This window comes from Carex rostrata, chromosome 11 (genome assembly GCF_964058835.1).
Source record: "Carex rostrata chromosome 11, lpCarRost1.2, whole genome shotgun sequence".
In the NCBI taxonomy this organism is placed as follows: Eukaryota; Viridiplantae; Streptophyta; class Magnoliopsida; order Poales; family Cyperaceae; genus Carex; species Carex rostrata.
Genome location: NC_135928.1, coordinates 4,215,705 through 4,346,531, shown reverse-complemented (window position 1 = coordinate 4,346,531; position 130,827 = coordinate 4,215,705). Strand labels below are relative to the sequence as shown.

At 33.0% G+C, this 130,827-nt stretch overlaps 4 protein-coding genes and 2 long non-coding RNA genes across 9 annotated transcripts; all 6 read left to right on the top strand.

Moving 5' to 3' along the window:
* Window positions 1-5,088: 5,088 nt before the first annotated feature.
* Window positions 5,089-12,132, top strand: LOC144561502 (protein PAT1 homolog). Its single transcript, XM_078310466.1, has 5 exons — window positions 5,089-5,434; window positions 5,961-6,124; window positions 7,209-7,271; window positions 7,623-7,692; window positions 9,601-12,132. Exons 1-5 carry the CDS (start codon window positions 5,407-5,409, stop codon window positions 11,466-11,468), a joined length of 2,193 nt encoding a protein of 730 aa, XP_078166592.1. The 5' UTR covers window positions 5,089-5,406; the 3' UTR covers window positions 11,469-12,132.
* Window positions 12,133-34,058: 21,926 nt separating this feature from the next.
* Window positions 34,059-114,957, top strand: LOC144562268 (putative UDP-arabinose 4-epimerase 2). 4 transcript variants are annotated; one of them, XR_013514031.1, is made up of 12 exons: window positions 34,060-34,207; window positions 35,185-35,341; window positions 35,978-36,102; window positions 36,530-36,643; window positions 36,783-36,890; window positions 37,046-37,137; window positions 37,419-37,560; window positions 37,892-37,986; window positions 38,363-38,492; window positions 39,010-39,154; window positions 39,252-39,723; window positions 75,704-75,801. XR_013514031.1 is itself a non-coding variant. In XM_078311460.1 (12 exons), exons 2-12 carry the CDS (start codon window positions 35,302-35,304, stop codon window positions 114,661-114,663), a joined length of 1,233 nt encoding a protein of 410 aa, XP_078167586.1. In that variant the 5' UTR covers window positions 34,060-34,207; window positions 35,185-35,301; the 3' UTR covers window positions 114,664-114,957. The 4 variants fall into 4 exon arrangements, 3 of the variants coding, with proteins under 3 accessions (XP_078167588.1, XP_078167586.1, XP_078167587.1); XM_078311460.1 differs by lacking the exon at window positions 75,704-75,801 and adding an exon at window positions 114,641-114,957 and having other exon boundaries at window positions 39,252-39,470; XM_078311462.1 differs by lacking the exons at window positions 39,010-39,154; window positions 39,252-39,723 and adding an exon at window positions 74,990-75,119 and having other exon boundaries at window positions 34,059-34,207; window positions 75,217-75,801.
* On the top strand, window positions 83,684-85,340 carry LOC144561861 (uncharacterized). The gene is made up of 4 exons (XR_013513934.1): window positions 83,684-83,821; window positions 84,279-84,377; window positions 84,967-85,065; window positions 85,287-85,340. It is a non-coding gene; the product is annotated as an uncharacterized LOC144561861 (long non-coding RNA).
* LOC144562269 (uncharacterized) lies at window positions 85,477-87,735 on the top strand. The gene is made up of 3 exons (XM_078311463.1): window positions 85,477-85,580; window positions 86,027-86,926; window positions 87,465-87,735. Exons 2-3 carry the CDS (start codon window positions 86,117-86,119, stop codon window positions 87,723-87,725), a joined length of 1,071 nt encoding a protein of 356 aa, XP_078167589.1. The 5' UTR covers window positions 85,477-85,580; window positions 86,027-86,116; the 3' UTR covers window positions 87,726-87,735.
* LOC144562270 (uncharacterized) lies at window positions 96,145-96,739 on the top strand. Its single transcript, XR_013514032.1, has 3 exons — window positions 96,145-96,286; window positions 96,323-96,367; window positions 96,651-96,739. It is a non-coding gene; the product is annotated as an uncharacterized LOC144562270 (long non-coding RNA).
* Window positions 114,958-119,313: 4,356 nt separating the features above from the next.
* On the top strand, window positions 119,314-123,189 carry LOC144561947 (uncharacterized). Its single transcript, XM_078311055.1, has 4 exons — window positions 119,314-119,346; window positions 119,830-120,738; window positions 121,241-121,516; window positions 122,055-123,189. Exons 1-3 carry the CDS (start codon window positions 119,314-119,316, stop codon window positions 121,499-121,501), a joined length of 1,203 nt encoding a protein of 400 aa, XP_078167181.1. The 3' UTR covers window positions 121,502-121,516; window positions 122,055-123,189.
* Window positions 123,190-130,827: the final 7,638 nt, after the last annotated feature.

Below are 130,827 nucleotides of genomic sequence, written 5' to 3'. Positions count from 1 at the left end.
TTTGTTTAGGTGACAGGTCATTGAGAGCGACAGAGTGTCTAAGTGCACTTTCATATTAAGACTTAAATTTCGTTTTTCTAATTATTATACTATTTATATTACTATTTATATTACTATTTATAGTAACATTAACTTTGTGGTGGTGCTATGTGATTCCACTTTGTCTGCATTAACTCAAAAGAGTTTTTCTATCACCTATAAAGTAGAGGTTTTATAGTATTAGTGTGGATCTAGTTAGTCTGTATGAATTTTAAAATAGATCGTGCAGTTCATATGCATTAACTCAAAAGATTCATTTTTGAGTTAATGCAGAGGATACAATTCGTGCTGTATAAGGGTATATTTGGTTGCTACTTAAATTTAAGAATTGGTAACTTATATTATTTTATCTTATTCTTTATGTTTCATACTTCATTTGACATCTTAAGTCACGACTTAAATTAATTCGCATAGGAGAGAGAAATTGAAATATAAATTTTTATTTATGATAATGGACCCTAATAAATGTAAAATAGGTTCATTCATCTAAAATAGAGATTTAATTACTCCTCCGTAATCCAATCTTACTCATCGTGTTTTACACCTCGTTTGTCAACTTAAGATTCCATCTCTTAAAATATTCAATTAATAAGTAGAAGAGCTTTAAGAATTCACATAAGGCGCCCAAGGAAGGAGCCAAAAAAAGTTGGTCTTAATCGGCATTAAAAAATTAGTGTAAAAAAAAAGATGGTTAGGGAGGTTAATGAAAGCTTAAAAAAATTGAGGGATTGTCAAATAACTAAATGATACTTTACATGACAGTGATCGAACTGTTTAAAAAAAAAATCTTCAGCCTAAATTTAGTTAGATTCAACAAATCGTTTTGTTAAGTATTGATTTAGTCAATGATTACTCTATTAGGTCATGTTTGGTTGTGGAGTAAAGTTAAACCGGATTAAATTTCTTACTCCAAGCTAAACCGGAGTAAGTTAATCATGTTTGGTGAAGTAAGCTAAACCATCTCTCTAGGTGATGTAAGTTACTCCGGTTTAGCTCAAATCTTACTTCATCTTAAACCGCCTATGTTACTCCTCGTTTGACTCCTTAAACGTGGAGTAAGGGATTTACTCCACCTCTTACTCCACAACTAAACATGGCCTAAAGTCACTTACTAGACATCACTAGTTTGACAGTACAAAAGAAGAGTATGATCTCTTCTTCTTTAATTATTCTGAAAATGATCTTTCGGTAAAAGGGGAATAGATATATTAATTATCACTCACCCTTTTTTATCTTTTTGTTTCAAATTTGGTGGCCTAATGCAGTAATGCTCCTTGATTCTTAGTCAAGAAGAAAACAAATGATTGCACCAGCCTTGTTGTCATTGAGTAGTAGTCTCTGTGACTACAAAAATACAAATATAGGAAGCTACATCTACTGTTATTCCTTTGAAATCCTCTAAAATATATAACAGTAACCTGTTATTTTGATTTCAACAGTTGATTTGTTACGAATTTACACTAATGGATCGAACTTACTCCAGTTTGAGTTTGAGTTTGAATAAGATTCGAATCAAACTAGTTTAATTTATTTTAAATCGAACTAATTTCGAATCGATTAATTGTGAACTACAAATTTTTCGAATTGAAGTGAATCGAATTACGAACTACAATTTTTTTTGGCAGCCCTAGTTATACCGGTAATTTATGCATTAGTTTTCTTCTCGCAGAACAAAATTCACACGGTTTTCTTTTACCTTCCACGAATTTATGCTAATGAATTATGGGCCAGTTTAAGATTTCCTTACTTTTTACGTTGCTGGATTGATTAAAATCACAGCATGGACCTAGTCAAATGTAACTTATTTCATTGTTAATTTGTTACGCTGCTGAAATATTTTCCTATTATAAGTTATCATTATATTAACAATTTTGAGCTGTGATATAAGTTTGGTTCTTGCATTATTAAAGATTAATGGTTGAATCTATTAGTTATATTATTTGAGATTTGAATCTAAATAGTTTACGAATCAATTTCAAACGAATTATACTCAGTTTGAGTTTGATTTGAATATAATTCGAACCGAACTGATTTGATTTGTTTCAGAACGAACTAATTTCAAATCAAACTCAAATCAAATCACAAACTACGAATTTTTTTGCCACTCCTGGTAACAGTTTCAACTATTAAATAATTTAAATTGCCAGTTTCGAACAAGTCATTTTTATCTGCGTTTGATCCAACCCGTTCTAAATTTTCATCCTTTGCACTTTATTAAATTTTGAGTTACTGCAAAAAGATTCCAAACCGTCTAATTTCTACTAACATAAATATCAAAGAGGTTTTGTGAATTTTCATTTTGAACCGCTTTGGCCTGAATTCTGATTGAATAGTCAGAGTTTCAAACTTAAAATTTGAGGTAATGTAGAGGAAATGAACTTGTCCGTTAACCTCCCCTTGCACAACGCTACAAATTTAGCTCAATTATTCTTAGAGCATGTAGATAAACAGATCTATGTACCTAATCTAATAGAATGAGATCTGAACCATTTATTTTAATTCAACATGAATCTTAAAAGCTTCAGTATAGCCTGTATAGCGTGGTCATTAACAACGGGTACGGTAAAGATTGGATGGAAGCATTTTCATACTCGTATATGTACTCTACCCTTACCGTTACAAATTACCTTATCCGTACTCTATCCTTATTTGTTATGATTGTCGAATAACAAAACGGTAGCGGATAAATAACAGATAATGCTAATATAATAATTTTTTTTACTAAATAATACATTTATTTCACAAATATACATACATATTTTAAATTTCTTTTTTTTTTTAGATTTGCCAAAATTTACTTACGTATTTTACTGGTTAATTAAACGTAACACAACTATGAAAAATAGTTGGAGAATTACTATTAATTGTTCATTAATATATAAAAATACATAATTTTTTTATATAATTAACCGATCGGGTAATAAATACGGAATTGGCTTTATCTGTACTCTTATCCGTTTAGATAATGAGTCCGGATCTGTACCCAATAAGTTTACGAAAAAATAAATCTTATCCGTACCCATCTTATCGAATATAGTTCAGATAGGATAAACAGATAAAATAATACCATTAACACCCCTACTTCCGTAAATCTAAAGCGGAGACAAAAAAAATTGCTGGACTGAAATTAAATTTATCCGTACCCATCTTATTGAATATAGTTCAGATAGGATAAACAGATAAAAAAAATACCATTAACACCCCTACTTCCGTAAATCTAAAGCGGAGACAAAAAATAATTTCTGGACTGAAATTAAATTTATCCCTATGGTATCTCAGGAAATAATCGCTCGTGCATAGTATTACGCTGCATGAGCTCCTAAAGATAATCACTCGTAGAGAACTTCTGTTCACGAGTCTGTTTTAAAGATAACCGATGAAGAACAGGAGAAGCTGGAAACTAAATTCAATCTCAGCGCTTCCTATCAGCCACATATATACAATGATACAGATGGCAAAAAAATGAGATCCAACCAATGCTTAGAACAGCATTAGAGATGTATCTAGGGAATAAGAGAAATGATTTTATTTAACAGAATGATGATGTAAAACAAAATTCCAAGTAGCTCTCAAAATGTCACTTTTTAGACAATAATTGTACTCAAATTAAATAATTAATTTTGAGATCTATATTCAAGTGGATATATAATACACCACTACGCTACTGTTCATAGTATACTTTTTAGGTTAAATTCTTCAAAGAAAGATATAATTGCTGTCAATGTAAATTTATTATATAATTATAAATCTATTCGGCGCATTCTTCTTAGACTTTTTTAGTGTCTTAAAAAATTTTAAGTTTGCCAAATACATGGTACTTTATAAAATTTAAATACTTTATTAATTCATCTTTTTTCTCATATATTTTAAGCTTGTTCAAATTCTTAAATTATATTTCTTTAGATTATGTTCCAAAACTATATGTATAAAGGTAAGGAAGGAAAAAAGAACAAAGAAAACATGCAAAAGTTTACCTCAAATGATTTCTGATCCAAGATGATAAAAATAAAAAACGTTACACACAATCTTCACCTTTGTTTCCCTCCTCTCTACTTAGTCTTTACGTTCCTCGATCAAGTAAACTTCACAGTCATATTCGATAATGATGCCACTTTTCTTCTCGCTATTTTTTTTTCTTAATTGCTGAATTTTGGAATACTCCCTTATAGATCAAATATTCTGTGTAGTTTAAAGATTTTTTCAGGTGGTTAAACTTTTATTTTGAATCTTATTGTCAAACACAATCTTTTTAACTAAACTTAAATTCAAACACATTTTTTTAAACGGAACAAGCTATATGTAATTAATTATTTTAAAAAAAATTACATATAATTCATATTGAACCAATATCAAATAAGATTTGAAGTAAGAAATTGGACATTTTTACGCCTATATCAACAAAGTTTTGGAGCTCTTTTTATCTAGGAAGCAGCTAACAGTCCCCCAAAAATCTCCGGAGATTTTCAACTAATTCTGTAAATATCAATACTAAATCCTGTAAACATCAATACAAAATCCTGTAAATTAATTCAACAAATCCTGTAAACATAAAAACGCGTGAAAGCTGTTAAAAACGCATGACAACTGTTGAAAACGCGTGACAGCTGTTTGGAACCACCTTCTGTGAACATACACATAATATCCTGTAAACATACACATATTATCCTGTAAACATACACATATTATCCTATAAACATACACATATAATTCTGTAAACATACATAGTGTACTTGAAATTATAGCAGTTGAAATTATGACAGTTGTGACAGTTAAAAATGCGTCAGAACTAACCTAAAAAGAGAAGACTTTTATACACAGAAATTTTTGGAAGACTGTAGGCCGGGACATTACCTTCTCTCTTTTATCTATACTCTCGTTATCGAATTCTATACAGATCGAACGAATTTGATAATGAATAAATGAATTTCATATGGTCCCATGTCATTTTTTTAGTCTAGATTTTTCGAAGTTGGTTATTTTTAATTAAACTCCTACCATAAAAAGTTAAAACAAAAAATATAAAACATAAAGCAAAATAAAATAAAATTTATCAGAAACCGAAGCTAAAACCAAATTCTCCTTCCGCTGCTCTCTCTCCACTTTGTATCCGCGCTTGCGCAGTTGCGCCTCCTCTCTCTCTCATTTGCAAACAAAAATATGAGAGAACTATTTTTAGTTTTATCGACCAAATTAGGAAATTTTTTATAAGGAGATTGAAAGTAATCGAACCGACCTCTCTCTTTCACCTTGAATTCTTGTACACGAGATGAACAAAATCGGAAACCCTAACCCTGGTTTCGGATAAGGGTTTTTCCGACTCGAACTTCCTCTCTCTCCTTTTAGAGTTCTTTTGTTAAGGATTCGATCATGGCGGCGCTCGGCGGAGATGGACTAGGTTTGTATATACCATCATTTTTTTTTTCATTTGGTTTGGTAGATCTGATTTATTAGGTTCTTAGGTTAATTTTCGTTTATCTGAAAGTTATTTTCCCGTTTGATTTGGCCGTGGTAGACAAGTCCTTTATTGTTAGTTTATATATGGATTCAAGAGGATAAAATTGCTTGAACGTACTTTGCTGGGTGAATAATTTGTGAAGAATTTAGCTACAGTATTCTTCCCAAATGCCATTTCCTGAACTATGAACTTCTTTGTTCTATTTGATGTTACATTTGTGGTTTGAATTTGGTACTTTAACCTCACTAAGATGGTTTCTGGAATATTGAATAACTTGCAGTCTGTAAAAGTTCCTGTTGTCAGCAAATTTTCTCTGAAAGCATCACTTTATTGATTTCTTTTCTAGATAGTAGCATTTATAAATTGTATTCGCAAATTTACTTCATATCTGTTTGAACACTTGCTTTTTGCAACATCTTACTCTTATCTAAATTATAAAAATTCCCTCTTCTTTTTCTGTGTTTAGGCGGGACCAAATTTGATGCGTCGCAATATGCATTTTTTGGGAATGATGTTGTGGAAGAAGTAGAATTAGGCGGCTTAGAAGACGGGGAAGATAAACGTAGCAATATTGGGTTTTCAGGAATAGACGAAGAATTCCAGCCATCTTATTCTGGGGATAAATTTGAGGTATGTTATGTTTTTCTTTTTCTTTTTTAATTTGCAGTATGTGTCTTTTACAAGTTTCCATTGATAAGGACAAAAAAGCGCTGAAGTAAGAATAGCCACTTTTAAACATGCCAAAGATGCCCTGCACAAATTGATGGCAGGCCTGACATCTTTTCCGTGAGAATTGTGTGTGTGTGGGGGGGGGGGGGGGGGGGGGGGGGGGGGGGGGGGGTGTGTTAATCCTCTTAGATTCATCAAAAGAGGGAAAGAAAAAAGACGGTGGAAGAGAAGCAGCTGTAATTGTAGTATTGACTTGAGTATTTGGAATGATGTGACAATGTTTCAAAATTTGAAGTTGATAAAAATTACTTGAGGCAGTTGTAACTGTAGTAACAAGTTCGGTATTCTGGGATACTATGGTTATGGTGGAGAGCTTGAAGTTGGAAAATTATATTCAGCAAAGAAATGTATATCATGTGTATATATCAACTTGTGGCTGTAGATGTCAATGTTTGAACATACTTGATTAATGTGTGAGAGACAGGAAGGCACATGAAATGTGTTAGGGAAGTTCCCATTGAAAGACGTAAATGAGTGGGGATTGATTTGTCTCTTGTGAATAATTGCAAATATTTCCATTATTCACCTTATGTTGTTACTTTGGTTGTAACTAGTACACTAATGTATAGTTGAATGTGTCCTGGTACATGCATGGCTGGAGCCAAACCAATTAGTGGTGTCTAATTGAACAGATATTGGTGATACATATAAGAATTACATTGTCATTTACATCTTCTTGCCGGCATTAGTTTACACAAACATTATCTTCTGTCCATGGGTTCTTTAGGTTATCTTACTAAAATGAGCACTGGTAAGTTCTTTACATGATGGGTAGCATATGATTTTCACACTGACAGTGCTATGTTTTTTATTTTTATCTTTCTTTTTAAAATTTTAATTTTATAAGTTAGAACTTGTGTTGTCGTCACTTGGTAAAACTGAGGGAGGTACAGTCAAGTGTGTGCTGATATTGCAAGCTGAAATCTTATTAGGTGTTTTAATGAAATACGTACTTGTCTTAATTAATTTATTTTTTTATAATCAGGCTGAAGGGGAAGGCCTAGGGTCCTTCTCTGATGTTGACGATCTTGCAAGCACGTTCTCCAAGGTAAATTTTCAGAAGTTATTTGTTTAGAAATTGCATTTACTATACATAATCTATATGTTATGTATTCCTTGGGGCTTTTTTTGATGCTTAATCTGTTTATCAGATTAGCATCATGTTTTGTTGAATGCTATAGAAAGAATGGAAAGTAGGCAAAAGAAAAAAAATATTAGTTTCTTTCCCCCTTCATTCCAACATCTCATCTCTCAATTAAATTTTTGAATCCAACAGTGTTAGTAGGAAATGAGAATATCTTTATTTACAAAAGATGTGTATTTTTCGGTAGTAACTTTCCTTAAATAATAGTATTTCTTTCAACAATTAATTGTTTCTCCATTTGGTTTTTTGTTGCAGCTGAACAGGGTAGTCAGTGAACCAATGCACTCTGCAATGGATACTCGTGCTAAATCATTTCCTCATGAAAGTGAGCTCCTTTGTTTTTGCAAAATTTGCCCTTCCGATATTCAAATAAATAATAAATAAACAAAATTTTGCACAAAGATGAGATACGAATTTAGTAGAATTTCATATACCTGTCTAAACTTCCAAAATTGCATATTTTCACTTTAATTCAGAAAGTGAAAATAATCATGTATACTTTTCCTAAACTGAAAATCTATCAACTTTGCTCATCAGTTAATTTTTCCATTAAGCTAACAACTTATAAAATTACTTTTCTTCCCTCAAAATGAATAATAACATTCCAATTCCAATTCCTTCCCTAGTGCCTCTTTTATCTTTCTCCCCCTCCCTTGAACCATCAGCTCACCTGTGCCCATGTTGAATCCGTACCATTCTGGTACTACATCCATACCATTCTTGAACTCTGCACGAATCTCAAGATGGCCCCCCTATATCTACAATAGACACCGAGTTCCTTTTGGCCCGTCTGGTACTAATTCCAGACCATTTTTTCCTAATTGTGTACCCTTAGGTACCTGAGGGGATACGGATCCGCCCATGTCCGTACCCCTACTGAAAAAATGGTGCACACTTATATGAAATAAAACTATTTAATTTATGGTTTAAAGTCTTATTATGAAAGCTTGAATAATTAAATACCCGTTATCTAAATAGTGATTCAAAAGGATTTGCAAGACATGATGTTTTCATCGTGTTTAGCTGATGTCATCAAAACCTGACAGGATATCATCTCGGTCTATGCTTGGGTCACTTGTTCACTAGTTGGACCGGTGATAAACCGGTCTGATAGCTTGTTTATATAATAAGTATATATTTATTTAATAGAACTGCTGGCTTAGCGCAGTGTGCGCAAGCCCTGTCTCTCCGTAGAGAGATGCGTGTTCGACTCCCGTGAAAGGCATCTAAAAGATGCCGTGGTATTGGGGCCCTTGAATAAAAAAAGTATAATATAATAAAAACTACGTGTTGAAAAACAAAAACAAAATAAACTCCTAATTTTTAACATGTACAGTGTTGTTAAAATCAATTTGTCCATATGTATTGTGGCAAGCTTGTGAAAAGCCTCATAAAAGTATCCTAAATTCCTAATAAGTGTACAACATGATCGTGATATTTAAGCTACCAATTGGAAAAATCTTTCTCTAGAAAGGAAAATATAATATTTTGCACTGTCTAAAATTTTTTATATGTTTTAGAAATGTCTCAACACTATATGATACACTTAATAGCGAGAGACTGAAATTTTCTTTAAGTTTGAAGAATTCCTTTTTGTAATTATTCTACCCCATAGGCTTTTATGTTTTTTATTTGAATCTTTGTAATGCATGTTTTCTTCATAATTACGGTATGTGCCAATTAATAAAAAAGCCAGCTGGCTCAACCAAACCAAAAAGGAATTCTGGTCCATGCTTTATGGTTTACACCAGCAGGTTCAGACTGTGTGTAATAACACTTTTTTTAATGTAAATGAGACTTTAGAGTAGTTAGTGAGATGATATAAGAATAAGGATATTTTGGTCAAATGTGATTTTGATTGAACAAATCATTTGAGTTTTCTTTTTAAGTCTTAACCCCAAAGTTAATGGTGTGGCAAACATTTTTTCTTTCTAAGTTTTGGTTTGGTATTTGTGAGAGGTTATGAATCTTGAAAGGATGGCAAGTTTTTGTTTTCTGAAGGGTAAATGCCTAAGGGTATAAATGAAATTCTTACTTGTTAATTTCTGGAAATTTTTATAGAAAAAAAATCATATTATCCATTCAACCATGCTGTATTTGGTCACAAGTGAAAATATTTGGTGAAATCTGGAAAGGTTGGATTAATGTATGAAGGATTGATTGTTGCAATGCCAAGGCATGCATTTTGGATTATTCATTCTTAATCTTGTATAATTGTTTTTTTGTATTGCAGATTCTATCCCTGCTGAGTGGGCCCGTGAGACATACAACATGCCGTGGCCGGATCAGCATTTATTTGACACTGATCAAGCTCTTATAGAAGCCAACAACGACGCCCAGCACCGGTGGTCCCAGCCCCATCACGCCTCATCTCCTACCATATCTCGCCTTGGGGATTCAAAACCTCTCCAGCGCACTGCTTCCTATCCCCAAAAAGAGCCCCAACATTTTCTCACTGAGCCTATACCCATCCCAAATCGCCATCCTGCTTTCAACCCTGTACCATCGGCACCTCCCTTTTCTCTATCTGGGTTGATGCCGCATGGGCCAGTGCCGGTACAATACCATGGAAGTCCCAACTTCACTCCACCAGGCCCCACAATTCACCCTAATTTTATCCAGCACCGCGGGCCCTCCTCACCTGTAATGAATTCTAATGTTGTTATACCCCAGATGCAACATTTAATGCAATCTCAGATGTACATGCGGCCCCACCATTCCCCACCACACCAGTTCCCGAACAGGGTTGACATGTCCCCATCTCATGACCTGGCAGATCCACGGTTTAGACCGGGTTACCATGTCAGGCCAAACCTCCATACTCGGTTTGAAAACAACATGGGGTGGCAACAACCACGGTTTTGTTCCCGTTACATGACCATTAATGAAATAGAGCATATCTCCCGCATGCAACATGCTCTGGCTCATGGATCTGATCCTTATGTAGATGACTACTACCATCAGGCTTGTTTATTCAAGAAATCTGCTGGACCAGGTCTGAGGAATCATTTTTGCCCCAACTCGATACGAGACCCATCAGCACGCACTCGTTCGAGAGATGAGCCACATGCATTTCTTCAGGTAGAAGCTCTTGGGCGGCTACCTTTCTCCTCTATTAGACGGCCAAGGCCGTTATTGGATGTGGACCCAGCATCTTCGTCTCCAGACTCAAAACCTGTTAAGCCTCTTGACCAGGAGCCAATGTTAGCTGCACGTATTACCATTGAAGATGGCCTTTGTCTTGTTCTTGATGTAGATGATATAGACCGTGTGTTCCAATTCAATCAATTACCTGATGGCGGGTCCCACCTCAGGAGAAAGAGACAAGCCTTGTTGGATGAGATTGCCAGTTCATTACATTTGGTTGATCCGCTTGCACCAGGTACCGGTGCTGGCACCAGTACCAGCCATGGTGATTTTGTTTTCTTACGCATTCTCTCTCTCCCCAAAGGAAGAAAGCTTCTCTCAAGGTACCTAAATCTCCTGCATACTGGTTCCAGTGAGGTAGCACGAGTTGTCTGCATGGCAGTGTTTCGCCACCTCCGGTTCCTCTTTGGGTCTATGCCAGCTGACCCTCCATCTGCAGCATCCATTAAAACCCTAGCAGTTTCTCTATGCAATTGTTTACGTGGCATGGATTTATCTTCTCTGAGTGCCTGTCTTGCGGCTGTTGTCTGTTCTGATGAACAGCCTCCTCTAAGGCCGATTGGCAACCTAGCTGGAGATGGGGCCTCCCTTGCTTTGAGAACTGTGCTGGAGAGAGCTGCGGATTTGCTGAAGAGTAACTCGGCTGACTTGGCATCCCCAAATCGGGCCCTATGGCAGGCCTCATTTGACGAATTTTTCATTCTCCTGACAAAGTATTGCACAGGTAAATACGATAGTATAGTGCGGCATGCTGCTGGTATCAGTTTAGAGGAAGTCGCCCGTGCTATTAGTCGGGAAATGCCAGTGGAGTTACTGAGGGCTAGTTTGCCCCATACAAATGAGGCTCAGAGACGATTCTTGGTCGATTTTGCCCAGAGGTCCCTCCCTGTTTCTGGACATGCTCATGGCGGGTCAGACACTGGACCTGTCTCGTCTGATTCGGTCCCTAGTTGAAATTTGTATTTTTTAGCTGTACGAGTTGGTTTTGCTCTGCCCATGGCTTATATCATAAATTTTTTCCAATGGGGGTTGAAGGTGATGTTCGTATTTAGGTAATGATAAAAAAAGCAAAATATATATCATGGTCTGAGGGCTGAGGGGTTCCTGAAAGTGTTAATCTGGTGTCCTTATAGTTAGTCCGGTTTGGTCTCAAGTAGGTATTTTTTTTTAGGTAATTAGATCCCGAGAAATGAAGTGTTTGTTGATTAAGTGCTTGATGAAATATGAGGTCGAGGTTCAATTAAGAAAATAAGTCTTCATCTCGGATGAGCTTAGTTTTGTTGCTATGAGGTGAAAACATTAAAGAGAAGAACTTAGGGCTAGCAAAAGTTCAGAGGTGTGCAATGTACAGCGAGATTGGGACTTCATGAAGTGAAGTTGTGATCAAGGGTGCTTCAAGGTGGGAATTCTCAGAAGCTTCTTTCATAGTTTCTTTCTTTCTTTTTTTCTGTTTTTTTTTTTGTACCGTATGGATGTCAGTTAGCAATGGACTTGTGTCAAGCATCTGTTGCATCAATCCCACCTTTTGAATTGGGGTTAAAATTTGGTTTAATGTCTTTGGTTCTGTCCATGTATAACAATATGGTTTTGTTTATTCTCTCAAATTTCCTTTTTGAAACTTTTCTATCCATATCAAAATCTGATTGAAGATGTTTGTAATGGACCTTCTGCATTTCAATATATTGAATTTAAAAGAACAAGTTCTTTTTGTGGGGCTGGATGGATGAAACAACTGTATCATTTTGTGCCTTGTCTGCTTCTAAATTAGTTTTATTTCCTGGTTATCTAAGACCAGTAGTCCTTTTAAATGCACTCCTTTCCATTGGGGTTATAGATGGTATTTTCAAACTTAAAACCCAAAAAGTTTGCATGAAAGGTCAGTAGTGTTGTAAAATGCAAACGCATGACTTGTATATGCGGTCGCATATGCTTATGCAGTGGTCTTTTGCATATGAAAATAACATGCAGTTTTGAATATACGGACACATATACGGTTCATGTGAACTTTAAAAATGTCTAAAAATTATTTTGCGTTGAAAGATATTAAAATCTATAAGTTTTATAACATAATAAAGAATACAAACTATTAGACTAAATAATTTTTTAGATATAAATTAGTTTTATTTTATCTATATTTCTTTAACAAAGCATAATAAAACTGTAAATATACTTTCACACACAAATCTGCATATGCAGTATGCAGTGGTCTTCCACATGCATGAACAAAACTGTATTTTACAACACTGAAGGTCATACACTAATTTGATCCTAGTAAAATTTATCACCAAATTATTAAATTGTGAAAATTTCGAACAAATATCTGAGTTTTTTGTTTTCTGAATTATTTTTGTTTGTTTGTTTGCAAAGTTTGACGTTGTTATTAACTATGCAGTAGGCGTTTGTAACTCAACACAGTTACTGGATTGTGCTGATATTCTTGTTTACATCGTTAGCAGCAGGTTTAATTAAAAGTAAAATGATATGGATTTGAGACTACATACATCAAATATATTAAACCGACAGGATTATCCATTGCTCATCAGTCCAATTTTGCAGGGGATTTGGGGACGAACAGCCAGAGATTGTTAGAGTCATTTATGATATTTTAATGATAAGGCAGATGAATTCTTACAAAAGGTGGAGGTCACGACGATCTGTTTTGTTTTTGTCATACATTTAGGCCTATACTCAACTGGGTATTCTTTAGGCCCATTAAAGAATAATAACCGGTCTTAAATGTATAGTCAACTTGAGCCTATTCCGGCCCATTTAACTAACCTTGTATTGTTTGAATATGGAGCAAAGCCGACTTGTGTTGTGCTTAAGAAGAAAGTTTGGTGAGCACTGACACAATTTTAAAAATTTATTAAATTAATTTTAAATAACGAATTCAAAACTTTAAAATCTATCTACTCACGAGTGATGTATACATACAAATTTTAAAAAAAATTAAACTCATTTAATACATAGTCGAGTGATAAAAAAAATAATAAAAAATAAATGTATAAAATAATTTATAAAAACTTTATATTTTTTTACTGCTTGATTGTCTACTAAATAAATTTATATGTATACGTATCACTTATGAAATAAATAAATGATACCTATACATATAAATTTAAAAATAAATAAATTTAGTTTTGCTCGTGCAAATAAAAATAGTGGTTAATTAGAGTCCGACGGTTTGCATCACATCTTGTCGACATATGAATTGGTTGGTTGTGCAGTGGGGCTCCATCAGACAGTTCTGTAAAGGAGTTGCACGTCATCAAAATGAAAGCAATTGGAACTGGACCGACAGTGACTTTAAAGTTTGTTGTTTCATAGGAATGGTTTCAAGGAGAAACCGTTGACTTTATAAGCCAAATCCCAAAAAAAGGATCCATCATTGCATTTTTTTTTTTTTGAGTGGTTGAATTGAAACTCACAAGTTTAAAATATTTAAAATCCTTCGGTTCCTCTATCCATTATGCAGATGCCGAAAAAGTTTTAGTTACAATCTCAATATTTCACTATTCTGATCATATCATTAATTTATGTAACATTCAAAACTTATCACGGTGCTGCGCATGGGAAGCGTATCCTTTGCGGAGTATTCTCTGCGAAGGTGTGCGGAGCTTTTAATCTGGTCCGTTCGTTTTGAATCGAGCGGGTAGGGCAAATTTTGAGAATTTTTTCAATTCGGGTAAGATCTGATCTAGTCCGCTCGATTCAAAACGAACTGACCAGATTAAAAGCTCTGCACAGCTCTGCAGAGGATACAATTCCGCTGCGCATGACCACGGCTTGGTGTTGCTCATGAATTTTCTATGTTTCACCATCAATTTAAAACCCACACCATCATACGTAGCATTATGGTGTGCGTATATGATAATATATTAATTTTGCATAAATCAATAATAATATCAGAATTTGAAATTTGGGGTGACAACTAATAAAATTTCGGGTGCAAATGCGAAACAAAAGGGTTACTAAAAAAAACAAAAAAAAAATTTAGCAACAAAGAAAGTGTTATAATAAATTCTAAAACAGAATTTTACTGTTATCCATTATTCAAGTATGTTTCCGAATTAATTCAAACCGTGCAATTCATTCAATTTTCCCTAAATCAAAAGGTTAATATTTTATCTTTAAAAAATTCGGATACAATAATATTGTTTTTCCCAACCTGGCAACAGGTCATGGCAATAAAATTGTCATAGTTATACACTTTATATAAAAGACTATCTGGTAAAACAGTCGGCTAGAAAAAAAAAAAAATCCATAACTGTTCGTTATCCAAAGGTTTTGGATCGAGAGTTCGATTCTCCCTCATAACTTCACAGGCTTTGCGAAAAGTTCTCAAATATATATATATATATAGAGAGAGAGAGAGATGGGCTATGGTACAATTAATTTTTGAAAAATGTTGATCCGATGGTCTAGAAATTTTTACTGTTCACAGTAAAATAATAATTTTCAAAATTGCTTAATAAATAGTAAAAAAATTCCAAAAAATATAAAATTTGGTCTCCGAGTACATTTCAATATGGAGATCACATCTAACGGTTCGGATCGGTCGTTTGGACTTCCAAAATGAAAATATGGCGTGGAGTACAAACGCGTTTTACTCCATGGAGTAGCGTAGCTCATCTTTATATATATATATATATATATATATATAGAGAGAGAGCCGAAATTTTTAAATATACCATGGTTCAAAAAAAGATAAACCCAAACACCATTTTTTTGAAAATTTTCGAATTTTGACACGGCCGCATCCCGAGGAAGCGGCCACCTTATTTCGGGCCGCTTCTAGGCGATGCGCCAGGGCCGCATCCCGAGGGAGCGGCCACCCTGTTTTCACTTCAAAGTCACATGAGAAAAAAGCAAAAAAAAAAAAAAAAAAATGGGCCGCTGCCCCTAGATGCGGCCCGCAGAAAAGTGGCCGCATCTGGGCGATGCGGTCATGTCAAAATTAGAAAATTTTTAAAACCGGGGTGTTTGGGTTTATTTTTTTTGGAATGATGGTATATTTAAAAATTTCAGGAGAGAGAGAGAGGGGAGGGTTCAAATGCCTCCATCTCTCTCCATCATTTTCAAAGTTCAAACAGTTGATCCGAACCGCTCAATCTAACCTCTATACTAAAATATGTTTGGAGACCAAATTTTATATTTTTAGGAATTTTTTTACTATTCTTTTAGATAGGTACAAAATTAGTAAATCTGAACCATCTAAAAACAGTATTTTTGTATCTATCTAAAATAATAGTAAACAAATTCCTAAAAATATAAAATTTGGTCTCCAAACATATTTTAGTATTGAGATTAGGTTGAGCGGTTCGGATCGACTGTTTGAACTTTGAAAATGATGGAGAGAGATGGAGGCATGATGGAGGAACAAAAACATGGAGGCATTTGAACCCTCCTTATATATATATATATATATATATATAGAGGTTGGCTAAGATCAAAGTGGTAGTTCCTGAGCTTTGGTGCTACCAATTCTTTTTTCAATTTTTAAAGTTCAAAACGTCGATCCGAACCGTTTAAGTTGTTCTCCATATTAAATTGTGCTTGGAGACCAAATTTTACATTTTTCTGAATTTTTTTACTATTTATTAAGCCACTTTGAAAACAGCTGATCCAACGGTGGCTTCTGATTTTACTGTTTTGTTAACCCACCGTTGGATCAGTGATTTTCATAGTGGCATAATAAATAGTAAAAAAATTCAGAAAAATATAAAATTTGGTCTCCAAGCACAATTTAATATGGAGAACAAATTGAATGGTTCGGATCGACGTTTTGAACTTTGAAAATTGAAAAACGAATTGGTAGCACCAAAGCTCAGGAACTACCACTTTGATCTTAGCCAACCTCTATATATATATATATATATATAGAGTTAGGCTGGGGTGCTATGGATAGCATAGTGGCCTCTATGCTACGGCTCATTATTCGAGTTTTCAAAATCCAAACGGTCGATCCGAACCGTTCATCTTATTCTCCATATTAATATCTGCTTGGAGACCAAATTTTATAATTTTCTGAATTTTTTTACTATTTATTAAGCCACTTTGAAAATCGCTAATCCAACGGTTTTACTGTTTTGTGCAGCCACCGTTGGATCAATAATTTTGTAAAATACTTAATAAATAGTAAAAAAATTCAGAAAAATGTAAAATTTGGTCTCCAAGCAGATATTAATATGGAGAATAAGATGAACGGTTCGGATCGACCGTTTGGATTTTGAAAACTCGAATATTGAGCCGTAGCATAGAGGCCACTATGCTATCCATAGCACCCCAGCCTAACTCTATATATATATATATATATATAGTGACTAATGTGCATTCGTATGCATACAGTCAAAATTTGAAATTTTAAAATCTAAAACGTCGATCCGAACCGTTCATCTTGTTCTCCATATTAATATGTGCTTGGAGACCAAATTTTAAATTTTTCTGAATTTTTTTAATATTTATTAAGCCACTTTAAAAATTGTTGATCCAACGGTGGCTTAACAAAACAGTAAAATCAGCAGCCACCGTTGAATCAGCAATTTTCAAAGTGGCTTAATAAATAGTAAAAGAATTTAGAAAAATGTGAAATTTGGTGTCCAAGCACATATTGATATGGAGAACAAGATGAACGGTTCGAATCGACATTTTCAATTTTAAAATTTCAAATTTGGACTGTATACATACGAATGCACATTAGTCACTCTCTCTCTCTCTCTCTCTATATATATATAATATATGAGGAGGGTTCAAATGCACCCAAATTTTTGTGCACCCAAATGCACCCTATTTTTCAAATCTTTTTTCTCCGTTTTCAAAGTCCGAATAGTCAATCCGAATAGTTAGATGCGATCTATATATTAAGATGTGCTTGGAGACCAAATTTTATATTTTTTGAAATTTTTTTACTATTTATTAAGCCACTTTGAAAATTGCTGATTTTAAATTTTCTGGACCATTGGATCAGCGATTTTCAAAGTGGCTTAATAAATAGTAAACAAATTCCAAAAAATTATAAAATTTGATCTCTAAGCACATCTTAATATATAGATCGCATCTAACGGTTCGGATTGACTATTCGGACTTTGAAAACGGAGAAAAAGAATAGGGTGCATTTGGGTGCACACAAATTTGCGTGCATTTGAACCCTCCTCATAATATATATATATATAGAGAGAGAGGCTAATAAACAATCGATAGTTCCTAGCCTCCCGTGCAACCAAGTCGTTTTCCAATTTTTAAAGTCCAAATGATCGATCCAAACGTTAGATGTGATCTCCATATTAAAATGTGCTAGGAGACCAAATTTTACATTTTTTGGAATTTTTTTACTTTTTTTTTTAGATTTATTGAAAATCGATGTTTTTTTATGGTCCAGATTTGCTAAAAACAACGATTTTCAATAAATCTAAAAAAATAGTAAAAAATCTCCAAAAAATGTAAAATTTGGTCTCCAAACACATATTAATATGGAGAACAAAATGAACGGTTCAGATCGACCATTAAGATTTTGAAAAGTCGAATATTGAATCGTTACACGGAGGGGAGCTATGCTACGCGTATCATGCTAGCATATTCCTATATATATATATATATATATATATATATATATGAGTAGAACTAGGATGTTCTTAAGCTCACCAAAGTGTTTGGTGAGCTTAACTCCAAAACCCATCAAATCGGTTCCAAATGACGAATCCGAACCGTTGAAATCCGCCTATCTTACGTGTGATGTGTCTACATGTGAAATTTTTAAACATTCGAATTAGTTTAGTATAAAGTCAATCGGTCAAAATTAGAAGGTTAATAAATTAATTTTAGTGCATTCATTTTTGAACGTTTTTTGACCGCTTGACTTTATACTAAACTAATTCGAATGTTTAAAAATTTCACATGTAGACGCATCACACGTAAGATAGGCGGGTTTCAACGGTTCGGATTCGTCATTTGAAACCGATTTGATGGATTTTGGAGTTAAGCTCACCAAACACTTTGGTGAGCTTAAGAACACCCTGGCTCTACTATATATATATATATATATATATATAAATAAGACTCTCCTCTGTATTTCAAAATTTCCAAAAAAAATATATAAAAAAACAATTGCTTTTTCCAATAATCCATGATTGTCTCGAATTTATTTGATTTGATTTTTTCAGATTTTTTTTTTCAGAATTATAAAAGGCCCTCATTAAATGGAAATTATCCAAATGATTTGCAACAGAAAATCAACAGTGGGATAAGACCGGAGCTTATGGACATAAACAGCAACAGTAACAGAGTTTCTTCAAAAAAAAAAAAAAAAAAACAGTAACAGAGCTATATATAGCCTTACCAGAAAGCCACTGTAACAGTACGTATGTAACAGTACATATCTCGTACCATTCAGCATGTACAGCTGCCACTGAAACAAAAATAGCGTTTACACAGAAGGAAAGGCCAAGTTTTAGAAGCAAAGAGAAGCATCTTTGGTTGGTGCAGTCCATGTGATCCAACCTGGTACGTAATCAGATATTCTTAAATAATTTTTCCCTCTCCAAGTTTAGAAACAGGCGCTAATTAATTACATGTATGTCAGAACCTATAGCTTTGTTTGGAGTTTGAAGTCCAGTTTTGTTCGTAAAATCAAAGTTAGACGCATTCCCATTTCTCCTTGTTAGTATCAACAATTAAACCATTGAAATAAATTTGAAAATTTCATCTTTTATTTGATATTGTTTATCCTAACAATGACCATGCATGAAATTTACTATGGAAAAAGAATAACAAATTAACTTTCTACTTTATTTTAAAGGTCACCCCATATATGTCATAGTGTTGATAGATTATCAACTCCATTCAAGAATAAATTTATTGTTTCTATTTATTGAATATTGTTAATCAGAGGTGGAGGCAAGAAGGACGAATGGGGTCAATTGACCCCATAATATTTCAAAAAAATTGCATTTATGTGTGATTTTTTATATAACTTAAAAAGTAAAATGTCATGGATACTGTAATTAAAATGTCATGGATACTGCATTTATGTGTGATTTTCTATATTTAAGAGTAAAATTGACTCATATTCTCAGGATTAAAATTTTATATGATTGATTCTCATTGCTTGAAAGTCTGACGCCCTGCTGCTTATAAAAAATGGACCTCTCCATCCATCAAATTAAACAGAAGATAATATCATGGATGCATTGGATACGTCAGGTTTGAATCTATTTTATTATTATTGTGCAAGTTGTTTTTGTACATCATGTTAGTCCATTCCCTTCATTCGAGATAAAAATTTATCTTGAAGCAGAGAGAAAGTGTTGCTTGTAAGTTATAAAGCAAATATGAAGTAGAAAAATAACAGGACCATATATGCACCAACCCAGGCTTTTACTAATTTTACACTCTACTTTCAATTTATGATTTTTAGTTCTCTGACCTTGTTGTATGATTTATACTGTTAATTATATCATAATATTATCGAGATTAATCAACAGAGCAATTTAAACAAGAGGAGGGTTCCAATGCCTCATGCCTTTTATACCTCATCATACCTTGTATTTTATATCTTCATTTTTAAATTCTAAATTGTCGATCTGAACCATTCAACATGATATCTATATATACTAAAATATGGTTGAGGATGAAATTTTATACTATTTTTTAAGATGGGTAGAAAATCACTGTTTTTTTAACAGTCCAAAAATAGTGATTTTGTACACATCTTAAAAATTAGTAAAAAAATTCAAAAATTATAAAATTTCATCCGCAGGCATATTTTAGTATAAATATAATATTGAGCGGTTTGGATCAATAATTTGGAGTGTGAAAACAAAGATATATTTTGAGGTATGATGAGGTATAAAAAAAATGAGGTATTGAATCCCTCCTCTTTAAACAATTACATGTAACAATATTGTAATGAATTGTAATTACAGAAGCTATATATGTTTATCAGTATATAACAATATATAAGATTAATTCCAACTACTCTTTAATCAAAAACATATTTAATCTTAACTAATTAATAATGGTTTCTCCAAAATATTATTCTCTCTCTATATTTTTCTCAACAAAATGTAAAACTATACTTAATGTTATAAAATTCTGACTCACTCTGAAATTTTGGTCCACTCTATTAAAATTTCTGACTCCTGACTAATTGTTAATTGTATGTTGGTACTGCATGGTTAGTCTTTACTCTTTACACATTAAGAGAGGAAAACAGAACTTATAAATAATTTACTGCTCAGATCCAAGATGCAATTTTATCTTAAAAAATACTCAGCTTAACCAGGTAGGGAATCACAACGACCTACAGAAAAATAAATTAATAGATAAAAACAATATAGTATCACCTCTATAAAGACGCCTCTTATTAACTGATACAATCCATGTATTTTTTTTTTGGTTTCTACAATCCATGTATTGACTATTGAAAATTATTTCAAATCATCTTAATTGGGTTATCTCCATCTCCAAGGCCGGAGCTTCACTGGCATGAGAGAGGTCTGGAACAATGATTTAAATAGCGTTTATCGCGTTATAGCGGTCAGGTTAAAAAAATTGCGCTATATCCAAATAGTGGCGCTATAGCTCGAAATAGCGCGCTATAGCGGCGCTATTTGGACATAGCGCCATAGCTTTTATGGGAGAAAAACGCTATAGCGCGCTATTTAGAACATTGGTCTGGAATTAATTCGCTAATGAATTAGAGAAAGATGGAGGGTTAAGTTATTCAAATATTAATATTTTTGAAAAAAAATTTATTCGTATTTTGAACCTGCGATCTTTTACGTAAAATTTATGCAGAAACATTTCAGATTCATATTATTTTAGGTTAATGGAAAAATTGGTAAATGATTATTGATCAATTGTGCAACAGTTTTATGTGTTGTTGATGAAATTTTTGGGCAATTGGTGATGCTCAGATGTATTCACAGTTGGCTCACTTACGTAGACAGCTGTAAGTTGTAGGGAAATTTTTTATCCGTAGAAATTAAAAAAATGAAAGAGAGAGAAACAGAAATAGTACATTATGTTTTTTATTAGTAGAAAGATCGGTAAATTTTTTATCAATTTTAAAAATTAAAAAGTTTGGATCGGTAGGAATTCTACCAATCTAAACTTAATTTTTTTTAATCTAATGTATAGATAGAAAGAATTTTTATATTATATTTCTAGTAAAGTATAAAAAGTGTTTCAAAATAGATATAATGTTTCTATTATATTTAAATTTTATGATACTATATCTATTTTCATAAAATCTATTTATATTTTACAAAAAAAATAAAAAAAGACAAACTAATTTGGGGATGATGGAAAGGGATAAGTACTCATACTTTCTAATAATTGGAAGTCAATTACTCAATTTACATACATATTTAGAATTTCCCTATTTTAAGTTTCTTTTAAAATTTTGGTGGATGACAATTATATCTCAACATAATAGATGTGTGTATGATATAACATCAATTACCCTATATGAATGTTTCAAAAGGAAACTTTCAATAATAATAAAATGGAAAAGACTTAGGCTTCCTTCTAAAAAAAAAGAATATCTTGACTCAGTGCGCCTTGTTTAAATTGTCAATGTTTTTTGACACAATTTTTTTTTCTAATATTGTTTTGTTTGACATTATTATTTTTACTATTGTTTTGTTGAATGTTTTTTTTGGTGATGACAAGTATATCTCAACATACTAGGATGTGTGGATAATAAAGCATCAACGACCTATATTAATAAAAGTGAATAGGACTTGAGGCTACTCACAAAGAGAAGTTCTCCCTTGATTGAGTGTACCTTGTTTAAATTGTCAATATTTTTTGGCACAATTTTTCTAATATTTGTTTTGCTTGACATTATTATCCTTGACAATTATCAATTATGATTATTTAGGAAGTATAATTAATTATAATAATTTATGGTGTTTCTGAGGTTGTATTTGCAACTTTATGTTGGCTTTTGGAGCCTCCGACTTACTCGTTTAACTGAATTTGCAAAACATACATAATTGCATTTTACAGTTTTTTTTAGACATGTGCAGGTTCATGACAACTGGAGATACAATAAATACACATCAATAATGAATTAATGAACTGCAATATAACATCAAGGATGTGGTCATGAATCACAAAAGTATGGATGGTAAAAGCATAACTCAAGACTAAGGACAATTAATATGTAAAATTAATAAAATAAGCTTGAGACTGAACAAAGTGAGACCTACCGTTGCAACGGTCCATGAACCGTTGCAACGGAATAAATCAAGTCACAAAAATGACTGCACCGCATTAAATCAATTAACGCGGTCCCAACCGGAAAACAAGTCAGAGAATTTCCGTTGTGGGACCGTTACAACGGTCCTCTACCATTGCATAGCCAAACCTGTTCGAACTACCCTACCGTTGTAGCGGTCCATGAACTTACTTCTTTTTTAGCAGCTCTCTCTAAATAGAAGCTATTATAAGGTTTGGTTTGACACTCTAGCTGCCCCCAACTTCAATATTTCGTACTTTCAGATCTAAAGAAAGCCATTGTTGCTTGTGTGCTTAAACTTCAATACTCACAATCAATCTCAAGCTTATTCAATCAATTACACAACTTCTAGAGTGATCCTGTGTGATCAACCCATTCACTACTTTGAGCTGTAGTGCTCACCCCGGCAATCCTTGAGTCCTCGTGAATCTGATTGACCAACCTGAGACTTTAGTGCTCCTTGTTCAGGCCGTGTGACTTCCCAAAAGATTGTAAGAGTTCACCGGTTCTACTTTGTAATTATTTCTCATTGGGTAAATAAATGCGCGCTATCTCGAAGGTCGCGGGCTCCGGAGACATATGCGTTAATGCTAAATTTCATAAACAACTCTCGTGTTAAGTGTCTCTAAACTCTACTCTACTATTTACTTTACTTATTTTATACTGTTAGTTTAGAACAAAGTTATTCTAAATTTCCGTCAAAAATAGTTTTAGAACACTCTCAAACTTTATAACTTATATTAAAATTTAAAAGTGACCTATTTACCTCTTTCTGGGTGGCTTTGGAACCAACACTTTCAACTAAATAGATTATGTGTACTATAGGAATTGGGAACTACTACTGATATTAATATATCAATATCATATATTCCTATCATCCTATGTCAAGATGTGGGGTTTATGACTTGTTAATATTGTAGTACCAACCACATGGACTTCCGCTACAAACCAAAACAAAGTAACAAACCCAGGAACTCTGGATCCTCTGTGACACGTATTTTACAACACTGTGTTGCAAGTCTTGATGATTTACTACCCAGTCCGAGAATCGAGAATAATTCTGCAAGCTGTAAAATTCGTAATTTGAGTATAATGTGATTATAATTTGGAATAATTTTATTCTTATTTTGCATATAAATATGTCAAAATATGAAGTTTTAATAAAAAAAATTACATAAATAATTAAAGAGTAGATCATAAATTTCTTAAATTCGCAAATAATTTGGAATAAAAAAAGTTTAATTTGTCTATTAATACGGAAAATTGATGAAATGAAAACTTGTAAATTATTTGTTAATTTTGTTACTATGCTACAGCGTACCTACTACCTATCAATATTTGTACTTTAATATAATATTTATAAGATGATATGACACCTACCAATATTTGTACTTTAATATAACATTTATAAGATGATATGACTAAAATAAATTATTTTTTGTGTTATATTAGTTTTTTTAATCTAAATTTTATTTTGATAATATTTTTTTTCCTTGGACCACATAATCTGGAGGTGGGCTTATACGGTGGCAAATTATCTTTACTTTTAGTAGTTTGTTTATGACAACTTCAATTCTTGTCTAGATTCATGTCAGTGATATACCACACCGAATGATGCACCTGTTCCACGCCGCAGGAAAGAAATGGGGTGTCTAAGATGCATTTCGTGCTTACCATTATTCTCGCTAGACGTTAATAGCACCCCTACCAACCTATAATTTTGAGGTTTAATTGTTTGGAGCTTTCCTCAATGATAGCTATGTGGCATATTAATATTAACAGTAATAATTGACTTGAAAGGACTTGTGAATGTGATAGGTATATATATTTGAGAATGTTTTGCTTATTAAAAATTTAGGCATTTTTATGAAACAAATTTTTGTGGATATGTGAATATAGGTGACATGCCAAATGAAAGAGCACCGTACGTACGTGTCGGTGTCTCAAGTCTTTATTTTCAACATGTGTCATATTAAGTTGAAGGTGCATTTAGAAGCCTTGATGCAAATTAATTAGTCATTTTGCTATTCTCATTTCTCGCGATTTGAGACAGGAGAAAAAATAATGAGATGATCAAATTGAGGAAATTTTATATATTATTCTTCTTTTTCAAAACTTAGTTCAAAATACCATTTTCTTAAAATTCTTAACAAGTAGGTTCCACTTTTTTCCTCTCTTTCTCTCCCTCCTCCCACTTTTCCCTATTTGCTCCCCTTTATTTTTTTTTAATCTTTTTAATAAACATAATTTTTTAACTTACCTATTCTATCTAATTAATTCGGTTTAAAATTTCATATTCCTAATTTTAACAATTATAAAAAATTATCACATTGCAAGAACAATTTAAATTAGAATTAGTCAATTGAAACGATAATGTGAATTGGATTCTTTAGTAAAATACTAAAATTATAATGTGGTCAATTAAAAATTAATGTAACTGAATATCCTGTACTTTCTATTCTTTACTGTATTTTATTTTTATTTTTATAGACTATTTAATTTGATTTCTGCTTACATGAAATTAATTAGTTCTGCTTACAAGTCTTTTTTTTTCCTTCTAAAATTCTAAAATTCTGACTACAATTATAAATATCTAATTGGTAAGACTACAAGTTCAACCGGAATGAAAAAAAAAAATGAAATGGTGAATTGCGAACAACTCCTTTAACTAATAATGTTTGAGAATAACTAATTTCAAAATACTTATACATGTTTGCTTGATCCGTTTCACTAGCACTCACGTAATTGGTGAGATTGCTTGGTCTTTTGATATTGTTTTGTTATCCTCTTGATGATAATTTTGTAAAATGAGCAACGAGAAAAAAATGATAATGGTTTTTCTTTCTTATTTTTAAGATTATATCATATACATAATTAGTATATTTTTATTAAAGCATAATTATTTCACTAAATTGGTCTTAATCTGTGATGTGATAAAATTGTTATAATTGTAAAAATTAAAAATATAAATTTTTAAACCGAATAAATTAGATAGAATGTGTATGTTAACAAAATATATGTTACTTAAATTTTTTTTATAAAATAATTATAATACTTTATAAAATGACTCATGTGTTGGAAAGATTCTATATGTAAGCTAATATTATACTTTTTGATTTAAGCAAATAAAATTTTACACTATAATTTTTAATTTTAATTCATTATATACAAAAAGTAAAACATAATTCAAAATGTGAATGAGATAATAAATGTATTTTTTACTTAAACAAAGAATAAAAGGGAGTAAATAAGGGGAGTGTGAGGGAGGGGAACAAAGGAGAAAAAGTGGGGTTTACAGGGGCATTTTGTTAAGAATTTTAGAAGGATGGTATTTTGTTATGTGTTTTGAAAAATAAGGATGTTATGTAAAATTTCCTGATCAAATTGTTCAATATATACATATTTATTTAATATACCATTTTTTTTAAGAAGGAACCGAAATAATTATAGGTGAGAGAAGGAGAATTAAGACATAAAACAATACAATAATCATTTTTAATTTGTACCCTCTATTTAAAGATGAGAGAATTAAGGACGAGTTGAATATTTAGATACACATATTTCTTGTTCTCAATTTTGAACTGAATAATATTTTTGTTATAATGCTCGTTTTTTTTAATGAACAAAATGAATTCCACATTAAATATATTTTACAAACATTTTTGACAACCTTATTGTCCTTTTCCGAATTGAATTCTGTAAATAACTAACTATACTTAATTACTTATTAAAGATTATATATGTTTCATAATTAATTATATATCCTCCCAGATATAGTGCACTTCGATTCATTAAAGAGACCGGAAGTAGATAATATATATATATCTTTCTTTGCAAAAATAAATATTCTTCCCATCACCTAAGCATAAGAGAAAAATTTTATGCAAGTAATAAACTACACCGTTTTAGGAAAGGAACTAAATATTCTGCCTCCTTTGTGGACAAGAAATTTCTGCACACAGTGTCAATCCATCCATTTATTTTATATCTGTTTTGATCTGGATGGCTATAATTAAAAAATGGAAAGCATTTGAGTTTTAAAAAAAATACAATTAATATTTAAATATGATTATTCAGGTGAAAACAAATATAAAAAAAAATGAATAAATTGAACCTATGTGCAGAAATTTCTTAATTCCTACCCACAGAGAGCAAGTGATTTGATTCCAGAAAGAAAACATTGCTTACCAGACTACCACGTATATATAATTAATCAATACAAAAATACCATTTAAGGCACGAGCTATATACGACTAAAGCAAGCAACGATTTATGATAGAAATGGCAATATTTAACCAAGTAGCAGCCGAGTTCTATACAGACGATTTTTATTTTTTTTTATCAAGATGCACTTAATTAATCTAATAAAATAATATAAAAGATTTTAGTTTATTATTTTAATATATAGATGGTTTACAAGTTCTATACAATATTTTATATAATGTGTACTATATTGCATACTAGAATTATAAAAATAACATATGCGTTTTTTTATTTCAAATTTGAAAGTCTATATTGCATTAGTGATTGAATTACAAAGACGGTTATAGTGTGTGTTTTTTATCCTAGTAATCGATGCATGACCGAGGCTTATCATAATTTTCTGAATATTTGATTATAAAAAAATAATTATGCATAAAAAATGATTACAATATATTGCCAAGAATTAATAAGAACCATAAATGAATATTATATCTGTATAAGAGGTTTGAATATTTAAAATTCCATTTCACATTAGTTGAAAATGAATGAATTCATGAAGCCAATTCCAAGGGGATGGTGTGCCTCTATTTTACAGATCTGTTTTAACTTCCTGCAGCGCACGAACCACATAAAACACTGTTTTGATTCTCTACTCCACGCGCTGCACGAAGCAAAAACTACTCTGTTAAAATCTTTACCCTCTAATTTGGCGTGCAAGTTTAAAGATAAATTTTAAATATTTTCGGGATCAAGTTGTAAACTTCGCAACATCACCATCGTGAATTATTAATCAGAGTGGAATTTATAAGCTCGACGTGACTATTTCACACCTAACAAAATAGGATTCTATTTATTAGGTTTATGTTAATTTCAATGACTTTTTCACATCAACGAGGCCAGAGGCGGAGGGAGTTAGGGTCAATGGGGGTCAATTGACTTTCATTTTTTTTAATTTTTTTTGTATTTATACACAGTTTTCTATATAATTTAGAGTAAATTGTTATGATTACGGTAAATTGATCTCCATTCGCAGCATAAAATTTTTATATGATTGACCCTCATTCACGATTGACTCCCATAGTCGGAAAGTCTAGCTCCGCTATTAAACGAGGCCCATCTTTTCATATTTAAAATCAAGATAAGATAATGATAAATGAAATTGTAAGGGTCAAAACATTATAAAAACAATAAGGACCAATTATCCTCCGATTTTTATTCCGTAACTTACAAAAAAAATTCATGACATTACAATCTTTAAATTCATCAAAAAAAAAAAAAAAAAAAACACAGCCGCTGCAGTCTGCAGCGGTAAAAATGAAAATTTCGATATCATGAGTTTAGTTTTTTTTTTGCTACATAAAAAAAAATCGGCCATTGTATTTTAATTTTTTTAATTGTTACAATAATCACAATAAACATGACAACAGATGTCTTATTATAAGGCCAACATGTCTAGGTGCGATGGCCATTTTTCTTATTTCTTTGTACATATATAAATGCCATATAATGCTATTGGTTGCTACATCTTAAATATCCGAAATTTTTAAATATATCATTTCATAAAAAAAAAAATAATAATTTCTCGTTTATGAAAAATTTCATTTCTATCATAACCGCACTATACAAATACAGTCTCATTTACAAAAGTCTGCACTATACGTTTGAAATCCGCATCAGTGTTCTGCGGCCCTATTTCTTTTTTTCCTACTGCTTTGAATTCACGTCCTTGAGATATCTCAAAAGATTTTGTCTTTTTTACTTGGAATTCGAACCCTTTGAGATATCTCAAAGTTTTGTCTAATATTAATTCGATCTCTCTGAGATATTTCAATATTCTAATATTAATTTTTGTTGAAAATTCGAACCTTTGAGATATCTCAAAGTTTAGAAAATCTCAACCGTTAACTTAAATTCTGCACGAATCTCAAGGCACATATAATACATGCCCATGCGCTAAATAGGCATCCTTCGTGTCGGTAAACTTAAGACATCTCAGTAGAAAAAAAAAATGAAAAATATGGGACCACATTGCTATAGTGCGAATCTATATCTGGAGCAGTGCAGTCTCTAGTAAAAAAGTCTGCGTCTCTATAGCACAGCTATGGTAGAATTATAATTTTTTTTTTTTACGCCTAAGGGCTTTCACCTCAAAAAAAAAAGAATTATAATTTTTTAGAAACGAGAATTTTTTAATTTATTATTTTTCAGAAAATATTATATTTAAATTTTTTGGCTTAAATACAATCATACAACATGCGTTCTTAGTGCATAGCTAAAATGAACTAATTGTGTATGTCTATTTTTCAGACTACTTTTTTATTTCTTTAAAATAAAATAACTCCTATCTTTTCACACCACATGATAAACAATATATATATATATTAGTAATATGTCTCAGAGGCCAATTATATGGATCTAAATTAGAAGTGAATTGAGCTATTATGAATAACATGTAATTTTTTGGACATACGAATATGTAGTCAAATATAAATGTAATTTTATCTATTTTGAGAATCTATTTTCTTTATTTTTTTCTATTATTTATGGAAACTGCGGTTTTAGAAAACTACCGGGAGTCTTTATAAGGGGATGAGATATGCGCTCCATAAATTGTGAGAGAGAATTTCCGAAATCTAGCTAGAAGGGGATGCCAGCTTGTGGTGCTAGCAAATAAATTGACTTGTTAAGTTTCAACATTTCTTTTGAATATTGGTAGAGACGCAACCATCATTGTTGTTCAATTCCGACTATCTTCTCAAGTGAGACAGACATAAAAGAAAGTCATATGCGAGTTTCCAATAGATGTGAGACAATATTTTGCAGTGTTGCTTCTCTACACTTACAGTGGTAAATTCTACCATAACTAAGTTATTTTTTTTTTTTTTAGAATATACATCTCCATTTCATACGCATGTTAGAAATATATCCTGAAAGGTCAATTGTATGAATCAAAATTAATTATATATGAATTAGGTTATATGGATTAAAATGTTTTTTTCGGACCATATAAATATTTGAGCTAAATTGAGATATAATTTGATCTATTTTTTTTTTTTTTTGGAGAAACTGATAGTTGCTAAAAAAAAAAATAGATCAAATTATATCAATTATGAAAACTGATATAATTTGATCTATTTTTTAAAATCCACTCCCTTCATTTTCTCTTTATCAATTATGAAATTAAATTGTAATTTTTAGAAAAATCTCCTGAAAGTCTTTAATTCTAAAAATGCAAAATTGCATCTCTTTTTCATAAATCGTGAGAGAGATGAATCTTGAAACTTAGAAGGTACCACCAATTCGTAGTGCTAACCGACTTGTAAAACCAACAAGTGATTGAGACAGGTGGAAAAGAAACCTATATTGATAAATTCTAGTGAGGTACTCTTTTGCTGCGCTACTTGTCTACAATTCTGGGGATGAATTCTATTTTAGATTTAATTAATTTACACATTAATTTTAGTTATGATAAGAATTATTTTTTTGTGAAATTTAAGATTCTAAAATCTACTCATTTTCCAACAATTAATGAATATTATATCGCTTGTACGCTATATATCTAATAGCCAACTGTATGCATATTGAAACACTTATTTTAATACATTGCTACCATCACATTCTTTTCATAAAAAAGTTAGACTTGATTTTAGCATTTTTTTAGAAAACATGATTATAGGTTGACACGAATAAAATTATAATATACGTACGACTATACGAGACCCTACAATTTGATCATAATATATATTAACTTTTACAAATAAGACGAGTTATTCATTTTTCTAATCAAAGAAAAAACTTCAATCTGTTGAAAAATTTGAATGTATAAAGGATTGATTCAGATTTCTTTTGCTTTTACAACCTTAGCAGAAATTATATTTCAGATAAAAAGCGATATTTAAAACTATTAGTTGTAAACATATGTGGTCTTCGTGAAATCAAAATTAAATAATTTTAGGCTCTATTTGCAGACAAAACAACACTGCTTTGATTTTATGCAGCGTACGAAAAATATACAATTCATACTACATAAAGTCAAAACAATACTGTTAATATTTTATCTCTATTTTCTTCAAAACAACATATAATTAATTCATTGACATGAAAAATATATATAACCCTATATTAAGGCCAACTTAAACATGAATCGCACAATATAGATATCACCTACCTGCAGATTAAACAACATAATGGCGACTAAATTCCATTTAAGTAAAAAAATAATTGAGCAGCGACAAAACCTGAATTTAGGGATCATGCATACCACATTACCACTTCAACAAAATTTCTCATGAAGTCCAGAGGGACTAAACTTGACATATTTTCCCGGGAATTTTATTATTGGTCGGTGGAATATAGACTCGTTCAAATTAATTTTCACTTGTCGTGTCCATGTCGAATTCGTTTCTTCTGCATTAACGCACCGTGCGTTAATAGATCTGGACCGTTTGATTGAGATCCGCACTAATATTAAAGGGCTCTGTGCATCACAGGCAGGGACCGGATTGATTCCGATCTTATCAGACGGCTGAGATGCATTAAATTCAAAAGATTCCTTTTTGAGTTGATGCAGAGGATACGCGTTCGTCGATTTTTTTTTTAAAATAGAATTGCATTGAAATAATTTAATAGAACAAGCCCAGCCTGTTGGAATTTTCGAAAACTAGCCTCCACCGATCCCTAGGATCGGTGGAGCAAAAAAAACACATCCTACACCGATCCCTAGGATCAGTGCAGCCCATTTATCATTCCACCATTTCCTTGCCGCAGAATGTCACAGAATGTCACAGAAAATCAGAAAATCAAAACAAAATAGCCCTCCACCGATCCTGTGGATCGGTGTAGGTTTTTTTTTTTTTTTTTTTTTTTTTAAAACAAAAATTTCTAATTTTTTTATTAAAATATTAGAAATGTTGAATATATTTCTTTGAAAATAGATGAAATACAATATAATTTGATTTATTAGAAAGACTGCAACAAATAACCCGGATCAATATTTTTCAGGCCGGATTTTTCGCGGCTGTAAGAAAAATTAATATATTTCTTTATGTGTTATTGGAAAAAAATAAAAATGCTTAGATTCTGAGTTATTGATCCCGGTTCAAAAGTCACTTCTAGGTAATCTAGAAAATATTGTGATCCATCTAGTACATTTAATTAATAAAAAATTGTTTCTATTTTGAGAATTCTTTTTGAAAAACAATCATTAAATAAATTAAAGTTTTTGTTTTTTTTCAAAAATAGATACAACTTTTTATAAATTAAATGTCCTAGAAAGATCACAATATTTTCTGAATTACATAGAAGTGACTTTTGAACCGGGATCAATAACTCAGAATCTAAGCATTTTTATTTTTTTTCCAATAACACATAAAGAAATATATTAATTTTTCTTACAGCCGCGAAAAATCCGGCCTGAAAAATATTGATCCGGGTTATTTGTTGCAGTCTTTCTAATAAATCAAATTATATTGTATTTCATCTATTTTCAAAGAAATATATTCAACATTTCTAATATTTTAATAAAAAAATTAGAAATTTCTGTTTAAAAAAAAAAAAAAAAAAAAAACTACACCGATCCACAGGATCGGTGGAGGGCTATTTTGTTTTGATTTTCTGATTTTCTGTGACATTCTGTGACATTCTGCGGCATTCTATGACATTCTGCGGCAAGAAAATGGTGGAGTGATAAATGGGCTGCACTGATCCTAGGGATCGGTGTAGGATGTGTTTTTTTTGCTCCACCGATCCTAGGGATCGGTGGAGGCTAGTTTTCGAAAATTCCAACAGTCTGGGCTTGTTCTATTAAATTATTTCAATGCAATTCTATTTAAAAAAAAAATCGCGTTCGTCTATGCCACTGTTGCATGTAAGACAAATACTTAGGCCGCCATTATTGATCCAAAGCTAATGTGTCGCGTACTTGCGTTGAATAGTCAGCATGTGGGACAGTGGGAGGAAGCATCAGCGTATATCATCATGTAATAAATTAATATATTAATTAATGCAATTATTTTAAAACTTGAAAACAAAATATTTTTTTAAGAAAATGATGATGCAAAGTCGTCGAGTTGGTGGGTTATTGATGTAATGTTTATATTTTTAATTTCATCAGTTGCAGTCAGGTTAAATTATCACAACTCAAAAATATATATTTGTCGAAGGCCGGATTATGTGAATTCTTGTAATTTTTCTGACAAGAATTAAATGTAAAACAATAATGAATTTTTTTATTAATTAAAAAAAAATATAAATCAAGTTCTTAGTAAAAATAAAAAAAGTAACATAATTTTTGCAATAACATTATAATGTTTTAAGCATGCAATGAGAATTAACTCTCTCAAATCAATTTTACTGGATTCTCACACAAAGGTGCAGTAACATTACTGATATAATTTAACTGACAATAACAACTTTATTCATATTATTTTGATCATATTATTTAGGTAGAACGAGTTTATCCAGACATAATATATCTTCTTAAGTTATCCAATAAATTTATCTTAATTTTTAATTAAATAGTAATAGTATGAATAATTCTCTTTTCCAACTTCTACTATTTCTACTTTCATGGCAAATATCTCTACTCTTTAGTCATGGGAGAAGAGATCTCCAGTAATGTTTGAAATGGAGAGGAAGTATAGAAGACCGGTTCTCTTTTCCTTTCCGCGTGCTTCTGATACTTTGAACGATTAGTTGGTGATATTTTAAAAATTTCTCTGACGTGGCACATATGCCTATAGGATGTCCAATGATATTGCCATGTCAATGTTAGTAGTTAACTATGGTTTATACAATTTTTCATTTCATAAAGAACCGATTCCGTATCAACCCAGGTACCTGAGGTGCAAGTGGTAAATTTAGACCATTCTTTTAATTTGGCACGAATTTCAAAGCAGACTCCCTATAATTTGGGCCGAAGGAGATTCATTTAGACCGTTCATTTTTTAAAACTACATCTCAGGTACATCGGGGGAAACGGACTCGAAGAAACGATAGGTTTCAAAATTCGACAAAAGAAAAGTAAAGGCATCATTAAGTTTATTTAACTGAAATAAAAAAAATGAAGGAATAAATGAGCGTAGAAGAGTCAAACAGCTCATGACAATTACATAATTCCTAAAATAATTCTCTACTTACAAATTGCAAGTTTGTGCATCCCCTCTTCCTTCGCTCAAAGTCGCAACGGTTCTTAAAAGCCATTGCTTCCTCTATCTCTTTCTTCCTCTCTCTAGCTCTCTCCATAGAACAGGTAATTTTTAATTTTACCATTTCCCACTGAAAATTTTCCTTCTTCTCCTGCTGTAACTGAACTTTTTTCTTTCAGATTCTCCTGATTTTAATCAACTTTTTTGCAATAATGTTTGGTTTTTTTCTCTCTCTCTCTCTCTCTTGTTTGATCTGTTTTCTACGCATCGAACTATTTCGACTGGTGGGGTTGATTCTGAGCTGAAATTCGTGCTGAGTTAGGATTGTTTGTATTAGTCGTATCGTCTCATCTTTTCTCAACACGGATTGATCGGGGTGCGCCGATATTAGCTTAAATTCGTGATTTGTAAGGAATGAGTGAAATGCTTTTTGTACGATTACTTCCTTGCATTAACTACTTAGTCGATCTAATTTTGTGCTAAATTTTAGAAATTTTAGGAGCCGATCCAATTAAGAATATTTTCTCGGGTAGGGTTACAGCAGTTACGATTTTGGGACATCTGAAATTTGCATTAATGTTCGTGTTTTATCAGTTTTAAATTTCTAATGGTCCCTTCTGCACCTCCATTGTATTGTTGTCTGTGTCCATTCATCAGTATTAAATTCCTCTGAATTCGTATATTGTAATCAATGCTATTAATTTTGGGTTATTGGTATCAGAAACCTTAACCTTGGTTGCCAACATCTGGTTTCGTTGACTTCCATATTTCAGTTTTCCAATAGTTCTTGAGGTACGACTTGTCTTTATTTTCAATCAGCCTCCCAAATGGTTGACTTGTTATGGCTTTAATTCTTTTTCTTCTTATACAGATGTGAATTTTTTTATTAGTTGATTGATCTGGGATCTATTGTTCTGTTTTTTCATACACATAAAACTGAAGGTTTCATGACATTAGCTCAAAATATCTGTTTTTATCATGAGGTCTTTAGCTATCGAATTTCCTGTTTTGGTTTTTGTTTGTAATTTGATTAGCATATTACAGTTTCTTATATTGACCTGTATCAATTGTGATTTTCCAGGCATTTTAGTTACTGGTCTGAAGTTTGATCGAAGGAAGTGAACATTGCATTAAATTTGGAGGAGGAAAAAAGAAATATCATAAAAATAGAGCACTTTGTCTGGAGATTTGCTCTCACATGCTACCGGTGAATAGAGGAAGAGCACCACAGCGAGCCGGTATGACTATAACAAAGCCTCTTAAATTTTCCTTATATTAATTCCTATATAATTACATGAACATCTAATTAAGACTTATTTGTATGGTTTTTGTATGTCTGATAAATGAAAAATATAAGAGGCAGTATTTGACCAATGTAAATTGTAACTTTCATGCCAACTGTGAACCATTTGATTCTCAAAATTATCCTTTCTTGTCTTCTTTTTGCTATTTTATTTTATTATTTCTTAAATCAATTAATTAGGGAGAAATTGCTGCCAAGTCAGTAAGCTGGAACCATCATTGTTCTTTTAAATAGTCAATGTTTGTTATCAAACATAATTTAATACTAAAGCTTATTAACAGTTGTTCAATAAATTGCTTAGTTGGAATATTTCTATAAACAGTGTATACTTTGTGAGGCCACTTGGAACATTTTAACCATTTATTTAAGCTATCGTGTAAATAAAATGGCTCTGGTTCAAACTAATTTTTTTTTGTACTGCATCAGATTTGCCTTACATATTTCATCATTATTATAAGAGTGAAATGAAATGCTAAAATTTTACAAAATTGGCAGAAAGTTCTGAGTCAATATGAGTGATTCCTTGTCATTGTCAGTTCTATTATATTGATCTCTCTCTCTCTCTCTCTAGGAATGGATTTCACTGATGCAAAGAGGAAGCCAAATGTTCTCGGAAAAGTTATATTGGCTGTTGTGCTGACAGTATTTTGTGTATTTATTTTGAAGCAATCTCCTGGTATATCTGGCACCAATATGGTATGGAACATTTTTTATATATTTCCCACAGTAAAACTTTCTTCTTCTTCAAAGCCATTATTCCCAAACAAGTTGGGGTAGGCTAGAAATGAAACCCAACCGGAATCAACAACACAGGGACTTCCGAGTAGGTCACCCATCCTAGTACTACACCTGCCCAATTCGTAAGGGTTTCATTTCCATAAAGAGGCTGTTTTTTTACCACTGGCTCGCCGAGCCTATCATTTCCATAAAGTTCCCACAGTAGAACTTTAGTTCTGAATTTTGCTAGGCCCTGCTATCAGCTGGTTCTTATTTAGGGAAACAAAAATGAATTGACAAAAAAATAGACTGGATATGTAGCAGACCTGATCAGTTGACTGATACATTGCTCTGGGTTTCCATTATTTTTATTATTTCTGAAATATTTATGTCTCTTCCATTGCAGTTTTCAGTGCATGAATTAGGTGTGACTCATGTGCTAGTAACAGGCGGGGCTGGCTTTATTGGGTCACATGCTGCACTTCGTCTCTTAAAGGATAATTACCGTGTTACTATTGTGGTAATTTCATATACTTTATTTACCTTGTTCTCTTCTTTATTGTAACTGTTTAGAATTTCTTAACCTATGACATGAATATCATTCTTGATTGATTTTTTTTTTTTTTTTTCATTTTATGACAATATGCTTTTTGTTGCAGGATAATCTCTCTAGGGGTAATATGGGGGCTGTAAAGATTCTTCAGGGGTTGTACCCAGAGCCCGGAAGGCTCCAATTTATATATGGCGATTTAGGCGATGCAAAATTTGTATGCTTTTTATCAAACTCTCCCGTCTCTCTTCCCCCCCCCCCCCCCCCCCCCCCCCCCCCCCACACACACACACACGCACACTCCTCCTGCTTTCTCTACTTATTTTCTTGAGCTATCATTTCTTCTGAATTTAATCTATAAAAATTATTCAGGTAAATAAAATGTTCTCAGAGAATGCATTTGATGCGGTAATGCATTTTGCAGCGGTCGCTTATGTAGGAGAGAGTACACTCGAACCACTTAGGTATCACTTCTTTCTTTTTATTGAACTACAGTTAAGAAAAGGATGGTGGTTTTTCTGTTTCATCATATTTACTATTTTGCCCTCTATTTAAACTTGGTGCCTACTGGCGCTGAGTTGCATATTAGTGTGACCAAGTCTCCTGTGTATTGCCGTTGTGAGGATTGTGTTACCAGTTGTGTACATAATGATTCAAGGCACTTAGCAACACATGCATGGAGCCATGTACAATTATATAATCATTGTTTTAATTATTTTTTTTCTTTGTGATTTTGTATGAATAGGTATTATCATAACATAACTGCCAATACACTAACTGTATTGGAGGCAATGGCTGCTCATGGTATAAAAACTTTAATTTATTCAAGCACATGTGCTACTTATGGGGAGCCTGAGAAAATGCCTATTATTGAAGATACACCTCAGGTTAACATTTATTTTGCCTAGAGTATGTTATACAAATGCCACACTTTACTTTCTTTTCCATATCTCTTGCCAATTATTGCATTTAGCTTTGGTGCGATTTCAGTTTTCTTCTTTTGTTGGGGGTCTTCCTTTTTCAATTGGAGAATTGGGGTTTAATTGAGGCAAAATTGTGTCAAGATTAAGTTGCAATTGCATGATCAAGCCTCACCTTATGCATAATCGAATTGAATGGTTTATTTATTGCACATATGAAGTTTAAAGGTGGCCATTATAGGCAAATATAAAACATTATATTCGGTTTTCATATATAGTATTTATCTTGCTTTTGCAGGTTCCGATAAATCCCTATGGAAAAGCAAAGAAAATGGCTGAAGATATTATCTTGGATTTCTCGAAGAACTCTGATATGGCTGTCATGATATTAAGGTTTGTGATTGTATATATGGTAAATTTGGTCAAGATCTGCAATTGGGGGTTGAGAACTTGAGATGCATATGTAACAAATCTTAGTTAAACCATTGCAAATTTAGGTCATCTAAGGCTTTCTATTGCTCAATTATATCTTAGAGCTACTTCAGGTATTGGCTCTCATGAAACCTTTACTGAGAGTTCAATTAGAGATTGCCTCTCATTAAAAATTTCATGCCAAGGATAAGAACTGATACTGAATTAAGTCCTGATTGAGCCATAATTGCACAGTTTGTGTTGACAGAACATATTTTTTATTCGAGAACTAATGGAAGGCCTAATACTTGGTTGTCTATATATATGTGATGATATATCTCTAATTATTTTTATTTAGATACTTTAATGTTATTGGGTCGGATCCCGAGGGGAGGTTGGGTGAGGCCCCAAGACCTGAATTAAGAGAGCACGGTCGCATCTCTGCTGCATGCTTCGAAGCAGCTTTAGGAACTATTCCTGGACTAAAGGTAATATTTTATTTGGTCCGTGTCTCATATTTTATTGAACTTTCAATAACACTTAACATTTCCGATATTTGCAATTATAACCGAATACCATCAACAATAAGGTTTAGGTCAAACCGAATACTATCAAACAATAAGGTTTAGGTCAACCTACACTTTATTAAATTGTACTACTTTCAATATTAGCTCAACCGGATCTCTTCATAACTTGTTCTGTTGAAGTATGAACCCAATCTCTCTTTTTGAATTATTTTTGCTTCCTTTTGAAATTTGTCACGTTATATATTTTGATCGCACTGGGCCTTATAGTATGGAATTTCATGATATCTCATAACATGGGGTGCAAAAATGATAAATGTTGGATCTATTTGAAATATGAAAGTAAATGTCATTCTTTGCAAAAGTACCTTTTATATACGCCTCTCTACATGACTCTCTACATGACATCCTTTTATTATTATTATTATTATTTTTTGTAATTTAGAAATGCTAATGAGTCGATTTAATGTTGAATATATAGGTTCGTGGAATTGATTATCCAACTCCAGATGGTACCGGTATCAGAGATTACATTGATGTTACAGATCTGGTAGATGCTCATGTCAAGGCACTTGGCAAGGCTCAGTCAGGAAAAGTTGGTATATATAATGTTGGTACTGGCAAAGGTTCGTCTGTACAAGATCCCCTTCAGCTCTTACATACTTCCTTATTGAAGGTCATCTAACTTAAATAATAATAATTTTCTCATTATATATTCATCAGGGAGGTCAGTGAAGGAGTTTGTGGAAGCGTGCAAGAAGGCAACAGGTGTAGAAATAAAGGTAGATTTACTAAGCCGTCGACCTGGTGACTACGCAGAAGTTTACAGTGATCCATCCAAAATATATCGTGAGTTGAATTGGACTGCCAAGTACATTGATCTCACGCAAAGCCTTTCAGTTGCATGGAGATGGCAAAAGTCGCACAGAAATGGCTATGGAAGTCCATAGATATCAAATAACATCATATTTATGAATCTTAATTCATAAATTATGGTCATTGGTGGAAGCCTTTTCCACTGTCAGCTTATTTTTGTTCAAGTTTATAGGGGAGGAAAATATGCGTTTATTTATTTTACTGGTTATAGGGAAATTTTAGCAAGGCATAGTGGATTAATCAATCACATATATGGTTATCTTTGATTTGATTGGTTGTAGAAATCATGCTTATAATTCAGTAATGCAGCATTAAAACAGTCAAGAGTCTTATTTCTTTTTATAAATTTGGACATCTCTGTTGTATTATTTGTGCAGCTTCTATAGAATAAATAAATAACATGTTGTTTTTATGCATATACTTGTGCGATTGTATTGTTTACTATCTAACAATATGTTGTATAAACAATGTTTTTAGGTTCATCTATTTATAAAACCAATCTATCTTGAGCTTATTTTATTCAGCTTGGAGCTATACTAGTAACTCAGAATCCTGTTATAGTGACTTTTAACTTTTGAAGTGTTTCGGACTTTTATTGAATATATTCCATTACACCAATCTACTTTTGCTGAGGCTTCATTCCATTTTGTTTGAGCTAAATTTTAAATCAAGAATATTGGTCCATCTTAGCGTTGAATTGGAACATTGCCTTACAGTGCACCAATAGAGAACAACCAAAACGAACAAAAAAGCTAAAAGAATATAAAATTGTGATCAAGTATGAAACCCTGATTTGAAACTGTGCGAGCCCTTCCACTTGTTGCAATGAAATAATTGTTTGCTCAAAAAACGATGGTCAGTTGATATAATTTTGTTAACATTATTTTTAGTAGATATGAAATGAGCTTATAGAAGAATTTTAGCAGAAAGGACTAATTCTGATTTTCAAATGCTTTTACTTGAAAAACTCAAGTAACAGGTTTCCTTTTCTTTTGTCAAAAAATATACAAATCGTTTCTAGTGGCGTGAAAATTCAACAATGCAGGTAAAATTTTAGGTCTGGTGATTTTTTTTTTTTGATCTAACAGTCTTACCAATCAAGTGGGCTTTAATTAATTAGATATATGCTGAACTATTGTATCCCCAAAAGTTGTTTGTATGAACCAACTTTCAATCAAACCACATATATGCATGTACCATTTTTGTTGGGCTACAGTATAAGCTCATACAAGAAAATTTTATTCACCTACTTTTAATTTCTCAAATATGATCTGCAGAAAAGTTATTTGTATGATTGGTACAGCTCTACGGTGTTGGAATCCAGAATGCTGATGTTGGTTTATTGTAAAATTTCCGACGATAAATTTTATTTTTTTCATGGTACCTCTCTGCAACTTCTACCAGTGTATTCGGTTTAGAATATATTATTCTTGAATTAGGGTATTCGGAATAGGCTAATTGATTTTTAATTGGGTTAGAATAGCTAGAATAGGAAATTCAAACTTTTTGTCTTATGAGAAGAACTATTCTTAATAATTTTGAAATTTGATTATTCCTAAAAGGAAACTAAAGCGTAAAAAATTATAAATTGTTTATCAACATGTTTGATTATGAGAATCCCTTGCAATCTTAAATTTTGTTACAACTTTTGTTTTCACCTCTTAATAGTTATATCACTGTTTAATTTTATTTCTATATTTTGAAAGAAAGAAAGAATGTGTAGTCAATATAGCATTTTCTTTTTAGCACGAGGGTAGAGTTCTTCAACCAATTCAACATGGATGCTGAAATTTAAAATTTGCAACTTTTCATACGGAGGACGATTACTAAAGTCTTAGTTACTAGACTAGTCATGATTTTGTAGTAATGCACTCTTATAAATTATATGCAAATATATTGAAATGTAGAAAATGGTTTAAGGGCCCTCTCTCACTTTTGGCAACTACTTGTAACGAATCTGCAGAAAATGAAAAAAACTGTGTACATATTTTGTAATGCAAAAAAGGTGATATATTAAAGTTATTCCACATAATTAGTTTTTTGGGAAAATGTCTGGTGTGCCAATACAAACTTCTTAAATAGCCAATTTACCCATAAAACAACTATAATATCCAATATCTCCATAAAAAAACATTTTTTTTTTCTTCTTTCCCCTTTTATTTAATTAATTATTTATAAAGTTATTTAAAATAAAATTGATAAATATACCCTTCATTCATACCTTTCTCTCTCTATTTTGCTTGTGTTGCCTTGCTGTCCTCCATCTCTGATTGTTAGAGAGGTGAGAGCAATTAAAGCTGAGGCCTACGCGCGCTCCTACCCGGCCTCCTGCTCTCATGATTTTTCACCTCTCTACTTCCCTGGCGATTCTCCTAGGCTGAGAGCTCAGCTCTTCGAGTATTCTCGTTCTTTCTGGCAAGAATAGAGGACTGTGCTGCTTTGCATCCATGATTCTCCTTAAATGATTTGCTTTTCAATCGTTAACGTTGGAAATGATTTTGACTTCTAAAAGTTCATATTACCAAACTGCTCCTAAGGCCTAATGTTAATTTTTTTTCCTGTAATTTTAATATCTTTTATTCCTTGCAATATACTTTTTATGTCATTAATTGTATCATATGCTAAAGTCTAGTTTTTTACCAGCGAGTAATATTATTATTTCTTCAGGTTGTTATCATCTTTCTTTTATGCTTATTTGTTTTATTGTACCATATGTTTATTGTTATTAACTTGTATATGTTATCTCACCCCACTAGCATAGCTGTAACAACTGAGCAATCTTGATATTTACTAGCACAAGAAGTTATCAGACTAACAGTTCCAAGCTTTAAGGTTCATGATCGATACCTCTTTCGTTGTAATGCAGGACAATAATTGAGATTATTGGGAACTTAAATAAGAAGACATTCCAGTTAGATTGTACAAAATCTTGTAAAATAATTTTATTTACTTCCTATGTACAACTTGAAGCAATAAGTGCTGGTAACCAGCTTCATAATGTGTCGTCTTGTTATATATAAGCTCACTTGGTGTATCAACTTGTTAATGGTTTAAATGTATGCTCTTGTTATTTTAGTGTTTGCTAAAGCTCAAATTAGCTCAACATGTTATTGTATCACATTGCTCAGTTTTTATCCGCACCACTGAACTGGTGCAGCACAACTATTAGTACAATCATGCATCAATTGTTAAAGGACCTGTCACACTGCTTTTTCATTTTTGCATCAATAAATCTTGTCTAGGTTGTCATGGAGCAAGTATAAAATGTAAAATTATACCACCCAACAAAATGAGAAAAGTTCAAACAAAAGGAATCAAACTGAGCATGTTTCAAAAACCATAACATGCTCAGCTCTTTTAAAAATTAAAAGTACTGCTTATAGTCTTACATGATGCAAAATCCATGTTTCAACTAATGTAAACTTTACATCCACATGTAGCATACTGGTACAAGATCAAATACTAAATTACATTTTTTCAAGCATATTACAAGTGAAATACATCTAATTAGATTTAGCATTATTCGAGACTGGCCGATGACTAATTTCATATTCATGCTGCAAAAATAAAAATGATCAAATTAAATATCAAGATGTCTATCTCAAAGAGTTACATATTAAAATGCTAGTATCATTCAAAGCGGCAGTATATGATGGTCACAACTTAACAATTTTGGAGACCATTTCAATAAAAAATGAGTTGCCGAGTTAAATTACTACCCTAGTCACAACAAGAAACACAATTCAAGGAGAATAATAAAGGAAATAGGATCAACAACTCATTAGATTGATGATTTCTAAATTTTGTGCAGAATAAAAAGAATTGGTATGTAATCCTAAGAAACTGATTAAGAGACAAAAAAAAGTTCCAGTTGGGCAATCAAGAGGTTTCAGCAAATCAATCAAGGAGAATTGTGGATGCATAGCAGTACAATCATCAATTTTTTTTTTAAAGAATTGGCAGCGGCTGCCAATTAAATTTAACAATCATCTATTATTGCCAGCAAGAGAGAGAATACTCTGAGAGCTGAGTTCTCAGCATAGGAGAATCGCGAGAGAAGAAGAGGTACAAAATCATGAGAGCAGGAGGGTAGGGCTCAGATTTTCTCTCACCTCTCCAACAATCGGAGATGGAGGACAACAAGGCAACATAAGTTGAAAAGAGAGAAAAGAATGAAATTGGGGCATATTTGTCAATTTAAAATGAGTAATGATTTCATCCCCAGCTTTCTAGTTCTCTATTTGTCCCCCTAACTAATTAGTCTCACTAACTGTCAAAGTCAAAGTCAAAGTCAAATGACTTTAAAAAAAAAAAAACCAGCTTTCTCTCCAATTGGATCTAACCCCTCTTCAAAAAAAAAACCTTCATATCCCGATCAATCTCAACAGCCTCTGCCACCCGAACCCAGTCCCTGCCTCAATGATCTCCACCTGAGAGCTTTATTAGCGCTCGTAGAGTATTCCTTGGATCCCCTTTTGCTACCCCTGCTCACTTCTTCTCCAGCCATTCTTCTCAAATCGACAACCTGGCACCGAAGGTGGATCCGAGTTCCAAACTCAGAAGTTCCTCATTGACGGCAAGGGTGCGATCAATTGACTTGATTGTGGGGTTACCTACGAGAGAGAGAAGAGATGGCAAGGGTGGCAACAGTTGGGGCAATGGAACCCATCGTCACCACCCCACCGCTTCAGCTTTCACCATCGATGCCTCTCTCTGAGCACCACTACCTCACCTACATCACTTCTTCAACCTTTGATTTGCAACACTGTGACGACAAAATCCTGAAATTTTGAGGCAATTTAGAGAAAAATTGAATGATTCTTTTGTGACTGAGGTGGTTAAGTGTCAAAAATCCCAAATTATGTATCAAGTTTTTCATCTGGGTTGGCCGGCAAATCGGGTATGCCCACATGGGATCCACATACGATGCCCTAATTGAGATTCTAGTGCTTGATGAAAGAACCAGGGTTTCTTGTCAGTTCCTTAAGGAGATCAAAGATAATGACCACGAGGTGCTTGATAAAATGCTCAATGTATTAATTTGCAAGTGTTGCCATAATGGGTTATGAAATGGGACACTAGAAGAACTAGTCCAGTAAAGAGTTTGCCTTAGGCTAACAAAAGTCACTTATTATTCATTAATTTATGTTCTCTCTACTGTTGATCAATTAGATATGGCTTTTTTGCCTATGCTAAGATGTCTAATTTGTGATTTTTCTTGAATAAATCCACCATAGGACTATAACTATACTAATAAGTTAACGAAGAGGATGACTTTTTATGGGTATAAAACCGCTTATGACATATTTATATTTATTGTTAGTATTTGTGGGTATTCATACATAAATTCACAACTATGAATACAAATGTTAATATGGTTTCTATTATTTATAAATATAAAAAGAAAATAAAAGAAAATATTGTTTCATAACAATACACATTTTCACACATAACTATGAATACTAAATGTTTTAGATATCAATAATTCAGATAAAGTATGTATATAAATATAATAACATAAACAAGTAGATATTAATACTTCATGTATTGACTATTGGTAAAACATATGCATCACAGTAACATCAAATTTGACTAAGTAGATATGAATACTTCACGTCTTTAAAAACAAAGCTATTTTGTTTTTAAATGTCATGCTTGCTTTCATTCTTAAATTCGATAATATTTCAAGTGTTATAGATTTTAATTTTAGCATTTCAAATTGTTCTAAATTTTATATGTACTTTATGTACTTTACTTTGGTTATAGCATTGAATTATTCATGTATGGGTTTTAACTAAAAATAAAATAAGTATCAGGAGCATCCAGGTGCTTATTACGAGCATGTACAAATTTGTTGATAAATATCGGAGATGGTTGAGGTTTATTAAAATTTCTTTTCAACATTAATATTTGTGCATAAATTCATAGGTATGAATACAAATGTTAATATAGTTGCTATTATCTATAAATATCAAAAAAAAAAAAATCAAATATTATTTCATAACCATACACATCTTCACGCTTAAGTATGAATACTAAGTGTTTTAGATATCAATAAATTAGATAAAGTATGTATGAAAAGAATAATAACAAAAATGAGTAGATATGAATACTTTATGTCTTAACTATTGGTAAAACATATGCACCACAGTAACACTAAAATTTGACCAAGTAGATATGAATACTTCATATCTTAAAAATTGGTAAAACATATGCATCACAGTAACAACAAAATTTGACCAAGTAGATATGAATACTTATTGTCTTAACTATTATTACTTACCGTTTCATATATTAATTGTTTGAATATTATTAATTTAAAAAAATATTAAATTAAGATACTTTACTGTTAGTGTAATAATCTAGAAGTCAATAATACGATAATGTATCATAAAGCTTTGTTCATGAATTGGATGATTAATATCATTTTGTTGCCTTGAGTATTATTGCATTTATGGATCATTTCGAGTTCATGACTGAAATTGTGAAACTCCATAATATAGATGATATATACTCTTAAAAGGTCACTGATCAAGGTAATTAGCAGGAACACTAATTACCGCTATAAGGTTAGTATGTGGATTAAATGATGGTTAAGTTTTACAGACCATAGACAAGGAGTTGTCATTTTAATCACATAGATATATGTTCCAGGAACATGATATCTGACAGACCCCGAATGAAACATTATACAGAATTGTGTTCGTGTCATTAATGCTTTCATTCAGTGTTAAGTTCTAAAGTATGAGGTATTCATCTTTCCTACTAAGAAATGTATATGTGTGATTGTTATCAAACGCTGTCGGTAAAATGCAGTTATAACGGTAGCTCTTCGGTATACATGGCTTAGCCGAGGTAGTGATGGTTTACCAAAAGTACTATTGTCCCTCGTATCTCTATACGAGCTATAGCATCACTGGGCCCCTTGATAGAGTAAGATTATCAGCGCGCGGTATGATTACAAGAGTAATCATATTTGATAATCTGCTCAAGATCAAGAAAAGATTAAGTTTACAGGGATGACACACACCTACCTTGAAACTAATCTGATAGCTATGTGACAAAAGAACTGACACAAGTAAATTGTTTACTGGATCGTGATATTGTACTGTACAACATCATCTGTGTAATTGGATGGTCATGATGTGTTGCCAGATGCCGCTCATGATTATAGAAGTTAAAACAGTTTTAACTCTATTTACCAACATAACACAGATCCTATTGGATCACACCATATAGGAGTTAATCGGAGAATCTTATTGTGATTGATTATAAATTGGTTATGATCAATAGTAAGATGGTTATAATTAATTATACGTGTTATAATTAAATTATAAATGTTATGTAAAAATAACAAGCAAAAACATTGGTTAATTTATAAACGTGTGTGACACGTTGTATAAAAGTTAACCGGTTAATTTATAAATGTGCAGGACACGTTGTATAAATTACCGAAACAAACAACCGCAAAAAATATATATAATTGTTCAGAATAATTATACGAATATTATTTGTGTTCGGGCCGAGGACATTCGGGTATTTTCAGATTCGTCTTATCCGCATGACATGTCATCGATCCTATCCAGATGACACGTCATCGATACCGAAACAAACAACCGCAGAAAAATATATATAATTGTTCAGAATAATTATACAAACATTATTTGTGTTCGGGCCGAGGGCATTCGGGTCTTTTTAGATTCGTGCTTATTCGCATGACGTGTCATCGATCCTATCCAGATGACACGTCATCGATCTTATCCACATGTCATCATCCTTATCCATTCGATGGCATATCTTGTAAATAGACCGAACTTGGAGGGCATTTTGGTCTTTTGGCAACCGACCCTAAACCCTATAAATAGGGGTGGAGGGGTAGAGAGAAAAATCACTAATTCACTTGTATCGTTTCGTGCAGAATCGAATCGGTATTTTCTCTCTTTCTCGGTTTCTCTCCCAAATAGTGTTTTGGTTGAGAAAAGAAAGTCATACGTAGTTGACGTATAATCTTGCGGGTTGTTGTGGAGTATATTTACGGGATCGATGAATAGTGTTTTATCGAATTTAGCGGTATGTCAGTTTTGCATATTGATGAAACTGAGCAACCGAAAATTCGTATTTACGGGTTTTCGTCTTTTTCTCGTGAATAGTGTTTTTGCAGAATTTCGCGGTTTACGGTATTTCTGGTAGAAGAAATAAACCGCTCTCCGGTTAAGCCTGGTGGATAACCGATAGAGGCATCAGACGTCTGATGCTCCGTTCCGAGTCGATTCCTTCCCTGGTGAGGCTCTAGTCGCTCGGTCTGCATTCCAACTGTGATTTGGAAACAATGTATAAATATGTTATATTAATCTATTTAATTGGTAAGTAGATTAAAGTTTTAGAAATCAATCATGGAGTAGATTTGTAAAAGGATTAAATTGGGTTTTGATGCCAAAGGAATACTGAAGGTGGACCGCCTTGGAAAGTTTCCTGACATACCCCGTTTAATCCTGAGCTTAAGTTGGCTGTAGAAATTTTTGTTCTATGGTCATTCCGCACCTTAAGCCTAAACGAGTTTTGGTTACAACACCGCCGAAACCCCAACATTTACAACGTAACAATTCATACTTCAGTTACTAGTATGAATACTTTTCTCGGTACCTATCAATATATTCAAGTACCAAACAAATTAATTGATTTAAGTTACTTTACAACATAACAATTCACACTTCAATATGTAAGTATGAATGCTTGATATGTTATATATATTTTTTATAAATATAAATGTCATATGTAAATAATTAATACTTCACTTATAAGTATGAATACTTTATTCAGTACCCATCAATACATTCAAGTACCAAATAAATTAATTGATTTAAGTTACTTTACACCATAGCAGTTCACACTTCAATGCGTAAGTGTGAATACTTGAAATTTTAGATATTAATATTTTTACAAAAACTATCGGTAATGATCCTCCGGGTAGTTAATGCCAAAGACACTTCTGTGGATTTCTCGAAAATACTTTACAAATAAATATTCACACTTTACTAAGTAAATATTCACACTTTACTAAGTAAATATAGATACTCGGCATTTTAGAGAAGAATACTTGACAAGGTATGAATACTTGCACACCGAGTTATGAATACTTGAACGACGAATGACCCGAAAGTACTTCATTATGGATCTCATTTGAAAGAAGAAATTACGTAGAAGATATTTGTAGTTTTAGATTCGTAAAATTTCTCACATATTGTAGGAAATATCGACGAGATTAAATAGACAAAAAAAAAACACCACTTCTAAAAATGTATAAAAGATGAGTGTGTAAAAGAAAGTTGATGTCCAGTTTTTTTTTAATACTTAATGTCTTAAGTATGAATACTTAATATATCATATGATAATACTTGCGCATATAAGTATTCGTACATGACCGTGCCAGTTGTTAATTTTTTCAAATATAAGTGGTTCCCAAAGTAGTTAGTAGTTTCCCATGTAATTAGTGCTCCCCATTGTACTTTATACATCAGTTAGTTAGGGGGACATTTAGGGAACTGAAGTAGGAGGACTGTTAGTCGATCCCATTTAAAATTTCAAATAACTTTATAATAGTTAATTAAATAAAAGGGGAAGAAGGAAAAAAGTAATGTTTTTATGGGGTATTAGATATATGGTGGTTTTATAGGTAAATTGATTATTTCAGGAGTTTGTATGGATACATCAGAATTATTTTATTTTTTTGTACATAATCATGTACCAGTAATTCACTCTTAAACAAGATTTTTTTTTATAAAACCATAATTAGAAAAAATATTTTTATGAAATCAATATGATTAATTTTTTTTTACAAAAACTATAAGAACTGAAATGACATTTTGGTCCCAACCGTTTTCACAGATTTCGAGAAAAAAATAAGTTTAAAAATTGTAAAAATACCTAAGACTGAATTGTCATTTCGGTCCCAAAAAATAAAATCCAGGACCGAAATGGTATTCATTTCGGTTCTTATGTTTTTCGTAAAAAAAAAAAGTAATCATGTTGGTTTCATAAAAATCTTTTTTCTAATTGTGGTTTATTAAAAAAATTTCTTAAACAAGTGACACGAATTCAAGATTAAGCAAATTAAGTGAGGCTTTTCACTAGAAATCAAATGATTATATGATTGATTATTTCAAACTCTTGTTTTTCATGAAAGAGTCATGAAATGCATATAGAAGTTGATACATAGAATGTAACTGTATTACAATCTGGGGTGAAAATGAATTAGATATTAGATGGATACAAATACAAATTGGATATTTAACTAGCTAGGAACGGATATGTGTTTTTTCAATACTATTATTTATTAAAATCATATTATTATTAGAAATACGAAAGTTCATAATATTTATATAATTATAATTATGAATAACATATTTTTTTTATAACATTTATTTATATAGAGGAGGGTTCCGACCGTCAAAAAAAATATAGAGGAGGGTTCCAAACTTCCAATACCTCATACTTTTCATATCTCTGTTACACTTAGTGCAACTCTAATTGCTCAAAAATTGAAATTAAATTGCAATTGGAAGTAAATAGATGAGTTTAGAGAAATTTGACATACGGAATGTTAACAGAGTTTGGCAAAACAAAGGCCTACGTCTCTGGGGCTTCGCAACCTCAAGTGGTGCGCCTTTCTATTACACAATACGAAATGATTACAACTTGTGAACGATTAAGCCCTTACACAACAAGCAGAAGTCAAACGGTCAACTCAAAGAGATGAGAACAATGTCTCTTAGTTCAAGCTACTCAAGAGAAACACAATATATCACTCTAATCTAATATAACTCAAGATTAGTGAAGTGAGTTTGAGGTAGTTTGAGGGATTTTGAAGTTTTAAGCTCTCACAATAATGGAGTAAGCTAAGCTCTCAGAAAATCGCTTTTTAGAAGTTTAGGATCGGCTGAGATGATTTGGGAAGAAAGTCCCATGCCCTATTTATAAAGTCAGCTCAAAAATGAGCTGTTTGACCTAAAACGTTACAACGTTTTAGTTCAAAATGCGATTTAGGATTTTAATTTTCTGATAGCTCAGTAAAAACGTTACAATGTTTGTAAAACGTTGTGTAACATTTTGTACTGTGAAAACTTTGATCAAGAACAAGAATTTATGAAGCTCAGATTTAATTAAAAATGTTACAACGCTTGTAATCTAAATTTTGAGTTTGATACAGCTGTACTTAACATTCTAACATTCCTAAAATGTTACAACATTTATGAAACGTTACAACGTTTCAAGTTGATTATGTATAGCTGTGCTTCAGCAGTTCTCTCAGTCCTAAAACGTTACAATGTTTATAAAACGTTACAACATTTTAAGGTATTTCTGAGTTTGATCAAATTGTTACTTTTGACAAGCATAAAACGTTACAACGTTTTACAAACGTTACCAACATTTTATCTCTGTTTGAACAACCTCAAACATACTTTACCAAGCTTCTGATTTTATAATTTGTATTCTTGATAAGTGTTTTCATGATTTCTTCAGTCCAAATATTCCATAATGCAATTCCATTTGACTTGAATCTACATATCTTTCAAAAAAATAGAAGACATCGTAAAATTAAATAATTGTATATTTTTGCAAATTAGTCAAATGGACGAAAAAGATTATTGCTCAAACAATAATCTCATCATACCTCATATTTTATATCTTTATTTTCAAAATCCGAATTGTTGATTCAAATCGCTCAACATGATATCCATACTAAAATATGTTTGGAGATGGAATTTTATAATTTTTAAAATTTTTTTACTATTTTTCAGATGATTAGAAAATCACTGTTTTTTTAACGGTCCAAAAGCAATGATTTTGTATATATTTAAAAAATAGTAAAAAAAAATCTATATATATACATTTAATTTTTTTGAAATAATGAAATGTATGCATTCAATTTTTCTGATACAAACGTTTATATTTTTGTAATTTTTAAATTCGATGGATGAATATATATACATTAATTTAACATTTTTGAAAGCGTACATCTATTCAACATAATTTTGTTATTGTTTGAAATTCAATTGAGAAATTTCATATAAAAAATAGAAGGTTGGATTTTATTTTTATTTAGAAAAATTAAAAGTTACATGAAAAATAGCAGAGGAGTATTCCACGGACATAACAAAAATAAATAAATTATTAGATTATTTCCATGTAGATGTTAAGCAGTTAGGACGTGTTCGGATGTCACGGGATTACGGAATGGAAATGGGAATCAGAATAGGAATTCACTTTTGAAAAAGTGGGAATCCACGGGTACGGAATGCACGAGATTAATTATGGGAATATGAGAAAATGAGTGTTCGTTTGTATCATGGGATTAATTGTGGGAAATCTTTATTTATTTTAAAATATGTATATTTATTTATTTTATTTTAGTTTAGTTATAAATGATTTTTTATTTAATTATTATTTTTGAATAGTATAGTGTTTTGTTTGTATTGATTTTAACTATTTAAGTTAAAGTTAGCTTAATATAAAAATGTAATTAAATATAAAATTTCAATGTAAAAAAATTGTCGTACCACCATCAATTTATTTAGACCAATAATATATTGTAAATTTAATATTTTAATGGGTTGTAAATTGTAACATTTGGTAAACATGTTTTTTTAATTATATTAATGAAATTAAATAAAATTGATTAAATAATAATATTAAAAAGATGAACCATTTCTAATAAAAAATATTACTAAAATGGTACAAATAAAATAAGAAAATATTTATAAATAAATTAAAAAAAAAAGAAAACAACAATTAAAAACATTAACAAAAAAATAAATATTTACAAACATTTACAAAAAATAAACATTTATAAACAAACAAACATTTAAAATATATAATTAAAAACATTTACAAACACTTACAGAAAAACAAACATTTAAATTATGTAATTACAATTGAATTTGTAACTACATATTTATATTTAATGATACTGGAAAATAGAAGTTTCTAATATTATCTTTAAATCTGATTTGTTATTAATTACTAGATTAATTAATATGATTTATAATTTTTATAAGAAAAATAAGAATAAAATAATCGGTAATTATTTAGTAATTGAGCTTCATTGTAAATAAAATAAATTTAGGACTATCGACAAATAAATTTTTAAGGTCTTTGATGAAAATTTGTCAATAAATAAAAAAAAATATAAACCTCGCATCATGACTTCATGTATTTTATAACCATATAATTTATTAATGAGTGAGTCTATGGTACTATGCATATTACGATTTGTTACCCTGCTACGGCTCTATATTCGAGTTTTCAAATCCTAATGGTCGATCCGAACCATTAATCTTGTTCTCCATATTAATATGTGTTTGGGGACCAAATTTAACATTTTTTAGATTTATTGAAAATCACTGTTTTTGGATGGTCCAGAATTTTCAGATCAAGTGGTTTTCTAAATATCTAAAAAAATAGTAAATTTTTTTCAAAAAATGTAAAATTTGGTCTCCAAACACATTAATATGGAGAACAAGATGAACGGTTCGGATCGACCGTAAAACTTGAATATAGAGCTGTAGCATGATAACATCCCGTGATATGCATAGTACCATAGACTCACTCTTTATTAATTATTATAGTGAAAAAACTGAAAGCCTAATTAGTCCCACAACAGAAATTAAACAAAGAGGGAGTTGTTATGTATAACATTTCATGGCTGTGCATGAAGCATATGTGGAGAGAGAAGAGAAAACATAAAAAAATACAAATCCATCCACGTGGAGAGATAGAGGAAAGAGAGAGAGTGGTGGGAACAAATTAATTCACTCATACCTAATTTTAGTTTTTCCTTGCTTTTCACCTGTTGGGGATGTTTTTGGGGAGAAAATATGGGAACTCATTGGAATTATTTTGCAAGGTGTTTGGGAAATAAAATGAGAATTGTCCAAAATCCAATTTTTCCTTGCTTTTAACTTGTTGGGGACGTTTTTGGGGAGAAAATAAGACCCATTGGAATTATTTTGGCATTTTAAACAGTGTTTGAGAAATAAAATGAGAATTGTCCAAAACTCTGTCAAATCCCATAGAACAAGTCCAGACGAATACGCCCACCAGCTGCCACAAGTTCTAATTATTAAAAAAATAAAAAAGACCAAGTCGGGGATATGGACCACTCCATTAGTTCCACATTTGAAATGAGCATATTCTTTGGATTCTTTATATATAAAAGTGTGTGCGTGGGTATACAAAATGAGAGTTGAATGCACAGAGGTCACATGTGACAGATGAAAGCTGCACAGTTTTCGAAATGAAAAATCCAATCGGATCCCATCTAATTTCATAAAGAAAATGACAGCCGAGTAGATCCTTGTATTTAGGTCAAGAAATGAAACTAGGATGAAAGAGACCTTTTATGTTGAATTCACATCCTCTCTGATACGCTACAAGCGAATATTTTAGAATTGGTGGATCCAAACTGTTCTTATAACTTTGCACAAATCTCAAAGCCAAAATTATAATGCTCCTGTCCTAATCCGAATCCCAAAGCAGAAGAGAGTAAATCTTAAACCGTAAAGTGAAAGAATTGTTTTACATATATTGGAGAGGACTCTGTCCTTCTATGTTTCGGCCTTTCGGGCATTCGGCCGTGGATTTTTTTAAAATTTGAATGGGATGGCTAGAAGAGACCTTTTATGTTCGGGCCTTCAACATTCAAAGTACATCTAAATTTTAAATACTAAAATGAAAGAGTCCTTTTATGTTTCGGGTCTTCATTCTATTTAAAAAATAGATAAATTATCTTAAAATTTAGATATACTAGAAAAACTCTATTTATTTTTAAAAAAAAATTATATCTTAACAGAGAAAATTAAAAAGAAAAAGGGCAATTGGTTTGAATCGCTACGATTCAAACTAATTTAAACTCTGAATTAAAAAAAATACTACTGTTTTTTCTACTTATAAAATTTTGAAGGTACTCTTTCTATTTTTTTAATATTTTTTTTCATAGACCAAAAAGTGTCGAAAGAGACCTTTATCTAATTGAGTCCGCATCGTCTCCGTCAACTCCCAAAGAGCATCTTTAATATTAGTGCGGATTTGATTCACACGAATCTTGAAACTGATCGGACGGTTTAGATACATTAACTAAAAAAGATTCCAATTAATGCAGAGGGAGTCCGTTCAAGGGAAGCGTTTCCTCTGCGGAGTTTTTCCGTGCGGATATTTTAATCTGATTCGTTCGTTTCGAATCGGATGGACCAGATCAGATTTTACCCGAATTTAAAAAAAATTCAAAATTTGCGGAACTTTTAATTCCGTCCGTCCCATCTGAAATGAACGGACCAAATTAAAAGCTCCGCACAGCGCTACACAGAAAAACTCCGCAGAGGATATCATTTCGTCCGTTCAAGCGTTCAAGCACAAGTTCTAAGGGAGACCGTTTCTTCTTCCCTCTATATATATATATGTTAAAACCATTGAACGGAATCAAGCCCGAAGTTCCAAGGGAGACACAAGCCTGAAATCAATGGAAGAAGCTCGAACATGGTATTATTACCGATTGTAGGTCGATTTTCTCTCTCTCTTGCTCTTGTTCGTATGTTCCTCTCTCTCTCTGTCTCTCTTCATTTTTTCTTTTGAAATCCGTGGGAGCCGGCGGCTGCAGGTATCTCTCTATTTTTTTGGTTAGTTTAAAATGATTTCTCTCTCTTTTCGTTTTTTGTTCTTTCGGAATGGTTCATGTTTCTTTCTCTCTCATTCTGCTACCTCCGTGAACAAGCGAAGTTTTTCTTTTGATTTTACTAAATAGAGCTCTTCTTGGGTGTGTTAATCTGTTCAGTTCGGTCCAAACCGGATTAAAATAGCCAAACCAAAGTTTTATTCGATTTTCGAAAATCAAATTGAACCGAACTGAAATAGAATAAGAACTAAATAATCCAAAGTAAATTTTAATTTGTTCCGTTAAACTGAAATAAGATATTAATCGTAAAAATAAACATTCTTTTTTGTTAATTTTCTAATTTTTAAAGATAGATTAATTTTTTTTGTTTTGTTCGGTTTAGCCAAGTAATATATATTATGTCGTAATTTTTAAATATTTTAAATGTTTAGTTTGGACGGTAGATGGATTAAAAACTGTCAGTTGGTTCGGTCTAACCAGTTTTAAATTTTTTAAACCGAACCAATTCATTTATTTAGAAAAACCAAACCGTTTAAACCTAACTTTGGTTCAGTTTAAAACTGATTAAACCAGACCTGATGAACACTCTTCCGAACTGTTTAGACTTGTTCTGAACTTGCACGAGCAAGTTGAGATACAGATCTAGAAACTACTATATATTCATATGTATTTATTTGAATCTAATTCTCGAATTTTTTTTTAATCTGGTTAATGATAATCTTATTTGATTTAGAATAAAAGGAAAAAGGAAGAAAAATTAACATTTTGCATTATATAAATATTTGTAAAAGCATTTTTGCATTTTCAGGGAATGATGGTGCTTTTACAACATCACTGGTCTATAAATATAATCATGCATTGTCATAACACAAGTGATGTTTGATCATTTCAATTACTTAGGTTAATCATGCTGTCATTCTTCACCTAGAAAAGCTGTTTGATTGCAAGAAAAAACTCTTGTGAGAGACTGGCTTGATGGTACCAGCAAACAAAGAGACTGATCCGACAACTGATAACCACCACTTGTAAACCCCAGATTTTTTAACCCTAATCAAAATTGAGAATACCAGTTCTGCCGATTTAAAAATCAGTATAGGATCAAACCATTAGCCAATACCTTTATCGGATTGAAAAAAATATACTATAAGTTGGTTTTGTCATTTCTTTTGTTCTTCCACAATCAATTCTTTCAAAAATGTTTTTCAACTTGCCTAAATATGGTGTTCAGAGGCAGAGGCTCAGGATTTTTCGTCAGGAAAATGTATTTTTGTATTATTCGAAGATTTTTCTCTTATCTAGACTACCAGCACTAGGTATGTTTCTCCAAAATATACTATAAGCTGGTTTTGTCATTTCTTTTGTTCATCCACATAAATTCTTTCAAAATATTTTTTGACTTGCCTAAATATGGTGTTCAGAGGCAGGGACTCAGGATTTTTTGTCAGGAAAAAGTATTTTTGTATTATTTCGAGATTTTCTCTTATCTAGACTAGCAGCACTAGGAATTTCGTTAGATATGAAACTCAATTGGCAATGAAAAATGACAGAACCAGTTATTGCATGTATCTATCCTTCCATTGAACCAGAAGGTAATTTCTTGTTATGAGACCAGTGCTTAGTTAATCTCTTGGTTCTTTTTGCAGGAAATGACCTGACCTGATGAGCCATAGATCCAATCACTCAAGAAGCTTCTGCTACAACTGATGAAAAAAAGAAATCTGAACTGGTTAGTCTTTAAAGTTGAAAATATGCATGTTCTTACAAACCCTTATTGTCTAATTAGGTGTGGTATATTGCATATTCACTATTTAGGGCATGAAATTAGTAGAGTATATATGATATATCAATCTTCTAGAAGTGAAATAGTATGTCCTAAGGCATTAATAATTACATCAGTCACATAAGTATTATTAAATCTGGGTTTTCATTGGTAATGAGAGTTTGTTTTAGTATACCAATATAATTAGTTATATTGAGTTCATAATTCATGTTTAGCTTTTTTTTTTTATGATGAAATGAAGGGGCTAACTCAAGTCCCCCACCTTTTATACAGACACACTTGAAACAGCACGATAATTTTGATTTGGTGTAAAAGAAATGGGATTTGATATTCTGAGCTCATTTCATATAAAATATGACTGAAGATGCATCTTAATCTGGTAGCCATCTTTAACTGAGTTGGTGCTAGAAATATAATCTGGATATTGATGCGAAATGTGTTAGTTGGCCAAGTCAGATAAATTTAGTGGTCTGGTTGGTACATTGGAAATATTTTGAAATAATATAGTAGGTTGCAGGTCTTTTCAGTGAAAGCTTAAAACTAAATTAGAGCATTTCACTCCAAAGGCCATTAGATGATGGATATTCCAAGTCCAAATGGATTACAAATTAAAATTGATTACATTTACGTGTTATTAAGTTTCGATTTTGTTTCAGACCTTAATTTTAATTTTCCTTCAGTCCGATTAATAAACTAATTATGGATTTATTAAAAAAAAAAATTAATTTTGGAGTTGAAAATTTGGTGATTTCCGTTAAAAGAAGCTTAGATTTGGGCTGCTATATATTTAGATGCATGTATGGTTTGAAAGACAATATGATTATAATCAGATATGAACTCATATTCTGATCTAATTAATTATCTTTCTTAGAAAAGTCTTTGCCCTTATCTTCAGTTGAATTGTGGAAAAAAAAACGAGTGAGCAGAATCAAATTCCAAGATTTCGGCTGAGACTTTGACTATTGACTTTTTTGCGGCTCATCTTCTAGAAAGCATGTGCCTTCTCTCCAGTTCTAGACGCACGCCCATCTAAGCTCATGTTTATCTACAGTTTAATTTTGTGCCTCATCTCGGATTTTTATGGTCGCCATTTTATTTTTTCTTCAAGGAGCAATATAGGACTCAAATTGCACACGTCTATCTACAGTTCATGTTTCAGTGGATACATTTCACTTTAGTTCCTAAAGGGCAACTTACTTTATATTTTGCCGAATATCCAATTTGAGAAGGATATCAAATAAAAATATACATTTCATTCGTGGAAATATCTCCCATGGTTGGAAACTAGATGACAAAATTTTGCAGCCATCAAAGTGGAAAAAATGGTACCTTTAAAAGATGTGAACAAGGAATTGAGATGAGAACAACAAGAATTCGCATCCTCTAGATGCCTCATATAGTCATATATCCCCTTTCCACCCCGGATTAGATGTGATCCTTCTGGTCAGAAGCTTATTTCAACGGGTTGGGATTGCTTATCGGTGATCAACTATTTCACTCGATAATTTCATAAATAAATTATGAGTGAGGCCATGGTATTTTGTAAGTCACGGATAAATCTGTGTTATAAATTCATATAATTATTTTTATACTTTAAACAATTAATTCAAACTGTTTAACATAATCTTAATATAATCTTAACATGAAAGTGTACATAGAGACTAAATATTATATTTTTAGATTTTATTTTTGTTTTTTAAATGGGTGAAAATCATTTTTTTTGGATGGTTCAAAACTTGTAGCTCTTGTGATTTTCTACCTATTTAAATAATAGTAAACAAATTCTATAAAATATAAAGTTTGGTATCTAAATATATTTTTACATGGAAGTCATGTTGAACTGTTCAAATCGATTCTTTAAACTTTGTAAAAAAAGGATATTGATTCATAACACAGACCGTTCCGCACTTTGCAAAGTACCATAACATCACTCACAAAATATTTAAAATATAAGTTAATATTTCAAACATCATTATTTATTATTGATGATCATGAGTATTTTAGTAACATAAATTTTAAGTTTTACACATTGCCGCAAAATTTTTATATAAATATATAAATATTTTTTTTAAAGTAAAGTTAGGAGTCAACTCATCCAACTCAGTTAATTTCACAAGAGATTCCCATTTAAGTTTCAAATCTGCAAACTTTTACATTGAACTTTTTTTTTTTTTTGCACTGTATCATAAACCGATTCTTATAAATATTTTAATATTTAAAATCTAAACAATTGATTCTTACCATTGATTAACATTCATTAGATGTGTACGTCAATGTACAATTTTATAATTTTGTTGAGTTCAGTTCAAGCACGATCAAGAATCCATATGATTGATGGATTAAGTTATTTGCAATAGATAACTTTTGGTGTATTAATTTTTAGTGTTTTTATTTATTTATCAAATTTGATTAATATTATAAATTTAAAACTACATTGCATTTAATCATCGTACCGGTAGTTGGTGACAGTTGTCAAATACTTCATTTTTTTGAGAGATTTTGTGTAAAAATTGCTGAAATTTTTATTAATAACATTAAAATAATTAAATTAAAGAAAATGACATGACTTTCATAGAATTTCCAGATGTAATATTTTTATTGGATAATTTAATGGAAATATATGGCCAATTATGCTGGATTATTCAATAGAATTGAGATTTCAGCCTCTGAGGCCTATAAACACAGATTACAGCATAGATGGTTGCCCTAGCTATTGATGGTTGCCCTAGCTATTGATGAGATCATGAGAAAGGATGTGTGTGCTCTAGCTATTCGTACAATGTCATTGCCCTAACTATTCGTACTATGCTGAAACCAATCGCTTCCATTGACTTTTGCAATTGTGGAGAAAGAAAGTGTTGAAAAATGAGGGTTTTTAATTGAGATGGTTGCGATTGAAAGTCATTGGAAATGACATATTTGTGTGTGTCATATTGAAAAGACACTAGAGAATTATATCAGTCATCTAGACCTCAAATGGGATGAGTCTACCGATTGTCGTGTTCATCAATTGTGTTCTCAACATGTTACTGAGGACCTCTTCAAACATGTGGGGTGAAGGAAAAATGTTAGTGACAGGTTCAAGATTGGAGTAAACAAAATGAAACATAGGAGGTTTAGAGGAGATGTTATAAGACTTTGAAATGGATTGCCCAGAAGCAATCGAGTACCTTAACAAAGTGGGTAAGAGGGACTCAAATGATGAAAACGAGCTTTTGTGTCAAGATAAGCTTTACCAATCACTGGATGAAGGACACTGATGGGGTATAATGACAACGAATAGATCTCAGTAATTGAAGAATGTCAAAATAAGTCGACGATTGCCATTTACAGCCGTCGTGGATGACACATTTTACAAGATGAATTCATGATTTGTTGAACAATGGTGAAAAGCTGTTTGTGGTAATTGAGCACAATCAGATATGGTCCACCACTATGCATTTGTTGTTGCAAAAGTGTATGAATAAATCTCTAAACATGACCGTGATTCCTTATAGTAATACACATGGAGTGTGTGAGGTCATGGTAAGGGGTGATCAAGCAAGACTTGAGTGTACCCACATGAATTTGGGTATATGGTAGTTATCAAGGAGAACAACATATGCGAATGTCAGAAGTCCCAATTGACTGGTATATAGTGTTCTCATTTCATGACGATTTGTCGAGAATTTGTTCGTCAACTCACTCTACAACATTCATATTATAACACAAACATGGGGTGCCTTCTTCGAGCCGAAAGGAAACTAATGTGACTGGTCTTGATAAAATGGTCTGAGAATAGTCTCGGAGTAGAGAATAATAAAAAAAAATGAAGAATACAACACAACTGCATACCGATGGAAATGGATCGAATGTAAGATCGGAGGCTCAGACATCAGTTTCATCGTGAGACTATTGATAGAAATGCAACATGTATAATGTATGATTTAATTATTTACATGTACTATTTTCATTTATTTCTTAATTTAATATTTTTTTATATATACTTTACTTGTAATGTAGAGAAAGCCGCAAGAGGTAGATCTTCAAACAGGCGTTGGTGTGTGTTCAATTTTTGCGTTATTTCAATTTTAATTTGTAATAATTATTAATTTTTATGTCTTAGGAGAGGTGTCCGTCAAGGAGATCCTCTCTCACCTTTTTTGTTTATCATGGTGATTGATTTCCTTCCAAGGTGGCTATCGAGGCTTCAGGTTCTAGATGCAATAAGATTACCTATACGACGGATGCATCCGTGTTTGCTTTATGCGGATGATGTGTTATTTTTTGTGAAACCTGAAGTTCAACAAATCCAATTACTAAAAGTTGTGCTTCTAACATTTGCCTCAATCTCGGGTCTGCATGTTAACATGATGAAATCTGAGATATTGATATCGGGAGTAACAGAGCAGCTATCTCAAACATTAACTACAATCATGGGTTGCAAAAGAGGCACATTTCCCTTCTGTTATTTGGGTCTACCACTGACAAATGGCCGACTGCCAAAGACGGCTTTCTTACCTTTGATCCAAAAGATTGCAAACAGATTGTCAGGTTGGGCTGCTAAATTTCTCTCGATAGCCGGCAGGGTTCTACTTACAAATATGATTTTGTCCTCTATACCGATTTATTTTATGTCGGTATTCAAACTGCCTTCATGGGTTATCTTTGAAATCGACAAAATCAGGAAGCGGTTCCTTTGGCATGGTGTTCAAGAAGGTCAGAAGAAAATTCATCTAGTCAATTGGGATTTAGTTTGCACACCTAAGGAACTTGGAGGTTTAGGCGTACTGGATCTCAAAATGTTAAACTTGGCATTATTAGTCAAATGGATCTGGCAATGGGATTCAAAGCATCAGAAACTATGGAAATCAATTTTTCAAGAGTTGTACACAAGGCCGGGCAATATCAACCACTCATACTTATTCAATAATCAATTGAAAACACTACTACCTTTTTCTCAAGCATTTATACACAGAGTTGTGGGTAATGGAAAAGAAATTGATTTTTGGCATGAGAATTGGGGTTGTGGCATAATGAAGCAAAAATATTCTGAGCTGTACACGTTTGTATGGTCAAAGGATGTCACTTTGGAAGAAATTTTGCTGCAGCCCGATCTGTCTGATCTATTCAGACCAGTTTTATCAAGGACTGCACGGCAACAACTATCGGATATGTGCGGGGTAGTCCAAGGCGTAAGACGGATGTTAAGAAATGATGATCGGGATGATGCAATATGGACAGCTCAATCAGTGGGTATTTTCTTTGTGAAATCAGCCTACTTTGCACTGAAAAATGGTCCTAGGATCAAATTGGTTCTTCCACTAATTTGGAAGCTTAAAGCCCCACCTCGTTTCAGAATCTTTGGATGGTTGGTTCTATTAAATAGGATCTTGACGACTGAAAAAATCTAAACAAAAGAGGTTTTAGTTTGGTGAGTATATGTTACTTGTGTCGTGCGAATATTGAAACAACAATTCACATCTTTAACGAGTGCATGGTTTCCAGGGAAGTTTATCAATTGGTGGAGACCAGGTTGTTGCCAAATCACCACAGCTTCTTGACTTCTGGAAATGATATCATAGCAAAATTGGTAAACAGGTCAATACCGAAAGAAGGCAGAGCATTGATTCTCATCTCGCAATTCGTCCTTTGGAGAGAACAGTGTGCTCGATTGTTTAGAGAGCAATATAAAACAGTCAACGATTTAGTTGAAGAAGTTAGATCTCAGTGGCACTTTCTGAATAATGAAGAATGAAGATTGAAGAATTATATGCAAGAAGAAATTAACCTTTTCATTTGTTGTACTTTGTTATTTTTCGCTTTCTTTACTCTTTTTTCTTTTTTCTTGTTTGTTTTCTCTATTTTTGTTTTTTTCATCCATCTGTAAATCCACACTAGGGTTCCTTCTCAAAACCCTTTAAATGATTGTAACCAATTGCGGTTAATAAAATAGGAGCTTGACTCCTATTTCTTACTCAAATTTTTTTTTTATGTCTTAGGATTTTAATTTATGACATTTATTATTAGTAGTTTTATTAATGTCTTGTTTGCTGAAACAATTTAATTTTGTTTTGTATACTTTACATCGTCTTATTTTTATTAACTCATCAACAATTCAATCCTGTACATCTTACTTCTATTAAATCGTCAACAATTTCAACAATTAAATTAAAACTACCAACCAGTTAAATATTAAAAACAATTAACAAATTAAAATTCAAACAATTTAAACATTTAACAATCTAACAATCTAACAATAAAAACATATAAAATGGAATTATCAGAAACAAGCAAAAAAAATCCCAATTCGAGCGGAAATATTTGTTTCTGAAAATTCCACGAAAATCATGTCATTTTTTTAATTTAATTATTTTTAATGTTATTACCAAATTTTTTGAAAACATTGAGCTGTTAATGCATAACTTTTTTTTAGTGGTTAATGCTTAACTAAAAGACCATAGTTTGAGAGGTTGTACTAGAAAATTTAGATAAGGAGGTTAAAATTTAGAATGAATAATGCATAGTCGAAACTTGAACTCAAATCTTCACAGTAACAAATTGGAATTCTAACTACTAACCTACAATTACAAATGTAATAATTTATGAGATGGACTAAAACTATATAAAAAATAAAAAATAATTAAATTTCAATATAAATATATATTTTTTAAAAGAGGAGGGTTCAAATGCACCCAAATGCACCCTATGCTTTTTCTCCGTTTTCAAAGTCCAAATAGTCAATCCGAACCGTTAAATGTGATCTACATATTAAGATGTGCTTGGAGACCAAATTTTACATTTTTTGGAATTTTTTTACTATTTATTAAGCCACTTTGAAAATCGCTGATCCAATGGTCCAGAAAATGTAAAATCAGCAATTTTCAAAGTGGCTTAATAAATAGTAAAAAAATTCCAAAAAATTGTAAAATTTGGTCTCCAAGCACATATTAATATGTAGATCCCATCTAACGGTTCGGATTGACTATTTGGACTTTGAAAACGGAAAAAAAGAATTGAAAGATAGAGTGCATTTGGGTGCACAAAAATTTGAGTGCATTTGAACCCTCCTCTTTTTAAAATTATAAAAATAACTAAACAACTTGGCTATATGTAGATCCGGCCCCTTGGCTATATGTAGATCCGGCCCCTACAAAGAGCAAGCAACAAAATTTTAAGAAAAACAATTAACAAGTAACTCTTCAGTCTTCAGTAATCTATCGGGTATCATTTTCTAAACCCTAATAGCATAAATAAAATTATTTTCTAACTTAGGACGGCAAAACATGATTCGATGCATAGACAATAGCAGCTTGCATGCGGTAGAGAATCATTCTGTCTGAATCCGAGATATGTAGCCCGGAATAAATTAAGGTTGTCTGTGGATATACTCGGTGCGTGTGATTAATCGATTTGAATTTACTTAATTTAAATTTTATCTGAATTTAAATTATTATTTATATTAAATTTAAAAGTAATTTTTTTAAGAGAATTTATCTTGTTATCAATATTATTTTTTAATTAATAGTTATTAATAATTTCTTAATTAATTATAATAATCTAAAATTTAATAAATATATAATTTTTTTTTTATGTCTTAAAAGACTACTCTCGTGTCTTAAAAGACTATTCTCTTGCCTTTCGTGAGAGGGGGGAACGCTATTCTCTGCGGATTATTCTCTGCGGAGCTGTGCAGAGTTTTTAATTTGATCCGCGTTTTGATCAGACGGATCAGAAATTTGAGTCATCTGATTTGTCCGATAAAAACGAACGGAGCTCTACCGAGAATATTCATACTTAGCGGATCTTGTCAACCGATTCGAGGTATAAGCCGTGCTCTTTCCCTTTCTCCACGAACGCTAGTTCTGGAGCACTCAAATAACAAGTACCCGAGCTCAAATCACAAGTAACAATGGCTGCTACAGAAATTCGATTAGAAGGTTTCCCCCGTCAGGAGCCTAACGGCCGCCGCTCGTTAGAGGACTCACTGCGTAGATATGGTCTTGTCCTCATGTTCTTTGGAGTTTCAATGGTCATGTTAAGCATAGGCAGCTCTGCGATTAACCGCGAGCATGTGCTTCTTGGGTTTTCTCTGCTCATTTTTGGGGGTGTGCTGCTGGTTCTATCTGAAGTTTGCAACGGTTCAAGAGCTGTTAGGTGGTTTGCCGGCCAGGTGGTGAAAGTTCTCGGTAATTTCTTTGGCCAGCGTTTGTAGAATTAATAGAGAGTTCCTGGTTTGCTATTATAATATGTACTTTTGAGTTCAGAGGATTCTGACATTATTCCCTTTTAATGATGTAGTTAATTTAATACCGTGGCTAGATATCCGGATGGGACATCTATAGTGCTAGGTTGAGGACCTTGTAATTATTATTATTTTTATTTTATTTAGCGGTAATTACCGCTAAGTTGTATATATACAATAAAGATATGATATTATGATATTATTAATAAAATTGTCCTGTGTCATTCATTTCTTTTCGTCCTTTTCATTTTTTCTCTCTCTTGATCTTAAGATCCATCCTAACAGCTCAATTAAATTTAGTCATGCATTCCAGTTGCATGATCGGCTATAGTCTGCAATACGAAGGATCCCCTAAAGTAACCCAATTTTTGGGCTTTGGATCGGGACCGACGGATTCGCGATTCAAATCTGTCGTTTGAGATCGTCTTGGGATTCAGATTCATTGCTCGGGATGTGTGCGTTCCACTTCGGATGGATTGTCGCAGATTCAAATCGGATGGTTCCGAACTAAAACCCAAAAGTTGAGTTACTTCACTGGAATTGCAGGGCCGTTTCTCTCCAGTGAAGTAACTCATTCTCTTCAGTTACTTCACTGGATTCAAATCGGATGGATTGTTGCCGATTTGTTGCAGGGCCGTTTCTGTCCATAACAAGGAGTAGATAGAGATCCGATTTTGAAGGCCTTTCGAGATGGGAGGAGGTGCCTAGAGCTAGGAGGCAGCGGCGGGTGCTTCAGTCCCTGTCTCTGTGGTGTCCAGATGTGGGGCCAATTTCTCCCCCCTCTTGTGTCAATCAATGGTGGTTTGAGCAGTAATCTAATTCGGGTTTTGTAGATCATCATTTAACTTTTCAAATATTGTTGATATATATTTCAAATTTGTGTGATGTATTAATAGGAGTAAGATAAAGATGCCTCCGGTTTACTGGACCAGTGTAGTACCAGCTGCAAAACATGTTAATTGCTACTGGTACAGTACTGGTTTTGGTGTCAGCTGCAAAACATGTTAATTGTTACTGGTACAGTACTGGTTTTGGTATCAGCTTCAGCTGATGGTACTGTTATGCTGCAGCGGTACTGAATTTCTCAGATGCAAATTTAAAAAAAAAGGCAAAGATGGTTAAGTCAATTCACTCTTGACCAAGATGTGCAAAGGGTGCTAATTTTCTGCTTATCACACTTCAAGACAGTAGAAATGTTATTGAGCAATGCTCTTGAGGAAGTGAGGAAAAAATTGAAGAAATTTAGTTTCTGGTATGAAGATTGATCCAAGTTAGTGAACATTGAATTAAATTTGGAGGAGGTAAAAAGAAAGTTCACAAAAATAGAGCACTTTTTTGGGAGATTTGCTCTCACATGCTACCAGTGAATAGAGGAAGAGCACACCATCGAGCCTGTACGACTATGACATAGCCTCTTAAAATTTCCTTATATTAATTACTCTATAATTACATGAACATCTAACTAAGACTTATTGGTATGGTTTTTGTATGTCTGAAAAATGAAAATTATAAGAGGCTGGATTTGACCAATGTAAATCGTAAATTTCATGCCAATTGTGATCCATTTGGTTCTCAAAATTATCCTTTCTAGTCTTCTTTTTGCCATTTTATTTTGTAATTGCTTAATTAGAAAACAAAGTAGTTCCAGGATAATCAATTTAGGCTTGGTATCTTGCTGGTCAGTTTACTGGTACCTATTAGTTTGGGTATTATTTTTGCATAAATGACTGTGTTATTCTCTGAGAAAAATCAATGGTTGTGCTCAATTAATTTAAGAAAAGTTGCTGCCAAGTCAGTAAGCTGGAACCATCATTTCTCTTTTAAATATTCAATGTTTGTTATCAAACACAATTTAGTACTAAAGCTGATTAACAGTTGTTAATGAATTGGTTTAGTTGGAATATTTCTATAAACAGTGTATACATTTTTGTGAGGCCACTTATAATATTTTAGCCATTTTTAGCAATTGTGTAAAAAAATGGCTCTGGTTCAAAGTTCAAACTTATATATATGGAGAAATGATGGTTCTGGTTCAAAGTTAAAAATTGCTGATTTTACTGTTTTGTGCAGTCACCGTTGGATCAACAATTTTTAAAGTACTTAATAAATAGTAAAATAATTCAGAAAAATGTAAAATTTGGTCTCCAAGCACATATTAATATGGAGAACAAGATGAACAGTTCGGATTGACCGTTTGGATTTTGAAATTTCAAATTTGGACCGTATGCATATCGGGCCATATACATTCGAATGCACATTAGCCAACCTCTCTCTCTCTCTATATATATATTTTGTACCGCATCAGATTTGCCTTAAATGTTTCATCATACAAAAATGACTTCATAAAATATTAGACTGGATATGTAGCAGACCTGATCACTTGACTGATACAGTTCTCTAGGTTCCCATTATTTTTACTATTTTTTTCCTCACTTATAGTTCTGAAATATTAATGTCTCTTCTATTACAGTTTTCAGTGCATGAATTAGGCGTGACTCATGTGCTAGTAACAGGTGGAGCTGGCCTTATTGGGTCGCATGCTGCACTTCGTCTCTTAAAAGGATAATTACGGTGTTACTATTGTAGTAATTTCATATACTTTATTTTACATTGTTCTTTTTTTTATTGCAACTGTTTAGAATTTCTTGACCTATGACATGAATATCATTCTTGATTGATTTATTTTTTCATTTAATGACAATATGTTTTGTTGGTACTATTTGTATGTTTTATATTAGTATCATTGTTAGGGTTTTTTGGTAAAAAAGACATTATAGAAAGATGAGGGACTAAATAGGATATTGTAAGCTCTATATAAGCCCAAGAAGCTCTTGAATAAGAATTAATTCAATTTGGCTCAAAAACAACTTGGTATCAGAGCTTCCAACCCTAGCGGTTACTGTTCACCGCGCGGTACTGTTCATCGCCGCTACAGTGCCACCGCAACTGCTACAGTACTTCCGCGCCGCCGCTACAGTAACTTCCGCTGCTACAGTACTCAAACCCTCTCTCTTCTCTCTAGGTCGGTTCTCTCTCTTCTAGGGCCGGCCACCACCTAGGGTTTGGGTTTTTTGGGGGCCCTAAACCCCATGATACCCGTTGGAGGGTTGATCGGGCTCGGATCTTGATCATTGATGGGTTGTTAGATCAGGATCAGATCTGAGTTGAATCGATGGAGAAGATAGTGGCGAAGATGGGAGAGGAGGACCTCAAGGTGTTTCTGGACTTCATGAAGTTGGCGAGAGGCGAGGGATCGGCACAACCACAGCCGATGAAGCTGGATCTCCCTCTTATGGAGTTCAAACTTGATGGGCCAGCCACGTATCTGAGCTGGTCTCGTCGGGTTAGGAGGGCTCTTTCTGGACGGGACCTTGAGGGATATCTCACGGGTGAGAAGGAGGAACCGGGGAAGACCTCTCCCGGGTACAAAGAGTGGAAGACGACTCATAGCCTGCTGCACACTTGGCTCCTAAACTCGATGGTTGCATCTATTGCTGTCACGGTGGATGGCATAGAGACCGTGAGTGGTGTCTGGGGGAAGTTGCAGAGGATCTATGCAGGAGTCGACAACAACATGCGGGTGTTCCAGATCGAGAGGGAGATAGAGGCGGTGGTGCAGAGAGAGAGGTCAATCCAGGAGTATGCCGCAGAACTGGAGCGTTTGTGGGCAGACTATGATCACTTCTCACCACCAGCGTGCTGCAAGGATCCCGAGTGCAAGAAGGGAGATGAGAGAGTCCAGAGGAGGACTATGCACTTTCTGAGGGGGTTGAACCCGGCATTTGAGCCGAGGTGTGCCGTGCTACTTGCTCAGCCGAAGATCCCTTCACTGGATGAGGCGATCTCGGCAATGATACAGGAGGAGAGCCGGATCGGGTTGCAGACTAGAGCAGGAGGGCTTCCGCAGGCGAAGTCAGCTCTAGCGACTCCTAGCTGGGGCAACACCGGGTCTAGAGGAGAGACTCGCACATGCTTCAACTGCGGAGAGGTAGGCCACCTCAAGTCAGCTTGTACCAAGCCACCAAAGAACAAGAACCCAGGTGGTCGTGGCCAGCCTGGAGGTCGCGGTCAAGGTGGTGGGGGTAGGAGAGGTGGTGGTCGGGGAGGCTACCGGGCTCATGCTATTGCTGGTGAGGACGAGGATGAGGGATCTGTACCTAATGGTGGCTTCTCAGAGGAGGATCGAGCATTGCTGGAGGTGCTTCAGAGGAAGCAGAGGGCAGCAGAGATGGTAGATGGTGCATCCACCTCTGTCACAGGTACTGGTTATGTCGCCGCTGTCACAGGTATGTGTGATTCACTTGCTCTTGCCTCCTTTCCCACCACTAGCACATCGGAGTGGATCATTGATTCCGGGGCATCCGGGCATGTGACGGGGGCTGCTAGAGAGTTCTCTTCCTATACTCGCCTAGCAGTTCCGTTGAACATCAAAACAGCCGATGGTACAGACCAGCCCGTTGTCGGTAAGGGTACAGTGAGATGTACCAACACCGTGACCTTGTCCAATGTTTTGCATGCTCCATCTTTTCCTGTAAATCTCTTGTCTATAAGTGCTATTATCCTTCAACTAAATTGTGTTGTCCTTTTTGATGTTCCAAAGGTGATCTTCCGAGAGAAGAGGACGGGCTGGACTCTTGGGACTGGGACTTTGCGTAGAGGCTTGTGGTACATGGATAGGAAGGGAATGGACTCAGCTCTTTCTTCCATAGTTGAGAGATCTGGAGGAGATGGGAGTAGTGTAGAGGACTCGTTGTTGCTTCACCACAGACGTTTGGGTCATCCTTCTTTTAGTCTTTTGAGTCGTTTGTATCCCTCTTTATTTGAAAAGACTAATAAGGATAAACTCTTTTGTGATGCTTGTGAGTTGGGCAAGCACACCAGGAGCTCGTATGTTAGTTCTGGTAGTAGGAGCTCTTGTATTTTTGATTTAGTGCATTCTGATGTATGGGGCCCTTGTCCTACAACAACTTTCAATGGATTTCGATATTTTGTGTCTTTTATTGATTGTTGTTCTCGTGTTACTTGGCTCTATCTGATGAAAAACAAAAGTGATGTGTTTGAGTGCTTTAAAGACTTCCACAAAGGGGTTCAGACTCAATATGGGGCAGTAGTGAAAGCGTTGAGATCTGACAATGGGACAGAGTACACCAACAAGGCATTTGGAGAGTATCTGTCATCCCAGGGCATACAACATCAAACCACTTGTCCATATACACCAGAGCAAAATGGGTTAGCAGAGAGGAAGAATCGTCATCTCCTTGAGGTAGCTCGGAGTATGATGATTGCAATGAATGTCCCGAAGTACTTGTGGGGGCAAGCGGTCTTGACAGCGGCCTTTTTGATCAATAGGATGCCCTCACGAATATTGGAGTGGAAGTCCCCATTTCAGGTATGGAAAGGCACAAAGGGAGACATTCTTCCTTTGAGGACCTTTGGATGTGTGTGTTTCATGCAGGACAACAGACCGGGTGTGGGCAAACTGGATCCGAGAGCGATCAAGTGCGTCTTTGTGGGTTACTCAGCCACCCAAAAGGGATATGTTTGTTGGAGCCCAGTTGAGAGGAGGATATTCGTTAGCCTGGATGTCACGTTTCGAGAGCATGTACCATATTACTCTTCTGGAGTGTCCTCACCCTTTGGGGACTCGCTCGATACTGGAGGTATGCGGCGAGAGGGGGAGAATAGCAGTAGCGATGCGTTGAGGATGGTGAGTATTGGAGATGTTCCTTGCACGCTTGAGTCGGCTGTGGAGTCGATTGTTTTGCCGGATCAGGGTGGTGAGACTCAGGCTCAGGGGGAGCTGAGAGTGTATATGAGGAGGAGAAAGGAGACTGCGGAAATCGTGCCTGTGCCTACTGAGTCGCCTGTCCCAAGTCCCTTGTCCTTGCCTGCCTCGACTTCGGAGACACCTTCACCGTCCACCACAGACCCAGAGTACTCAGGTGATATGATTTCTCTCTCTACTCCTCCCACTCCCCTATTGGTAAGGCGGACTGCTCGCAGCAATGCGGGGGTCCCACCTGATCGATATGGGTTCCCACATGACCATGACATTGCTCACTTTGTCTCTTCCTCTCACATATCACCTAGACACGGAGCATTCATTGCATCTTTGGACAATGTCTCTATCCCTAAGTGTTGGCAGGTTGCTAAGGAGGATCCTAAGTGGAAAGCAGCCATGCTCGAAGAACTTGAGGCTCTTGCGAAGAACAAAACCTGGCAGCTTGTGTCACTACCACCTGGCAAGAAGGCAGTTGGATGCAAGTGAGTTTTCACTGCGAAGCAAAACCCAGAGGGTCGGGTTGAGCGCTACAAGGCCAGGTTGGTGGCGAAAGGGTACAGTCAGACATACGGCATCGACTATGATGAGACATTCGCACCCGTAGCCAAGATGAGCACCGTCAGGACTCTGGTTTCCCTAGCCGCGAATGAGGGGTGGAAACTACACCAACTCGACGTGAAGAATGCGTTTCTTCATGGTGACTTGTTAGAGGAGGTGTACATGGAGATTCCACCGGGCTTCGGCACAAGCCAGACGACTGGTAAGGTTTGTAGGCTCAAGAAATCTCTATATGGGCTAAAACAATCTCCTCGAGCTTGGTTTGACAGGTTCAGAAAGGCTATGGTTGGCATGGAGTATCAGCAGATCAATGCAGATCATACTGTGTTCTTTCGACGAGATGGAGGCCATATCACGATGCTTGCCGTGTATGTGGACGACATGATTATCACGGGCGATGATGAGAATGAGATTGCTAGGCTAAAGGTGAGATTGGGGAAAGAGTTTGAGGTGAAAGACCTGGGACATCTGAGATACTTTCTTGGGATTGAAGTGGCTCGTGGGCCAAAGGGGATTGTCCTGTCTCAACGGAAGTATGTGCTGGATTTGCTAAAGGAAACAGGTATGCTAGGGTGCAAGCCTGCAGCGACACCGATCGACCAGAGGTTCAAAGTGGGTGCCGAGGTTGGAGAATCAGTCGATCATGACAGATACCAGAGACTGGTAGGTAGGTTGATCTATCTGAGTCACACGCGCCCCGATATCTCTTTTGCAGTGAGCGTAGTGAGTCGCTACATGCATGACCCAAGGAAGGGTCATATGGACGCAGTGTACCAGATCCTACGGTATTTGAAGAGTTCTCCTGGAAAAGGGCTGATTTTCAAGAAGAATGGCCATGTGAATATTGAGGGCTACTGTGACTCTGATTGGGCTAGCTGTGCCGATGATAGGAGATCCACCTCAGGTTACTGCATATTTGTTGGAGGCAACTTGGTCTCATGGAAGAGCAAGAAGCAGTCTGTGGTGGCAAGATCAACAGCAGAGGCAGAATACAGAGCGATGGCTCTAGGAGTTGCAGAATTGCTGTGGCTGAAAAGCATGTTGGTGGAGCTGAAGCTGGACCGAGGAACCACGATGAAGTTGTGGTGCGACAACAAGTCAGCCATCAGCATTGCGAACAACCCTGTGCAACATGATAGGACCAAGCATATTGAGATCGACAGGTTCTTTATCAAGGAGAAGTTGAACAATGGGCTACTGGAGTTGAGCCATGTTCCAACTGGAGGTCAGACGGCAGATTGTCTGACTAAGGGTCTTAGTTCGATAGATCTAGCTAGAGGATGTGACAAGATGGGCTTAGTGGATATCTTTTGCCCATCTTGAGGGGGAGTGTTGGTACTATTTGTATGTTTTATATTAGTATCATTGTTAGGGTTTTTTGGTAAAAATGACATTATAGAAAGATGAGGGACTAAATAGGATATTGTAAGCTCTATATAAGCCCAAGAAGCTCTTGAATAAGAATTAATTCAATTTGGCTCAAAAACAACTTGTTTTTTTGTTGCAGAATAATCTCTCGGGCTGTACCCAGAGACCGGAATGTATGACAATTTAGGCGATGCAAAAACTGTATGCTTTTTATCGTACTCTCTTTCCTCCTCTCTACTGCTTTTTCTATTTATTTTCTTGTAATATCATTTCATCTGAATTTAATCTATAAAAATTATCCAGGTAAATAAAATATTCTCTGAGCATGCATTTGATGCGGTAATGCATTTTGCAGCAGTCATTTATGTAGGAGAGAGTACACTCGAACCCCTCAGGTATCACTTCTTTTTATTGAACTACTGTTGAGAAAAGGATGGTGCCTTTTCTGTTTCATCATATTGACTATTTTGCCCATCTTTTTAAACATGGTGCCTACTAGTGCAGAGTTGCAAATTAGAATTGCATATTAGTATCGCCACTGAGGATTGTGTTATCAGTTGTGTTGTACTTTGCGACTGGTGTGTTGCTTGTAAGAAAATCTGTCACAAAGATAAGAAGAGGAAATAAGGTAAAACACATGCTCATAATAATTATGAGGCAGACAGCAACACATGCATGGAGCTGTGGACAAATAAATGACCATTTCATAACATAATTGCCAAGACCCATAACTGTATTGGAGGCAATGGCTACTTATGGTGTAAAGATTTCTATTTATTCAAGTGCATGTGCTACTTATGGGGAGCCTGATAAAATGAATATACAGAAGTTACACCTCAGGTTAACATTTATTTTACCTAGAGTTTCTTATACAAATGCCACACTTTACCTTCTTTTCCATAGATCTGGCCAATCATTGCATTTAGCTTTGGTGCGATTTCAGTTTTCTTGCATTCAGTGTTTTCTTTTGTTTGGGTCTTCCTTCTACAATTGGATATATTGGGGTTAATTAAGGCAAAATTAGGTCAAGATTAAGTTACAATTGCATAATCAAGTCTCAGCTTATGAATAATTGAATCGAATGGTTTCTTTATTGCACATATGAAGTTTAAAGGTGGCCATTATAGGCAAAAAAAACTTATATTTGGTTTTCATATAAATTATTAACCTTGCTTTTGCAGGTTCTGATAAATCCCTAATGGATGAAGATAATTGAGGCAAAATTAGGTCAATATTAAGTTACAATTGCATAATCAAGTCTCAGCTTATGAATAATCGAATCAAATGGTTTCCTTATTGCACATATGAAGTTCAAAGGTGGCCCTTATAGGCAAATATAAAACCTTATATTCGGTTTTCATATAGATTATTTATCTTGCTTTTGCAGGTTCTGATAAATCCCTCTGGAATAGCAAAGAAAATGGCTGAAGATATTATCTTGGATTTCTCGAAGAACTCTGGTATGGCTGTCATGATATTAAGGTTTGTGATTGTATATATGGTAAATTTAAGTCAAGATCTGCAATTAGGGGTAGGGAACTTGAGATGCATATGTAACAAACCTTAGTTAAACCATTGCAAATCTAGGTCATTAAGGCTTCTGTTGCTCAATTATATCTTAGAGCTACTTCATGTATTGGCTCCTCATGAAGCCCTTACTGAGAGTTCAATTAGAGATAATATTGCATCCAGTTGAAATTTTCATGTCAAGGATAAGAACTGATACTAAATTAAGTCCTGATTGAGCCATAATTTCACAGTTTGTGTTGACAGAAAATGTTTTTTATTTGAGAACTAATGGAAGACCTAATACTTGGTTGTCTATATATATGTGATGATATATCTCTAATTGTTTTTATTTATATACTTTTAAAGTTATTGGGTTGGATCCATCAACAGGATCTCTTCATAATTTGTTCTGTTGAAGTTTGAACCCAAAATATCTCCTTTTGAATTAAGTTCGCTTCCTTTTGAATTTTGTCATAGTATATTTTTCGATTGCACTGGGTCTTATAGTATGGAATTTCCTGGTATCTCATAACATGAGGTGCAAAAAGGTGAAATGTTAAATCTATTTAAAGTATGAAAGTAAATGTCATTCTTTGCAAAAGTACCTTCTATATATGCCTCTCTACATGACATCCTTTTAATAGTTTTTTTTTTTTAATTAAGAAATGCTAATGAGTCGATTTAATGTTGAATATAGGTTAAAGGAACTGATTATCCAACTCCAGATGGTGTCAGTATCAGAGATTACATTGATGTTACAGATCTGGTAGATGCTCATGTCAAGTCACTTGGCAAGGGCAAGTCGGGGGAAGTTGGTACTGGCAGAGGTTTGTTTGTACAAGATCCCCTCCAGCTCTTATATACTTCCTTATTGAAGATCATCTAATTTAAATAATAATATTTTTCTCATTATATATTCATCAGGTAGGTCAGTGAAGGAGTCTGGGGAAGCGTGCAAGAAAGCAACAGGTGTAGAAATAAAGGTAGATTATCTAAGCCGTTGACCTGTTGACTACGCAGAAGTTTACAGTGATCCATCCAAAATAAATCGTGAGTTGAATTGGCCTGCCAAGTAAACTGATCTCCAGGAAAACCTTTCAGTTGCATGGAGATGGGAAAAGTCGCACAGAAATGGCTCATGGAAGTCCCTAAGATAGATATTAAATTAAATAACGTCATATTTATGAATCTAAATTCATAAATGATTGATTATCGGTGGAAGCCTTTTCTGCTGTCTGCTTATTTTTGTTCAAGTTTATAGGGTAGGAAAAGATGCATTTATTTATTTTACTGGTTATAGGCAAATTTTAGCAAGGGCGTAGTGGGTTAATCAATCATATACATGGTTATCGTTGATTTGATTGGTTGTAGAAATCAATGCTTATAATTCAGTAATGCATAACTAAATCAGCCACTGTTTTTCCTTTCCTTTTTATAAATTTGGACACCTCTGTTGTATTATTTGTGCAGCTTTTATAGAATAAATAAATAACATGATGTTTTTGCATATAGTTGTATGATTGTATTGTTTACTGTCTAACAAGATGATTAGTCTTATGTATTTTTCATTTCTATTCTTTCTTTCTGAAACAATATAGTTAGGCGCGCTTCATCTATTTATTAAACCAATCTTTCTTGGGTTATTCAGATTGGAGCTATACAAGTAACTCAGCATCTAATGAATTTAAACTTTTCAAGTGCTTCGGAATTTTGTTGAATATATTCCATTACACCAACCTACTAATGCTGAGACTTCGTTCCATTTTGTTTGAGCTAAATTTTGAATCAAGAATCAGCGTCCCCTTAAGAGTAAATCAAGAATATTGGACGTTGATCTTTGCGTTGAATTGAAACGTTACCTTCAATGTAACAATATGTACTTAACAAACAAATCGAACAGAAAAACGTTAGAAGAATATAAAATTGTGAAGAACCATTAATCCCTGATTTTAAAAGTGTGAGCCATTCAACTTGTTACAATAAATTGTTGGCTCGAAAATCGATGGTTAGTTGATATAGTTTTGTTAAAATTCTTTTTAGTAGATCTGAAATGGGCGTATTTAGAAGAATTTTAGCAGAAAAGATTAATTTGATTTTCAAATCCTTTCACTTGAAAAACTCATGTAATTAAGATTTATTTCGTCTTTTGTCTAAAATCAAATACAAATCGTTTCTTAGGGGGTGAAAATTCAACAATGCACGGCAAATTTTTGTGGTCTGGTGAAAACCTGTTTTGATCAAACTTTCTTAACAATGAAGTAGGCACTATTTTTTTTTTGAGAAAATGAGGGGCAAACCCTCGTTTTGTATAAAGTAGGCATTAATTATAGGCATGTGCTGAACTATTTTATTGCAGCCCAAAGGCATTGAGCCTAAATTTCTTGATCCAAAACTTGGAATATCTTTTCAGCCCAAATTTATTAGTGGGCCCACAACATGATTGGACCAACTTTCAATGAAACAACATATGCATGCATCATTTTTGTTGGGCTCAAGTATAAGCTCACGCAAGAAAATTTTCTGGTCATAGTTATAATTTCTCAAATATGATCCGCAGAAAAGTTCTTTGCATGACTGGTACACGTTAGTCGTTACAGCGTTGGAATTCAGAATACTTTAAAATTGCTGATGGTGGTTCATTGTACAATTTTTATCGATAAATATTATTTTTTCATAGTACCTTTGTGCAACTTCTGTCATCAAACAAAATGTTTCTTTTCTAAAATGATTGACAATTCTTTTTCTTTTCTGGTTTTATCCTCCCTCTCATTTACTCTCGAAGTATTAATTTAAGTTACTCCATATTACTCAGTTTAAATTAATAATTAACAATGAAAATAAAATAAGCTGCTCCATATTTTTATTCTAATTTTACGATCTAACGTTAACATATTTGTACCAATTTGGATATTATAATAAGCTATTCACTAGGTGTAAATTGCTTTACTTGTTTGTTTTCTGTTTTGATAGATGCGATAGGCTAACCTTAAAAACTAATTTATATTGTGCCGTTTGATTTGACAATACATCTTTTAGTTTTCTTAAGTTTTTGAAACTGTCTTTACTGTTTAATTTTGTAATATTAGTTTCTTAGTATTAAATTAAGACCATCTTCTTTAGTTTATTATGCTAAATCTTATCCTTATTTAAATTTAAATGAATTAAACATCTTTGCCCACGCATTGAGATATTTGATTCAACCTGTTTGGACTGGAATATGAGGTTGTAATACTTCATGATTCAACTAGAAAACTTCACATAATTAAATAAAAGTAATGAAACTAATTTTAAAAAAAGAAGAAGATAAAAGTAATGAAATCAAACTTGGCTTTTGTAATAGAGTTAGTTAGAAGACAATTAGCCATGTCAGTTAGACGTGGTAGTTAGAACTGACTTCAACAGATCAGTTAGTTAGTTGGAAACTAGTTAGTGGCAAAACATGTAATTAGCAAAGAAGACAACTGATCTGTGCTCTCCGTGCTCTATAAAAGAGATGTAATACAAGCTTTGTAAATCATCAATCAAGAAATGGAAATAAAGATTTCTTTCTAAAAATTCTTCCCTGTCTCTCTTATATCTCTCGTTCTTTATGGTATCAGAACGAAATGGAGAACGATCCTTTAGCTAATACCTCTAATGGTTCTTCTGCCATTTCCGCCCCTTCTTCTCAAAATGTATCAAACCCTCCACTTGTGATGCTCACTCTCCCAATCTCCACCAAGCTTGACAGAGACAACTACTTGTCGTGGCAATCACAGATTGTACCACTTCTGCATGCTTATGGACTGTACCCATTTCTTGAAACCAGATTTGACAAACTACCCAGAGCAGGTTCAGCCCCAAGCTAACTTGGCAAATCCAGCTCCCTTTCAAGCCAACAGTGCACAGACTGACAAGCCCTCAGCTGGACCCTAATGGTGGCTCGATTCGGGCACTTCTCACCACGTTACGAACGATTTGAACAACCTTACCTCCTACCTACCATACGAAGGCCTCGACAAACTTCACATAGGTAATGGTGAGGATATGACAATAAGTCACATCGGGTCCTCCACTTTTCATTTTTCGAATTACACGATCTCATTACATGATGTTTTGTTTGTCCCTTCATTTACCAAAAACCTCATTAGCCTATCTAGATTATTGCGTGATAACTCGATTCTCATTGAATTTTTCTCTAATTGTTGTGTGATAAAGGATCGCCGCACATTGGAGACCCTCCTACGAGTCAAGGTTGATCATGGTCTCTACTCATTTCCTCTTCTCAAACCTCAAGCATTTTTTGGTGAAAAAGCCTCCCTCAACACTTGGCATGCACGCCTTGGCCACCCATCATCCGAGACCACACATAAAATTTTACATTCTAGTAGCCTACCTTGTACAAACAATAAATTGGACTTGTGCCATGATTGTGTTGTAGCTAAATCACATCGATTACCTTTTCCTTCTAGTTCTTTTTCTTCTTCTTCACCTTTAGAGATCGTGTATTCAGACTTGTGGGGTCCCGCACCATTATCTTCTAATAACGGTTTTCGTTACTATCTTTTATTTGTTGATGATTACTCACGCTATTCTTGGATTTACTTCTTGCATTCCAAAGATGAGGTTTTGCATGTTTTCTCCTCTTTTAAATGCCAAGTGGAAAACTTGTTGAATCGCACGATCAAAATCCTTCGAACGGACGGTGGCACCGAGTACAAACCCATCTCTCGCTCATTCCCATCGCTTATTCACCAAACCACATGTCCATACACCCCTCAACAAAACGGGGTGTCGGAGCGCAAACACCGTCACATTGTCGAACTCGCTCTCGCCAATATGACACATGCTTCTATTCCTACACGATTTTGGGATGACATCTTTTCAAGTGTGGTTTACTTGATCAACCGCCAACCCGCTACAACATCTATGTAGATGGTATTATCGTGACGGGTTCTAGTACCAAAATCATTCAAGCCTTCATTCAATCCCTTCAAAAACTCTTTCCTGTCAAGGATCTTGGTCTGCTCCACTACTTCCTTGGGATTGAAGTGAACCCGACCTCTACTGGCTTACATCTCTCACAATCCAAGTACCTCAAGGATGTTCTGACTCGAGCTAATATGCTTGACTCAAACCCTCTTCCCTCTCCCATGTGACCCAAAACTACCCTCTCTAAATTTGATGGCGATCCGTTCAATGATCCGCATCTATACCGCTCAATTGTAGGGGCTCTACAATATGCCACCCTTACACGCCCCGACATCGCTTTCTCGGTCAACAAAGTTTCACAATTCATGCAATCGCCGACCACCACACATTGGGCTGCGGTTAAGCGCATTTTACGCTTCCTCAAAGGCACCATTTCTCATGGCATTACCCTCCAACCGGCCACCCAACTCTCGCTCCAAGCTTACTCCGATGCCGATTGGGCTGGCTCCTCCGATGATCGCAAATCGACTACCGGGTTTTGCGTCTTCCTTGGTGCTAATATTATATCATGGGGTTCCAAAAAACAACCCACCGTTGCTCGGTCTTCTACCGAAGCAGAATACAAATCACTTGCCGTCACAAGCTCCGAGTTGACTTGGCTACTCTTTCTCCTAACCGAATTACATGTGACCATATCTTCTCCTCCTATCCTTTGGTGCGACAACATTGGAGCCACCTTTTTGGCATCCAATCCGATGGTCAATTCTCGTACAAAACATGTCGAAATAGATTACCATTTTGTGCAAGAACGCGTTGCCAACAACACACTTCGGATTCAGTTTCTCTCCTCCAAAGATCAGCTAGCTGATATATTCACCAAGCCCTTGGCTGCTCCGCGATTCGGTCACTTATCTACCAAGCTAACCGTGAGTGGGCACGGTTCAGCTTGCGGGGGGAGTAATAGAGTTAGTTAGAAGATAGTTAGCCATGTTAGTTAGACGTGGTAGTTAGAACTGACTTCAACAGATCAGTTAGTTAGTTGAAAACTAGTTAGTGGCAAAACATGTAATTAGCAAAGAAGACAACTGATCTGTGCTCTTTGTGCTCTATAAAAGAGATGTAATACAAGCTTTGTAATTCATCAATCAAGAAATGGAAATAAAGATTTCTTTCTAAAAATTCTTCTCTGTCTCTCTTATATCTCTCGTTCTTTATTTTGATATCTATATATGCACAAGTAGAGACGAATAAATTGGTTGGTGTGCTATGCCCAGTTCAATTACCCTTTATTTTTTTAGTCTCTCCTTAGTCTCTCACTGCTAGAAAATATTTTTATGCCGAAAGTAACAATATATATAGAAGAATGCCACATTTTTTTTTAAAACTTTTTTAATAATACTGTTTCAAGGACACAATAAAATACATAAGAAAAAATAATTTATAGGATTCGAGGACATTGATAATGCAAAAACTTGTTACTACATCGACAAGGCACATTAAACATTTAAAAAGTACATAGCCTCACTCCTTTCAAGTAAGACACTATTGTACTATGCATAGTGCGGATTGATCTGTTAATATTTTTGTTTTCAAAATTCTAATGTGATTCAAACCGTTCATTACGCTCTTCATATGAATATATACTTATAAATTAATTTTACATTTATTAGAATTTGTTTACTATTTTTAGATGGGTAAAAAATCACTATTTTTGGATGATCCAAATTTTCCAGATTAAGTAATTTTTAAATAAAATTCTAAAATAAATGTAAATTTTAGTTTATAAATATATATTCATATAGAGACCATGTTGAATAGTTTGAATCGACGGTTAAGACTTTCAAATTGAAAATTTGCATCGATATGACGTGCCAATATTCACTATGCATAGTAGCATAGCCTCATGCCTTCCATAATTATTATTGATGTAAATTTTAGTTTACAAATACATATTCATATAGAGACTATGTTGAACAGTTTGAATTGACGGTTAAGACTTTCAAATTGAAAATTTGCATTGATATGGCGTGCCAATATTCACTAGGCGCGCATAGTAGCATAGCCTCACGCCTTCCATAACTACTATTGATGTAAACTTATGAGAAGAATAGATGAAATTGACAAAAAAGTTTTCACTATTTTCCTAAAAAGAAAAATAACAAAATTAGAATGAAATATACATATAATAATATTTATATTACTTTCCTTGTTAATTATTGATTTAAAATTGAATAATATGGATCAACTTATTTTAATATTTTAAGAATAAATACGAGGGAGGAAGGAGGGAGGAGAGAGGGAAAAGTTAGTATTGATATTTTGTCAATAATTTTAGAAGAAAGATATTTCATTTAATAGTTTAAAGAAAATATATTTCTTCAGTAAAAAAAAAAATATTTTGTTAAAATTCCGATTTGTTCGGATGGATGTCGGCCGTGGTACGAGTTCCTATAAAAAGAAGAACAAAAAAGAATCTAATCTAAATTTCTAGCATTGACTTCAACTTTTCATGAGGATTAATTACATTCCTTGTCCCCACCTCAGTTGGAAATAAATCTGCTGTGATTCTAAAGAGATCGCAGGACCCTGCGATTCCAAATCTAACCTTTAATTTTTTGAAATGCACAAATCTCAATAATACTTATTTTTTATGCACGAATCTCTAAACAGATAAATGGATGGATATGGAATAACAGGGTCTGCGATCCCTTTAGAATCACAGCAGATTTATTTCCACCTCAGTTCCACGGTTCCACTTCCACCCCCCTCTTCTGGAAGATTCTGGAATCCAACAGCCAACAGGGCATAGTTCAGCATCACTGACTCCAATGGTTGACCTGGCCCATCAACAAAATAAAACATTTAAGTTATCTTAAGTAAATCTTGAACGTACCGGAGATAATATATTGATTGGTATCAACTTGAACTTTTTTTTTTAAGAACAAAATTAACCTTGAACTTTTAAGGCATCTGATCAGACCAAATTTTTTTTTTTTTTTTTTTTTAGTATAACTCTAATGCTAGGGACGAAACTGATCGACTGTGACGAGAACAAATAATGTGCACGATCTTAGCTCAAACAATTTGCAAAAATATATATGTGCTTATTTTTACTATGGGTTCTTTGAAAAAACAAAAAAACAAAAAAACTGAAAATTATTTGTAAAACGAGATAATTGTAAGATTATGCGCTTCACCCAAATTTTTTGCCTTAGCCTATAAATTTCACAAATGAGTTAGAGGTAATATAGGGCATGTAAATAACTTTTTTTTTTTTTATCAATACAATTGTTGACCGCGCCGCAAACCTTTAAAAAGAAAAAAAAAAAAAAAACCTATGAAATTTCCTATGGCTACTAATTAATGCTTATACTTATCTTTATTTGTATAACAAAATTTTTTTGCGACTTAAAAGATATCTAAACTGAATATTAAAATATTAAACATAAATTTTAAATAATCTGATCTGACAAAAATATTATTTTTCATATAGAATCCTTCAGAGGCGGAGAGAGTAAGTCAATGAGGTCAATTGACTCCATTGTTTTTCAAAAATTTAGAATTTATACACAATTTTCTATATAATATAGAGTAAAATACTACGGATATGGTAAATTGACCTCATTTGCAGTATACAAATTTTATATGATTGACCTCCATTCACGATTAACCCCCATAATCAGAAAGTCTGACTTCGCCAACCCTCAATCTAGACAAGCCTTCTGAAGCGAGACTTACCATGTTTACTAATGAAAAGTATTCTACATATGAATTTTTAAAACATTTTAACATCAGCTAAAAGAAAATTAAAGCGTACGTCAGATATTATAAATTGTTTATCTACGTGTTTGCTCATGAGAACCCCTTGCAATATTAAATTTTGTTACAATTTTTGTTTTCACATCTTTATAATTATATCAGTGTTTAATTAATTTTTTTTTGCATTTTTTGAAAAAAATAATGTGTAATCAATGTTGATCGCATTCTTTTTTGAAAAAAAAAAAATGTGAGCACTGAAATTTCAAACTTGCCACTTCTCAAAAAGGAAGATAATAATGCCTTAGCTACTAGGCTGGTAGTGGTTCTGCAATAAGGTACTCTTAAATTAAAGTTATATATATGCAAAATATATTGAAATGTAGAAAATATGATTTAAGTGCTCTCTCTCACTTTTGACAACCAACTCTAACGAATCTGCAGAAAATGTAATAAATTTCTGTACATATTTTGTCATGCAAAAAAGGTTTAATAAGTTTTAATTTTTATATATGTATCATATAGCAATCATGCACTCTTAAACAAGTGACGCAGTACGAGGTGAAGCAAATCAATTAATGAGGTTTTTTCACTGGAAAATTATTAGTTGATTATTGCAACTCTTTTCACTGGATCAAATGACCAGAGAGAAGACCAAGTTGACCACGGTACTGTCAAATCAAAGGAAGAAACTTCATCCCTAAGAAACTTCTCTGGTTTTTCTTTACTTCAGTGAAGTTTTTGCAAAAGCTAATTTCTCATAATATCCTTTTTGATTTCGGAAGCCGGAGATCAATATCAACTATCAAGCCCGAAATTAATGGAAGATGGTGTGCAATCAAGCAAGAGATTAAATACTACTGTAAATCGATTTTCTCTCTTTCTTGCTCTTCTTTTTGTTCTTTTAGAATCATTTCTCTCTTCCTCTTGTTTCTTTCTCTTGAAAATCAATGGGAGCCTGTGTTTGCCAAGTGTATCTCTCTTCTTTTTTATTAGTTTGGAATGACTTCTCTATCTTTTATTTTTTGTTCTTTTGGAAGGGTTCCTCTTTTTTTCTCCCTCTTTCTCTCTAGCTCCCTCCATGAACAAAGCGATGTTTATCTTTTGATTATACTAGATAGAGCTCTTTCAAATTGTTTAAACTCATTAAAACTTGAAGGAAGAGTTGAGGTACAGATCTATATATATATATACACATTCGAATCTAATTTTCGAAAAACCAATATTTTATGTTACACAAGAGATGGTTTTATATTTTTTTTCAACAAGATAGCTTAATCATGCAATCATTCTTCAACTAGAAAATCTGTTTATTGCAGGACGAGAACTCACTTGGTGTAGATCTAGAGACTGGCTTGATGGTACCAGCAAACATAGAGACTGACCCCCCAAATGATAAACACCACTTGCAACACCAGGTTAACTTTATATGTATATGCTTTGAAAACCCTAATCAAAACTGAGAATGTCACTGATGTTGATTTAAATCCAGTATTCCTATACTGGATTTGAAAATAATATACCAGGTTTAATGTCCATACCTTTATAGGATTGAAAATAATATACCAGGTTTAAATTTCATCTCTATCTCATTTTTCTTTCTTTTGAAAATCCATGGGAGCTGGACTTCGAAGTATATCTCACTCTTCTTTTTGGTTAGCTTATAATGATATCTCTCTTTCCTTTTTTTTTGTTCCTAATTTGGAATAGCTCCCTTTTTTCTTCTCTCTCTAGCTCCCTCTCTAAACAAGTGATTTTTTTTTAATTATTATACTAGATAAAGCTCTTCCAAACTGTTTAAACTCGTTCTGAATTTGAACGAGGTAGTTGAGATACAGATCTCGAAACTACTATATATATATATATATATATATATATATATATATATTTGAATCTAATGTTTAAACTTCCAATATTTTATGTTACACAAGAGATGTTTTTATATTTTTTCAACTAGCTAGGTTAATCATGCAATCATTCTTCACCTAGAAAATCTGTTTATTGCAGGACAAGAACTCACTTGGTGTTGATCTAGAGACTGGCTCGATGGTACCAGCAAACAAAGAGACTGAGCCCCCAAATGATAACCACCACTTGAAACAACAGGTTTTTAACTTCATATGTATATGCTTTGAAAACCCTAATAAAAACTGAGAATGTGACTGCTACAGATTTACAATCCAGTCTAGGATCGAACCATTAGTCCTTACTCCATAGCTCTATAGGATTGAATATAATATACTATTAACTGATTTTGTCATACCTTTTGTTTTTCCACAATTAATTCTGTCAAATCTTTTTTGACTTAACCTAAATATGGTGTTCAGACTTCAATGGCAGGGGCTCAGGAGTTGTCATCAGGAAAAAAGAATATGGTCTAGACTACCGGCACTAATGATTTGATTTCCTTAGAGATGAAACTCAAAGGCAATAGAAAATGACAGGATCATTTGTTGCATGCATGTTTCTATCCTTCAATTGAACCATAAGAAAATTTATTGTAATGAGACCAGAGGTGTGATTAATCTCTTGGTTTCTTCCTGCAGGAAGCAACCTCACCTGGTGGGGCCATAGAGCTAGGCACTCAAAATGCATCTGCGGCAACTGATGAAAAAGAACCGGTTAGTCTTCACTCTTTAAAGTTGAAAATATGCTATTTCTTACAAACTCTTCACGCTTAGGTACATGCGGTACGCTGCACAACCACTATATAGGGCAGTAAATTAGTAGAATACATATAAATCTAAAATAAATCAGGGTCTTCAATGGTAATGAGGGTTTTGTTGTAGTATAATATACTTAGCTAGATCAGGTCCTATTAAGACGCATATTTGCAATTAGCAGTACTTTTGGCTGGGTGTAAGAACAAAGGGATCTGAGTTTTTGAGCCCCATCATTTCATACCTATCCGATAGGTTTTCAATTTAAGCTCACTAATTCCAAGCTTAATCTAATAATGTTTTTTTTTTGTCACAATAGGTTCTACTCAATATCATTATCTAACGATATATGTCAATTAATCTAATAATGTTTTTTTTTTTCCCCTTCGTTTTTACTAATCTGACAGATAGAAGAAATCCACAAAGCAAAGGGGAAACTTAAGTTAGAGTTTGCTTCCTTTGTCTTGTTGTTTGGTTTTTCGATAATATTATGCATCATGTTTTTACCCAAAAACTCGGCCAATGAAAACATTCTTAAAGCCGTATCTATCCTTGGCTTTTTGGCTCTCGGTGCTGGCTTTTGCTTGCTGATCCATTCATTTTTCATGCTTGCACCGAGTAACAGATTTACTCATCCGATCCATCACACCATCTCAAAAATTCTCATCATCTTCTCATCCACTGCTCTTCTCGCATCACTCTTTCCCTTGTTGCTGCTTCCAAGCCCTTATAACCTTCTAATACCAATTGTCCTGGCGGCTGTTCTCCTTACCCTATATATTCATTTGTATATCAGCTTCAAAACCAATGACAAAGAAACTGAGAAAGACAAAACTCAATACGAAAAGAAGATGAAGGACGAAATACCGCGCCTTTCCGAGCTAAGCCAAGGGGTTGTATCTTTATCATCAAGTGGTCTGATTGGTCTCCTCTTTGGTATACATACAAACGCTTCGAACCATGCACACCACCCTGTTGTCTCAGCCTCAGTTTTCCTGTCCTTCACATCTTTTATAATCAGCATTTGCCTTATGTTCCTTTGCCAAATGAGACTCATACATTTGAGCTCAAGTACTATAAAAGTCTTCCTTAGAGTTGGGGCAGGATTGTGCAAATTTCTACTAGTTTTGTTGGCATTTTCTGCACTTGCAATTGCCTTTACGTTCTTAAAGTGGTACACTGTTTTGGTTTCCATACCAGTTTTGATTGTTTTTGCCGTTTGGCTAATCAAGTTATGTGCAACCCATAACATCCAAGACACCTTAGAAGAAGATGATCTCAAGTTGGCTTACACCAAAGGAAACAAGGTCAGAACTTTATTAATATTTATGGATCATCATTAATGAAGCAGATAGGTTTATATATATATCCCTGCAATTTGTCACGAAAAACATATATATATATATATATATATATTTGCATTGGAAAAAAAAAACGTATTTATAGATCATGTATAAAATACCCTTTCCCTGTGGCTAGCATTATTATTATTTTCTTTCATAACTAACAACAACGATAGGAATTAGTAGATAATAGGACGCATAATAGAAGTTCATCCTCGAAGGTTATTTTGTTTGACACTATAAAATTTAATACTCCTTTTATGAGTTATAATTAGTAATGGTCTAATGGATCAATTGGTAGTGCAAGGATCAATGGTGGAAGACAAAATAATTTTAACTAACTACTAAGCTGCAATGCACCAAATTTATAACATGGATTTGCATGCATACATTGGTTAGAAACTAAATATTTGTAAATATTCAATAAGAAAACAGTCGAATTAATTGTGAAATTATATGTACAAACAAATTCATTAATTACTTGCCATTAACTACCTTTTAGGTATCATCTATATCCTTTGGGGGAATAACTGCTATTTTCAGCGGATATCTTGGAAGTGTCGAGAAAAACACGCACCTGAACATTTGCATGATATTCTTGGTCTCTTCTTTTCTTTCGGGGCAAAGCCTGATCCTGTTATCCTACAAGCCTTCCACGATATCACACATTGGTTTTGCTGTTAACATTCTTACCTACTTTGCGATTAGCCTACTCGTATTTGGTGTATTTATTATCTTCATCCTCGAGTTCATGCGACTCTAACATCTCCAAGGTACGTTGAGTGGATATAATAATTAAATTGTAATATGGAATCTCTGGATGATTTATACTATTGGCAATTCAAAAATAGTTCCCAAATAGGGCTAGATCAACCCTTATTCAATTCTCAAAAATATAAAAAATAATCCCAAATATGATGGTTAATTTTTTTTTAACTAGAGAATGAGCTTATAATATGCTTAGTGCAAGTTGGTATTTATATCAAAATATGGAACTTAATTGTGAATTTTAAACATATATATATACATCATCAAATACGGTGGATGTATAACATATACATATATATCAAATCTCATGGAACATAATTAGTGGCGGACTTCAATTTAAATGGACATTTAATTATATTTCTCTAAGATTAGCAGACATAATTATCTTCTTGGTATTCTTCTTCATAATTTCTAATTATTTACATACCATGCTTTTCAGATGACATAAAATGCACACCCCTGAAGACTTGGATATGATTCCCCTGCAATTCCTCTCTCCTTTGCCTGCTCTTGACATGCCTATTGTTCCCACTGTTCATAATCTTTTACTGGCATGCATTCTGGAATTTGTAATAAAATGGGTTATATCTCTCAGTTTTGTTAGTTCTCTATGTTAAGGCCTTTAATTTCAGATGTTTGTAGTATGAAACTTTATTGACATTAGGTTGGGTAGCTTTCTATTTTTCATTCTCTTTTTTCATTTGGAACATTTGTATTTGCCATTTTATATCTCAATGGAAGGGCTCTGCCTATTTTTCCAAAAACCTACAAGTGCATGTTGAATTTTGTTCCAACTTCCTGTTATAATAAAGGAAGTGGCCAGCATATACAACTGATGTATGAAACTAGCTAGCTAGTTTGTATATATGTAATTTTTTTTCTTTTTTTGAGAAATTAAAGCCCGTAGGCAATCAGATGTATAGATATTTGTAGCTGTTGAGATACCCGGCTGCCTTCTTTCGGACTCTTTATTTTTTTAATCTTTGGACAAATGATTCTATAATTAATGTTTGTTCCTTTCTTAATTATAGTTATGGGCGTTTGTTATTCTGATATCTGAGTAGAATATCATGTTATATATGGAGATTTTATTCCTCGATCCATTATTAAAATTTAATATTTTCACTACTAAAATCTTATACTCTCTTTGCATCTCTTGTTCCGGTCTTAATTATGTTATCATGCATGAGCTCCAAGATGGAACAGATTTTTCAGTCTTTCATGCATGGAATGAAATCCGCTGCTATTCTCTTTCTGTGAACAGTAACCCAGCTATTTCAAATTGAACCGTTCAATTTTTTTCGGAAACGAATCTCAAAGCAACTTTTTCAAAACTTTTTTGTGCACACATCTCGAAACAATTCAATGACTAAATTTGAAAAAACAGATATAGCAAAAACACTGTTCATGCACGAGAACAATAGCAGATTTTGATCCTTCATGCATATATCATTTGAAAAAAGATAGGTGGGTTTTACCGAGGGTCAAGTTATATTACACATGAAATGTTGTTAAAGGTGTGGACATTAGAGGCCCAAAAAGCCCAAAAGCCCGAAAATCCATGCGTTTGTTTTAGTAATTAAATATTGTTTTTTTTTATATCATCGCTTGAAAAGTGAATTTTGTTAAGAGAAAATGTTTCTGTCCACTGGGTTTTGTCCACCATTTGTCCACAACCTTATCCACTCCCATCTAACTGTCTTTTTACAGTATACAAGATTCAATTGAAAATTTACAGTATTATTTGAAAATTTTACAGTATACGAGATTCAATTTTACAGTATACGAGATTCAATTTTACAGTATGCAAGATTCAATTGAAAATTCTACTGTATACAAGATTTAATTTTTACAGTATACAAGATTCAATTGAAAATTCTACTGTATACAAGATTCAATTTTATAGTTCTGCTGATTCAATTTTACAGTATACAAGATTCAATTGTAAATTTTACTGTGTAGAAGATTCAATTTTACAGTATACAAGATTCAACCCAGTGCGGACGCTAATAATTAACTCTAACTGCCAATAACTTCCTATGACTGTAATTTCCGAAAGTACAGTTTGAAAGTATATTTATTTTGTCTTGTTGTGCAAGTTGCAATCTTTTTCTAACTATCATGGGACCACTTCAAATAGTTGCTGGATATTTTGTGATTAACTAATATATTTTATGTGATATATTGTATAATTATATAGCATGTAGAAGTAATTTTACAGTATTCGCACAAGTTAAAGCTGTGGACAAATGGTGGACAAAAAGCTGTGGACAATTAGACGCTTCCTTTTGTTAATTTGTCGTCTTTTATTGAAAAAGTGTCCCCAAACCTATTTAACACTAATGGTACTTTTTTGCATTTATTTTGGCTTGACTAATTAATACGTTGAGCAACGGTGCTATACACCGCATATATAATATCATACCGTACTATATTGCACGAAAAAAAAACGCTTGATGGATAAACACACGAAAAAATTAAGAGGGTTGAAATGCCTCCATTTTTTGTGCCTTCATCATGCCTTCATTTTTAAAAACTTAAATAACTCAAAATTTAAAACTTAAATGTCAAAATAAAACCATTAGATGTGATCTATGTTATTTTCTCTCTGTGCTCATAAAAAAATATCACAGTTTAATTTTTCTTTTATGTGAATCAATAAGTTAAAAAATCAATGTCTATAAATTATCCACATTAGTATATATTTTTACAAGCTCAAGATGACAACCAAAATAGAGTTGAAATGCCATAAATTTTTACACATGCATAGATAAAATGATATAGTTCATATCCAATGGTTTTATTTTGATTTTTAAGATTTAAATTTTGAGTTATTAAAGTTTTTAAAAATGAAGGCATTTGAACCCTCCTCAAAAATTAAAACTAATGGACTCTTCGTTAGGTCCCTCTTTCCGGATCCGTATCCTCCTAGGTATCTGACTCAACACAATTGAAAAGGACGACCCAGATTTAATTTCATCCAGTTCTGGCTCGGAATGGCTGAGGGGACAGTATAATTTGTGCTTCGAGATTCGTGTCAAGTTTAAAAGAACAATTTTGGACCATGCGATTGAATTGTACTCAGTCTAGTAACCTGAGAGGATGTGAATTCCCTCTTTCATTCCCTGTGACATCGCCTCTTCCAAAAGCGATTTCACTCGCACTGAGAGGTTTCTGTCACACGCTTTCCGTCTCACCTTCAGTGTCCTGAGACGAGACCACCAATAATATTTTTATTATTATAATTATCAGCATCATCATTGTTACTACTATAATAATTTTTTTTATCTATAATCATCAATTATAATTCTCTTGGTTATGATTTTATTTTGAATGATTTACGGTTATTTTAAGTTCGGTATATTTTGTTAGAAAATTTTAACAACTTAATATATTCTTCAAATTGAAATTCCTATCAAACGGAATAACTTAAATTTTAAGTTCACATGCAAAGTTGGATAGCTGAATCTACCTTAAGTTGAAATAAGCAATTTAATCTTTCTTAATTTTAAGGATCAAACTTCGAAACATTATCTTAAAATTTAATTTTAATGGGCTCCCCTGCTCACAAAATTGGGATAATAAGATGCTTAACAATTGTTCCATAAAGTGATATGTAAATGAAACTTTTGACATAGTATAGCAGAGGGAAAAAAAGCGCTGTTAGGTGCTCATTGACAACACACGACAGCTACTTCTATGGCATGGAGTCTCGCCACAATCGGACAAGATGTGTCTGGCAAATTGGGATCTTAATTGTTTGCACGCCGAAACAGATGGGAGGAATGGGCATAATGGACCTTCGAGCCTTCAACGCCGCATTGCTAATGAAGTGGAGATGGCATTGGGAAAAACCACAAACATCCCTAGGGAAGCAAATCATTGCCATCACGTCACAGATCTCATTTTTCACTCAAACTCTCAAACTGACAAGTGATTTCTGGGCAATCTCAGTATCACACGTACCGGGCAGTGGTACAACCCAGTGCTGTAAATAACGGTATGCAGTCGTTGGACAGACAGGGTACTGCCAAGTGATTAATCGGGAATAATCATCCGATTAGTCGAGAAAATCCATGACGGTTTAGTCACCGCCAACGACTAATCGGCCGATTAATTGGCCTAAACGGACATTTTTTACAACACTGGTACAATCATCTCACTATGGACACATGACTGGGGTTTCCAAGTTTTGAAAAATGAGTTGCTCACGCTATTGCAAGCTGCATCCGAATAACATATTAGGGGCCTGTTTATACACATCCTATATCAATGCTGGCGGACCAAGAGTTGGGGACACTCCGGCAGCACTTACACAGCGTCACATTGAGCCAAGCAACAAAAGATGACATACGGTGGAAATGGAACGCCTCGGGCAACTTCACAGTCAAGAGTGCTTACAGAGCACTCAATGACGGCCCTAGGATCATTACAAACCAACCAAACATTTGGGCATTAAAGGTACCACCGCGAATCAGACTTTTTGGGTGGCTAGCATGGTTAAACCGGATACTGAAAACTAATAACTTGATAAAGAAAGGTTGGATAATACTCAACAGATGCCCCTTGTGCAAGTCAGATTTGGAATTGGTACATCATTTGTTCAACGAATGTGCCTTCACAAGGGAACTGTACCAGGATTTGCATACACAACAGCTTCTGACCTTACCGGCAAACAATCTTCCTACAAAGATTATTCTAAATGACATAATTCAATTGAAGACTAGGTCAATCCTGATGATCACTCAGCTCATACTGTGAAAGGAACGTTGCTCTAGGATTTTTAGAGAGACAAGCAAAAAAGTACCGGAACTTCGGATGAATCTGCAGGCGCAACTCAGCTTCATCACGTTCTAACACATAAACTGGTGGCACCATGGACTGGTACAGATCTGTGACATACTGGACTGGTACGGTTCTGTGGCATACCGAACTGGTACAACACCAGGAACACATGTAATGCTGACTGGTACTGACACGATACAGTGGCAAAGCGGACTGATACAGCCGGTATCGGAAACAGGGACATACCAGCATTTGTGCAATGAAGAATAGTTACTGAAGAGAATCAATAGAGATACAAATCAACGCTAAGGCGCTGCAGAGAATTGGCTCTAATCAATCTCTAATTTCATGTTTTTATTTTGCTTTACCTAGTGCTTTGTTTTCTTATTTCATTATTTCTTTTTAATTTCTAACACTCAAATGTTTTGAGTATGGTCTGCTTTCTACTTTGTACTGTGTAACAAAATTCTTGTACCGGTTCTTAATAAATCAAATGTGAGTTTTGACTCGCATTTTTCCTCAAAAACTCCATGTTAATTTATCAAGACTATATACATATCAAAAACAAAAACGTTAAAAATAATAAGTATGCGAAAAATAAAACCTTTTCTATTATTTATATATAATTTTTGTAAGTATTAAATTAGTCATCATTAATAGATAAATGAATGAACATTTAAATGGACTTACAAAAGAAATTAATTAGATGGTTAGTACCTGAGAAATTTAAGAATATGCGCGCAGTTTTTCTTGCCATTTGTTTGCCACGTAAACTCTCTTTCTTGCTAGCTCCCTCTTTTGTTTTATGGTTGTCGTATGTCTTGAAGAGAAAAGTAGCTACCTCTCTTTCTCTCTTATCACATGCATCCCTCTTTCTGATCGAATTATAGTTTTTCTCCGAGAAATGAACATAACATATATATATGCGCTGGGCCTCAATTAGATTTGTTATGTCATTTCTTTGAAGTTTCAAGGTTGCACATCTCTCCATTTGGTACTTAATTAAAAGAAGAAATGCTATCGTAATATATAGAGCCTGAAGTTCTCTGCCGGGAGGGAATATATATATAAGATGCAAACTTTTTAAGTTTATGTGACAGCTATATATTTGAGAAGATTAACCTAATTAACTTGAACTTTTTGTTATAAAACTAATGCCCCAACAAGGGTTTCTTTTATCCCTAGCTCTCTGAAAATTGATACGGATGGGATTTTCCATTTAGTATAAGAATGGAGATGTAGATCAGTTGACTTGGGGTGGGAAGACTGACTTAGTCAAAGTCTCCATTTAATTAAAAGACAACCTCATACATGCATGTGGTAGGAAATTGCAAGTTTTTGTTTTATTAATTTCTTGCGGGCCCTTTTGTGAACTAATAATAAAAAAAGGACTCAAATTATTGAAGTAATAATCAAAACTCAAGTTAAATATGCAAGACTTCACAAGTGATAATCGTTGGATCAATCATTAATATTATAAATAATCGTACAAATTAAAATTATTTAATCTTTTAGATTTTAGTAATAAATTAGTGTGTAACCTGCATGCGCAAGACACAACACATATATAATTTAGAAGATATTTTTCTAATGAAAAATGATAAAGATCAATTATATATCTTTCAAATTTCAATATGGTATTTCGTATAAATGTTGAAAAATCTACAAAAGAATAGCAGGAACATGTTCTAGAGAAGAATTCAAGTAATGCACCAATAATAACTACACTTTTCAAAGATGAAAAAGATAAAAAAGAATATTAAGCTAAAATAAGAAAAGTTCCAACAATCATGAACTGGTCATGGTTGACCTGACCCAATCAGGGTACATATATAATAGCTTTATTACTACTAATACATTTTTATTTTTTTTATGAAATTAATGTATAATTAATCAATTTGTATTGAATAAACATTAATTAAAACTATATTCATGTTAAATCTAACAAAATATAATGAAATAAGTTGGATTAGTTCCAGCAGAATAGAAAGCTAAGCTGGAGTATTGGGCTTTTTTTCTCCTATGCTGGAGTATAGGGCTTTTACGGGCCACTACAGCAAGCTTTTATTTGTAAGCACAGTAAAAACTCTTCAGAGCTTTTACCCCTCTTTGAGCTATCTTTCGAACTAAAAACAAACGGATGCTCCATTTCTTGCTATACCATCAGTCCATCACGGAGAGGAGTGTGTGTGTATATATATATATATATATAGGTGCTCATTTACTTTTATAATTTAAATTTTTTAATCATGTAAATAATTTAATTAATTAATTTTTTATATAGTTCGGCCCCTCATAAATTATCACATATATGCTTGCAACCTAATGGTAGAGTTCTTAATTGTTTTGTGGATACTTGAGTTCAAATTTTAGCCATACATTTGTACATTCTAAATTTCAGCCTCGTTAAAATTTTCTAAATTCTCTCTGATGACGGTCAAGTCCAGCCACTGTTGCCATATAATATATTTGTGAAAATAATAGAAATGCTAAATTCAGTTTTGTTCTTTTATATACAGTACAGATATGGTCATGAATTGGGGACGCACTGGTCATTATATTTAAGTTTCAGTTCGGACCTCAACTTCTGTGTGCTCTTTCGCTTTTTAAGTTTACGAAAATAACTCTTTGATAAAAGAAACTAACGGTCACTTTCAGTGTTTTAAAATACGGCCGCATATGCTTATGTAGTGGTCTTTCACATACATAATCTTATGTAGTCAAATTTATGCGGTATTGAATATACGGATACATATACAGTTGATGCAGACTTGAAAAAAACCTAAAAGTTATTTTGCGGTGGAGGAAATTAGAATCTAAAACATTTATAAAATGGTAAATAACACAAACCACTAGACTAAACAAGTCTTTAGATATAAATTATTTTTATTTTATCTATATTTCTTTAACAAAGTATAGTAAAACTGCATATGTACTTCCGCATACAATCCTGTGGTCTTCTGCATGCATGAACAAAACCGCATTTTAAAACACTGGTCACTTTAGACAATGAAGCTAAAACGTGTTTTTAAATGTTATAATCCAGCAAATTCTTGTCAATCTGAATGTGATTTGTACTATACATAATACATTTCAATTTTTGCAATATATACTTCCTAAAGGACAGAAGCAACAATGAAGAATCCATGCTTGCAAGGATTAATTAATTCTGAAAATTATATAGAATTAAATATGAGAAAATTATCCATTTGGGTCTTGGTTAGTTTAGTTCAGAAATATTCAGTTTAGGTAAAGCTGAAATTTAAACTTCAGTATGATACCAAAACCCTTTGCTGGTCCTAGTACTTTTTCTGATAAGCACCTGATTAGTCTCAAAATCTAGCACAGTAAAAGGGACATAAAAGTATGTAAGCATCTGATCCAATATCCTCTGCCAGGTTTTCATTTGCATTGTCCTGGACATAGAAATATGGTGCCAGTAATAAATAGGCATTGAAAAGCAATATGGGTTCTCATTTGCATTATCTAACACTGGAATAATTATTTCAGACATGAAGAAGCAACAAGGACAAACAATGAATTGATTATCATAAAATTAAATACAAAACTGAAGCGGCTTTGATGTGGCATGCATTATGGCTACCTAGTGTTGGCATGGGTACTAATTCCTTGTCAGTGTTTTCTGGCCTGAACAACGAAAATTACCTTAGTGGCATAGTGCTTTTACTGTAATGTTGGTCATCTATTGAAGGACAGTAAATGGACCTGGAAGAACAAAGTAAATTGAATAATACAAGCCAGAGTGATTAGGTTAATAATAGAAAAGGATCTTACTTTTTTTAAGAGTACTGTCATACTGAATCAAATATTATACTATTTAAGTACAAAATGGTTTAGGTTTAATCAGTTTTCTTTTGGGTTTGTTAACTATCAATGGCATTGACAACCATTAGTTGTGTTAAAAATGTTCCTTATTTATTTTGTTTCAATTTACTACTGTTGTGGGAAAATAATTTTTTATCCTTCGTAAATTGATGGTTGTGATGTAGAATGTACAGTAAAATGAGAGGTACGCAAAATCTTGGATGCGCAACAGAAGCATCCAAAAGTAAAAAAAAATAAAAAATGAGAATTTTAGTATCAAGATGAAAAAACCACCATTTTCTTGTAGTAGGCGAATGACCTACTATGATATTTTTTATTAATTTAAAATGAAAGTTGCTGATTATAGGACAAGAAAATGAAGAGAAAAGATGAATAATAAAAAGAACAGAGGCAAAACAGAAAGAAACAGAGAATATTAAAGCATTGTTTTTGATATACAGAGATTACATATATCTTAATAGAACAAATAAATAATAGAAACTAGGTAACTTGGAATAAGAGTTGGATAATAATGGCTTATTTTTAGTGGCGGAACCACATTGAATCAAAGCCTGAATTTGAAAAAACTGAGTATAGATCTATGCATAATCGAATTGTTGCCTATTTTTACAAAAAAATTTGTCTATTCCTCCACAGTTCACAGACTAAATTGGTTAATTTACGGCTATCCGCAACCCGTTAATTGTACCGGTAAATTTTTTGCCTACTCCTAATAAAATTCCTGACTACGCCCTTATACCAAGAAATAAAATCTCGATGATCCTAACACTATTATTTGGCAAATCTACCCTAATTTGTGAATTCATGCAATTTGTTATTATTAATATTTCAAAGCTATTCAATGTGCACATCCCTGACATTTGGATTCTGATCAGCAAGACATGGGTTCCATAAATTTAAAATAGCTGTAAGGTGTTGCTCGGGACCTAGTAATTGTGTTTATTTGAATAAATGAGCGGAAGAGAGTAGTAAAAAACAAAAATAAAAAAGCACTCTGATTCCTTGAAGATGTGTGATATATGACATACAAAGCAACATGTACGTTCATCTCCCTTTCCAAACAATCTTTGGTAAGTCAATAGGGAAGATTTACAACCAAGTTAGAGGGTGTGTAATCTTTATAATTCTAAAATTTTAACCATGTATATATTGAAATTTAAATTTATTTTAAGTTTTCATGTAGTTCAGCTCCCTTCGTAATATTAAATGTGTACTTGTAACTTAGTAGCTAGAGTTTCAATTTATGGTGAGACTGGATTCAAATCCAGCTGTTAGACAATATTTACATTTCGGCCTCTCCAATTTATAGTTGTAGAGATTTGATTCAAATCATAGCTGCTACGTACATATTATGCATTTTACATTTCAGCTTCTCCAATTTAAATTTTCTAGCTCCGCTTCAGTTAAGTCACTGAGTACAAGAGATGTAAATAACCTTTGGGAATGCTATATCAGTTGTGGAGAAAATAAATAGAGAAAACATTTTCAAACGGTGGCCCCTTTTTGTCACTTGGATGGCATCATGAATAAATGAGATGCGGTCAATACTTGCACGAACTGAAACAACAGAATCATAAAAACCCTGTCCCATTAAAAGGATGCATAATTTTACTGTCGATTAAATTTTCTCACATGTTATAGGCATTCAATTGTACTACGTATAAGAGAGACATTAAAACGAAAAGAAAAGTTATTTAATTGACTTGATTATACAAATTAAAAGAGGATTTTAAAGAGAACACAGAAAGAGTTATTACAAAGCTTACAGGCCTTACAGCAATGAATAAGCTCTGTGATGCAAAATTGGGTGCAATAAAAGCAGTAAACCACCATTTAATTATTTCAAGTACAAATTCGCATGGGATGCTGTGTTTTGAAAAGGAGAAATCTTGAACAGCTAGTCAAAATTCTTAAATGCTCGTACATGAATTAATAAAATAAGAAGTACGACACAAATTTTACAAATATTGCAAATTAGATTCAGATGGATAATAAAATTCACACTCGTTTAGTTTCTTAATTATAAAATGTTTTACAGGATACCAAAATGTTAATTAAAAAATATTAGTTATCTTAAAAATAATTGTACATTTTTCACACTTGATGAAATAAATGTTTAATTACATGTTTCAAACTTGGCTAAACAAAATTGAAAATAGTTTGTGCTTTATAGAACAACTTTCTACACTATTTACGCTTTCATAAAAGAGTGAACTCTATGTAAACTTTGTTATGTCAAATATGAAATATGTATAAAGTTCACCCTCATTAAAAATAATTATGTATAAATTTCAATTTGCATAGAGTTGTTAAATTATGAGCTAGTTATTCAAATTTAAAATAAATCGATAATTTTTGTATAGTTGCATGTTCCATACTAAAAACTTAGTTACCATTATTCAACATAACGTCTTGTTTTCTCTCAATAGAAAAATTTATCCAACGATGACTTTTGATTTTAATAAAGATCTGACTTTTATGTATACCCAAGTGTGCAGGGTTGCAGACGAACTTAATTATCCAGCAGAATCAGCTTATTAATTATGTGACAAAAGACAATGCTGTGTGTGACAGACAGGTTACATATATATTTGAATTCCATTGAAGTTGAAATGTTGATCTCTAATATCTTCTCCTAAGAAAAAACCCCTTAATTAACAGGTCATGCTTTCTGTTTATTGTACAGTTTCACTACTTTTAAAACGTTGTACGTTGGATTTTGAAATAAACAAATAAACTAGACGTACATTTCAATAAATAAACAAATTCTCTTTTATTCACTACTTGTAATTCGAATGCGAATACGAATACAAATATAATTTAAATACATAATTCCGCTATTGTAAAAAAATTAACTTATTATTCAACATATTATTTTTCTCATTAACACATAAAAGTAACATGAAATATGAATATAAGTCGAATATTCAATTAATATAGTGAAGAAAATATTTTTTCTTATGATAAACTTGTGACGTCATTACGAAAACTTTTGTCTTCTAATCCTGATTGTTCACATGTCTTGATGTTTCATAGTCACATTTAATTTGCTTCAACTTTTTATATATATATTTTTGTTCATAGTAAGTTACTAGCTATGTCATCTCGAATGCGTATCGTTTGCATTAACTCAAAAGATTCCTTTTGAGTTATTGAATCTCAACCGTCTGATTTTAAACGGAGCCAATCCGGTTTCTGCTTATGATATATAAAGCTCTTTAATATTAGTGCAGATCTAATCTGCACGAATCTTAAAACAGATTGGATGGTCATAATTCATTAACTCAAAAGATTCCCTTTTGAGTTAACGCAGAGGATATGAATTCATGTCATCTCCATATAGGGTATTGCTCTCGGGTAGGGGCAGGACGGGCCAGGTATACCTGGGTACGGGCACGGGTATCACAGGTAGACGGGTATCTCGGGCTGGGCATCCCGTTTTTTTTTTTCAAAAATTGTACCCTGCCTGTTCTATACCCGTGCCCGTTGTACCCTTGAGAGGCAAGGCGGTCCGGTCCGGTTTTTTTTTTTCTATTTTTTTTCTGTTTTTTTATTCACATAAAGATACAGTTTGCTTGTTAGGAAATGAAAATAAATTCTCAGCATTAAATGTACTGATTAACGATATCAAAGATTTTAGACTAATATAATGGAATTGTTAAAAGGTTTCTTATATGAAAGATACTCACAATACTATTATTGAATAATTTTTCTGTCCTTAAAAAATCATCATTGATTATTTAGAATGCATCTTAAATGGTATTTATCTTAAAATTTAGATATACTTCTGTCATTTATTTGAACAAAAAAAAAAAAACTAAATACGTATGACATTTTGTCAAATTTACAGATATGTGAAAGAAAATGGAAGCACGCTAGAATTAAATTATATTAAGCGAAAGCTTATCAATATGTTTAGTTTTTAAAGAGCTCAAGACAATCCACCAAGTTGGATGAAATAAGAAATATGATTATATTTTAGGAACGGTTGTATTGCCAATATTACATTTATTTGTGAACCGGAGGGAGATTTGGTTCAAAATTTTGAATTTCAAAAAAAAAAGAGAGTCGGGTAGGGTACCCGAGTAGGGATAAGTCGGGTACACGAGTACGGGCACAACGGACACGGATATGGTCGGGTACGGATATAAATCGGTCCGGGTATGATCAGGTTTTTGCTCAAAAAAGAGTGACCGGCCTGTTTTTTGGCCGTATCCGTGTACCCGTTTATCCAACCTATACCTGAGCTCGAGCATAGGTACCCCGGGCATAGAGTACGGGCGGGCAGAGCACTGGCTGCCCTATGCGGATATAATCAATCCACTATCTCCATATTCTCTCGTCAACAGGTGACTGTTATCGAGTAAACAGGTTGAAAAAGCAGAACGGCACACTAGCCTAGCCTGCATGAAAGGAACGTCTGAGATCACCTCCAACATTGCATATGGTGGTGGGCCCTACCACCCAGTGCTTATGCCAGTATGCTGATGACAGTTGGGGCCTTGGGGGCAGGAGGTGCGTTTGGGAGTATCAACAGGAACCTATTATTCCGATCGATCTCAACCAATGAAAAAATAATTTTTTCATGTACAAATCTCAACAACCTTCTTTTTTTACACGCGAATTTAACAAAGATAAACTGTTGAGATCAAAATAACATGTTCATGTTATCCTTTCGAATAACGACATATTTATTTCTCCTCACACTTTATTTGAATGGAGAGTAGAGGAAAAGAGGAGAGGTGAAGAATTAAATAGAAGGGAATGGGATGAAATAGAAAAAAAAAAAAAAAAATTCGATTTGAATGATTAATTAAAAATAATAATTTTAATCTAGGAAGTTGCTCTAGAATTGTGACAAATTCGGTAGTTAGTGTAGATTTGTGACAAAAATTTTTGGATCATGAGATTATATATGTAATATATAAATTGGACATTTGTGTCATTTTTTTGAAAATATTTACAACAATTTTATTTTTCCATCTTTTAGACCGTTACAACTGAAATTTAAAAGAAAATTGGTTTAATTAATTAAAATGATGCAAGATTAAAACTTTCTCTACCTATACTTTTCACTTCCAATATAATTTTGTCAACCAAATATAATTAGAAGGAAACTTTTCATTTCTTTCCATTCCCGCTGTTCCTCTACTCTCCATTCAAACAAGATGTCAGGGACCAGACCGGGTAGAATACTCACAGTCAGACCAAACTCTCAATTCGATTCTTATTTTAAATATATAGGAGTCCGCTTTAAAATTTATGCTAGATGGAAACTGAGAATTCACATCCGCTGAAATTCCAAACAGAATTTCAACAGATTCGGACGTGGAAACTGACGACTCAGACCTTATTCTACGGATCAGGCACTGCACTAGATCTGAATTTGATGTTTGGTGTGCGGGAGCTAAAGGTGCAAACGGATAAGATATTATCTGTCAGATCCAAATTTGTATTCAAAATTTTATGAATTCAGATAATTTACGGATACAAAAATGAATATAAATTCTGCAAATACAGATTCGCTTTCAATTCTTGAAAATGATACGGATATCCATATCCGTATTATTTTCAGATATCCGGAAAGCACTCCGTGACGAAATTTTTTATTGCGATACTCTACCAATTCGTTTATTTTATTGTAATATTTTCTGAGGTGTGCTCCGGAAAAACCCTCATTAAAAGAAAAAAAAAAAAAGGAACAACGACGGAGGTAGCCAATCCTCCGCACAGTAAATTTACACCCCAAATTGGAGGTAGAGATCTGGCCAAAACAAAGCTTGGCGTTCTCCTCTCTTCCCCTCCGCACAATATACGTACCCCTCCGCTTCCTCTTGAATTCTCTCCTTCTGGAGCAAGGGAGGATTGTCAGTCATATACAATCTGGCGATGGCTTAACCTCCGCACAGTGTTTTCCTCCTCCCTTCCCTCCGCGTACCTTCAATTGAAGCACGCCTTGAGTTCTGACCATCTGACAGTCTGTCTTCTCTTACTTTGTTTCTCCCCCTGGCGTATTAATTCCAATTACTATTTTAAAATTATACTATAATGAGGAGGGTTCAAATGCCTCCATTTTTTAAAACTTTAATAACTCAAAATTTAAAATTTAAAAATCAAAATAAAACGTTAAATGTGATCTATGTTATTTTCTCTCTGTGCTCATAAAAAAAAATATCACATTTCAATTTTAATTTTATGTGAATCAATAAGTTGAAAAATCAACGTCTATAAATTATCCACATTAATACATTTTTTACAAGCTCTTAATGACAACCAAAATAAAATTGAAATATCATAATTTTTTACATGTATATAGATGAAATGATGTAGATCATACACTAGTGGAAAAACAGGAATCAGGATCGGTTATATACACATATCAGTATCGGAATCCACCCGATCCTGATGAAGGCGATACTGATACTATCAGGATCGGTTTTATATTTTTCAAGAACCGATCCAAATAGAAACTATTAGGATCGGTTTTTTAATAAAACCGATCTTAATAGTTGTTATCTAGATCGGTTTTTGACTAAGAACCGATCCCGATACGTACTATCAAGATCGGTTTTTATATAAGAACCGATCTTGATAGTATTTTCGAATTTTTTTTTTAAATTACATAACAACCGATCCTGATACGTACTATCAAGATCGGTTTTATATTAAAACCGATCTTGATTGTATTTCAGATCATAATTCAAAAAAAAAAAAAAAAACTTTTAGGATCGGTTTTTATTTAAAAACCGATCCTAAAAGTTTTTTTTTTTTTTTTTTAGAATTAGGATCGGTTATTTTAAACAACCGATCCTAATAGTAGTAATCTGGATCGGTTGTTTAAAATAACCGATCCTGATGTTTTATTGAAGCTAAAAAAAATATTTTTATTTATTTGACCAGCTTCCATATATATTTTGCTGGCCAGCATCCTAAATTTTTTTTTGTTGCACAGTAAGAAGCAATAATCAATTAAATATCATATACACATTCTAAATTAATTATCATACACATCTTAAACTATTACAAAAAATTCATGTACTTCATAAAAAGTTTTGTGAAGCATTACATGTTATAACAAGAAATTTAAATCCAAAAAAAAATTAATTAACAAACATACAATTGACTAATTGGGCTATTTCTTCAATTAACACACATTTATACAATATACACATTTATGCAATTAATGTAAAGCACAACAATAAAAAAATCAATAATTACCTCTTTTGCAATCACATCACTTGAGATTAAAAAAGACCCTAAAAACAAAAACAAAGGTAACAATTAGATGGAAAAACATTTTCCAATAAAAAATACAAAAAAATGTGTTTTAAAAGTATAATAATGAGAAAATTAGATAAAGCTAATACCATGATAGTTGATCGGCCGGATGATTAAGTAACTTGAGAGAGATGTCCTTAAAACTGTAAAACAATATACAAACACCATTAATTAATTTTTGAAACAATAAAACAAATTAAAAACTGGCACAATTGAGTCGGAGGTGCGAGAGGCTCGGATTTGAGAGGAAGAGACGGAGAGAAAGAGAGAGAGAGACACGGAGGAGAGGGAGAGACGGAGACAGAGAGAGAGAGACAGAGTACTGAGGATTTGAGAGGAAGATACGGAGACAGAGACAGAGATGCTAAATTGAAAATGAGAGGCGCGAAATGAAAATAAGAAGAACCCTAGCTAAGCTGGTTATATAGGAATTATCATTAGGATCGGTTGTTTATAAAGAACCGATCCTAATAGTATCAGGATCGGTTTTATAATAAAAAAACCGATCCTGATACTAATTTTTTTGTATAAAAATAGTATAAGGATCGGTTTTTTATTATAAAAAACCGATCTTGATACAATTTTTTTTTTCAAAATTGGTTTTTAAAAAAAAAAAAAAAAAAAAAAAAAAAAAAAAAAAAATCAGGGTCGGTTTTTTATAAAAAACCGACCCTGATTTTTTTTTTTTTTTTTTTTTTTTTTTTTTTTTTTTACAGAATCAATTTTGAAAAAAAAAAATTGTATCAGGATCGGTTTTATTGCTAAAAACCGATCCTGATAGTATCTGGATCGGTTTTTAGCAATAAAACCGATCCAGATAGTTTTTTTCTTTTATTTGGAAACTCTTTTCATATGGTTATGTTTAAATAAATATAAAAAATTACATATTAGAAATATAAGTTAATTATTTAATAGAAATTTTATTTAATTTTCAAATTCTACTTAAATAATATTAAACAGGAGATAGGTACTATTTGACATTGACATTTCATTAATGTAATTTTGATGAAAATTAATGTAATTTATATTATTAAAATTTATGTGATAATATAATTAATTATTTGACATTGATATTTCATTTTGAAGTCATTTTGACTATTGAATTTTTTTATACAATCATGCATGATGCATCAATGACTTGTGTCATATAATAATATACATAGGACTTGAACCCTTGTTGTGTGGGGTTGTGAAGGAACGAATACGAACATTAGCATTTGGTCGATCGGAACCGTTAAAATGAAAGAATGTCATATTAATTTCACCATTATAAAATTTGATACAATTCGGGATTCATTTACTAGTTCATCAAAGCAAAACAATATAGCAACATCGCACGGCCGTAAATAGTTTACGTTGGATCTTAATATTATTTAAGTAGAATTTGAAAATTAAATAAAATTTCTATTAAATAATTAACTTATATTTCTAATATGTAATTTTTTATATTTATTTAAACATAACCATATGAAAAGATTTTCCAAATAAAAGAAAAAAACTATCAGGATCGGTTTTTAGCAATAAAACCGATCCTGATACAATTTTTTTTTTCAAAATTGGTTCTGTAAAAAAAAAAAAAAAAAAAAAAAAAAAAAAAAAAAAAAAAAAAAAAATCAGGGTCGGTTTTTTATAAAAAACTGATCCTAATAGTATCAGGATCGGTTCTTTATAAAAAACCGACCCTGATTTTTTTTTTTTTTTTTTTTTTTGCAGAACCAATTTTGAAAAAATAAATTGTATCAGGATCAGTTGTTCTAAACAACCGATCCTAATAGTTTAACTATTAGGATCGGTTTTTTAGAACAACTGATCCTGATACTATCAGGATCGGTTTTTTAGAACAACCGATCCTAATAGTTTAACTATTAGGATCGGTTTTTTAGAACAACCGATCCTGATAGTATCAGGATCGGTTTTATAAAAAACCGATCCGGATAGTTCACAAATTAGGATCGGTTGACTAAAAAACCCGATCTAACTAGTTTTTAGGATCGGTTTTGTTCAGAAAACCGATCCAGATAGGTATTAGTATCGGTTGTTTCATATAACCGATCCAGATAGGCCGATCCTGATTCATGTTTTTCCACTAGTGATATCCAACGGTTTTATTTTGACTTTTAAGTTTTAAATTTTGAATTATTAAAGTTTTTAAAAATAAATGTATGGTGGAGACGTAAAAAATGGAGGCATTAATTTGAACCCTCCTCTGCTATAATAGTGTTGCACTTTATATTTGTGCAAAGAAGGTTGCTACATCAGATGATCCTGACTAATCTTGTTGTCCTTTAAATCAAAGACTATGGTAGTTTACTCAACAACATGAAATGAATTCTAATTCATTCCATCATCAATATCATCACTTGCCGTGTCGTAATTTCATGCAAAATGCGCTGGCTCGATCAAAATCTTTATCCAGCACGTCTAAGTGGCACGTCATGCCGTGGGTGCCATACTGTGTTTAGGCACGGATGTTTTATTTTTTCTTTTCTTAACCTCATCCCTAGCCCAACCTCACCCTGCTTGCGTTTATAAACAGAGTAACAAATGCAGTTTTCTAAGCATTTGATATTTCGTTCCTGACAACCTATGTTGCACGGATACGGATACGGGTATCGTATCGAATACGATACGGATACGGCGATACGGTAATTTTTAAAAATCAAGGATACGATACGTCAATTATATATATTATTTTTTATTATAATAATTAATATTATTTATTTAACACTTGAATTAAATATAAAAAATACAGGGCAATTCAAGTATACATTAAATATGTTTGTTGTTAGCTTTTAACAACAAAAAAAAATGGCGCAGTGGTTAAGTATTTTGCGCTGGAACTGGGCCTTCCCAGGTTCGAATCAAGCCACTAGCAAAAATTAACTCATATTTCCTCTGGTGCACGCTGGTCTTTGCGCGGTTCACAGCTTCGGCTCCGCTCACAGTCGCGGCTCACAGGTGCGGGCGCGGTTCACGGTCACTGACAGTCGTATCCACGCGTATCTAGCCGTATCCAGACGAGTCAACGGAGTATCGGTGACCGTATCGACTAAGTAAGGATATGTATCGTGGCCGTATCAGACGCGTATCGGTATCCGATACGTGTCCGATACGGATACGGTGGCTAAACTAACGTATCAGAGTAACATAGCTGACAACTGATATATTAATGCATGGTATAGCTAATAAAACTGTTCAGCTGTTTCATCATGGAGACCTGGCCTGTTCTTTCTAATCATTTCATTCTCACTTTAATTGCGTAGGAAATTAGGAATGTGGTTAAGCTGACAGATTATTAGAACTTGTACTGTACGCTTACCTTTAGAGACAAAATTGGACCATTCAAACATTATCATTTGCCTAATGGAAGGCATAATAAAGTAATAATAATAAAGTTAATCTCCCCTGCTACAGCTGAGGGAATCGGAGCTTTGATCTAATGTCCTGCATGTACTCCTGTCAGAGTCGTTTCGCATCAAGATTCAGTCAAACAACTTTAGAATTTGAGAAAACAACTTTAAGATATGTGTGAATTTAGTGGGCTCGAATCTTGATACGAATCGGACGACTCTGAACAAGCACCAGACCGAATTTGATATGATGCCCGTCGGATTTGCCCCCCACTCCCCAGGTGAGGGCTGAACGATGAATCAGGCTCCTCTCCAAATTTTACGGATTTTATGAAAGAATTTTAGTTAAATTTAGATCGTTGATTTGAGATCTTAATAGTCTAAATGTTTTATTAATATGCCGAACAAATAAGGTCTGGTATACAATCAGGATTGATCTAGGAATTTTTTTTATAAACCATAATTAATTAAATTAATTTTAGCGAAGCAGCATAATTACTTTTTTTTTACAAAAATCATAAGGACCGAATCTCCAATTCGGTCTCCAAGTTTTAGTTTTTGGAGAGACCAAATTGGAGATTCGGTCTCCACATTTTCCTCTGTTTCGGTCCCTATTTCGACCCTATTTCAGCCTGTTTAAGCTTTTCACGAACACTCTGTATTCAGGGGCGGACGCAGGATTTTTGTCAGGGCGGGACAATAATCGGATACAAATAGCTTATCGGGTATAATTCAACATAACAAAAAAAAAATCAATAAATATAATAAAAATCCTAAATTACTTAGAAAAAAATCAACAATTCAAGGGAATTTGAAATCAACATTTTGGTTCAACTTGGCAGCCTCTGCCTTTGAATTCAAAAAAAATAAAATAAAATAAAAATATTTTGATTCAACTAATTTTCGCTATTTGGGATCAGCGCCTATTTGGGCTCTGCTAATTTGTTTCGCTCAGAGTTTATATGGGCTACAGGGGGGCAATTTGAATTCCAGGGAGGGGCATAGGTCCGAAAAGCAGATTTTTTAGCACTATTTTTGAAAATCCAGCGGGGGGCAGCTGACCCCCCCTGTGCTACAGTGGGTCCGCCCCTGTCTGTATTTATGTGATTATGTTTTGGCCATGTTTTTTCCAGGAACACGATGTTTCTGCCAGGAACAACCCCCTGTTTCAAAATAAAGGGAGACGGAATCTCCAATTCGGTCCTTATGATTTTCGTAAAAAAAATAAAATAATCATACTATTTTGCTAAAATTAATTTAATTAATTATGGTTTATAAAAAAAATTCTTGATCTAGACCATCAAATTTTAAATTTGCTACCGAGAAAAATCAAGAAAGATACCCTACTGACCAGCTGTGATATGTTTAAGAAACGGAATCTTTTCATTATTGGGGCTTTTATAGTTGTCTTGTCTTCCATAATTTGAAGAATCGCAGGAATACCACTAAATTTACTGTACAAAAAATGCTCAATTAAAGGGAAGGCGGAGAGGATTTGAGCTGAATGCCACTAAAATCCAACAACAAACAATCATGATTTCTTGACCAGTCCCTGCCAACATTCCACTATATATTTTCTTATTGGATACTTGAGTTATTTTCCCAACTGTCCAAACGGATTGGATCTGGAATAACAAAATTTAATATTATGCAGAAACCTTTGAAACATCATAATGAAATGGAAATCATATAATTGAGATTGGATAGTTCATATTATTAGATTTAATTTTCTTTAAAACTATATTACTTAGAAAATATGGATAGTTATTTACTAAGTTTAGTTAGGTGTCCATTCGAGATATCTTAGATATCTTCATTTTATATTGTAGCTAATTGTAATCATTAATTGGACAAATCTTTGTCAGTAATAAATAAATAAATATATATATATATATATATATATATATATGAGTAAAGCTAGCGTGTGACATGCTCACCAAGAAAGTTTGGTGAGCATAACTCCAAAAGTATATCGGATTGACGTCAAATGTCAAATCCAAACCGTTGAAATCCATGTACTTCATGAGTGATGCATATATATATGCAAACTTTTGAAAGTTTCGAGTTTATTTGCTACACGGTCAAGTGGTCAAAGAAATAAACATTTTATTATAAGTTATTTTATATATTCAATTTTTATTATTTCTTTGACCACTTGACCGTATAGCAAATAAACTCGAAACTTTCAAAATTTTGCATGTATATACATCACTCATGAAGTACATCGATTTCAACGGTTTGAATTTGGCATTTGACGTCGATCCGATATACTTTTGGAGTTATGCTCACCAAACTTTCTTGGTGAGCATGTCACACGCTAGCTTTACTCTATATATATATATATATATATATATGAGGTGGGCTACGGTGAATTGCGAAGTAAAACGCGTTTCTACTTCACGCCGTATTTTTATTTTGAAAGTCCAAACGACCGATCCGAACAGTTAGATGTTTAATCCATATTGAAATGTTCTTGGAGACCAAATTTTACATTTTTTGGAATTTTTTTACTATTTATTAAGCATTTTTGAAAATTGCTGTTTTGTTGTAAACAGTAAAAAACAGTAAAATTTTCTGGACCATCAGATCAGCGACTTTCAAAATTGCTTAATAAATAGTAAAAAAATTCCAAAAAATGTAAAATTTGGTCTCCAAGCACATTTCAATATGGAGAACAAGATGAACGGTTCGGATCGACGTTTTGAACCTTAAAATCGCAAAATATGAGCGTGAAGTAAAATAATCGCTTTACTTCGCAACTCACCGTAGCCCACCTCTCTCTCTCTCTCTATATATATATATACACTATTTATTAAGCCACTTTGAAAATTGTTGATCTAACGGTGACTTAACAAAACAGTAAAATCAGCAGCTAACGTTGGATCAGTAATTTTCAAAGTGGCTTAATAAATAGTAAAAAAATTCAGAAAATTATAAAATTTGGTCTCCAAGCACATATTAATATGGAGAACAAGATGAACGGTTCAGATCGATGTTTTAGATTTTGAAATTTTAAATTTGAACCGTATTCATATCGGGCCATATACATACGAATGCACATTAGTCACTCTTTCTCTCTCTATATATATATAATTTCAAATTTGCAACTCAAAAACGTAAAATTTTGTGCTCTATGAATCTTACATATTTCATCATAAGTGTTCCTAAACAGACATGATACAAAAAAATAAATAAAAAAAGAACTTGTCTTTCGTCTAGTGACAAAAGCACATGGCTCTCATGTGAGAGATCATGGGTTTGAAATTCACTAAGTGGAGAAATTTTCTATAATATACATAGGAGTTTGAAAATGTATTGGATGGTTTGACCTCCAATTCATAAATTAAAAAAAATTAAAAAAATAAATCTCCAGAAATCTACTCCATAATTTTGTTGATAGTTTGAAAAGATTTTTTTGTTTTTGTTTTATTAAAGTGTTCGGTATACTCCAGCATCTTTTAGATGCTATTTGTGAGAATTGAAGTTGCGTCCTCTTAGAAGAGATACAAGAACTAGTGCCACTGCACTAAATCTATTGTACGATTTAAACAGATTAAGATCATGTTTGATTGTTACATAAATTTAATAAGAATTAAGTTATTTGTTCCATCTTATTTTTTATATTTTACATTTTATTTGACAACTTAAAATAAATTTGTTTGAAGGATGAGTAAGATGTTAAAAAATAAATATGATTTAGGCAGTAGGCCTTGTATATAGACGGAAAAAGTATAAAGCAAGTCAATCTACTTAATAAGTTAATAATTTATTCAAAATTAACTCAAAATTTTCTTCTATTGTACTATTTATTTGATAGCTCTAAGCGTGGAGTAAGAATTTATTTTCACTTCTTACTTGACAATCAAACATAACCTATGTCCCGAGTGTAAATGCTTTCAATTGATCTGGATCGTTCATATTAATCGGACGAATTGGATTAGGATAGCCCTGGTCCTACTATCCAGGGAATGGATAACAACAGATAGGGACCCACCCTGATTGAAACACTATTGGAGACATAACATTAACTCCTCACAGGCTCACAAATATAAAAGATGATCCCATAAATGATATCTGGCTGCCTACCCCAAGCTTAGATTTATTCTTAAACTTTTGCTCTCTTTCTCTCTCTCTCTCACCCGCGAGCACACAGTAACTCAAAATTTGAAAAATGAGATTGCATAACATCAAACTCTCCCTGTTAATAATTCTACTGCTGATGAAAATCGCTACCGGTTCGAGTCATGCTCGCAGAATTCCAAGCAGCTACTACTCCGGCGCATCAGCGGGATATTTCTCCAAGTTGCCACCTCATCAATATCGTAACAGGGATGATCTCGGTGCTACCTATGGAGAGTCCAAGAGAAAGGTACCGCAAGGTCCCAATCCACTACACAATTAGATATATGTGAAGTCAGGTTTTAAGTTGTACTCTTGATTAAATTAGTCTGGTTTTGGTGTATACAGGAATTTATTTTGTCCTCATATATGGATGTGATTAATTTAGAGTTAAGAGCACTTATTGGGTGGATATGTACATTCTATTCAAAGTTCAGATTCTATATATTTATCGGGATTTGAATATTTTGTTTTTTTGAGAAAACAACAGTGGTCAAACCTCTATTTCATTAACCGCAATTGATTACATTGGTTGAGTTCCTGATTTGATTTGAATATTTAATATACTTAATTTAGAGTTAAGGGATTTGAACATTAATTCAATATGGAATTCCTGATGTTTGTTTCTCTTTACTTTCTTTTATGCTCTTTGTGCGTGTGTGTGGGTGAAAATATACCTTACAAAGTCAAGTTAATTTTTGCTTAATATACGAGATTTGATGTGAAAATAACCTTTGGGGTTGTGCGAAACTCAAATAAAGCTATTTGAAAGCGAAGTGGCCAACAATTGGCCTAATCTATTGCGTACACTGTTGTTTAATCAAACTTTTTGGTTTCTAGCAAGGGATCGAATCTCCTGCCCCCAGAGTCACTGTTAGTGGCCCCCCTAAACTCTAAACCCTAAGCCCGGCTCCACCCACCCTAAATCCGACCCCACCCCACAGTGACTGAGGGAGCAGGAAAATCCTGCACCCCGGGGGGCAGGTGATCTGCTCCCTTCTAGCAAACCATGTTCATCAAAAAGCACGAGACTCTCAGCGCCAGGTGAGTGCACATTTGTTAGCAAGTGGCCCACCAACAAATTCAATAAATTGTGAACCTTTAATTATTAAAATATGGCATCATGCAACAGATCGAATCATCATGTTCATCAGGACATTTTATTGGAATAATTGTGTTATGTGTTACGCGATGACAAAAAAAGTTAAAATTAACAACTGGATATAAAACGTGCCATGTGAAGCGAACTTTGAAGTCTTAAATACTATTTGGTAATAAATTGAAATAAGAAGGCGCAATTATAATTTGAAACTCTTTTTTCTTTTTTTCTTTTTCTTAAGCAGCTATATATATTCGTCTGGACGGCGATCCTATCAAAAGATGAAAAAAAAATCATGGTAAATCCCAAAGTACAATACATTAGAGAACACCAGTTACTATACCAGAGAATTGCTGTCTTGAACTTTGACTCAATTTGGTCCATACCAAACCTATTTGAACTCTGTCCTTTAATTCTGAATATTGTCTCTTTTTATTTCTATTTTGGTTTATAAATCTACCTCAAATATAAAAGAACTGGCAAATAGGATGCATGACTATAAAAAAAGAAGAAGGAACAACTCATCCCTCAACTTCACTGTTACAAATAATTGATACATAATGTCCCTCTAATTGTACAAATACAATTAAGTCAAGGCAGATCTAAATTTTTTTCCATATATGAAGGGTCCTGATCATGCCTCATGAAACCAAATTGCCTGAATTACCTACTAAACCAAATTTCTATCAATATTCGTCACCAACTAACAAGGTTTCCAGGCCCAAATTTTAACTTCTGGACAGAAAATCAGAAAACAGAAGGCCCAACAAAAAACTATTGTTGTTGTCTGGTACAAACCCGTCAGTACTTACAAGGGGAGAAATTTCACCGTTATGACTTGCAAGAAAAAGCTGATGTTAAGGTACTTCCTGCCCACTAGAGATTATTATAATAATTACAAATTTTATAGTATGGGCCTTTCTTGCCACCAACGACATAAATAAATCAAGACGATTGGTGATCTAAAATGAACCCTGACTATGTTCAGTTCCATAGGTAGAACATTTATCCGGGAGCAGCAAGAACTGAAATGTTTTCACTTACAAATAAATGAAATAATAGACTGGCTTATAAAATGGAACAAACCATAAAATTAGCTCATTTAATTTATCTTTTCCTGGAAGGACTACAGTGACTTGTCCAGGGAAAATCACAAGTTTGACTACAAGTACCAAAATCACTGTTTTTTTTAACCGTTCGGAAACAATGATTTTGTACCTATCTTAAAAAATAGTAAAAAAATATCAAAAATTATAAAATTTCGTCCTTAGACATATTTTAGTATGGATATCATGTTGAGCGGTTTGGATCGACGATTTGGACTTTTAAAATGAAGAAATCAAATATGAAGTATAATGAGGTATGAAAGGCACGAGATATTAGAACCCCTCTCTCTCTTTCTCTTTTTTTTGAAAAACTTGGCAGCGGCTGCCAAGATGTGTATATTATGAATATAAAGGTCTTACAAATTACAGCATCGCACTACGTGATGTATTTACATCCCCTGCATTCACATCTTTTCAAATCGACTATTATAATCAGAGATAAACATCAAAAAGCAACCTAAAAACATCAGATGCGAAAAGAAAAACTTTTGTTGCTATAGCCCTTAAGGTGGCCATCAGCAGTGTTGCATCCATAAAGCAGATTCATGCAGAATTCTATCTACTAGCATCTGTGGCTGCATTCGTTCATCTGAAAATATTCTTACATTGCGCTGCTTCCACATCATCCACCCCCCCCCTTAATTGATGTTAAAATTCGTTTATGTCTATATTAAATAAAAGTCATCAGGTGCTGAATTGTCTTATCAATAATAATTGAAATAGTTTTTATGAAACTTTCTTAACAAATAATTATCATTTTTTTTTTTAAAAATAGTGGTATTTTACCACCAATTTCATTGAAATCAAGAATCATAGCATATTTGACCTAGTACCTAAAATTGGTACTAAAATCAAATATGTCAAGTCTGTACAGCTGTTCAAAACATAAGCAAAAACAATAGAAAAAACCAAAACATCTTAACATGTCTACAACACAAGAAGGCAACAATCCTAGAAAACACAAAAACATCATAACATGCATAAAACTAAGTATTACAAATCTAATAAGTCTTCATCCTCTTCCTCGACGCCAAACATTGGAAATGGGGGGTTGCCAACCCCAGAATCCTGCATCAGGAGGTCCAAAGTTTGGGTTTTTTTTTTTATGAAACTTTCTTAACAAATAATTATCATTTGATCATATCAATTTGGCGTCCCAATTTTTTATTTTATTTTTTTGGTTTTTTTGGGGTTTAGGTTTTAGGCGTTCCAAATAATAATCATTAGATTCATATCAATATTGTTTGAAGTCCCACATATATAACTTTTTTTTTCTTTGGCAGTAGTTGCGGTATGATTTAGCGTCACACAGAAATGGCTATGAAAGTCTGTAAGATAGAGATTACATAACATCATATTTATGAATCTAAATTCACAAATTATTGATTATCGGTGGAAGCCTTTTCCGTTGTCTAGATCTGCTTATTTTTGTCCAAGTTTATAGGGGAGGTAAAGATGCGTTTATTTATTTTATGAGTTATAGGAAAATTTTAGCAACGGCATAGTGGGTTAATCAATCACATACATGGTTATCTTTGATTTGATTGGTTGTAGAAATCATGCTTATAATTCAGTAATGCAGCATTAAAACAGTCATTGTTCTTTTTTCTTTTTATAAATTTGGATATCTCTGTTGTATTATTTGTGCAGCTGCTTATATAGAATAAATAAAGAACATGTTGTTTTTATGCATATACATGTGTGATTGTATTGTTTACTGTCTAACAAGATTATTAGTCTTATGTATTTTTCATATCTATTGTTTGCTGTCTAACAATAAACAATATTTTTAGGTTCATGTATTTCTAAACCAATCATTCTCGGGCTTATTATATTCAGCTTGGATCTATACAAGTAAACTCAGGATCCTGTTATAGTGACTTTTAACTTTTGAAGTGTTTCGGACTTCCGTTGAATATATTCCATTACACCAACCTACTTTTGCTGAGGCTTCATTCCATTTTGTTTGAGCTAAATTTTAAATCAAGAATATTGGTTCTTCATCTTTGCGTTGAATTGAAACATTGCCTTCAGTGCATCAATAGTGAACAACCAAAACGAACAAAAAAGCTAAATAATATAAAATTGTGATCAAGTATGAAACCCTGATTTGAAAATGTGCGAGCCCTTCCACTTACTGCAATGAAATAGTTGTTTGCTCGATAATCGATGGTCAGTTGATATAGTTTTGTTAACATTCTTTTTAGTAGATCTGAAATGAGCCTATAGAAGAATTTTAGCAGAAAGGACTAATTCTGATTTTCAAATGCTTTTACTTGAAAAACTCATGTAATAGGTTTTCTTTGTGTTTTGACAAAAATCAAATACAAATCAGTTCTTATGGAGTTAATATCAAAGAGGCAGGGCATATTCTCTGGTCTGGTCAAAACTTTTTTGATCAAACTGTCTTACTAATCAAGTGGGCTTTTATTAATTGGGTGTATTCTGAACTATTGGCAGCCCCAAGATATTATTAAGCCTAAATTTCTCTTGATCCAAAACTCGGAATATCTTTTCAGCCCAAATTTATTGGTAGGCCCACACAATGATTGGACCAATTCTAGTGAAACCACATATGCATGCGCCATTTTTGTTGGGCTAGAGTATAATTTCTAAAGAAACTTTTCTGCTCCTATTTTAATTTCTTAAATACGATCTGTAGTCTCTACTCTGTAGAGAAGATGTTTGCAAGATTGGTACATCGGTACGGTGTCAGAATACCGAATGTTGATGTTGGTTCATTCTACAATTTTCGACGAAATATTTTATTTCTTCATGGTACCACTCTACAACTTTATACCAACTTTTTTTTTGGGCTTAGAAACCCGTAGGTATTTTATAATTACTAAAAGATTACAACTGGAGTTATGCATACCATTAGCATAAGTATATTAATTGCAAGTTCTTGATAACAATCTAAATAAAATTCAAATGTCATAATCTTTTTCATGTGCATGCAAAAAATTATATAGATCATATTTAACGGTTTTATTTTGATATATAGATCTTAAATTTGAGTTATTAAAGTTTGAAAATTAAAAGTATGGTAGAGGAAGAACTTTCCTCAATTTGTATTTGAGTGCTATGAAAACATTAAAACAACTTAAGAAAATAAATAAGGCAAATAAAATAACTTCGTCAAATCATCTAAAACCAGCAGCATGCTGTTGCAGTCGACTTAGAAGTTAGAAACCAGCAGTGGGATACTCGGAAATACTAAAATACTTGGTATTTAAAATAAATAAATAAGATGGGGAGAAGAAGTAAAAAAAAACAGAAAAAAAAAACAGAGAGGAATATGCTTCACCTGAGGATAACACTCCCAAAAAATATGGGATTTTGTCCGAATGGTGTTGGACAGAATCTTATCCAAAGCCTGGTTACATCCGTCTGATTATTATTAAGAACGTGTGAACGGATTAGATACAACGAGGCATATATACATTGCATGCAATTGATGTTCAAATCCTTTGGTACATACGAAAGATTCATATTGTAAAGTTCCTTGGGTCTTTTGTCAGACTCAGAAGTCAAGTGCAACACGTTTTGTGATGGTTGATACTTGATACTAATTCAATGAAAATTAAAGTTTCATTCCAACTTCCATGTGGCCGACCCCTAAAAAATTAGAAAACTAATATTCCTTTTTCCTTTTACGCGTTTGGGGCCCCAGAGATATATAGCACATCCCTCTCTCTTTATACGAGCAGTCCTTGCAGGGGATGTGCCTTGTGGTTCAACACAAACAACTTCAAGCAAGTGATCAACATCGATCAGGCCAGAAATTAATGGAAGACAGTCTCCAATCAAGCGCGGTATATACATTTGAATCTAATATATGTTTCAAATTCCTATATTTTATGTTACACAAGAGATGTTGTCATATTTTTTTTCAACTAGCTAGGTTAATCATGCAACCCTTCTTCACCTAGAAAATCTATTTAATTGCAGGACAAGGACTCACTTGGTGGAGGTCTAAAGACTGGCCTAATGGTACCGGCAAACAAAGAGACTGACCCCCAAACTGATAACCACCACTTGCAACCTCAACGATTTTCAAAGTGACTTAATAAATAGTAAAAAAATTCTAAAAAATATAAATTTCGGTCTCCAAGCACATATTAATATGGAGAACAAGATGAACGGTTTGGATCGGTCATTTGGACTTTGAATCGGTGATTTATGGTCCAATGCACACCATGGCTTATGCATTGCAATGCACCATAGCCCATCTCAGTTCATGATTCCTCTTCAGCTCGTCTTCTTTTTGATAAAATGAAGGGGCTATCCCAGGTCCCCCGCTATTTTGTACAAACGCATATTTGGAAGCAACCTGGTAATTAATTAATGTTTTTTAGGTGTAAAAGAACAGGATCTGAGATTATGAACCCCGATCATTTTATATTAAAAAAATGACTGAAGATACATCTTAATATGTAGTCATCTCTAGCTGCGTTTATGCTAGAAATATAATCTGCATCTTGATGCAAATAGTGTCAGTAGGTCAAGGCCACTAAATCTTGATGCAAATATAATCTGCATCTTGATGCATCTTAATCTGCATCTTGATGCTAGAAATAGTGTCTGGTTGGTATATTGGAAATCGTTTGATATATATAATTAATATAGTGGGCTGTACTCTTGTAAGTCGTCTCAGTAAAAAACTTGAAAGTAAATTAGAGCACTTTACGCCAAAGGCCACTAAATTAATGATGAATATTCTATGTCACAAATGAATGACTAAAATTGATTACATCTCATGTGTTGCTAAATTTTGGTTTTGTTTTTGTCATCTGATTTCATATTTCTTCAATCTGATTAATACATTAATTCTCGATTTTCTCAAATTATGAACTAATTCTGGAGTTTAAAATTTGGTGACTTTAGTTTAACTAACAGAAGCTTAGATTGGGGCTTTCCGGTTTGGCAGACAATATATTTATAATTAGATATAACTCATCTTCTGATATAAGTAATTACTGTCGGGTGTTGGAACCTTTATTTCTCAAGTTATGCAAAAGTGTTAGTGTAAAGCAAGGTTCTAAATAGCGATTATAGTGGCATAGCAGGGAAAAAAAAAACTATTGCGAATAGCGTAGCTATAGTGGAAGCTATCATACATAGTGATTTTTCTGTTTCAAATTTTATATTTTATATTTATACTAATTATCAACATAATTAATATTGAAGAATTGATGTAACAACTAAATGACAACTAATCTAAGTCTATACTTTCTATTAATTACACAAATAAGAAGGAAAAAAAATCTAAAAAATTACATTATTTAATAATTCATACTTCATAGTATTACATATTATAATAGACGAAGAGCAATTAATTTTATAGGTAAATAAAGTCAATATATATATTTAAACATTTTATATATAATAATAATAATCAAAATCAGCTTTCAATTGAAACGAACGATAATAATTTTACAAATGAACTATACGAAGAGCAATCAAAATAAAAAATTAATATTTGAATATTTCTCGATATAGAATAAGAGAATAAATTACAAATAAAAATAGAAACACATAGTTTGGTTTAGCATACTTATTGTAGAAGATCATGTAGCATTAGAAATAAGAATGGAAGTACAGAAGTCCATATAAATTGCAAAAAAAAAAAAACCATGTAACATAGCGGTAGCTATATAGCACGTCCCGCATAGCGGTAATAGCGGTCAGCTATTATAGCTATAGCGGTCGTAGCCGAGTTAGCGCACTTTTATCTTATAGCTTAGTGTTGATGGTCCAAAAAAGCTATAGCGCTGCTATAGCTAGCTATTTACAACACTGGTGTAAAGAAAGCGGGACAACCACGCTTTCTTTCTCTGTATATACTTGTGTACACATGTACATCCATGGATATGTATATAAATTAAGGAGACATGAATTGGCAAACATCAAAACAGTGGTTAACGCACATCCAAACTTAAGGGTCACATCAAATGGTACACCCAATTAAGTGATGAGTAGTATTATATTCTTTGTGACATGCAAGGAATTAATGGTCAGACGATATATGAGGTTAGTTTGACTCAGTGGTCTTCTAACAAATTTTCTCAACCCTTTCTTAGAAAGTTACAGAATTTAAAGTACTTGAATAAATACTAAAATACAAATGATTTAGAATGAAGGCAATGCATGCATTAGATGACATGACTAAACTTTAGCCCAAATGATCCATAAAGCTACTACATTAATTTGTCACCTAATCAAGAGCAGATTAGGTTTGGTTCTTACTCATGGTAAGTTTGAATTATCTCTGTGAGTTTCAATGCCAACTTCATTCATTAAATATAAACGAAAACATTTATATATATGTGAGAAGCAAATTTGTTTTCCGTAATATTTTGTCATTGGTACTTGAGGCCCATCAATTTATGTACTTTTTGGATTTTATATAAATTAAAAAACAATAACTTGAGGTTTCGAACATTATTCTCTAAAGATATATGTCTAGTTAATCTAATCCTCTTTTCTTTTCCCTTATTTTCACTAATCTGACAGATAGATGAAAATCGCAAAGCAAAGGGGAAATTTGAGTTTCAGTTTGCTTCCTATGCAATTCTACTTGGTTTTTCCGAATTATCACGTGTCAAGATTTTACCTAAAAACTCTGTCAATGAATACATTCGTAAAGCGATATCTATCTTTGGCTCTTTGGCTCTCGTTGCTGGCTTTTTCTTGTGGATCCATACATTGTTCATGCTTCCACCGAGTAACACATTTACTCATCCAATCCACCACATCATCTCGAAAGGTCTCATCATCTTCTCATACACTGCTCTTGTCACATCACTTATTCCCTTGTCCCTGCTTCCTAGCCCTTATAACCTTCTAATATCAATCATCTTGGCGGCAATACTCCTTACTCTTGGTGTTTATTGGTTTCTCATATCAAAAACCAATGACAAGAAAATTGAGAAGGACCAAACTCAACATGAAGAGCAGATGAAGGAAATAGGGCGTCTTTCCGAGCTAAGCCAAGTGGTTGTATCTTTATCAATAGGTGGTGGCTTGGGTCTCCTCATTGGTATGCATATAAACGCTTCAAACCATGCTCACCACCCTCTTGTCTTAGCCTCACTTCTTCTGATATTCACAGCATTCCTACCCAGCATTTTTCTTTGGCCCTTTTGTGAAATGGGACTGATCATGAATTTTAGCTCAAGTACTAGGAAAAAATTCCTTAGAATTGGGGTGGGATTGTGCAAGTTTCTACTAGTTTTGTTGGCAGTTGCTGCATTTGCAATTGCCTTCACGTTCTTGAAATGGTACACTGTTATGATTTTCACCCCAGTTTTGATTTTTTATGCCATTTGGCAATCTATTGAATTATGTACAAGGGACATCCATAACATCCAAGACACCTTCCGAGAAGAGGAGCTCAAGTTGGCTTACACAAATGCAAAACAGGTATAGTTTATTTTTAAATATTTGTAGATCACAATTAATGAAGCAGCTATATATGTTATATATCCCTTCAATTTGTCCCGAAACATGTTTATAGATCATGTATAAAATGCCCTTTCCCTTGAGCTATCACTATTAAATAATTTGTTTTCAAAACGAACAACGATAATGTGAAGTGGATAATAGGAACTGCATATATATATATATATATATAATAAAAGTTCCTCTTCCAAGGCAATTTTATTTGACTATTGAGAAATTAATATACCTGTTATGAGCTTGAATAATGGATCAAATTGGTAATGCAAGGATAAATGGTGGAAGGCAAAAATATTTAAACCAAATAACTATTAAGCACAAATGCACCAAATTAATTGCATGAATTTGCATGCACTGGTTAGAAGCAACAATGTTTTGAATATTCAATATATAAGAAAAGTAGAAAACAGTTGAATTTATGAAAGTACAAACACAAACAAATTACTTTCTTGTCCCTACCTGTTAGGTTACATCACTATCCTTTGGGGGAATAATTGCCATCTTTAGCGGATATCTTGGAAGTGATGAGAAAAGCATGCACCTGAGCATTTACATGATATTCTCGGCCTCTGCTTTCGTTTCGGGGCTAAGCCTGATGCAGTTATCCTACAAGCCTTCCAAGAGATCAAATATTGATTTTGTTGTTAGCATTCTTAGCCACTTCGCGATTGGCCTGCTCGCATTTGGTACATTCACTATCTTCCTCCTCGAGTTTATGCGTCACTAATTTACCATGTCTAAGGTACAGTGGATATAATTTAATTATAGTATGGTTTCTCTTGATGATTTATACATTTGACAATTCAAAACTAGTTCCTAAATATCAAGTTTGGAAATTTTCAAAACTAGACAATGAGCTTATAATTTGCTCAAAAATATGGAACTTAATTGTGAATTTTGAAAGCCATCAAATACTATGAGATTGTACTGTTGAACTTTTCTAGTCCTTAATTAATTGTCCCTGTACTGGGCTTGGGTATTTTATTTTAAAAACTACACATTTGATGGGAACTCCTTAGAATATTAATGGCTTTTGAATGATATCCCTTTAAAAGATAGGCTTATGATTGAATTTAGAGGTGTTGTGTTGTGGATTATTTGGTTAGAAGGAAGAAACTTTGTTTTCAAATGGTTCTTAATTTACTTAATTTTGTTAAAACTGTTGGAGCTAAACTTATTGCACTTGCATTATTTTGGTGCAGAACTTGAGATAGTAATTTTTTACTTTAAATTATCACTTCTCTTACCTTAATTTTGATGTGTCTAAATTATCGCAACAGGAACATTTTACGGAGTTAGAGGGAGAGGAGTTGGTACTGCTAATTAAGAGATATGGATCACATGCATGGGTTTGGTTCAGAAAATCCTAATTGCGCAGTTGCCTGTGTTTCGGCTGTTTAATTAGCTGACCTCGTCTTCTAGTGACCTTTTGTTCTCTTTATTCTGTGTCTTTACTATGAATATGTTTGAACCATATTTTGTATAAGCTGATTGTTAGTTTGTTTAGATGGATGTTAGGCTGATTTGCAGTAATTAGGTTACAAGGATTTTAAGTAGGAATATTTTATATATTGAGAGGATACTTCTTCAATACCTATCTCAATTTGAAGTTTTGAACTCTACAGTTTCAATGAAATAGGCGGGGTATATATACCTCCACTTTCTTTAAAAAATAAAAAAGATTTAATTGCTCCAATTTTTCAGTTTATCACATAGAGGGAGAGATGTATCAGAATTTTCAGAAACAGTTCTAAGTATGGTCTGAAAAATTGGCTGATTTCGAACCAAAATTGAGCGACAGCGAGCCGATTTTGGACCGGGTTACAAAGCGTGCGATTTATCAATAATGAAAATGCAGGTTGAATTGAGTTGGCTGCACTATAGCTTTTTCCAGAACTCAAAAGCTATAACGTTATTAACTATTTTTTTTTTATAATGATTCTATATAGCTAGCTATGGTTGCACTATATATAGTCAGAAGTGGACCTAGACTTTCAAACTATAGGGGTCAAATGTGAATAGGAGTCAGGTATATAAAATTTTTCTACTGTAAATGAGAATCAATTTCACACTATAAAAATTGAAATTGAATGGAGGTCAATTTACCCCATTCAATCAAGCTAGATTCACCTTTGTATATAGCTACGCTATAGCTTTTTCATACTTTAAAAACTATAGTGCTATAATCACTATTTACAACCTCGGTCATCATAAATAGACAAATGATTGAACATTTAAAGGAACTTTCAAAGAAATTATGTAGTTCGTACCTGATGATCAGAACTTTGAGGCTTTGCAGTTCGTCTTGCCATTTGTCACAATAAACTCTCTCTCGCTCCCTCCTTTGTTTTATGGTTAGTGTACATCTTGATGAGAACTAGCTGGACCTCTCTTTCTTTCTATCATCCTGCTTCCTTAATTATAGTCTTTCTTCCGAGAATGAACTGTATATGCGCTGGGCCTCAATTATACGTTATATCATTTATTTGAAGCTTCAAGGTTCCACGTCTCTCCATTTGGTACTGAAAAGAGGAAGTGTTTTATCGTAATATATAGAGCCTGAGCCCTGAAGTTCTCTGCCAGGAAGAAATATAAGATTCAAATTTCTAAGTTTACGTGACAGTTAATATATGTTTGACTAGATTAATCTAATTATTACTGGCCCTCTGTTATAGAAACTATTGCCCGAGCGACGATTTCTCTTATCCCTCTCTGAAAATCAAGGTTATAAATAGCGATTATAGCGGCATAGCGGGGAGACCAAAAAAAAAAGCTATTGCGAATAGCGTAACTATAGCGGAAGCTATCACACATAGCGATTTTCCTTTTCAAACTTTATATTCTATATTTATACTAATTATCAACATAATCAATATTAGAGAATTGATGTAACAACTAAATAACAACTAATCTAAGTCTATACTTTTTATCAATTACGCAAATAAGAAGGAAAAAAATCTAAAAAGTAACATTATTTAATAGTTTATACTTCATGGTATTACATATTATAATAGACAAAGAGCAATTAATTTTATAAGGTAAATGAAGTCAATATACATATTTAAACATTTTATAATTATAATAATAATCAAAATCAGCTTTCAATTGAAACGAACAATAATAATTTTACAAATGAATACTATAAAAAGAGTAATCAAAATGAAGAATTAGTATTTGAATATTTCTCGATATAGAATGATAGAATAAATCACAAATAAAAATACAAGCATATAGTTTGGTTTAGTATACTTATCGTAGAAGACCATGTAACATTAGAAATAAGAATAGAAGTACAGAAGTCCATATAAATTCCAAAAAAAAAAATCATGTAGCATAGCGGTAGCTATAGCGGGTCTCATATAGCGGTAATAGCGGTCAGCTATTATAGCTATAGCGGTCGTAGCTGAGTTAGCGCAATTTTATCTCATAGCTTAGCGTTTATGGTCCGGAAAAGCTATAGCGCCGCTATAGCTAGCTATTTAGAAGCCTGCTGAAAATTGATGCGAATGGGTATTTCCATTTTGTATAGGAATGGAGAAGTAGAGTTGACTTGGGGTGGGAAGACTTACTGAGTCAAGTACTCAAGTCTCCATTGTAAGTTTTTCTTTCATTAATTTATTCCGGGCCCTTGTTTGAGTTATTCTAAGTATAATTATTGGAGTTATGATTGAAATTCAAAATCTGTAAACACTTCTCAATTTACTAATAATACATTTAATAAATTTAACCGCACGGTTTAAAATTATTTAATTTTCTAGATTTTACTAATAAATTAGTGTGAAACCTGTGCACGCACAATACACGCTAATTTAGAAGACATTTTTCTAATCAAAATGATTAATTAAGATCATGAATTATCTTTCAATGTGCAATTTGTAGAAATGTTGAAAAATCTACATAAGAAGAGCAGGGACATGTTCTAGAGAAGAATTCAAATAGTGGCAACAATATTAACTTCACTTTTCATTTTCAAATATGAAAAAGATAAAAGAGAAGATTAAGTTAAAAAAAAGAAGAAGAAGAAGAGAAGTTCGAAGAATCATGAACTGGTCAAGGTTGACCAGACCCGATCAGAGCAACTTGTTTACTATTAATATATTTTAATTAATTTTATGCAACTTGGTGTTAATTTAATCAATTATTATGTAATAAACATAAATGAATGATATCATTTTGTTGTAAGATGTTGTAACTAATTTAAGATCTATAAATGAAATGAAAAATGAATTCATAAATTTCGTTGTTAAATTTAATTTATGAATTCGTGAAAAGTTAAGTTGTAATATTGTAAGATGTTGTAACTAATTTAAGATTTATATATGGTTAAAAAATTAAGAAAATGAAATTATTTTGTTGTAAGATGTTGTAACTAATATAAGATTTTAATTATAGATCTACTTCTTCATGCATTCATAAAATTTAAGAGTGAAGTTGATTCTAACCAATAAGATTAATTATCATCTCCTAAGCTATTCAACTTATGCAACAAAATAATAGAAAAATTTCAAGTACCTTGATGAAGAATTTTCAAAACAAAAGAGATCTCTTTGATTTTAGCATGGTTTTATTGTTTAATTTATTTTCAATTAAACTACAGAGAAGTGGGACGGTTTGAGACAAAACAGAGAGGGAGGAGGCAGGGAAAATAAAAGGAGGGATTAGCAGTGTTCAAAATTTTTTTTTGATGAAAAATAAGGGACTAGCTCATATTTGATTGATAATTGTGGTTACAAAAATTTTGTAGTTGCAAAAACTAAAAAAAATTGTAGTTGAATCAGAGGGTTACGGTTTGAAGGAGATGTGAGGTTAGTTATTTTGAGTAATGGGCTGCTGGAAATTAATTTAAATATATATTGTGGCCTATTCCTTAGTTACAATGAAACTTAAGTTGATGTCGTATCTTAAATAATTCTCAATTTTCAAGGCGTTAAAATTGCAACTTTAAAAAAAAAAAAAAAAAAAAAGAGGCTGAAAAGCCCATTCCATTAAAGGAAAGATTAATTACAATATAACAGAGCTTAAAGCAAGCAGGTCAATGACCTGAATGCTAGCTCAAGGCATGAAAGGAAAGTAGAAGAACAATCCAACTGACAACATATTAGCCAACACACAAAATTAGCTAAGTACCAAAAGTAAACTAAGTTTGCAATCAACAAGCCACAACATAATGGGCTGGGCTGAGGTTACTATTAATAACAAAATGTAAGTTGGTGAGATGTGTCTTCATGCATCACTAGGGAGAACACTAGAGAGCTCCTGGTACACAACCATCTCCATACCAGGAGGAATGCAGGCCAGAGGAATTGCATCCTCAATAATGGGCAGCCAGTCCTCAGCTGCCTCTTTGGCCTTCTTCTTAGCTGCACCTGCTCAATACAAAACAATATTTTTAATGAGTAAGATAATAGATCTAGCAATTTTACAAGTACCATAATTAAAACAACAATCATTTCTATATTTCTATAAAATCCAGCACACAACACTAAATTCCAGGAGAAAACCAGCTTGATCATATTTTTGTAAAGTGAATGAGTAAGCAAAGATATCTTCCTAAGTCTCCCAATTACCCACGTAGTTTTGACTTTTCCTAGTCAGAATCAGACTTGTTGAGCTAAGTGGCATTATAGAAATAAGTTGTCTCTGATTTATAGTTCTAGATAGAATTGGAACTGTTGGTTCCCTATCCAATCTTTTCTAACTAGTGTGTCTTTAGTCATGATTTTTTGATACATTACAAGCCATATGAAGATCCTAATTTTGGGTGGTACTGGTATGATCTGCCAGATAAGAGGGTTGGGAGCCAGGACACCCCTATTGTTTAGCAATTTGTAAGTAGATTTAGTAGTGCACTTCCCTGAGTGTTCCCATCTCTAAGATAGTTTGCCAAATTCAACAGAAAAATAAATAGTGCTAATTAGAAAAAAAGTAGTTCAGACCATTTCCTGTGAGCTACCCCTAGTAGGACCCTTCTGAATTGGAGTATGTTACCTTGTGAAAAAATGACCTATGATACCAGTACCTGTGTGTTGGAGCATAACTGGTGGAGGTGGAGAAACCTGGTTGCTAGAGTATAGTTTTGATATCAGAGATCCTCCCAGAATCTAACAGAAGATTGGTATCTTGGTTCATAACTAACACTAGTTTGACCTAGGTTACTGACTTTAGTAATTGCTAGCAAAAATGAAGATTTGTTGGTGACAGATCTTGAGCAATATTTAGCTATGTTTATATTCTTCCATGTACTATGATATTCAGGATTTTTCAATTTCACCACCACTTCAATAAAAGAGCAATGTTCATGTATCTAAGATTTAAAATGCTCATTCTCCCAAATTGTTGAGCCAGGCATGCAATTGACGTTACAATTGCAACCTACTAATCGATTTAATTAAAAGGATGAAATTTTGATTAAATCTTACTTAGTTTTTATTTGTATAAAAATGTCGTATTCAACAACATATAATATAACTTATCGTGACCAAATGTTATAGTAGAACTATTGTATTTTTAAGATCATCAAGTTTCTTTATGAACTTAATTCTAAAATCTATCAGATTGTATTCAAATGACGAATCCAAACCATTGAAACTCATTTACTTGATGAGTGATGCATCTATATAAAAAAATAAATCAAATTGATTTTGTATAGAATCAAGTGGTAATTCAAAAAATGAATGCATTAAAATTGTAAACCTTCTAATTTTGACCACTTCACTTTATACTAAATTAAGTTGAAAGTTTAAAATTTTCTCACGTAGACACATCACTCATAAGGTAGATAGATTTTAACGGTTCAGATTCATCATTTGAACTCAATCCAATAAATTGTAGAGTTGAGTTTACAAAAAAAGTTGGTGAACTTAAAAACACCCTAATTGTACTCTAATTAATTTGTACTAAAATCTATTAGAGTAGAATATGGTGAACCTAAGCTGATTAACTGATGAAAAAAAAAAATCATATTTTAGAGTAGAATATGGCGTTTTTAAGGTTCACAAAGTCTAACTCTATAATGTATTAATTGGCTTCGAACAACAAATTCAAAACGTTGAAACCGATTTAACTTGTGAGTGGTGCGTTTACACGTAAAAATAAATAAATTTTATAATTAATTTAGTATAAAATGAAGCGATCAAAATTAAAAGATTTTAAATTAATTTTAATGCATTCATTTTACGAATATTTTTTTATCATTTGAATCTATACAATTTTTTTTATCTTGTATGTAAACCGATCACATGTTAGATATATAGATCATTTCAGTAATTTAAAATTTATCTTTTAAATTCAACATTCGATAGATTTTAAAATTCATTTTACAGTGAAACTTTGTGAACTTGAAAACGCTCTAGTTCTAATCCACATTTTACACCGTATAAATAATGGAAGAAGCTTTCATCAAAAAATAAATAATTGAAGAAGTAACTTTTGTCCTGTAGTTGTGCAGTAATTATTTTGGTTTTAACATCCTTTTTTATATTTATTTTTAGGAAAAGCTTTTGATTTTCTATCTTCTTCTCTGTTTTTTTTTTTTTGCAAAACTTTCTATCTGTTGTGCTCGTGCAAGAATTTGAACTTGGCGAATTGGAGATTTTTTTGTCTATACAAAACATTATAAAAGAAGAGGAAAAAAATAGAAAGAATATATGTGATTTTTTATGGGTAGGTAAATTGTATGGACGAAATCGATCTAAAAAACATCCAATGTTAAAATAGATATAGAAAACGCCGATCCTAACTCACTTTTATTTTTTGTTTTTTATTTTATTTACGAGAATATAAAGCATTTTTAAGAAAATAGATCAAATGTTTCTATTATATCTAAATTTTAAGATTTTTTATATTTAAAAAAAAATGTATATTAGTAAAGAAAATTAAAAACAAAAAACAGAAGTGGATTAAGATCGATATCTCTCGTACATATTCTAAAATTGAGTATTTTTGAATCCGTTTTGTCCATACAAATCTTTCTACTAATAAAAAATCACGCTTACTCTTTCTATTTCTCTCTCTTTTTTTTTAATATTTTTTATAAACAAAAAAATTCTCGACAAATTGGGTCAATGCAAGAAGTCACAGGTAGAACGTACAATGATGAGGTGGAGGTGCTGACGAAACTACCGATTTTTTTATTAATAGAAAATAAATAAATAAAATATCGAAATACAACATAATTTTTGAATTTTGTTGAAAACTAAGTAGAACGGGTTGTGGAAACCCGTCCCACCGGACGGATCTAATTATCCCGTCCGGTTAATTAATAGTTAGCGTTAAACTCAGCGGAGGAAAAAAAAAAAAAATCCGGACGGTATGCTTCAACCCGTCCCAGATCAAAGAAAAAAAAGAACAAAAGAAAAGAAATCCGGACGGGTTATGTAACCCCGTCCAGGATTTGAAAGTTTAAATATTATATTATTATATTATATTATATTATTATATTATTATATATATTATATTATTTTTTTGTTTTTTATATTATATTATATTATTTTTTTTGTTTTTTATATTATATTATTATTAATATACTTATATATATATTATGTTATGAATAGAACTAGTTTAGTTGTGCTTAAGCTCACCAGAGTGTTTGGTGAGCTTAACTCCAAAACTTATTAAATCGGTTTCAAATGACGAATTCAAACCATTAGAACCTGCCTATCTTGCGAGTGATGCGTCTACATGTGAAAATTTTAAACTGTTGAATTAATTTAGTATAAAATCAATCAGTCAAAATTACAAGGTTAATAAATTAATTTTAGTGCATTTATTTTTTGAACGCTTTTTTACCGCTTGACTTTATACTAAATTAATTCAACTGTTTAAAATTTTCACATGTAGACGCATCACTCGCAAGATAGGTAGGTTCTAATGGTTTGAATTCGTCATTTGAAACCGATTTAATAAGTTTTGGAGTTAAGCTCACCAAACACTCTGGTGAGCTTAAGCACAACTAAACTAGTTCTATTCATAACATAATATATATATAAGTATATTAATAATGAGTTAGGCTAATATGACACTAGTGTTATATCAAACTAAATAACACCACAACTTAAACCCTTAGATCTGCTTTAAGATTCGTACAAAATGAAGTGTTTGAACAGTAAAAGCGGATAGTACGAATCTTAAAGCAGATCTAAGGGTTTAAGTTGTGGTGTTATTTAGTTTGATATAACACTAGTGTCATATTAGCCTAACTCATTAATAATAATATAATATAAAAAACAAAAAATATAATATAATATAATATAAAAAACAAAAAATAATATAATATATAATAATATAATATAATAATATAATAATATAATATAATAATATAATATAATAATATAATAATATAATAATATAATATTTAAACTTTCAAATCCTGGACGGGGTTACATAACCCGTCTGGATTTTTTTTTTTTTTTTTTTCTTTGATCTGGGACGGGTTGAAGCATACCGTCCGGATTTTTTTTTTTTTTCCTCCGCTGAGTTTAACGCTAACTATTAATTAACCGGACGGGATAATTAGACCCGTCCGGTGGGACGGGTTTACACAACCCGTTCTACTCAGTTTTCGACAAAATCCAAAAGTTATGTTGTATTTCAATATTTTATTTATTTATTTTCTATTAATAAAAAAATCGGGACGAAACTATCGAATCGTGAGACATTTATGTCATTCATGACATCAGATTTAATTTATTCTTGGGTTCTTTAGGGCTATGGTTTGTCGAGCCATTTGTGTATCCATCGGACGATGCTATTTAGAAAAAGGGAAATTTCCTGTATACCCATGCAAATTTTTAAAATAGTCAATTTTTTCATGAATACAACGTAATATTCAATATCCCCATATAAACTTAATTTTCTTTCTTCTATTCTCATCCATTTATTTTATTTTTTATTTAATTATTTTAAAAATTATATTGACCAATATACCCTTCTTCCCCTCCACTCGTCTTTCCCTTATCTTTCACGGACCATATGCTTTCTACTTGAGGTTGTTCGTCACACATTCTGTTATCTCTCTTCTACCATCCTCCATCTATCCTCTTTTTCCATTGACTT

What these genes read in the sequence shown, in the direction of transcription:
- LOC144562269 (XM_078311463.1), top strand. Translation starts at nt 86,117, where the DNA reads ATGTTTTTACCCAAAAACTCGGCCAATGAAAACATTCTTAAAGCCGTA. An exon ending in CTTACACCAAAGGAAACAAG is followed by an intron (nt 86,927 to 87,464) that starts GTCAGAACTTTA and finishes ACTACCTTTTAG; the next exon opens with GTATCATCTATATCCTTTGG.
- LOC144561947 (XM_078311055.1), top strand. Translation starts at nt 119,314, where the DNA reads ATGCAAGGAATTAATGGTCAGACGATATATGAG. An exon ending in ATGGTCAGACGATATATGAG is followed by an intron (nt 119,347 to 119,829) that starts GTTAGTTTGACT and finishes CTAATCTGACAG; the next exon opens with ATAGATGAAAATCGCAAAGC. An exon ending in CTTACACAAATGCAAAACAG is followed by an intron (nt 120,739 to 121,240) that starts GTATAGTTTATT and finishes CCTACCTGTTAG; the next exon opens with GTTACATCACTATCCTTTGG.
- LOC144561502 (XM_078310466.1), top strand. Translation starts at nt 5,407, where the DNA reads ATGGCGGCGCTCGGCGGAGATGGACTAG. An exon ending in GCTCGGCGGAGATGGACTAG is followed by an intron (nt 5,435 to 5,960) that starts GTTTGTATATAC and finishes TTCTGTGTTTAG; the next exon opens with GCGGGACCAAATTTGATGCG. An exon ending in TAAATCATTTCCTCATGAAA is followed by an intron (nt 7,693 to 9,600) that starts GTGAGCTCCTTT and finishes TTTGTATTGCAG; the next exon opens with ATTCTATCCCTGCTGAGTGG.
- LOC144562268 (XM_078311460.1), top strand. Translation starts at nt 35,302, where the DNA reads ATGCTACCGGTGAATAGAGGAAGAGCACCACAGCGAGCCG. An exon ending in ATTACCGTGTTACTATTGTG is followed by an intron (nt 36,644 to 36,782) that starts GTAATTTCATAT and finishes TTTTTGTTGCAG; the next exon opens with GATAATCTCTCTAGGGGTAA. An exon ending in TTATTGAAGATACACCTCAG is followed by an intron (nt 37,561 to 37,891) that starts GTTAACATTTAT and finishes TTGCTTTTGCAG; the next exon opens with GTTCCGATAAATCCCTATGG.